This window comes from Lepus europaeus, chromosome 6 (genome assembly GCF_033115175.1).
Source record: "Lepus europaeus isolate LE1 chromosome 6, mLepTim1.pri, whole genome shotgun sequence".
NCBI classification, from domain to species: Eukaryota; Metazoa; Chordata; class Mammalia; order Lagomorpha; family Leporidae; genus Lepus; species Lepus europaeus.
In genome coordinates, this window is record NC_084832.1 from 122,607,962 (window position 1) to 122,751,376 (window position 143,415).

The 143,415-nt window shown below is 44.8% G+C and overlaps 2 protein-coding genes, 1 long non-coding RNA gene and 1 other non-coding gene across 12 annotated transcripts; 3 read left to right on the top strand and 1 right to left on the bottom strand.

The window, feature by feature from the left end:
* Positions 1-14,835: 14,835 nt before the first annotated feature.
* LOC133762523 (uncharacterized) lies at positions 14,836-16,495 on the top strand. The gene is made up of 3 exons (XR_009866280.1): positions 14,836-14,909; positions 15,093-15,199; positions 16,425-16,495. It is a non-coding gene; the product is annotated as an uncharacterized LOC133762523 (long non-coding RNA).
* Positions 16,496-30,141: 13,646 nt separating this feature from the next.
* ETFBKMT (electron transfer flavoprotein subunit beta lysine methyltransferase) lies at positions 30,142-40,215 on the top strand. 5 transcript variants are annotated; one of them, XM_062195038.1, is made up of 7 exons: positions 30,142-30,257; positions 30,518-30,798; positions 31,203-31,386; positions 31,479-31,586; positions 31,671-32,077; positions 35,315-35,445; positions 36,100-40,215. In XM_062195038.1, exons 5-7 carry the CDS (start codon positions 31,779-31,781, stop codon positions 36,441-36,443), a joined length of 774 nt encoding a protein of 257 aa, XP_062051022.1. In that variant the 5' UTR covers positions 30,142-30,257; positions 30,518-30,798; positions 31,203-31,386; positions 31,479-31,586; positions 31,671-31,778; the 3' UTR covers positions 36,444-40,215. The 5 variants fall into 5 exon arrangements, with proteins under 5 accessions (XP_062051022.1, XP_062051024.1, XP_062051020.1 ...); XM_062195036.1 differs by lacking the exon at positions 30,142-30,257 and having other exon boundaries at positions 30,264-30,798; XM_062195037.1 differs by lacking the exon at positions 30,142-30,257 and having other exon boundaries at positions 30,264-30,798; positions 31,224-31,386.
* Positions 40,216-44,474: 4,259 nt separating this feature from the next.
* On the bottom strand, positions 44,475-81,650 carry AMN1 (antagonist of mitotic exit network 1 homolog). Of its 5 annotated transcripts, none has more exons than XM_062195042.1 (8): positions 81,550-81,650; positions 77,631-77,861; positions 66,442-66,574; positions 63,430-63,574; positions 58,879-59,096; positions 57,962-58,018; positions 55,299-55,410; positions 44,475-46,929 (listed from the first exon to the last, which is right to left on the bottom strand). In XM_062195042.1, exons 2-8 carry the CDS (start codon positions 77,720-77,722, stop codon positions 46,856-46,858), a joined length of 831 nt encoding a protein of 276 aa, XP_062051026.1. In that variant the 5' UTR covers positions 77,723-77,861; positions 81,550-81,650; the 3' UTR covers positions 44,475-46,855. The 5 variants fall into 5 exon arrangements, with proteins under 5 accessions (XP_062051026.1, XP_062051025.1, XP_062051028.1 ...); XM_062195041.1 differs by having other exon boundaries at positions 81,530-81,629; XM_062195044.1 differs by lacking the exon at positions 77,631-77,861 and having other exon boundaries at positions 81,550-81,637.
* LOC133762611 (U5 spliceosomal RNA) lies at positions 59,517-59,633 on the top strand. Its single transcript, XR_009866286.1, has one exon. It is a non-coding gene; the product is annotated as a U5 spliceosomal RNA (small nuclear RNA).
* Positions 81,651-143,415: the final 61,765 nt, after the last annotated feature.

A 143,415-nucleotide genomic window follows, 5' to 3' on the forward strand; every position in this document is an offset into this window, starting at 1 on the left:
AATAGGGCGCATGGATTAACTTGTATCCCCCAAGTCCTAATCCCTGGTAGCTATGAATGCACCCTTATTTGGAAATACAATCTATGAACATAGAATTATAGATCTCAAAATGAGACCCCCTGGATTTCGGGTGGGTCCTCAATCAGTCCAGTGACTGATGTCCTGGTAAGAGAAAGGGACAGGAGACTGAGACAGTCACACAGAAGGGAGACCACGTGAGCACACAGGACAGAGTGCAGCATCGCCGCTGTGGCTGAGACACCCGCAGGCCCCACACTGGCGTGGGGGATTCTCCCCAGAGCCTCGAGAAGGAACTGACCTGGGAGGCACCTGGATTTCAACAATCTGCCCTTGAGAAGTGGGAGGAAATATTGAATCTCTGCTCTTTGTGCCGCTGAGAGTGTGGAAATATGTCGCAGCAGCCCTGGGGAAGAACACGCACCAGGGCCCGGGCTGCGAGAGAAGCAGCCACTGAGGTCAGCTGCCCAGTCTGGGCCCAGCGGCGTGGGTTCTGGGGCTCATGGAGAGAGCGGTATCTGTCGGTGAGGTGGCAGCCCAGCCTAGTGCCCTAGGCACAGTGACAAACTCCACACAGGAAACGCACGGGCTGGACTTGACAGGAGGGCTAGAGCTGAAGGGAAAAGGAGGTAGAGACAGGCTTGCAAATCAAGGGTCTCCATCTACAGCAAGGCAAAGTCCTTAAAAAGACTGAACCAGGCACAGCGGAGGGTGGGGTTTTAGAAGGTCAAAAAGGTTAGCAAACAGCTTCAACCTTCTCCCCTAAGATTGGAACGAGACTGAAAAATAAGACATTAGACACCACCAGATGGAGGACGAAGGCTATTACTAACACACAGAGTCTATGCCTGGTAAAGCTGATTAGGACAAAGACCAAAAGGATCTGCCACATTGCTCCCCGTCCCAGCCTCCTCTTCACTGGCCGGGCCCTGGCTCGGCCCCAAGAAGGGGACTTTTGAGTCTGGGGCACATCGACATTTATCCCAGGACTGTCATCCCATAAAAGCAGCCCTGGCAAGAAGCACACAGCCCAATCTCCACTCCTGGCAGCCTTTCACGAGCATAACTCCATCCAGGAGGGAGAGGGAGGCCATGATGTTCAGATTTTCCTGCTGACCAGTGAGGGGAGCAGGGGCCACGAGTGTCCGTGAGCTCCCTCTGTGTGGACCGCAGAGTAGGAGGAACGGAAATTGCTGATAGGGAGCTGTGTAATCAGAGTGGATTGCCCCCTCTCCACCTCGCAGCATTTGTACTGTGCAGGGAGGGCTGGGTTTCCTCTGAGTGCTCAAGTGAGCCTTTGTGGACCTATGCCCCTCGCAGGAGCCATTGACAGGCATGGATGACTGTCCTATGCTGGTCTAGTTAGTGTGCAGTTCAGGACCTTGGTTGGATAGTTAGGAGAAAGGAAACTTCACGCACCTTAGCAATAAATAAGGACACACACAGTCCTGAGGATAACTGGTACCCTGACAATGACGGCAGGCCAGAGATGAAGCCAACATACAGAAGCAGGCACGGGGGCCGGCACTGTGGTGCAGTGGGTTAAAGTCCCAGCCTGCAGTGCCGGCATCCCATATGGGCGCCGTTTCTAGTCCCGGCTGCTCCACTTCTGATCTAGCTCCCTGCTAATGTGTCTGGGAAAGCAGCAGAGGATGGCCCAAGTCCTTGGGCCCCTGCACCCGGGTGGGAAACTCTGAAGAAGCTCCTGGCTCCTGACTTCGTATTGGCTCAGCTGTAGCCACTGCAGCCATTTGGGGAGTAAACAGTGGATGGAAGACCTCTCTCTCTCTCTCTCTCTCTCTCTCTCTTTCTCTGTAACTCTTTCAAATAAATAAAATAAGTATTAAAAAAAAAAAACAACAACAACAACCAGGCAGCGCCAAAAGAACCACTGAGAAGCTACTGCATCATGAACTCTAGATCACACCACGCAGAAGCCGGTGCAGCATCTGCAGTTTGTCAGCTGGTGGGAGTTAATGCATTTGTTTTATTGTTCCAGCAGGTTTGAGTTATTTGACTTGTATCTAAAAGCGTACCCCCAAATAAGGGTTTTGCTCCCCGAGATCCCTGTAGTCACACAGAAATTATCTTGAAAGTTCTTGAGGGAAGCACTAGCTAACTGTGTCTTCTGGAGAAAGTCCTAGAGGCGGCTCTTCTCAAGGCTGTGCCAGTCACGCGCCGCTAGGGCTCCAGGCGACTGAGCAGACCTCCCCAGGAGTCAGGCCCACGGAGCAGCAAAGCCTCAGCCACCCGCTGCGGGTGTGCTTCTCTGGTTTGGCTCGGTTGTGTCTCACTAAAGGAAACTGACAATGTAAGAATAGAGACGATCACGCAGATCGCCTATGAAAACCAAGTACACTTGTACCCTCTGATTTCTCAATCTGCTTCTTAGCATCTCTCCTACAGACACCAACTGAAGGCTCTGCCTACAGCGATGTTCCCTGAAACACTGCTCATGGTAATTAGAAAGTTGATAGGGTGGGTGTCTAACGCAGCAGTTAAGATGCTGCTCGGGATGGTGGCATTCCATTCCAGGGGGCCTGGGTTTGAGTCCTGCACTGCCTCTGACCCCAGCTTCATGTGCACCCTGGAGGTCTCAAATATTAGGTCCCTGACACCCCCAGACACACGGACTGAGTTTCCAGCTCCTGGTTGTACTCCAGCCCTAGGTGTTGCAGGCATCTGGGGAGAGAACCGCGGATGGAAGCTCTTTCTCTGTCTCTTGCCTCTCAAATAAATGAAAAGAAACGACTCTTAAAGTGGAGACTATCATTCCACCAGTAGCAAACGATTATATATATATAATGTATATATATAATATATATATGATATATCCATAGGATGTACTACTAAGAATGAGGTTGCACTGATGAAAAAATTATCTAGTATATGGCTGGGAGAGAAAAGAAAGAAAAATATATAAAGAGGAAAGAAAGAAAAAATACAGTTTGAAAAACACAGTTTAGTAATGCATTATGAAATTCTGTTAAAAATAAACTATGACATATGTTTATGCATAAAAACATCTGAAAGGCTCCCATTTTTAAACTTTTTCCTATTTCTGTATTGTTAAAAAATTTGTAACAGGCATCTTTACTTTTTATCATTCAACACCTTTCTTTTTCAAGTGTGTGTGTGTGTTTCTGTGAGAAAAGATGATCGAGATTGTGAATCATGGTTACTCTCGTAAAAATAACTCAAATTGGTACCTATCACAATGACTTCTTTTTGAGACTAATTTAAGTGACTGTACTTCCGTTTGTATATGCATATGTACACTTGCACACATGACTATTCATTATTCAAAAGTTATAGTGTATGTCAGGCAGGACTCTAGGGATATGCCAACAAATACAAGCACTGTAGATACAGAACGATACCAAATAATCTCAAGAGTATAAATAATGGCCTGGGAAAGCTGTGGAAGACAGCCCAAATGCTCGGGCCCCTGCACCCATGTGGGAGACCCAGAGGAAGCTCCTGACTTCTGGCTTCAGGCCACCTAGCTCCAGCCTTTGGCCATTTGAAGGAGTGAACCAGCGGATGGAAGGCTCCTTCTTTTATCTCCCTCTCTCTACCTGTAACTCTACCTCTCAAATAAATATTAGAAAAAAAGAGTACAAATAACTATGAATGTTGAAATGAAACAAAAATATATATTTGTGAATATGTAATTTTCCATTGTCAAACATTTTCAGTTTGGTGACCAATGTTGTGGCGCAGTGTGTAAGCCACTATCTGCGATGCCAGCATCCTATGTGAGGGCTGGTTTGAGTCTCAACTGCTGCACTTCTGATCCAGCTCCCTGCTAACAGCCTGAGAATACTGGGCCCTGACATCCCCACGGGAGACCCGGATGGAATTCCAGCTCTTGGAAGGCCACTGCAGCCATTTGGGGCATGAACCAGGCAATGGCATATCTCTCTTTCTCTGCCTGTCAAATGAATAAATCTTTTTAACAATTAAAAAAAGTTAGTTATTTCATGATAGAGTTGAATTCATGGGATAAATGTGTAATCTTTGTCAGTTTCACCTTAACCTTAAAGCTGGCATCACTCGATTTGATAGCCAAGTCCATGAAACTACCTGTCCTACTCCGGGCGTGTTGTATTGTGTTGTGGATCAGGCATCTTTAGCCCCTCAGCACACGCCATGATTTGAATGCGAGTTCTCCTCTCAGACTGAGCGCCTCTCTGGATCACAGAAAGCTGTCATCTGCTTTCCCATGCTGAATGCAGACACACCTGTGACAAGTCCCACAGCTGAGCACTGCATGATGAACTATTCCAAGTCTGTTCGTGGTCTTAGTGTGTTCTGCTGCAACTAAACACCAGAAGCTGGGCGGTTTATACACAGCATGAATTTATTTCTTACTGTCTGGAGGCAAGGGAGCCCAAGATCTGGGTGCTGGCAGCAGTAGCGTGTGGCAGGGTCCTGCTCCCTGGCTCATTAGAGGGTGCTTCTGGCTGTGTCCTTGCGTGGAGTTAGCCGGGCTAATGTGCAGTTAGGCCAGTTAACTACGCTTGGCTTTACCGAAGCTGAACAGCATTGCAATCCCTGCCTTCTGATTAGCCGTTATTCTGGTCTTCCCCTGACCGGTCAAATCTAGGTCTGATTTCAGAAAGGGGCCAATCAGAGAGAGCCATTTCATGTATAAAAAGGGCAGTCAAGGGCAAGCTGCATTGGCAGCTCCTCCTGAGCAGCCCCCCTCCCGACTGCTGCTGTGGGAGGTTTCCTGCTTTCAATAAATCTTGCTTTGCTCACTGTCCCTGTCGGTGTGGAAAATCTTCTTCCACATAAGAACCGAGACTGTCCTCATCCTCAACCTCCAGAAACATCCTTGCAGGGCAGAAGGAAGGAGCTAGCTCTCCCCGGTGGTCGATAAAGGTGTTAACCCCACTGACAGGAAGCCCCCTGATTACATCCTGAGGATCTCCCCCTCTTTGTGGGGAGTGTTACCGCGCAGCCGGTAAGCGGCTGCTTGGAACCCATCCCAGGCTGGGCTGCCTGGATCAACTCCTGCCTTTGCTTCTGATCCAGCTTCCTGCTAATGTGCCTGGGAGGCAGCAGGCACAAGAATTTGAGTTCCTGCCACCCACGTGCAAGACCCAGATAGGTTTCCTGGCTTCTGGCTTCAGCCTGGCCCAACTCCAGCAGCTGCATGGATTCTCTGTCTCTCTGTCTAAATCTCTCTTTTTCCCTCTATCTCGCTCATTGTCTTTCTGCTTAAAAAAAAAAAAATGACTTCAAGTCTAAATCAATGATGGGATTATGGTTAAATTGTTAAGCTTAAATTAATTGCCTCGTGAACAGGCGTATTGATTATGACTGTAAAGCACAGGGATCTGCGCTCTGTTTCTAGGTCAGATGTCCGCTCTCTGTTGAGGAAGCCGAGGAATGCATTAGTCCACTTCCTGAGCGAGTAAACTGAGTGATGCGTGGCTGTGAGCAAACAAAACACTTCCAGACCTCTTGTGCAGCTCTCGGCTTCACCAGACAGGAAGAGAGATCAAGCCACAGTCTGAACATGTGTGTCCTCAAAATTCTGATGCACTAACCCCTAAGGTGATAGTATTTAGGAAGTGAAACCTTTTTATTTCTTTGTTTTTTAAATTTACTTAAAAGGCGGAGCAACACAGAGAGAGGGAGAGACTGGGAGGGAGAGGCAGATCTTCCCCGTCTTTTCCCCTCTCCTCTGGTGGATCTCAGAAACCCAGTTACCTGAACCATCACCACTGCCCCCCAGGGCCTACACCAACAGGAAGCTGGAGTCAGGAGCTGGAATGGGACCCAGGGACTCCGACGTGGAACACAGCGTCTCAGCTGCTCCCAGGCTGGAAATCTGAGAGGGGGAGATTCACAAAGTCTGTGGCCCTGACTAGCTTCTAGGCACCCATCATGCTCAAAGCTTGCAGCCCCTGGCCGGCATCATTTCCAGGGAGGAATTTTATTACATAATGGCTTTCGGAAAACATTTTGAAGAGTACGTGTTCTGGCTTTTTTTCCCCTCTCCCTCTCTCTCTTTCAAGAATTCTCCTAGGATGATTTCCTTTAACTTCAGACTCAAACAATAATTACAGATGGCAAGAAAGATGCTGGGAAAGAAGCCAGTTTAATTGTACTCTCTGGAATAATTGTTCCTGACTTCCAGCCTGCCCATTGTGATATTTTCTGGAAGAAAAAAAAATATTATCAGACTCCAACAATCTTCCAACAAGTAAAAATTATAATCTGGTGGGTGCCTATTTAAAGCAACAGAATCCAAGGCAATGTAAGAGTCTTAATTTGGGTTTGCATGTTATTAACTAAGAGTGGGAGAGAGCATTATCTGGCACGAAAGAGCCAGGAGCATGAATCAGCCACTTGAGACGCACTCTCCTTTCTTCAAGGTTTGAGATAAATAGAACAACTTCAGCGCCTTGAGTTGAGCTTCTCTGCCAGGAAATTGCAAGCAAACCCCTCATCATTGCACAGAACTGTTGATGCTCCTCAAAGCCATTTGTAAATAAATGACCTTATACAAAAGCATAATCTAAATTTAAATTGGTGTGTTAAATCCTTTCTTAAGGTTTATTTATTTGTTATCTACTTGAAAGGCAAAGCAACACACAGAGAAAGAGACAGAGACAGACAGATCTTTCATTTGCTAGTTCACTCGTTAAATACCCACAACAGCCAGAGCTGGACCAGGCTGCAACCATGAGCCCAGAAGTCCATCCAGGTCTCCCCTGCGTGTATCAGGGGCCCAAGCACTTGAGCCATCATTTGCTACCTCCCAGGAAGCATCAGCAGGAAGCTGATTCAGAAGCTGAGCGGCACTACTTGGATATGGGATGCAGGCATCCCAGGTCGCAGCATAACCTGCTGTCCCAACTCCTGCCCCTGGTGTGCTAGATCTTGAACTCAGAGCAACTATATTTTTCTTTCTTTTAAAAAAAGATTTATTCATTTATTTATTCGAAAGGCAGAGTCATGGAGAAGCAGAGGCAGAGAGAGAGTGAAACATCTGGTGGTTCACTCCCCAAATGGCCCAATAGGCCGGAGCTGGGCTGATCTGAAGCCAGGAGCCAGGAGTTTCTTCCAAGTCTCCCTCAGGACTTGGGCCGTCTACTACTGCTTTCCCAGACCAGAGCAGAGAGTTGGATCAGAAGTGGAGCAGCCAGGACACGAATCAGCACCCATATGGGCTGCTGGCACTGCAGGCAGCAGCTTTACCGACTACACCTCAGTGCCAGCCCCACAACTATATTTTTCAAAAGTGAAATCTTACTCTTAAAGATGGTCTATCATTTAAAATATACATTTAACAATTTGTTCTGGCACTAGTAATAGCCAGGTTGAGGCAACTGAAGGTTCAACACATTTCACACATCTTTTAAAACAGATTATTATTTATGTCAGAGGCAGACAGAGGGAGAACACAGTTCCCATTTACTGGTTTACGCCCCACACTGCCCCAGGACTGAAACCAGAGAAGGCAGGAACTGAATCCAGGTCTCTGCCATGGGGGGCCGTGGGAGTACTGTTCCTGCTGCCTCCCAGGGTCTGCATCGGCAGGAAGCCAGAGCCAGGAGCCAGAACCGGGAGTCAGAACCAGGTACCCTCACAAGAGACACCAGCCTCTGCAGTGCTAGGCCAAGCCCCTGCCCCTGCATTTCCTGTAGCATTGTCTGACCACCTCAGCTGGAGTAAATATCATTCAGTTTAAAGCTCTGTCATTCAATTCTTATATGTATTTCCGACTTCCAGTTTGCCAATTCATTCATGTATCATGTAAAAAAGGGTACTTAAAAAATCATGAAAGGGGGGCTGGCGCTGTGGTGTAGTGGTAAGCCCGCTGCCTGTGCCGTCGGCATCCCATACAGGTGCTGGTTCGAGTCCCAGCTGCTCCGCTTCCAGTCCAGCTAACTGTGAATGCACCTGGGAAAGCAGTGGAGGAAGGTCCAAGTGCCTGGGCCCCGCACTCACGTGGGAGACCCAGGAGAAGCTTGGAGCTGCTAATTCCTGGCTTCAAAACAGCCCAGCTCCAGCCTTTGTGGGCGTTTGGGGGGTGAAACAGCACATGAGATCGATCTCTCTCTCTCTCTCTCTCTCTGCCTTTCAAATAAATAAATAAATCTTTAACAAATTCACAAAAGGAACAGTGTATTTCAGCTTTTAGAAATGGCGCAGCACCTGACACACCATGCCAGATGCTCCGTTCTCGATCAGAGTGCCTGGGTTTGAGTCCTGGCTCCATTTCTGATTGCACCTTCGTCTGATTAGACCGTGGAAGGCAACAGGTGATTGGAAGGCAACAGGTGATGGTTCAGGTAGCTGAGTCCCTGCCCCTGGACAGACCCTGGGAGACCTGGACAAGTTCCTGGACTATCCCTGGCTGTGGTAGGCATCTGGGGAGTGAACCAGCAGACTGAACATCTCTCTCAGTCTCTGGCCCTCTTTCTGCCTGCCAAATAAATAAACAAAAAATGAGTAAACAATATATCTTGAAATTCTAAATGGTTAAGAACATAAAATTCCCATGGCTTCACAATGGGGATACTCTCTGAGAAAAGCATCTCTCAGTGATTCCATCACTGTGCGCACATCATCGAGAGTGCTGAAATTTAGGTGGTGTGGCCAATCACAAAAGAAAAAAAGAACGTAAAATTTAAGAGCAGAATTCTCATTAAAACCTCTCTGCAAATTCCCTTTCTACAATTCACTTCAGTTACTTATTAACTGAATGTACTCTGTAATTACTAGAGAGAAAGAGTTAAAAGTATCTTACTGGTAAACTGCCTAATTTGTAGTTCTAAACGTAAAAATACTGTGGAGCTTCCTTTTCAACAGTGTTGAGTACAAAACTGAGTTATAGGGATGCGTCTAAGGCAACGCATGGCCAGAATTTGATATTTTCAATTTCACAAAAAAGTTGTTGAAAAACGGAAAACTTGCTAAGGTCTTATCTGAATTTAGACACTAAAACACAGTCTGTCTTGTAATGCATTTTAACATGTTATCACTGGCTACAGGCAGGCAGTAGTTATGCAAAGCTAGTAATTAATGTGACAGCCGTGGAGCGCGGAGGCCAAATTAGGGGGAATTATTTACTCTCATTTGCCATGATTGGAGGTGTACAGGAGGCCCCAGCAGCCGCGATAAAGAGGTCATTGTTAAACACACACTGCTTTTTATGTTCATCTTGAAATGTACAATTTCACAAAATCCTTTCAAGAAAAACAACCCTAAATGCAAGTAAAATACAGGAAACAAGTAAGTCTTGTGCCCTGTGTGTCTATTTTCAAACAATAGCCATGGGTTCCAAACACTGGATAAATACTGAACTCTTTTTTTTTTTTTTATGAACTTTTTTCTGATGGCAATTTCCAAACATGCACAAAATGGGAAGAAGAGGCCTCTGTTGCCTGTATTCCACATTTAGCGTGTGTGTGTCCAAGAGCTTAAGACTCTTTTTTCAAAGTATAATCATTATGCCAGAGTCACACGCTCAAAAATTAATACCTTAACATCAGTAATAGAAAAATATGGATTTTTTTTTTTTTTTAACAAGCAGAGTGGACAGTGAGAGAGAGAGGCAGAGAAAAAGGTCTTCCGGCCGGCGCCGTGGCTCAACAGGCTAATCCTCCGCCTTGCGGCGCTGGCACACCGGGTTCTAGTCCCGGTCGGGGCACCGATCCTGTCCTGGTTGCCCCTCTTCCAGGCCAGCTCTCTGCTGTGGCCAGGGAGTGCAGTGGAGGATGGCCAAAGTGTTTGGGCTCTGCACCCCAGGGGAGACCAGGATAAGCACCTGGCTCCTGCCATCGGAACAGCGCGGTGCGCCGGCCGCAGCGCGCTACCGTGGCGGCCATTGGAGGGTGAACCAACGGCAAAAGGAAGACCTTTCTCTCTGTCTCTCTCTCACTGTCCACTCTGCCTGTCAAAAATATTAAAAAAAAAAAAAGAAAGAAAAAGGTCTTCCTTTTCCGTTGGTTCACCCCACAATGGCCGCTGCGGCCGGCGCACCGCACTGATCCGGAGCCAGGAGCTTCTCCTGGTCTCCCATGCAGATGCAGGGCCCAAGGACTTGGGCCATCCTCCACTGCACTCCCAGGCCAGAGCAGAGAGCTGGACTGGAAGAGGAGCAACCGGGACAGAATCTGGAGCCCCAATTGGGACTAGAACCTGGTGTCCTGGCACCGCAGGCATAGGATTAGCCTAGTGAGCCGGGGTGCCGGCCCTTAATATGTTATTAAATGTTAAAGCTCTCATCATAAAAGTCACATGACTTGGATAATATTGACAGTTACTGAGATGGAGGTAGACTTCAGTCAGACCTGGGCCAGACAAAGGCCCCCGTTCTTGTGTTCTCACTGTCTTTCGCTGTGAGATGGAGGTGAGCACGAGCAGTTGCCACACCCTGTGCTGGAGTGCCCGAGTCTGAGTCCCAGCTGTGCTTGGTTCCAGCTTCCTGCAAACGTACCCCAAGGCAGGCAGCAGGCAAGGCTCACGTCCTTAGGTCCCTGCCACCACGTGGAACCTGCTGCAGGCCCTTGGGGGGTGAACCACTGGGACGGAGAACTCCTTTGTTGTGTCTGTCTCTCTGCCTGCCAAATAATTTTTTTAGAAAACAGACATGATACCATCAACCTCATAGGGTTGTTTGGAATGAAATGAGATAATCCTACAACGCCCAAATGTCTAAATTTCCCATGCAGAACTCTTGATTTTCTCTGCCAGACCTGCTCCTCACAGTCTCCCCGCATGAGCTCCCAGCAGCACCAGGCATGTTTGCTTGGCCCCCAAACCACAGTCACTCCTGACCTTCTCTTTGAAAAACACATCTCACCACCAACCTCTGACACCGCCCCCAGCGATGAGGTCTGTGTTCAACACTGACGTGCAGTTTAACCACTCTGGTCGGGCTTCATTGCTATCACCCTGGTTCTGCAATTCTCTACAGGTCAGGTTTCAGGATCCCTTTTTTTCTTTTAGGATTTATTCATCTGAAAGGCAGAGTGACAGCCACACAGATCTTCCGTCCACTGGTTCGCTCCCCAAATGACTCCAAGGCCAGGTCAAAGTCAGGAACCTGGAACTCCATCCTGGTCTCCCACGTGGGTGGCAGGGGCCAGGGTGTGGTGCAGCAGGTTAAGCCGTGGTCTGTGATGCCGGCATCCCATACTGGAGCACCGACTCGAGTCCCAGCTGCTCCACTCTGATCTTGCTCTCTGCTAATAAGCCTGGGAAAGCAATGGAAGAAGCTCCACGTGGGGAGTGAAGCAGTGGGTGGAAGACACCCCCCCCCCCCACCGTGCCTCTGCCTTTCTGTAACTCTGCCTTTGAAATAAATAAACAAATCTTTAGAAAAAGATTTTGCAATGAATCCATTAATAGAATCAAAGCCATCCAGTGTTCCAATAGTATATCCCAAAACGTAGTGATTTAAAGCAACTATTTTAGCTGGACTCAACTGGGTGATTTTTCTACCGGTCTTGCCAGTGGTCACTTGTGCAATCAGTGTCACATCGACTGGGGACTGGGCTCAGCTGGGTGTCCAAGTCCCTCCCCACACAGCCTCTGTGCTGTGATCTATAGAGCAAGCAGTCAATGTCTTTCACGGCAGCGCAGGGTTCCCAAGAACAAAAAGTAGAAGCTGGTAGTCCTTGCAAGACTTAGGGCTGGAACTGGCACTGTGTCACTTCTGCCACATCTTGCTGGCTAATGCACTCACAAGACCAGCCTAGATCTGAAGACCAGAAGAGTTTCATGGGGTTAGGCGACAGTGAGTAACACGTGAGACTGACAAGCACACCTGTGAAGGCTCAGGATCTCCTACCTATTGCATTATGACAAACTGTCTAGCAGCTAGGGAGGGAAGAAATCCCCCAGGTGACTGCTGTACTGCAAATTACAGCATCTTTCCTATGGACAGCGGCACAAACTAGAGCAAGAGAAAGCTACGAAGTGTTTTGTACAGGAGTCTTTGCTGCAGGTCGATTAGAAGTATGCACCTGGCTATGGGAATATTTTATTACACAGACCCTCTGTAGCTTTCTGAGGGGACTGCAAAACATTCATGGAGAAATGGAATTAAAAGCTAAACTTGGGGAGCCGGCGCTGTGGCACAGTGGGTTAAAGCCGTGGCCGGCAGCGCCAGCATCCCATATGCGTCCAGGTTGGTGTCCCAGTTGCTCCACTTCTGATCCAGCTCTCTGCTATGGCCTGGGAAAGCAGTAGAAGATGGCCCAAGTCTTTGGACCCCTGCACCAGTGTGGGAGACCTGGAAGAAGCACCTGACTCCTGGCTTCGGATCAGGTCAGCTCTGGCCATGTGGTCATTTGGGGAGTGAATCATCAGATGAAAGACTCTCTCTCTCTCTCTCTCTCTCTCTCTCTCTCTTTGGCTCTACCTCGCTCTGTAACTCTGTCCTTCAAATAAATAAAGTCAATCTTTAAAAACTAAACTTGGGCGCAAAAAGAATTGAGATTCATGGAGTTTTTTCATAATAAACATTTTCAATGAACTTTTTGAAGATCCCTCATGTTTGTTAAAATGGAATTTTGTGCTCCTCACCCCTAACTGGGCAGCACCATGGAATGGTTACACACAGGATTCTGGACCCAGCTCCCTGCTTCTGAGTCCTGGCTGGGCGGCACCGCATCAATGACCTTCACAGGCTTTGTGACCCCGTCCTGATTCCATTGCCTCATCTATAAAATGGGAACAAGGAGGATGGACCACAAATCGTGGATTTGCGAGAATTAAATTAGGGAACGTGGGAACCAGCTTTGTGGCACAGAGAGTTAAGCTGCCACATGTGACGCTGGCACCCCACACTGGAGCCCCAGTTCAAGTCCTGGCTGCTCTGCTTCCAATCCAGCTTCCTGCTAGTGCTCTTGGGAAAGCAAAAGAAGATGGCTCAAATGCTTGCCCCTGCCACCCACATGGGAGACCTGGAAGAGCTCCTTGCTCTTGACTTGGGCCCGGCTCAGTCACAGCTCTCATGGCCATTCAGGGAGTGAACCAGTGGATGGAAGATCAATCAATCAATCGCTCTCAAGCAAAATTATTCTTGTGTGGCCAGCATGTGGTGTAGCAGGTAAAGCCGCTGCCTGCAGTGCCGGCATCCCATATGGGAGCTGGTTCAAGTCCCGGCTGCTCCACTGCTGATCCAGCTCTCTGCTATGGTCTGGGAAAGCAGCAGAGGGTGGCCCAGGTGCTTGGGCCCCTGCACCTGTCTGAGAGACTATGAGGAGGCTCCTGGCCGCTGGCTTTGGATTGGCCCAGCTCCAGCCATTGCGGCCATTTAGGGACTGGACCAGTGGATGGAAGACCTTTCTCTCTCTCTCTCTCTCCCTCTCTCTGTGACTCTATCTCTGAAGTATACAGATAAAATATTTTTTAAAAATGTTAATTCTAAGAACATCAGTACTTACATTTGTCATGCAGTAGCTACCTGCGTGTTTGTTTGCTTGTCTGTTTGAAAAGTAGGACAAGAGAGATCTTCCATCTGCAAGTTCACTCCCCAAATGTCCGCAACAGCCAGGGCTGGGCCAGGCTGAGGCCAGGAGCCAGGAGCTCTGTCTGGGACTCCGATGTGGGCAGTCATCACCTCCTGCTTCCTGGGTACGTTAGCAGAAAGATGAGTTGGAGCAGAACAGCTGGAACTTGAAGCAGGACATCCAATACCGGAAGTAGGTTTCCCCATTGACAGCTTAACCCACTGTGCCACTTCCCTGTGGGCAACTGAAACAAATCAAAATAATTTACCAGGGCACAATCTAAAACATTCCCTCGTGAAGGCTTTTTCCAATTATCAGCTAGATAAACACCATTAGTGGTTCTGCCATAGGGTCAGATGTTCTTTTTTTCAAAACTTGTTTTTGCAATTATTTAATCAGATTTTTCGTAAGACTCTGACCTCGATGTACTTTGACCTTCTTTAATAGCTCATCAGAGACGCCCTTGAAGAGAATGCGGCGGTGAGTGGCAGGTGGAGGTAACAGTGGGGAGCGGAGTCCGCTCAAAGGTTGGACGTGATTACGCAGGGACTCTGCCTGTGAAGGGGGAGACTAGAATTCATCTAGTCTTTGATCAACTGTTCTAGGTGAATTCCCACACTGCCACGGACAATTTTAGACCCCCTGGGCAGGACGAATTTACTATGGTAAAGATGTAAGCATGAGGAGTGGCCATCCGGCCTAGCGGTTAGTGTGCGTGCCCATGTTCCATGTCGGAGTGCCCGCATTCACGGCCCAGCTCCTGACGCCAGCTCCGTGCTAACGAAGACCCTGGAAGGAGCATGTGATGGCTCGAGTATTTGTGTGTCTGCCACCCACGTGGGACACCTGAAATGAGGTCCTGCCTCTTGGCTTTGGCTACGGCTGGGGGCCACCGAAGGCATCTGGGGAGTGAGCCAGCAGATGGGAACTTTCTGTCTCTCAAAGAAACACATTTTTTAAACAAGATTAAAATAGTACATTCCGGGGCTGGTGCCATGGCTCACTTGGTTAATCTTACTAAGCCTGCGGTGCCGGCATCCCATATGGATGCCATATTCTAGTCCTGGTTGCTCCTCTTCCAGTCCAGCTCTCTGCTGTGGCCTGGGAGAGCAGTGGAGGATGGCCCAAGTGCTTGGGCCTCTGCACCTGCCTGGGAGACCAGGAAGAAGCACCTGGCTCCTGGCTTCAGATCGGCACAGCGCCAGCCATAGCGGCCATTTGGGGGGTGAACCAACGGAAGGAAGACGCCTCTCTGTCTATAACTCTACCTGTCAAAAAAAAAAAAAAAACACACACATTCCATTTCTGTGTCCCAGCAGCTTTAGAAAGCGTTTCATATCCCGAGCAGTCTCCGGAACACAGCAAGACGAACACACTATGACTTCCGTGATGATCCATGTTCCAAAGGTGAGAGGCAAACAGGAGATTAGGTGTAGAAGAGTGGGTGTTGATCCTCTGAGCCGGCAGTTTATCTGAGTGACTGAAAAGGAGACCTGCAGTCCCGCTGTTCCCGCACTTGGCGCGCACGCACCTGCCCAGTGCCGGGCTCTGACACGTCAAGCTGTAATTCTCTTCTCTCCTCGTGCTCAGTTTTCATGAAGCTGTCACCGTAAAGGAGGACAAGCCAGGCAGGCGCAATCCTACCACACAGCCCCATTACATTCGTCCCCACCTACTGCTTTGCGGATTCTGTCCAGGTACAAACAGCCTTGTACGTAATTATCGCGTGCATGTGCTTAATTTCACGTCTCTCATTTCATAGCAACATTTGTTCATGCTGTTTCATAATCTTCTTAATTATTATGGCTCCACACTCTTGCTCATTGCTGTGCGATAATTTACCTCGCCACTTATCTATTCGTAGACTCTATTCCTAGACACTAAGGTTGTTCCTGACTTCTTTTGGCTACAGAAGCTGAAATGAACTTCTCCCTATTTATCCCTTTCTTGGCATTATTTCCATGTCATAACTTTGTAAGGATAAGAGTGTAAGTCGTGGCTGCTGGTGTTGTGGCGCAGTGGATCCAACCACTGCCTGTGCAGTCGGCATCCCACGTGAGCACCAGTTTTAGTTCCGGTTGCTCCATTTCGGATCCAGCTTCCTGCCAATGTACCTGGGAGTGCAGCAGCAGAGGCTCCAAATACTTGGCTCCCTGACACCTGTGAAGGAGACCAGGTGGTCTTCCAGGCTCCTGGCTTCCACCTGGCCCAGCCCTGACTGTTGTGGCCTTGGTGGGGAGGGGTGAACCAGCAGGTGGAAGATCTCTGTCTCTCCATCTCTCTCTAACTCTGCCTTTCAAATAAATACATTTTCTGTCTGAAGATGACTACAACAATAGGTGGGGACTTCAAAAAACTCATGGAAAAACAGAATTAAACTAAGTTTCATTTGGTGCAGATGCTGAAATTCATGTATGTTTGCCCATAACACACACTTTCCAAGGACTTTTAAAGAATCCTCATGTCTCTGGATCCCATTGCTTTCCTTCTTTTTAAAAGATTTATTTATTTATTTGAAAGTCAGAGTTACAGAGAGAGGAGGAGAACAGATCTTTCATCCACTGGTTCACTCCTCACATGGCCACAACAGCCAGGGCTGGGCCAGGTCGAAGCTGGGAGCCAGGAGCCTCGTCCGGATCTCCCAGGTGCACGCAGGGGCACAAGCACTTGGACCATCTTCTATTGCCTTCCCAGGAGCATTAGCAGGGAGCTGGGTGGGAAGTGGAACAGCCAGGACTCAAACTGGCACCCATATGGGATGCTGGCACCGCGGGGCAGTGGTCTAACCTCCTGTGCCACAGCAGCAGCCCCCAGTGCTCTTCTGCATCGTGACCTTGTCACCCCCCTTGAGCTCTCGCAGGCTCTGACAGCTTTGACCACTAAGAAACACGACAGGTGACAGTGACCTTGTGCCTGTTTCAGGGGCAGCCCTTCAGCAGCCTGCTGGCATCTACTTCCTGCTTCTGGGAGTCTGACTACTGGGAGCCCACCCTGCCCTGCTAAGTCCAAGCCTGACAAAAAGGCCCCGGGGGCTGCAGTGCTAGCTGAAGAGCAAGAAAAATCCAAGGAGCATCGCAACATCAGACACCAGGAGAGACGCCACTTGCCAGTGTGCATACCCACACAGGGCGGTTTCACAATATGCAGGCATCCTCCACGAGCTTGCTGGGGACCCCTCTCGTGTGCACGGATTTCCAGAAACCTTTGCATCCCCATAAACTTACCTTTTAATTCTACTTTCTGCACAAAGTTTTTGAAGTTCCCTTGTATGTTCTGGACCTCACTGCCCCCATAAAGCCAGGTAGACAATCTGTCTACTAGAGTCCTCCCCAAGTTCCTTATCCACAAAACCATGGGGAAAATAAATGGTTGTATGAAGCCACTCAGCTTTTTGGGAGCTACTTAGTAACAGGTATTTGAAGCACAGGTCAAAAAGCAAGTTTGCTTTTCCCCAACTTAAACAGAGTTTTGAGCAGGACTGAGCCAGCTCATGTGTTCTGCCGTGTCCTGGGAGAGCCTCTGCCCTCAAAGGTGCAGCCCTGCAAGCATGCGTCCTCTGGACTGATTCTAAGTTTCAGCATTTAGGGTTGAGCATTAACATCCAGCTCCTCCGAGGGCGTTTCAATCGCGTCCCTCTTCCGAGAACTAATCCTCACTGCAGGGCCCTCCGGGGACTTCACATCCTCACCATCGCTGGCTTCCTTCTTTCTTACCCCTTGTGCCTCCCACGTTTAAGAAAATGTACCGGTGCTGGCGTTGTGGTGCAGCTGGTTAATACACTGCCTGCCGTGCTGGCATCCCCTGTGGGGTCAGTTCAAGTCCGGCTGCTCCACTTCCGATCCAGCTTCCTGCTAATGTGCATGGGAAAGCAGCAGAAGATGGCCCAAGCGATTGGGCCCCTGCACCCATGTGGGAGACCCGGATGGAGCTCTTGGCTTAGGTCTGGCCCAGCCCTGGTCATTGCAGCCATTTGGGGAGTGACTCAGCAGGTGGGAAACTTCTCTCTGCCTCAGCCTCTCCCTCTCTGTGATTATGTCTTTTTTTAGGAAAAAAAAAAGACTTCTGTGACTATAGTTGGTCCGTGTGAACTCGTGACTACACAGTTGGTCCACCACACACCCCTGTTTAGTCCACGCCTCCCCTCTAAGCCTCTTACCTTTGTGCTCATGTTGCTCCAATCTCAGATGCAGGGACACTTCTAGATGCTTTGTTGCTTCTCCTTCCAGGTCCCAGCAGAAGTGGCCTCTGGAGGGCAGGAGAGCCACGGATGAAAACTTAACTTTCTTTCTGAATTAGAACCTCCCAGGCTTGTAAAGAGGGGCTGGCACTGTGGCATAATGGGTAAAGCTGCCGCCTGCAGTGCCAGCATCCCATATGTCACTGGTTCGAGTCTCGGCTGTTCCACTTCCGATCCAGATCTCTGCTATGGCCTGGGAAAGCAGTGGAAGATGCCCAAGTCCTGCACGCACATGGGAGACCCAGAGGAAGCTCCTGGCTTCGGATTGGCCCAGCTCTAGCCATCACAGCCAGTTGGGGAGTGAACCAGCAGATGGAAGATATCTCTCTCTCTCTTTCTCTTCACCTCAACTTATCTCTCTGTAACTCTTTCAAATAAATAAATAAACCTTTAAAAAAAAAAAAAAAAAGGATGTAAAGGAAAAGGTCTCTGCATAGCTCTCCAACTGTGGAGTGGAGAATGTTTCATGCCGTCCGGGAGCTGGGCTCCTAGCTCAGTGGAACTCCTTGCACTCATGTGAGGGAGCAGGGGAGAGGCTGGGCCTGTGGGGGCTGCAGTCAGGGTGGCTGCTCCCTCTTCCCCTTGGATTTTGAGCATTTTCATGAATCCTCAGGATCGGCTCCCATCGTCTGCTAGTACCAGCCGGCTCCATTCCTTCGCCTCCAGAAAGGGAAAGTAAATCAAGGCTGCCTGCAGGGCCTGGCAGGTGCATCTAATACAGATGCTCACGAGGGCCAGTGCAGCTGGGGCTGTGGCCTCACAAGGTCTCCTCCTGAGCCGGGCCGGCTTCCAGGAAGGCCAGCGAGTGGCAGGCAACACAGGGCTGCCCGGCTCTGTGGCAGGAGCCATCAGCGGCCCTCATACTGACTCCCTGCACCACAGACGGCTGGGAAAAGGAGAAAACAGAGAGATGTCACAGTGTATACAGGGGGAGCCAATCCTGCCGCCTTTGAAGCCTTCTGAGAGGGCGAACAGACCCGCATGGAGGCAGAGAGAGCCTGGCGCACAGGTGTCAGTGCTGAGCTAAAGGCAGGGACCCGGCCACAGCCGCGAGCAAGGGCCCCAGAACCAACGTGGGCCCAGCTGAGGCCCAGTGTCCGTGCCTGCACTGGGGCCGGCTCCCGTGATGTTCCAGGCTATTCCTCACTGATCCACGCGTGGGCCAGAGAGAAACGCCAAGAACCGCACACGCTACCAAAGAGTCCTGCTTCCCAGTGGGGTCGCAAATGGTCAGAGCGTCTCCCCAGCCCCTCTCCAGCACCCAGAAACCTCCCCCCCGCCCCCGTCGGAAGTGAGCAACAGGAAACGCTTCTGCAACCGGACAAGGCTGAGCTTGACCTGAGCGCCGAGATCCTGGGAAGCGGGGGAATTGGGCAATGCAGGCAGCCTTTGCCCGTGTGACTCAGATGAGACCGGCTTGTTTACCTCGGCCTAGGCACATGCAAGCCCTCGCTCTCCCCTGTCTTGGCTCCTAAATGGTGAGCTGCGTGGCTGTCCCCACAGAGGACAGGAGCAAGCTGCCCGTTACTGAGACCTTGGAGAAGCTTCTCTCCGGCCCCCAGGCCCCTGAACGCCCGGCAGCCTCAGCCAGCGGGCAGCCTTGGGGACAGGCTGGCGTCAGGGTCCGAGCCCGATCTGCGCCCCCTCCCTGCCTGCGGCTCCTCCTGGCCCTTTACCCTTTGCACCTGACCCCTGCCCTGCCGCCAGCCCGAGGTCGGATCAGTCTTCTCTTGCAACACGTCCCCAAGCCCCCTTTTGAATAAAGGTCTTTCCTTGCTAAGTCTGGGGTTTGTCGTTATTAAAATTTTTGTTTATTTATTTGAAAGATACACAGAGATCTTCCATCTTCTGGGTCACTCCCCAGATGCCTGCAACAGCAGGGGCTGGGCCAGGCCAAAGCCAGGAGCCTGGAACTCCATCCAGGCCTCCCGCGTGGGTGGCTGGGGCCCGGAACCCCACCCAGGCCTCCCGCGTGAGTGGCAGGGGCCCGGAACCCCACCCAGGCCTCCCGCGTGGGTGGCTGGGGCCCGGAACCCCACCCAGGCCTCCCGCGTGGGTGGCTGGGGCCCGGAACCCCACCCAGGCCTCCCGCGTGGGTGGCTGGGGCCCGGAACCCCACCCAGGCCTCCCGCTTGGGTGGCTGGGGCCCGGAACCTCATCCAGGCCTCCCGCGTGGGTGGCAGGACCTAAGCCATCACGGCTGCCTCCCAGGATGCAGGAAGCTGGACTCCGAATCAGAGCGGGGACCCAGTATGGCACGTGGGCGCCGCGGGCAGGGTCTCAGCCACTGCACCCCGTGCCTGTCCCTGGCCGTTTTTTTCTTTTTTTTTTCTTTTTTTTTTTTTTTTTCGATCTGACAAACCGGAGACAGAAGCTGACCCATCAGCTGTCCATCAGCGAGCCATCTGAGGTCCTTCTAGGAGCCGCAGCCTCACAGGAATTCGGTTCTGACTCCCCCGAGCCCGGCGCCGGCCACTCTCTCAAGTGTCCGGTACACGCTGTCCCGGGAAACTCAAGCCCAGAGAAGCCGGCGAGCCGCAGAGCCGGAGGCGAATCCGTCCAAGGCCGTGGCTCCAGCGTTGAACCGCCGGCTCTCGGAGGGGATGTCCGGCGCGGGCCGGGTACCCCCATGGACAGGAAGATGTGGGCCAGAAACTGTCGGCTGCGAGCTAGCCCAGCACCAGCGGCCCGCCCATGGTGCCCACCTCCGGGGCCCAAGCCGCCTCGCCCGGTGACCACGGGTCTGGGACAAGCAGCCCGACCGCGCCCTCTCCTGGCGAGGACTCGCACCTGCGGCTGCGTCGTTCCAGCCACCTGCGAGACAAAAATCGTTCCAGGCACCCAAGCACCAAAGTGCCCCCCGCTTTCTGACGGCTCCCCCGTGCCCAGAGCAGCCCTCCTCCCGTGCACGCCCTCAAAGCAGCTAACGGACACTCAGAGCCTATCAACACCCTCTCCCGCTTTCCTCTGCCCTGGCTGTCGCACAGTGTGCACCCACACTTGCTGCAGCCCCAGGCACCTGCCCTCCGGTGTGCGCCCCTCGCCCTTGGGACCCCCTTCCTGGGGCCTCTCCTCCTCCCCCGCTCCTTCACCACCCCCCAGCGCCCATCTTCTGCAGACGGTTTCATTTCATTTGGATCTTCCACTGGGTCTCACCGGGCGGGGGGTGGGAGGCCCAGAGCTCAAGCCCAGGCTCCTCCCGAAATGGAGAGGGGAGGTGGTCAGCTCTCCCCGCGTCTGCGGAGACTGCGAGCCGGGCACTCAGTGCGGGTGGGTGGATGAGTGGCAGAGGCTCAGCGACCCGAGCAGGAAGCTGGAGCGGGAAGCGGATGCCCGGCTCCGCACGGCTTCCGTCGGCGGCCGGGACGCGCGGGGAGGCTGCAGCCGGGGTCCCGCACCGCGCCTAAGCCGGCTGGTCCAGCCGAGCGACGTAGCCAGCCGTGCGGACGGGCGAGCAGCCGAGACCCCGCCGTCCGCCCCGGGCGTCCATGGGCGCGCGGGCGACCGCGGGGCAGGGAGGTGGCGTTGACGCAGGTGCGTGTGAGGGTGCTTCAGAAACCTCCACGGAACGTGGAATGAAAAGCTAACTGTATTTTGCTGTACAACACTTTGAAATCCGTGCATGTGAGTGGCCTTCAAAAAGTTAATGAAAAGTGCTGTGCAGCAAAATGTATAGATGTCGCATTTTTGCACCAAAGTAAACATCTTTTGTTTTTTCCCCACGAGCTTTTTAAAGGACCCTGGTACATAGTCAGTAATAAATAGCAATAATAAACCTCTCTCGCGTGTTGCGTGTCTAGTTCCCACACTGACCCACCCTGAGGCTGGCATCGTCTTTTCTCTATTTGCAGCCCAGGAGCCAGAATCAGGGAGAGGAGGACTACAGAGAGCAGGTGCACTCTGTTAAGAACCAGACTTTGGGGGCTGGCGCTGTGGTGCAGCGGGTTAACGCGTGGCCTGAAGCGCCGGCATCCTATGTGCACACCAGTTCTAGTCCCGGCTGCTCCTCTTCCGATCCAGCTCTCTGCTGTGACCTGGGAAAGCAGTAGAAGATGGTCCAAGTCCTTGGGCCCCTGCACCCACGTGAGAGACCTGGAAGAAGCTCCTGGCTCCTGGCTTCAGATTGGCTCCCGCCATTGTGGTCATTTGGAGAGTGAACCAGGAGATGGAATACTTTTCTCTGTCTCTTACTCTCTCTCTCTCTCTCTCCCTCTACCCCCCCACCAACTCTACCTCTCAAATAAATAAATCTTTCTTTTGTAAAGAGTCATTAAAAAAAAAAAATGAACCAGACTTGAAATTCCACCTGCTGGTATTTAGTGTCCCTTGCAGGGGCAATTTCAGCACTGGCCCCTCCCCCGCTGCTTTCTGGCCTGCTGACCGCGGAAAGGGCGGCCGCACGCGGGTAAAAGAAAGAGAGGACTTCCATCCGATGGTTCACTCCCCAATTGATCCGAAGCCAGGAGCCTGGAGCTTCTTCTGGGTCTCCCATGCAGGTGCAGGGGCCCAAGGACTTGGGTCATCTTCTACTGCTTTCCCATAGTAGAGAGCTGGATCAGAAGTAGAGCAGCTGGGACTCGAACCAGCGCCCATGTGGGATGCTGACACCATAGGCAGAGGCTTAGCCCACTACTCCACAGCGCCGGCCCCGATCTGGTGATTTTTTAAAAATGTTTTTTATTTACTTGGAAGGGGGTGGGGGAGAGATCTTTCATATGCTGGTTCACTCCACAAATGGCCACAACAGCTGGGGCTTTGCCAACTAAAGTTAGGTGCTAGGAACTCCATCTGGGTCTCCCACGTAAGTGACAGGAACCCGAGAGCTTGGGCCATAGTTTGCTGCGTTCCAGGTGCATCAGCAGGGAGCTGGATGGAAAGTGGAAGAGCAGGGACTCGAACCAGCAGCTCGGTAGGGACACGGGTGTCCAGGTGGTGGTTTGCCCTGCTGTGCCGCAACGCCCCCGACATTCCCGTGGTTTAGAGTGCCGGAGGGCAGCTTGTGAGCAAGAGGGAGGGTGTTGAGTACGGAAAGCAAACTGACGGGCTCAGCCCGCGTGGGGTTAGGGGCGGGGGAACTGAGTTGGGCTGAGCAGCCTCCATGTCCTTGCCCGAGAGTCTGGTGCAGTCTAGACTCTGACCCCTGTCACCGTCAACAGCTCCTAGGCACACAGCTGTAACGGTGACAGCTTATCTTGTTTGAGGACATGAAAGGCCACGGTCAGAGTCTCACGGAGATGGGGTGTTCCAGACCGCACAGAGAGTCAGCCAGGTCGGCAGATGTGGCTGCTGGGGCTGGGTCAGGCTGGCACAGCTCCGCAGGCCCCTGGGAGAACCCAGGGAGTCAGTGAAGCAGGGAAACCCTTACACAAGGTATGTGATCGAGCCGGCAAAACCCAGTGACATCCTGACTCTCTGGCAGCCTCTAGGTTATGACATCTAATGTGTCATGATCCCAGCTGAATGGATCCTTCAACGGCAGGTTGCTTTTTTCCTCCTCAAACCACGTGGGAAAGACCCTGCCTCTGTTTTTTGGGCCCAGAGTCAGGCAGTATTGAGCCGATGGTGCCCTCTGGTGGCCAACACAGGGAGCCACGTGACCCACTGGCTTCCTTGCTGTGTGCTGGCCTTACTCTTGTACACAGGTACAACATTTCTAAGAACCAAAAGCAGCAGGTTAAGCCGTGGCCTGGGATGCCAGCTTCTCATATGAGAGTCAGTTCATGTCCTGGCTGCTCCACTTCCAGTCCGCCTTCCTGCTAATGTGCCTCTAACGTGCCTGGGAAGGCAGCAGAAGACGGTCCCAGTACTTGGGCCCAGCACCAGCCATTTGGGCAGTAAACGAGTGAATGGGAAATTCCTCTCTCTTACTTTCTTTCTGTCTCTCTCACTCCCACACTCCCTTCCTTCTTCTCTAACTCTGCCCTTCAAATAAATAAACTAAGTATATATATATATTAAAAAAAAAACCCTCAGACCTCCCACCCCAGCTCCCTGCTACTGCACATCCTGGAGGCAGCAATGGATGTTCACGTACTTGGATCCCTGCCACCCACGTGGCAGACCCAGCCTGGGTGCCCAGTTCTTGGCTCTGGCTTCAGCCTGGCCAACCCTGGTGGCTGCGGGTATTTGGGGAGCAAGTCCCAGATTGTAGGAACTCTCTCTGTCTCTAAGTTGCAAATAATTAATAAGATAAATAAAAATTAAAGAATAAAATTAAAAATTGAAGTGGAAAGTTTGGACCTGAATACTATGCCTGAATTTACCTGTTCAGGATTTTCTGTCCCCCAGAGAGGTGACATGGATGAGGAAATTCTTCATTTTAGCACACTGTCCTCAGATGTAACTTCCAGTAGCTGGCACGTCTTCTCTGGTCATCCTCTTTTCTGCCACAGTTGGTCAATAGACATTCGACTGTGACTCAGGCTCTGTTCCTCTGAGAGCCGTCTCTGTTCAAATTATATTCTATTTTTAAAAAAGATTTATTTATTTATTTTCAAGTCAGAGTTACAGAGAAGCATAGGAAGAGAGAGAGAGAGAGAGAGAGAGAGAGAGAAAGAGAGAATCTTCCATCTGCTGGTTCAGTCCCCAACTGGAGCTGTGCCGATCCGAAGCCAGGAGCCAGGAGCTTCTTCCAGGTCTCCCACGTGGGTGCAGAGGCCCAAGGACTTAGGCCATCTTCTGCTGCTTTCCCAGGCCATAGCAGAGAGCTGGATCAGAAGTGGAGCAGGCGGGTCTTGAACCGGTGCCCATATGGGATGCCGGCACTGTTGGCGGCAGCTTTACCTGCTATGTCACAGCGCAGCCGCCCAAAGTGTACTCTATTTATATGGTCTACGTATTATCTTTACTTATAAAATTTTTCTCTCCTTTTTAATTGAAACTGGAGAAAACAGAATAAAGTATGATTAAACCACATGGACACGAGGTGCCCAGTGAAGACTGCCCACTGCTCAGTGGGTGGCAGGAACCTCTGGGCAGGTTCAGCTCCATCATCCGTTGGTACCAAGTTTACTACATGCAAAGATCAAAAGTATGAAAGGTCAGGACAGCCTGGAGTGGCTTTTTATTATTATTATTATTATTATTAATTTATTTGGAAGGCAGAGAGGGGGGCGGGGAGCGAATCTTCCATAGGAAGATCCTAGTAGAAGATGGCCCAAGTCCTTGGGTCCCTGTACCCTTGTGGGAGATCTGGAAGAAGCTCCTGTCTCCTGGCTTTGGGCTGGTCCAGCTCCAGCTGTAATGGATATTTGGGGAGTGAACCAGTGGATGGAAGAACTCTCTTTCTGCCTCTCCCTCTCTTTAACTCTGCTTTTCAAGTAAAATAAATAAATCTAAAAAAAAAAAAAAAAACCTTAAAAAAATAAGCATTTGAGGAGAACCTTCCACAGGATTTCCGAGGGTGTCACTGGAGCGTGATCCATCAGCCCAAACCATACTCCTAGGAACACCATAAAGACACAACACTGATATGAACCAAGGCCTTTGCGCCCTTTAACTCTCTAGGAATAGATTTAACTCATTTTCTTCCTTGTGGGACGACAAATGTGTTCTTACTACTTTGTCTCTGTTGGCTGGCTGGGTAGCCTTTCCTTGCAAAGCAACCGCTCTGACAGCATCAAAGAAATTTGGTTTTTATGTTTCCCACTTGAAAAAAATCCCACCTAATCTCTCTGCAGCGCAATGGAGGCAGTGAAGGAGCTCTCTAGGGCTCTCTGGGAAAACTGAAGGAATAAATGGTAACGTGGGGAACCACAGTTCACCTGCCACAGCCGAGGGCTCCAGCTGTTGCGGCCATCTGGGGAGTGGACCAGTGGATGGAAGACCTCTCTCTCTGTCTCTGCCTCTCTGTAACTCCACTGTTTGAATACATAAATATTTCATAACAACAACAAAAAGACATAAGAACTTGTGTTGAAGACAGATTTCCAGATCTAATATATCAACTCTCCGTTCACAATCTGTTTACCTTGATCAGAAGGTAAACACGGGGGGGGGGAACCCCAACAAAACTAAGTTTCCACACGAAGCTGCATTCCAGATACCAAAGAGCCGGTCTGTTAGTGATGTATCTGGGCATCCCAGATGTGCAAGTTTACAGCTTAACTACACACCTTCCAGCAACTAATTCTTCAAAAGAATTTTTAAATTTATTTGAGATAGAGAAAGAGAGAGAGAGAGAGAAAGAGAGAGAAAGAAAGAGAAAGAGAGAGAGAGTGAGAGAAGAGAGAGAAAAATCTCCTAACCAGTGAGTGGCTCAGTGCTGAAAAGTCTACAACAATTGGAGCAGGGCAGGGCTGCAGGCAGGATCTGGGAACGCAGCCCAGGTCTCCCCCAAGGGCAGCAGGGACCTAATTACTGCAGCCACGGCTATTACCTTCCAGGATTCGCCTTGGCCATATCGGAGAGACAACCCCAGGCAGTCTGATGTGGGATGCAGGCATCCTAACTGTTAGGCCAAATGTTTTGCTCTCTTCTTTGATCCTTGTCTTTTTAACAGCTGCTTCTTTATTTTGCATTTATTTATTTTTGTTCATTTGAAAGGCAGGAAGAGACAGAGAGACACCTTCCATCTATGGTTGCACTCCACAAATGCCTGCAAAACTAGAGCTGGGCCAGGCTGGAGTCAGGAGCCCTGAACTCCATCTGAATCTCCCACATGGGTGGCAGTGACTCAAGTACTGGAGCCGTCACCTGCTGCTTTCCAGGGTACACATTAGCAGGGAGCTGGAGCCAGGACCTGAGCCCAGGCACTCTCCTAAGGGATGCAGGCATCCCAAGCAGTGGCTTTAGTGCTATGCCAAACATGCCCCTCTTCTCTGCTTTTTTATTATTATTATTATTTTTTATCTTTCATCTACTTGAAAGGCAGAGTAAGAATGAGAGTCAGTGACAGAGAGAGAGAGATATCTCCCATCTGCTGGCTGACTTCCCCAAAGGCCACAACAGCTGAGCTGGGCCAGTGGGAGGCCAAGAGCCAGGAAATTCATCTGGGTCTCCCACATGGGTGGCAGGAACCCAAGCACTTAAGCCGTCATCTGCTGCCTCCCTGGTGCCTCTGCAGAGAGCTGGATCAGGAGCAAAGCAGCTGGGACTCAAAGCAGCACTCCCATATGGCAGGGAAGGCATTGCCAAGCTGTGGCTTAAGCCGCTGCACCATAATGCCTGTCCTGCGTCTTTGATTTTGAGTGGGATTAATTATGACGTAAATCTGCTCCTTAAATCCGACTCGATGCATATACCCTCCCTATAAGAAAACGCACACAGCCTGGGACCAGACCAACGTTTGCGAAGCAGCCTGCTCAGAATTAACTCCCACTTCGATCCTGCAAACAAACTGGTTATTTCAGCCAACATCTAGTCAGCGCCATACGCGCCAGGTGTTCCGCTAGTTTATCACCAGATGGCACTATAGCTTCGTCAGCAGAACGCCGCAGAGCTTCCCGGGGGAGTGCCATTCCTGTTGCAGCCAACAAGTTTTAAAGGGCCAGCGGGCTGGGTGTGGGGAGCAGGGGGGGAAAGTTTGCCTGGAGACCACGGAAGGAGCCACAGCCACGAACCACAGAGGAGGGACTGGGGAGAGGAACCCCAGGCTTCCCACAGGCAGGTGTGGCGCTGACGATGTGCTGCAAGGGCAGTTTGCCGAGAGAGAAGCTGGAAGGAGGCTCAAGATCCAGGGAAACAGTCTGGGAGGGGGCAGGCTGTTAGAGCCCTGCGTGGGGACTGCGTCCCACAGCGAGTGCCTGGGCTCGAATCCCGCTTCCGCTTCAGTCTCCTGGCCAGGGTGCATCCTGAGGAGCAGCGAGTGATGGCTCAAGTACTTGGGCCCCTGCCACCCACGTGGACGACCTGGATGAAGTTGCTGGTTTCGGGCTCTGGCCTGGCCCAACCCTAGCTGTTGTAGGCATTTAGCAGCTGAACCAGCAGATAGAACGTCTCTCTCTCTCTCTCTTTCTATTGGACTGCCTTTCAAAATTCAATACATAAATAAACCATTTTTAAAAATATCTGGTGAGAAACACACTGTGGGATGACAGGCAAATCACATTTGTTTAGGTATAATTTAATGTATGCATTATTTGCATCTTAAGACTGATATGTGGGGGCTGGCACTGTGGTGCAGTAGGCTAATCCTCCACCTGTGGTGCCAGCATCCCATATGGGCGCCAGTTCTAGTCCTGGCTGCTCCTCTTCTGATCCAGCTCTCTGCTGTGGCCTGGGAAAGCAGTAGAAAATGGTCCAAGTGCTTGGGCCCCTGCACCCACGTGAGAGACCTGGAAGAAGATCCTGGCTCCTGGCTTTGATTCGACTCAGCTCTTGACATTGAGGCCATTTGGGAAGTGAACCAGAGGATGGAAGACCTTTCTCAGTGTCTCTTCTCTTGCTGTCTGTAACTCTACCTCTCAAATAAATAAATAAAAATATTTTTAAAAAAGACTGATGTGTGAAATTGCACTGAAATGTATTGTAAGTTTAAATAGTTTAAATGTATTGTAAGTTTAAATAGTTTAAATGTATTGTAAGTTTAAATCAACAAACTGTTGATTTACATATTATATATTACATATTATGATTTACATATATGATTTACATATTATATGTTGTATGTATGTATTATGTAAATTACATATATTACAAAATACATAGTACAAAATGGCAAAGGAAGTTATTTTTTGCTCATCATTCCAGGTACCTCATTTGCTGGAATGATAAGAAAAGTGTTTATTGAACTGTTGTATCACAGAAAGGTAGATGCAAAAACTCCTACTTTCAATATACCCAGTTTGGCTCAGAAAACGGTTCCTGAAAGGCCCCCAGAACAAAGTGTCTCTCTGAACTTATCCTGTTAATCTGTCTCTCACCCCTCAGCCCTCGGGCTTTCAAATAAATAAATAAATAAATAAATCTTTTCTTTTTTTTTAAAGAAATGCTAAGGTTGCCTCTTCCCTCTGGTTTCCTGAGCAGCAATAGGGATGTTTGAGCTATTCACTGTGAATATGGGCAGTAGCTGCAAACACTTCTTAGACGAGTCGCTCTTGAGCCTGTACTAAGGTTTACTGCTAGGGAGAGTATCCAATGTGTGAAAATCAGAAGTTGTTAGTAGAGGAGAAAACAAAGATCTTCCAAAGCAGCTAACTTCACTTATTTTAAAGATTTACTTAGTATTTATTTGAAAGGCACAGCATCAGAGAGAGGGAGAGACAAAGGTGGGGGTCAGGGGAGAGAGACACAGATCTTCCACCTGCTGGTTCATTACCCAAAATGGCCACAACAGCTAGGTCTGAGCCAGGCCAAAGCCAGACACCAAAAACTCTACCCAGGTCTCCCATGTGGTTGACAGGGGCCCAAGTACTGGGACCTTCATGTGCTGCCACCCAGGCACACTAGCAGGAAGTTGGATTGGAACTGCAGCAGCCAGGACTCCAGCCAGGGCTCAGATGCGGTGCTGGGCTGTAGGCAGCGGCTTCATCGGCTGTGCCACCATGCTGGCCCCAGCAGCAAATTTTTAAAGAGCAATATCAGGCCTTGTGGTGCAGAAGTTAAACCGCTGTGTGGGAGGCCCGCACCCACACCAGAGTGCCTGGGACACAGTCAGGCCTCCCCTTCTGATCCAGCTTCTTCCCAATGCACCCCTGGGAGGCAGCAGGTTATGGGTCTCCATCACCCACAGAGGAGGCCTGAACTGAGTTCCTGGCTGAGCCTGAGTTTGCAGGCATGTGGGGAGTGAACCAGTAAATGGACGATTCTGTCATCCGGCTTCCAAATAAAATTAGGTGAATAAATACCTTGCAAATAAAAAGCAGCCCAGAAGTTAATGAGTGCAGGTCCCAAGGAAACCGAATCCCATCCGTTATAAGGAAGCAACTGACAAGGGGTTTCAGGTTTCACTTCCCTGCGCAAGCTCCTGAATTCCACTCCGCAGGGAAAGCGGGAACCCCAGCGACTGGTGCTGCTCCTGGGCCGCAGCTCAGGCGAGGCGGTGGCTCCTGGGAGCACGGAAGGTCAGACGGACACGTGGGTGCAGAAGGGGAGTGATCGAGGTGCAGAAGGATTTACATTTTGCACGGAGGAAAATTCTTACAACAGCGAGGCGGTCCGTGACGACTGAAACGCAGTCCAGTGCAAGCGTCCTAAAGGGCTTATTCCGGGCTCCACTCCCTACGCTTTGCGCAGGGCCCGCGGTGTGCCTGGCACGCAGCAAATGCTACAGGCCACGCTTCAGAAGGACTGGTTTTAGAGCTCAGAGGTCGGCAGACATTGCACCGATGCCCCAGGGCGCCCCTGCGTTTGCGCACTTCCTGCCCTTTGAAGGAAGCGCCGGGAACAGCGAGCGCTGCTGGGAGCGAGGGCGGAGCCGGGCCCCGCAGCCCGCCTGGGCCCCGCGCGCTCCGTGCCAGCCTCCGCACCGGCCGCGGGCCCCGCGCGCTCCGTGCCAGCCTCCGCACGGGCCGCGGGCCCCGCGCGCCGCGAGCGCCAGTGGCGCTGGAGCTCTGTGCGCTCCGTGCTGGTTAATCCAGGTGAGGAGATAGGGCGGCCGGCACCTGCCCCTTTAAGGTGGACTCCCGGAGCGTGGGATCCCCAGGCCATCACGGTGGGACGGCGAATGCCCCCTGGAAGGCTACTCTGTTCTCGGGCTAGGACCTGCCGTGCACGAATCGAGCGTGGGAATTAAGTGTAAATAACTGGATTTCGGGATCGAGCAATTGGAACACCCGGCAGCAGTTCCTGCCGGATGCGGAGTGTACGTTCGCCACAGCCCATCCTGTCTTTCCCCCAGCCCGCATCCTGTGCCTTGTCGCCGGCTCGGCTTTTGATCCCTGAGCGGACCTGTCGCGGCAGGCGTTCGCCTTCCTGGTTGGATGTCACATCCCATAGGTGACAGCCCGGATCCGGTGCAGCTCAGGGCCTGCCCCTCCTCCAGCTCCGTGCTCGTGGGCACCCTGGGAGGCAGCAGTCAGGGCTCCTCCACCTGGGCCCCTCCACCCATGTGGGAGGCCTAGACTGAGTTCCAGGCTCCTGGCTTTGGCTTGGCCCAGTACAGGCTGTTGATGGCTTTTGGTGAGTGAACCTGTGAGTGGGAGATATCTGTCTGTCCCTCTGCCTTTCAAATAAATAAAAAAATTATGTAATTTTTAAAAAAGACTGATTTACATATGTTTGCAGAACAGCCTAGAGCCCCAAACACCTGGGTGTCTAATTTGTGTTTAAGTTGCTGTTTGTCATTCCTACTTAGTTGTGTGGAGCTGTTGCTATCGGAATATGTGTTTTCAGACCAGACTTTGTAAAATCCAGTCAACAGAGATATTTACAGAAGGAGATTTGGGAGTTGATGGTTTTTATTACAGTTAAATCCATAGGGTTTTTTTTTTTTTCAAAGAAAGAACTGAACCTTGATTGTATCACTTTATGAGTCCACCTTCTTTAGTGATACAGTGTATCAGTATTTGTGTATCTGCCCACAGTATAATTCTGCAACCCCACAGCTCTCCGCTGGATTTCAGAAAGGCAACAGCTGCGCCTCGCTGACTGCCCTGTCCCAGCAGTACAATGAAGCTTCGCGAACTCAGGGACTGTTGTGTATTTTGTGCCTAGTTGTCCGCCATGCCTGCTTAAGCAGAACTCATTTGCAAAATGCATGAAAGAACGGTAAAGCTACACCTTATTTTATAGAAGAGGCATTTTCCTGAGGATCTGCTCAAAATTAAATGCTTATGCATTTAATTTACGCATTCCTCTAGGTTAGGCAAAGCGTTCTGCTGTGAAGAGGCATCCCTTTAAGAGACGATTTCCCCAGGTAGACGGCCCGAGGCGTTCCTATGGAAGAATTCGCACTCGTGAATCGTCAGGTATGGAGCTCGTACTGCAGTCTTTTATCTCAGGATGTGGAGATGCTGGTCAGCCTTGAAATTGTCAGTATTCTCTGCTTTCAGAGACCCAGAGTTTCTGCTTGAGATCAAGTTGGAGACAGACCTTGCACTTCCGTGAGGAGCAGCCCTGACCACGTAACATCCGCGGAACCCTGATTTGGAGGAGGCCTCATGGCTTTGCAGCTCGGTCTGCGAGCCTCAGGGAGTGGCTGCAGGCTCCTGAGGGCCGGCAGAGGCGGGGCTTTCCCCCTGTGGCCCCGGGGCCACTGCGCGGGCAGCTCTCTGGACCCAGCGCTGAAAGCTTTTCTGGAGGAGAACACTGAAGTCACCGGCTGTGGCAGCCTCACTCCCGAAATCCAGCTGCGACTTCTGACCCCCAGATGCAAGTTCTGGTGGGAAAAGGCTGACCTGTGGCCGCACAGGGAACCCTACTGGGCAATCTACTGGCCTGGAGGCCAAGCCCTGTCCAGGTACTGCCCCGCTGGGTGGTGAACCTGCAGGGCTATGACAGATCCTTTGGCTTTTCAGCTCCCTCCAACACGGCTGCCCCCACCAAAACCATCGGAAGGCACGGAGGCCCGCACAGGTTTGAGACGGTGACTGCCTCCCAAAGCAAGGTGGATGTTACGTCTCCTGGGGAACAGAGTTGTCTCCTTTGTCTCCTCTAGGAACAGCTCCCGCCTGTCCGGCTTTGGCCTTTGCCAGGAACAGGAGGGCCTCAGGAGTCTGGGTTCTCAGTTAAGTTGAGAGAGGACAGGGATCGTAACTGGAAGACTGGTGGTGCAATAGGTTACTGCCAGAACTCCTTGGCAGTTGGAGAAGTGGACTCCTTATTAATAAGAGTAAATAAAAGTGTAATTCCACCCCCTAAGAACTCCAAGCCCCAAAGGATTCTTGTTTTTACATTTAGAGCAATTTAGCTATATTTTTGCATGCTGTTTTCACCTTCTGACCCAAGATTAGTATTTTTTTTCTAAAGATTTATTTGAAAGGCAGAGTGATAGAGAGAAAGAGAAAGATAGAGACACAAAGATCTTCTGTCTGCTGGTTTACTCCCTAAATAGCCACAACAGACAGACAGGCCAGGCTGTAGCCAGGAGCCTGGGATTCCATCCAGGTCTCCCACCTGGCTGGCAGGGGCCCAAGCACTTGGTCCATCTTTCACTGCTTTCCCAGGCACAGTAGCAAGGAGCTGGATAGGAAGTGGGGAGGCTGGGACTCCAACATGCTCATATGGGATGCCAACATCTCAGTCTGCAGATTAACCCGCTGTGCTATGCCCCCCCCCACCCCCGAATCCGCATTTTTAACGTCTCCTCCCAGCTCTCCACACTGCACAGGTATTCTCAGGGCATTTTCTCACAGAGCCAAATTTTATCAATACTGCTGAAGCAAAGGCAGGTGCTTTTCCATGAGCCTTCATCTAGGATTGGGAAATGATGTCATCTGTTTATGCTTTGAGGTTATAGAACAGAAACAAAAAGGGTGATAAGCACTCTGTTTCAAAGGAATGGTGTAGCCTATAAATTCATGTTGTATATGGTTTCATTTTTTAGAAGTTTGTTTATTTGAGAGAGACAGGGACAGACATACGGCGATTTCTCATCCATTGGCTTGCTCCTCAAATGCCCACAACAGACAGGAGCTAGGAACTCAATCCAGGTCTCCCATCTGTGTAGCAGGAACCCCATTGTTTGACCTATCACTGCTGCCTCCCAGTGTCTGAATTAACAGGAAGCTGGAGTCAGAAGATAGAGCTGGGGACCAAACCCAGGGATTCTGATGTGGGGCGTTCCCATCTTAACTGCCAGGCCAAATACCCCACCCAGTATAGGTTTTTTTTTTTTTTTTTTTTTTTAATTTGACAGATAGAGCTAGACAGTGAGAGAGAGACATACAGAGAAAGGTCTTCCCTCTACTGGTTCACCCCCCAAATGGCTACGCCAGCGGATCAGAAGCCAGGAGCCAGGTGCCTCCCCCAGGCCTCCCATGAGGATGCAGGGGCCCAAGCACTTGGCCCATTCTCCACTGCCCTCCTGGGCCACAGCAAAGAGCTGGACTGGAAGAGGAGCAACTGGGACTAGAACCCGGAGCTCATATGGGATGCTGGCACCACAGGTGGAGGATTAGCCAAGTGAGCCACGGTGCCGGCCCCCAATATAGTTTTAAATGCGAAAACTTTTCAGGTGATATCAAACAATTTAATATTCTGGTTGCTGTGTTCCCAGATTTTCAAGCTTTATTTAGTTACAACATTTATTTTTAAAAACGTATCCATTTTTGTTTGAAAGGCAGAGAGAGAAAGAAATCCCATTTGTTCTCATGTGCTGGCTCCGCAAATGCCCACCACAGCCAGAAACTGGGCCAAGAGGAGCCAGGAGACAAGAACTCAATTCAGGTCTCCCAAGTGGGAGTGGCGCTGGGACTCAAACATAGGACCTTCGGCATGGGACGTGGGCTTCCCACATGGCATCTTTAACTGCTGTCCCCGACGTCTGCCTCAGCGTAGGTTTAAAATGCTGACAGTTCAGGAGACGTCTCTTGAAGTGACTGATTTTCAGCTCAGTCAACTTCTTTGAGACTGAATCAGAGTTATAAACTGAGGGACCCATAAGTGTGTTTTGTTTGGCCTGTACTGGTGAAACTTAAAGAAAAAATTAGATTTCATGTAAAAATCTACTTTGTATTGAAAAATAAGAATGTCTGGGAACACTGGAATTCTGGTGGCGACTTGGCCCAAAGAGCCAGAGCATGTACAACTCTACTTTGCCATAGTCCCCACTGTTCTTCGATACCCAATTCTAACACCAAACGTCAGCTGACATTTATTATTTTGGTGTCTCATCCATCTTCATGTGTTTGATAACTATTTAGTGTTGGTCCACATTCCTTGGTTGGCCTAACAAAAGAGGTCATTATAATAAAATTCAAGCAAATGAGTCAAATATTCTATGATAAATCATCAAAATGAAGCTGAATTTTGGGTCAAGTATACTTAGTCCTATTTTAGCTTTTTTTTTTTTTTTTGGTCAGTCTTAATTCCTAGTGTTTGGTAGTTTTTGGATCATTGTAAGTGCTAAATACCCCTTTTTAAAAAAGATTTATTTATTTTTATTCAAAAGGCAAAGTGACAGAGAGAGGGCCAGTAAGAGAGAGAGGGAGAGAGCTTCCATCTGCTGGTTCATTTCCCAAATGCCTGTTAATAGCAAGGGCAGGGCCAGGCCAAAGCCAGGAGCCAGGAACTCCAGCAGGGTCTCCCACATGGGGGGCAGGAACCCCAGCACTTGGGCCATCATTCATTGCCTTCCAGGCGCACCAGCAAGCTGCTGGATCAGAAGGCACTCCAGTGTGGGCATCTCAAGCATCAGCCCAACCTACGGCTGCACGACGCCTACCCTTTAACACCCTTTCGAGAAGATGTTGACGTGAGGAACATAATTAGCTCCTTCAAGGCTGCTGAAGAGAGAGACCAAGGGCCAGGTCCCCTCTCCTGCTGCCTCTGCCCATCCCTGAACACTGATTTCATGTTTCACTCAAGTCAGGCCAAACTTGTCCAGGTTGAACCAAGTTCTTCTGCTAACTTCCACTAGTTTTTTGTTGAGTCATCCCCAAGTCATTCTCTCTCTCTCTCTCTCTTTTATTTTTGGGATACCTTTTACTGACTTTTTCCTGTTTCTCTAAGACACATTTTCTCTCTTTGCCACTAGGTATATTTTGGATAATCCTGATGTTGTCAGAGGAAAATCCATATTAGATCTTGGGAGTGGATGTGGAGCTACAGCTATTGCTGCAAAGATGAGTGGAGCATCAAGGATTTTGGCCAATGACATAGACCCTGGTAAGGATTTCATACTTTAAAAATAAGGGCCAGGCCAAAGCTGGGAGCTGGGAATTCAGTCCATGCCTCTCACATGCGAGGCAGGGACCTAAGTACTTGAGCCATCTCCTGCTGCTTCCTATGGTATGCATTAGCAAGAAGCTGGAGTCAGAAGCAGAGCTGGAACTTGAACCTAAGCACTCTAGTGTAGGATCCAGGCATCCCAAGTAGCATCTTAAATCTTAGCCACTAGGCCAAACGCCTGCCCCTGGGGGAGATACAGTCCTGGGAGATCCTGTTTTTTTTAAAAAAAAAAAAAACACACACACAGCAGGGTGTCAGTTATAACTTGCTGCCTTGCTCAAGCCCAAGCCTGTGGAACTGTCCATAGTAAAAACCAGTTTCTTGGATATTGAGATTAGCACATGTTCTTAAAATCCAGCGTTTCCAGGTGTCTTGTATTATTTCTTTTGTTTTAGGGTATTCACTTATATATTTACAATATGCAGAATGTAGCTTATGGTGGCGTAAATATTAGGTTTCCTTTACCTAAAAAACCAGTGTTCAACAAAAAGGGAATACCCACATTGTCAGGAGAGTTTCTAAATCATTTAAATTCATCAGCAGGGAATCAAAACAGCCTAGCATATACTAATTCATTATATTGTTTTTAAGTTGCAGGAGTGGCCATTACACTGAATTGTGAATTGAACCAGCTAGATCCTGTTCCCATTTTAACCAAAGACATTTTGAATTTGGAACGAGGTCGGTGGGACCTGGTTGTACTTGGAGACATGTTCTATGATGCGGACCTGGCAGACAGTCTCCACCAGTGGCTCAAGGACTGCTGCTGGACCCACAGAACCCGCGTGCTGATTGGTGACCCTGGGCGGCCCCAGTTCAGGGTCCACAGCATTCAGCATCAGCTGCATAAGGTGGTGGAATATCCCCTGACGGAATCTACCAGGCAGGAAAACAATGGACTAACCACGAGCTCGGTGTGGGATTTCCAGCCTTGACTTGTCAAAGTGCTTCCAAGTACAAACATAGTCATTTTTGGATTTACCCCTGACCGCTTTCCCCACAGGACACATTCTCCAGCTTAAAGAACGTAAATCTTTAAGTCTTATTAAATGGCAAGTGTTGATTCCCAAGCATGAAGAGTTAAAGTGTTGCCAGCCTTTGTCAAGGGACTTGTTCTGCACTTCTGTGCATGCCAGATGCACCTTTCTCTGTGTATAATTTTCTTTTCTAGTTTTACTATTGTAGGAATATGACTATGGGTAGTAGGGTGTAATTTAACTAGTGAAGGGGAATTAGATACTGTAGCAGAATCTACAGTTTGAGAGGCAGGGTGACACAGAGAAACATGTTATCCACAGGTTCACTCCCCAAGTGGCTACAACCGCTGGGGCTGGGCCGTCAAAGCCAGAAGCCAAGAACTCCATCTAGGTTTCCCACATGGGTGGCCCAAACTCAAGAATCAGAGCCATCATCCATTGCCTTTCAGGCACATTAGCAGGAGGCTGGATTGGAAGCAGAATAGCAGGGACTTCAACTGCCACTCTGATATGAGATGTGGACATTCTAAGAGGCTAGGCTTAACCTGCTGTACTACAATACCCGCTGCAGAATACTGTATTTTAAAAAGTTATTGGTAAAGATCAATAATGCAGTTAGTATAGAGTACATGAGTGTATTAGGTTTTTGTTTGCTTAACTAAAATACCTGGGAGGAGCTTCTTGGCAGGGAAAAGGTTTATTCTGGCTTAGCAGTTCAAGGTTTGAAGTCCAAGACCACGTGGCTCCTGAGTCTGACATCTAGTGGGAGCTGGTCGTGGCAGGTTGGTGTGGAGGTGAGCCAGGCAGCAAGGAGAAACCAGGAACATGCTTGGCTTTTATCTCCAACAGGTGTGGCATGGGCCAAAGGACCTGAGCCATCTTCTGCTGCTGTCCCAGGTGCATTAGCAGGGAGCTGGATTGGAAGCAGAGCAGCTGGGACTTGAACTGGTGCTCTGATATGGGATGCTAGTGTTGCAGGTGGCAGTTTAACCCGCCATGCCACAATGCCAGCCCAAGACCAATCCTCTCTCAAACACTACCTTCTGAGTTACATCCTCAGTGTTATAAAAACATTCCACTAGGCCCACTTCCTAGACACCATAATTAGATCACTTCTCCACCCTTAATCCATCAAAGATTAACATAGGACTTTAGGGGGTGTGCATCATAGAGTTAAGCTGCCACTTGAGATGCCCACATCCCATATTGGAGTGCTGGTCTGAGTCCCAGCCACGATGCTTCTTTTTTCTTTTTTTTCTTTTTTTCCTGACAGGCAGAGTTAGACAGTGAGAGAGAGAGACAGAAAGGTCTTCCTCTGCCATTGGTTCACCCCCCAAATGGCCACCACGGCCGGCGCACTGTGCCGATCCAAAGCCAGAAGTGCTTCTCCTGGTCTCCCATGGGGTGCAGGGCCCAAGGACTTGGGCCATCTTCCACTGCCTTCCAGGGCCACAGCAGAGAGCTGGACTGGAAGAGGAGCAACCGGGACAGAACCGGCGCCCCAACCAGGACTAGAACTCCGGGTGCCGGCGCCACAGGCGGAGGATTAGCCTAGTGAGCCACGGCGCCGGCCAGCTACTATGCTTCTGATCCAGCTTCCTGGTAATACATCCTGGGAATAAACGATGGCTCAAGTGCTTGCATCCACAAGGGAGACCCAGGGTTTTGGTCTGGCTTGCTCTGGCTGCTGTTGGCATTTGGGTAGTGAACCAGCAGATGGAATATTGTCCTCTGTCTCTGTTGTTCTGCCTTTCAAATAGATGAAAATAAAAATAACCATTAAAAAGATTAATATATATATTAATATATTTGATTAATATATTTGAAAGGCAGAGTTCAGAGAGGGAAGGCCAGATGGAGAAAGAGACAGAGAGAGAGGAGAAAGAGAGAGAGAGATTTTCCATCTGCTGGTTTATTCACCAAATGGCTACAATGGCCTGGGCTCGGCCAGGCTGTCTCCTACCTGGGTGCACAGGCCCCAGTACTTGGGCCATTTTCCACTGGTTTCCTAGAAACGATAGCAGGAAGGTGGATAGGAAGTGGAGTGGCCGGGACACAAACTGAAGCCCATATGGGATGCCAGCACTGCAGACGGCTTAACCACTGCACCACAGTACTGCCCGCCTCCCCCAACAAGTAAGACTTTCAGGTTGAAATGTCCACATGAATCTGGGGAGCCAAATCCTATTCAATCCCTAAGAATGTCCTTGGGAGCCAGAAAGCTCCACCACTGCCTAGTGTGATTTTTGGGCTAGTTAAGTTCTCTCTAAACTTTAACTTCTTCATCTATGAAGTAGTAATAAAATTCATTAAGCCTGAGGCTGGTGCTGTGGTGCATCGGGTTAAAGCCCAAGCCTGCAGTGTTGGCATTCCATATGGGCGCCGGTTTGAGTCCTGGCTGCTCCACTTCCAATCCAGCTCTCTGCTGTGGCCTGGGAAAGCAGTAGAAGATGGCCCAAGTCCTTGGTCCCCTGCACCCACATGGGAGACCTGGAAGAAGCTCCTGGCTCCCAGCTTCTGATCAGCTCAGCTCTGACCATTGCATTCATCTCGGGAGTGAATGCGTGGATGCAGGACCTCCCTCTGGCTCTACCTCTTTCTGTAACTCTTTCAAATAAAATAGAAATAAATCTTTAGAAAAAAATTCAGTAAGTCTCACTTCAAAGGGTTATTGTATAAATCAAAATGTAAAGTTCCTAATGTAATATTTAGTACCTAGTAGGGCCTCAGTTAACAATCATGGGGAAAAATGACTCAGAATTTCCTTCTCTCTCTGTGCTCTGACACCTTATGATGGCTCTTTATGGTTTACTAAGGTTACCAAGAAACTTGTTATGTCACTACCTGCCCTACATTGTCAGAATTTTACATAAAAATAAAACACTATAAAACCAATGAAAAATAATGGGAAGAATAAAGTATGTAGCATACTACTATTTACATAAAAATGTGTATATACATGTGTGCATTCTCTAGAAAGATAAGTAAGGGACTGGTAACAATGGCTGCCTTCTGAGGGAGCCAAATGGCTTGTGGGCTGGGGTAGGAAGGAATCTTAGTACTTAGTATTGGAATTTTATACTAATAGCATGTTCTTTATTTCCATTTCTCTAATAGAAAACTAACACCACTGCTATATGTTACAAGTGAGGCATCAAATGCAGCCCTTCTGACGTACCCTCTTGTTCTCATATACTGCTTGGGAAGTATGTGTAGCATTTGGATTAAATGAATTCTAATAATATGCACTGCACTGCCACTGGGATTGGGATACCTAGGAGACTGGATCAGAGTTATATAGCAGAAATACTGGAAAAAGCAATTAAGGGCAAGTTGTTGATTAGGCAGGAAAACAGCATAATTGGATGGGCGTTTTGGAGTTGAAGTTGCAGAGTATCCTGACATATCTCTTTCTCTCTCTCTCTCTAAAATATTTATTAATTTGAAAGGCAAAGTTACAGAGAGAGACGGAGAGACAGAGAGATCTTCCATCCAGTTGTTCACTCCAAAATGGCTCCATGGCTAGGGCAGGATCAGGCTGAAGCCAGGATTCTGAAATTTGATCAGGGTCTCCCACGTGGGTGGAAGGGACTCAAGGACTCGGGCCATCTTCCACTGCTTTCCCAGGTGCATTAGCGGGGAGCTGGATCAGAAGTGGAACAGCCAGGACTCCGATGCCTATATGGGATGCTGGCATTCATTGTAGGCAGCAACTTAACCCTCTTAAATCACAATGCCAGCCCCTTTATTATTATTATTATTATTATTATTATTATTATTATTATTATTTTGGATCTTGGCATTTCTTGATTCTTGAACTTTGGGGGTCAGAGTTTATTATAGCCCAGTGAATCAACCCTTGATGCTTTAAATTTTCCTTGGTGTCTACTGGGATTTTAAAAGTATAAACCTCGAATTTTTATTCAGTCTTGGTTAAAATTAATAGAAATTATAGGGTGTAATGGTATTAGATGGCACTTGAGAGGAAGTAATTCTTAAGATATTCTTTGAAAATTCCGGGTCTTCTGCTGGTTACCACTCTTCTCAGCAGGATGAGAGAAAATTCAAGAAAACTGTACTCGGAGCACTGCTGTAAATCCACTTGATGAGGTCAAGTAGATTTCAGTTTAAATACCCATGAACTCTGTTATCCTCTGAATCTTTTAGAAGAACAGCACAAGAATGTCCTTGAGGTATCCAAATGTTACTTAAAATATTTTTTAGTCTCCCATGTACATATCGGTGGGCTCTAAAATGACTTTGTAGCCTAATGGTTTGTATTAAGATCATTCATATTTAACATGATTACTGATATCTGCTAATATGTAAATTATTCCTATTTTATTGCCCTTTTTCTTCTTTCTTTCTTTGTCTTCTACCCTTGTTTTATCTAGTTTTAATTAAGCATTTTATCATTCCATTTTTTCCCTTAGGCTATTAATTATACTTTTTTTTAATGTTTGCGGTATACATTTGTAACTAATCAAAGTCTGCTTTCAAATTTCAAATTTCCCTCATTCACTTCACTTATCCATAAACTATAATTACCAAATACATTGTTGCTATTATTTTGAACAAAGTATGAGATCAACTAAGATTAAGAAAAACAAAGGACTGTAACTTTGGGACAGGTGTTTAGCTTAGCAGTAAGACATGGGTGAATGTGCCCACATCCCACGTAACAGTGCAGGGATTGAGTCCTGGCTCTGTTTCCTGATTCTAGCTTCCTGCTGATGCAGATTCTGGGAAACACTGGTGATGGTTCAGTTAATTGTTCCCTGCCACCAACATGGGATACCTGGATTGAGCTCCGGGTTTACTAGTTTCAGTTGGGCCCAGTCCTTGCTGATATCTGGGGAGTGAACCAGTAGATGGGAGCTCTGTCTGTCTCTTTGCCTCTCAAATAAATAATTTTTTGAAAGACTTTAACTTCATTTATTCTTTCCCTAATACTCTGAATTTCTTTATATAGATCTATGTTTGTGACCTATATAATTTTCCTTCTAGCAAAATGACTTCCTAACATTTCTTGTGGGGCAGTATATTTGTTAAAAATTCCATCTACATTCATTTAAGAAAGCATTTTTCTATTTTTGAAGGATACTTTCTCTGGATACAGAATTCTAGCTTGGCGATTTTTCTTTCAATACAAGTACAGATGCTGCTCAACTTACAACGGGGTTAGGTCTTAAAAAGTAAAAGATGCATTTCCCACACCTTAACCTACTACACAACATAGCTCAGCAGTGCAGTGCACTGTAGGGTATCAGTCTTTTACCCTCGTAATTGTGTGGCTGACGAAGCTTTAGCTCACTTCATGAGCTCACTCACTGCCCAGCATCATGAGAGAGGATTGCATCACACACTGCTAGTCCAGGAAAAAACCAAAAATCAAGGAGGTTTCCGCTGAATGCTTGTCGCTTTTGCACCACTGTAAAGTAAAACAGTTGTGAGTGGAATCATTGTAAGTCAGGGACCATCTCTGTTATACTCCTCGGGCTTGCATGGTTTCTCAAGAAACCCAGCGAAATTCTTAATTGTATTGTCGTGCAGGTAAGGCATTTTATTTCCCTAGCTTCTTTCAGATTTTCCTCTTCGATTACTTACAGTTTGAAAATGCACAGGTATAGTTTTTTTGAGAATTTATCTTGCCTGGTGTTCTCTGAGCTTCTTCTGGATGTGAGATTGGATGTCTGTCAATAATTTAGGGAAACTGTCAGTTTCCATCTCATCTCAGTCAGGTATTTCTTGGGTTCTCTGTCTTCTCCTGCTCTTCCCGTTATGTGTGGTACCCCTTTTGCAGCTGTCTCGAAGTTGTGTTTGTGTTTTTTTTTTTTTTTTTTCATTCTTTTTTTTTCTCTGCTTCTCAGTTTGGGAGGTTTCTGTTGACAAATCCAAGCTCACTGATTCTTTCCTTGGCCAAGAGCAGTCTACTGATGCCTCTGTGAAAGGAATTCTTCATTTCTGTTCAAATATTTATGCTTTCTAACATTTCCTGTTGATTCTTTCTTAGAGGTACTCTATGTCTGCTTTTCCATTAGAGTCTTTAGCACATTAATCATACTATTTTAAATTTCTGATAAGCCAAAATCTCTTCCATCTCTGAGTTGGGCTCTGATGCTTGCTGTGGCTCTTCTAATTGTGTTTTTTTGTCTTTTAGCATGCTTTTTGATTTTCCTCTGTTGTAAAAACAGGTAAACTGGGGTAATATGAGGTTTCACGTTTTCTCTGAGTAGTTACTGATTGCTGTGGAGTAGGTGTCAGAGGCTAAGTTTTCCTCTAGTTTTTGTCTCTCCTGATTTCTACTTCAGTAGCGTCTGAGGCTTGTGTTTCTCCCAGCCGTATCCTCTGTTCCTGTGTGGTGGCCTGTTTGATGTGGAGGTAAGGTGAGGGTGAAGGGGCGTGTTCTGTGGTCACGGATTAGGTCTCAGTCTCTGTCAGCCCGTGCCCCGGGACTGTCACTGTCACAAGTCTTTCTCAGCCTGTTTTCCCCCTCTTTGGTGAGACAGGAAGCATAGATAGGCTGAGGTCGGATACTTCTTTTCTCCAGGTCACTTAGGCTCTGGCAAGTTTCCCTGGAGGGCCAGTGTTTATTAAAGAAAATAGAATACTTGTGCACTTCTTTTTAAAAAGATTTATTTATTTATTTATTTGAAAGGCAGAGTTACAGAGAGGCAGAGGCAGAGAGAGAGAAAGAGAGAGAGAGAGAGATCATCTGTCCGCTGGTTCACTCCCCAAATGGCTGCCATGGCTGGAGCTTCACTGATCTGAAGCCAGGAGCCGGGAGCTTCTTCCAGGTCTCCCACATGGGTGCAGGGGTCCAAGGACTTGGGCCACCTTCCGCTGCTTTCCCAGGCTGCAGCAGAGAGCTGGATCAGAAGAGGAATAGCTGGGACTTGAACTGGCACCCACATGGGAAGCTGGTACTGCAAGTGATGGCTTTACCCGATACACCACAGCGCTGCCCTCATGCTTATTTCACAATGGTAACTTTTCACGTACCCCCTGCAAGTAAGAGGGGGCTGTTTCTCTAATCTTCACCCTGAGAATATGGTGGGTCTCCTCCACGTTCATCACATGGGGCCTCCAAAAACTCATCAACTATACTGTAAGCATGGGTCCTACTGATCCTGGTTCCAGCAGCAGGGTACAACAGGCTTCTGCTCCTGATGAGCTGCAATTCTTTGCATTCACTTGGTTTTCCAATTTTGATTTTTCCTTTGACCTTAATTTTCTGATGAATCTAGGAAGTGGTGTTGACTTTTAAATGTATTGGGCTTTTTTCTTGTGAAGATGGGAGTGACGATTTCCAATCTCTTTACACTGAAAGAAATAAATTGAACTGGATACTGGAAATATGGGTGTTACATCTATTTTTTTCTTCCTGTATTTCTTTCCTATTCATTCATTCAACAAGTATTTGAGTACTTACTATGTAACAGGCACTGTTTTATATATTTTTTTAAGATTTACTTTTATTGGCTAGCCCTGCGGCTCAATAGGCTAATCCTCCGCCTGCAGCACCGGCACACCGGGTTCTAGTCCCGGTCAGGGCACCGATTCTGTCCCGGTTGCCCCTCTTCCAGGCCAGCTCTCTGCTGTGGCTAGGGAGTGCAGTGGAGGATGACCCAAATGCTTGGGCCCTGCACCCACATGGGAGACCAGGAGAAGCACCTGGCTCCTGGATTCGGATCAGCGTGGTGCACCGGCTGTGGCCATTGCAGGGTGAACCAACGGTAAAGGAAGACCTTTCTCTCTGTCTCTCTCTCTCACTGTCCACTCTGCCTGTAAAAAAAAAAAAAAAAAACAAAAAAAAAACCAGATTTACTTTTATTTATTTGAAAGAGTTACAGAGAGAGAGGTCTTCCATCCACTGGTTCACTCCCCAGATGGTTGCAACGGTCGGAGCTGTGCTGATCTGAAGCCAGGAGCCAGGAGCTTCTTCCAGGTCTCCCATGTGGGTGCAGGGGTCCAAGGACTTGGGCCATCTTTTACTGCCTTCCCAAGTCACAGCAGAGAGCTGGATCGGAAGAGGAGCAGCTGGGACTAGAACCAGTGCCTATATAGGATGCCAGCGTTTAAGGCCAGGGCTTTAACCCTTGGCGCCACAGCGAACAGGCACTGTTTTAAAGCAATGAAAAAGAAGACAAATATTCTGTTCTCATGAAGTTTATATTCTAGAGTGGGAGACAGATTTTGATCAAATTAAACATAAAACAGGTATCAGATAGTGATAGATAGAAGAAAAACAAGGAGGCACGAGTGAAAATGGTACCGGGATGGGAGACTGATACATAGTGGTGAGGATCCCTAGATAGAGAAGGTATTGATATTAGGAGTCTTCAAGAAGTTCATGGGGAAGTCATATTATTAAAAAACAATGCATGTATTTCAAAGTATTTTTGCATCAAAGTAAGATTATCTTTTAATCCCATTTCCATGAACTTTTTGAAGTAAACTCCTATTTTTTAAAAAAGTACTGTAAAATAGTTAATACAACTAGCAACAACAACAATAAAAAGCAAGAAAATCCAGATACAAACTGCGGGAGTGAGCATTTAGCCTAGGGGTAAAGAAGCTGCTTAAGACACCTGTGCTCCCTGCATAGGAGACCAGGGATCAGTGCAGCGCGCCGGCCGTAGCGGCCACTTGCGGGGTGAACCAACGGAAAAAGTAAGACCTTTCTCTGTCTCTCTCTCTCTCACTGTCTAACTCTGCCTGTCAAAATAAATAAATAAATAAATAAATAAATAAAGACCTGTGCGCCACATCAGACTCTCCTGGCTTATCCCCAGCTCTGGCTACTGACTCCAGCTCTCTGCTCATGGAGACTCTGGGAGACACCAATGACAGCTCAAGTAAGTGGACTCCTGTTGCCCACATGGGAGACCTCGATGGAGTCTCTGGCCCCAGGCTTTGGCCCTGGCACAGACTTGGCCATTACAGGTATTTTGGGATTCAACTAGTAAATGGAGCATGTTCGCTCGCCCTCTCTTTCTCTTTCCCTCTTCCTCCCTCTCAAGTAAACGAATACAAATTTTTTTTTAAAAAGTGCAAACCAGTTTAGTAAGATAAATCCTTTATAAACCCTAAGAAGCTCATACCTGAAACTAGTTTCTGCAAAAATGGGGAAGAGCCTACTGACGTATTAGAAATTAAATTTCACCATGTTTGTCTGTGGAAAATTTCAGACAGGCCTTACCCATTTTATATATACACACACACACACCACCTTTGCAGTGGCAGTACATATATTCACATTATAAACATGCCACGTCATAAAGTCAAGAAATAGAGCTGGATATGTAGCCCCTCCCCAAGCATGTACAAGATTCGTTACATATGGTATTTCCCCTGTTTTCATGTTTTTCACTACATCAGAGGCAAAATAAGAAATGTTTAAGAAAGCCTGAGCCAGGATCACAGCATAAATTTGGGGGTAATTTGAGCATAGTAGATGTCAGATAATTTTTTTTTGGTTTGTTTTTCAAAAGTTTTCTTTTCAAAACTATGACCGTTGCTATTTATTTCACAATGTGAAATCAAAAGAGTTTCGGGGTACAGTCTCTGTAATGGTCCTTCATATTTATTCATGTTTACACATTTCTAAATGTAGTTTTGCTAAGGAACAAGACTCACAGAAGAATAAAAAACATTTGGGCAGAGTCAGCATAAAAATCAACGAAGAAAGGAGCTGGGCCAGAGCATTACAAATATAAACAAGCCCAATGGCTAAGGTGTGATGTTGTAAATTATGACATTTAAGTATTTACTTCATGAAACGAAGAGATATATAAATTCTGTGAATAGTTAACAGGTCTAGTGTTCAGCTTTGCTTTTGGCAAATGGCATTTAAATACTTCAAGAAGGTAAAAGCCAGGAAATAATTAGGAAGGAACTTTTTTCTTAAGGAAGATATTATTTTAGACATACCGTTACTTAGAATTTTCCTATAGTCTATCCAATATCAGCAAATTTCTCTTTAAACAGCTCAAATGTCTACATAGGAGAAGGAAATCTCAGGGGAAAACAAATGATTTAAGACCTTGCTATTCAAGAAACAAAACTCATGCCCTGCCCTGGTCCCTCCTCAACAGGTAAGAGTTCATGCTGGAATGACATTTCAAAAACAATGACTCGCCAAACAAGTGTAGAATAATAGCAACATTAAAATGTTTAAGGGTCTGGTTAACTTCAGAGCACAAACCATGGACACACTCAGAGTTAGCTGATTCTGAGAGTTATAGCTTAAATAAGATGATAAAATAATAGAGTAGTCTTAAATTAAGTGGAAAGCAAATCTGTACAGACGGTTTCCTGGGAAAGTAGCTTTGATCAGCCTCCACAGCTTTGATGAGCTTCAAAAGGCATCAATACACAGTCCATGTCACTTGTTTCAGTTTGTTTGGGCCTACTAATCGCTGCAAGACTTCTCGTGAATGATCTATAAAAGAAAACATGATAATATATTAATTCACAGTAGCTGTTAATGTTTCCTTATGTATAAACTTGAATGATAACTATTAAATCTCATAGGATTATTGAAAGGATTAAATGAGATACAATGTAAAGCAGAGTATACAAGTGAGTAACATATTAATATTAAAGGTGGTCCTCACTCTTACAAGATGTAGTGTACATATCATCGTAATACTGTTTAAAAGCAGGCATTTATTGCTTTCTCTGTGATTTTTTTTTACATATGGTATTTTGTTCCGTGATTTTGTTAGGTAGGAAGTCAGAAATTAGCTTATGTGCATGTCACAAGGGCCTAAGGAATTGACATCTACAGCAGTCCAACATCTGCATTTCAAAGTTACCTCATAACCTCCCAGGTGCAGCCCAGTATCTGCACTTCAAAGTCCTGCCTGGACCCTGATGACCTTCCAGGGGGTCCTGCCCCTTCTACCTTCCTCTAAGGCGGGCACCCTAGAGAGAAGCCCCCTTGGCCAATGCCAGCCAGGCTTCCCCTGACAACTCCAGGGGGAAAACTCAGAAAGGAATGTCTCATTTTTACACCCAACAAGTCCTTTGTTCTGGAGGAGAAGAAGGAGAGGGGGAGAGAAAAGGTGGGAAGGCGAGACCCATCCCCTTAAAAGCCCCAGCCTCAATGTGATACCTTCGCCATGCCCCGTGTGAAATCGGTCATGTCTGATTTCATGGAGAGGTGTGCATCTGTTCTTACGGATGTCCCTACCCTAATAAACCTTGCTACTTTGCTTTCCACTGCTCTGTCTCGTGCCTGGATTCTTTCTTTCGAGAAGACAAGGACCCTTTGTTTCTCCGGTAACAATGTTATGTGGGAAATCTAGATTAAAGGTAGATTTCAAATAAGTTGAAAGGATGGACAAAGACAGATGATGGAAACAAAACCATAACGAAGGTGGAGGGATGATTCTAAGGTGGAAGATGCACTTCTGATCTCATTCTGTGAGGCTATTCCAAACCTAGAGCTTCCACAGAAAAAGGAAACCACAGTAAGATCCCCCATGAATAGAAACTTAAAGATCCTCACCAAAACACAAGCACACTGTGGCTTGGAGAGGCCTTAGTGAGACGCTGTCCATGCTGTCAAGACACCATGCAGTCAGTCCCCCAGGGTCAACCAGACTCTTCAACAAACCCGGTGACCACATGAACATCAGCTGTACTAAGCTTTAGATCTTAGGGCCATTACAGACTAACAGCTCTGTGGTCTGAATAATTAATAACCCACTGTTTGCCACTCCCTGTAAAGGAAGATAGTTTAACAACCGCTTAATCAATAACCAAGTCTGTGATTATTGACAGATATTCTTTGACTTTTTAAAAAAAGATTTATTTATTTATTTTTAAAGTGTTACAGAGAGAGACGGAGAGACAGGGAGAGGGAGAAAGAGGGATCTTCCATCCACTGGTTCACTCTCTAGAGGGACACAATGACCAGTGATGTGCCAGGCCAAAGCCAGGAGCCAGGAGCTTCTTCCAGGTTTCCACGTGGGTGGCAAAGGCCCAGGTACTTGGACCATCATTGGCTGATTTCTCAGGCCATTAGCAGGGAGCTAGGTTGGAAGTGGAGCAGCCAAGACACGAACTGGGACCCATATGGGATGCTGGTGTTGCAGGCTCCTCTTTTTTGATTTTTAATGTAATTGATAACTGTGATAACTGTGATATAAATCTACCTGTTTAAACCTGATTCAATACATACTCAACCTATAAGAGAAAGCATAAAAACTATTACCAAACAGAAGCCTATGAAGCAGTCAATTCAGAGGGCTTCTGGTTTGAGTTCTCACTTTGACTTGCTAAATAAACTGTCCAACCAGACTGATTATTTCAGTCAACAACAAATCCAGCAACTATAAAAAGGATTGCATACCATGAATAACCAGGATTTATACCAGGAATATAAGATTGGCTTAACATCAATTAATAGAATACATGGTATCCGTTTCCTGGTTCTTCTGTAACAAATCACCAAAAATTAATGGCTAAGAAATACAAATTCATCATCACACAAGTTTGAAGGTCATAATTCTGAAATGGGTTTCACTGGAATTCAATCAGGTGTCAAAGGTCTGCATTCCTTTCTGGAATGACAGGAGAATCCAGTTTCCTGACTTTTCCAGCTTCTAGAGCCCACCACATGCCTTGCATTTCTGTGTATTCAAAGTGGGCAACATTTGGTAGAATCCATCTCATGTGGTTCTTCTCTTCGCCTCTCCCAGTTTTAAGAAACTTAATGATTACATTGGGCCTACTCAGATACTGTAGTATAACCTCCCTATTTTAAGCCAGGAATACCAACTTCAATTCCATCTGCAACCTCAGGTAACACAACATACTCACAGGTTCTGGGCATTAGAACATGGGCATCTTTGGGTGGGAGCATTCTTTTGCCACCACAGACATCATAAATCAATAGAATAAAGGACAAGAAACAAACAATCATCTCAACAGGTGTAGGAAAAAAATCCAACACTCAGAATAAAAAGACTTAGCCAACAAGGAGTAAAAGGAAATTTCCTCAACCTGGTAATGGGCTTTTTTGGGTGAAAGTTGGTAAGATGATCCTCATATTTATATGAGAATTCTAAGGGCCCAGAACAGCAGCACAATTCTGAAAAACAAATTTTGTTCCCAACTGTACTCTATATGTTTTGTATATGCGGAGGTGCAAATTGTTGAAGTCTATGCTTAGCATAGAGTTGGTCCTCTGTATATAAAGTCAAACTAAAAATGAACCATAATGAAGAAGGAGATGGGAGAGGGAGAGGGAGAGGGAGAGGGAGGTGGGATGGGAGGGTGGGTATGGGGGAAAGAACCAGTGTATTCCTAAATTTGCATCTATGAAAAAATGCATTCATTAAATAAAAAAAAACCTGCTGTTTGGTATTCTCTCTCTCTCTCTCTCTCTCTGTCATGCAGCCTTTCAAAAAAATAAAATAAATTCTAAAGAGAAAAAAAGGCTGGGCATATTTTTACAAAGCTCATTGCTTCATTTCAGCAGTGTGTACATGACTTCATTACATGAAGTTCTGTCCTGTTGGATTTGGAATGAATGAATGAATGAATTAGGAGACAAAAGGATAAATTAGGAGACAAATAGGATTAACATCATCATCATCATCATCATCATCATCCTCATGCGCTGGGCATTTGGCACAGCAGTAAGATGCTGCTTGGGACACCCCATCCAAGACTGGAGTGCCTGGGTTTGAGTCCTGGCTCTGCTCTCAATTCTAGCTTCCTGCTAATGCAGACACCGGGAGACGGCAAGTAGATGGTTCAAGTAGTTGGGTCCCTGACAAGCATATGGGGGACACAGCTTGAGTTCCTGACTCTTTGTTTCAGTCTGGCGTAGCCCTGGCTGTTGCGGGCACTTGGGGAGTGAACCAACAGATGGACAGACTTCTGACTGTTCTCTGTTTTTAAAGATCATTTATTTGAAAGGCAGAATTATAGACACACACACACACACACACAAAGATCTTTCATAGGTTTGTTCACTCCCCATATGGCCACAACGGGCCACGCTGAAGCCAGGAGTCTGTAACTCCATCCAGGTTTCCCACACAGGTGGCAGAGGCCCAGACACTTGGGCCATTTTCTGTTGCTTTTCCAAGCATATCAGCAGGGAGCTGGATCAGAAGTAGAGAAACCAGAACTCGAACTGGTGCCCATGTGGGATGCTGGTGAGTGTTGTAGGTGGCAGTTTAACCAGCTGTCCACAATACTGGCCCCTCAAATACATTAAATAAATAAAAAGAAAAAATATGAAATAAAAAATGTCCTTTTAATAAGGAATGAGCTTTAATTAAAGAGAAACTCTGAAGCAAATCACTCAGGTCTTAAAACACTTTTGTTTTGGGCTCTTTGTGGTAAATCGTGACATATGCGCCCATCTAGGATTCTAAGAAAAGGCTAATCAGGCATCCTGCTGGATACTTTGGCCTTTCAGTGTAAAACACAAGGACTCTTAATGTCTAATTGCTTTACTGCCATTCCATCTAAGCCCCTGTCTGTGAATAGAAACCCGTTTAGATAATTATGAGAAACAGATAAAGTGATAAGATTAACAAAGGTATCTAAATTGAACTTGCTGATAAAACTGCAGACATAATTAAAAAATTAGTAAGTGTAACAATTATTTCTGTGCTTTCATAACACCTATTAACCCACCTTACAATTTACACTATTTGCAAGAGCAGCTTAGTTTTTATGTTTTCGGCAGAAATAAAATCAAAGTGTTTCAAATTGCTTCAAGATCAAATTCATACTATGGAGTTTATAGTCTGACTAAGGGTAAGAAATTTGATAATTACTAAGAAACAACAGAGAAGACAGGTTAATTCAGGGACTCTGATGAGAAATTATGGTGGATATTGCTAATGTGGGAATCAGGTTGCTTTGAAGATAACATAATATAGTTGCACATGAATACATACAAGTTAGTAAAGACTTTCTACAGTTTATAAATTGTATCATCTTAAATACTCATGCATGAGGGGGCTGAAAAAATTTGTAGCAAATGGATTCAGAGGATAAGGTGAGTTTCCCATGAACTTTATAAAGCCCCCATGTATGTATGAGCAATCACATGAATACATAGGAAAGGAAGCATGCTATATAAGTTTCCTTGAAAGAAGAAAGGGGTTTCATTCATCAAGAAAGGGATTTTCATTATCAAGCCAAAAGAAAAAAAAAAAGCATGTATCTTCTCTGGAAAAAGAAGGAATTAAAAATTAGATATAAGGTGACAATATTAGCCCACTTGATTTTCATTCAATGATGGTAACAAAAATATATAATGGTGGGGCCGGCGCCGTGGCTCACTTGGGTAATCCTCTGCCTGTGGCGCCGGCATCCCATATGGGCGCTGGGTTCTAGTCCTGGTTGCTCCTCTTCCAGTCCAGCTCTCTGCTGTGGCCTGGGAGTGCAGTGGAGGATGGCCCAAGTGCTTGGGCCCCTGCACCCGCGTGGGAGACCAGAAGGAAGCACCTGGCTCCTGGCTTTGGATCGGCACAGCGCCGGCCGTAGCAACCATTTGGGGAGTGAACCTTTATCTCTGTCTCTCTCTCTGTCTATAACTCTGTCAAATAAATTAAAAAAAAAAAAATATATATATATATATAATGGTAGCATAGTTGCAGAACTCATGGGAAAGGGGGAAAGATACAGAGGATCTGGGTAGTTAAAAATTTCAGCTTCTTGTCATCTAAAGAATCTTTATTAAAATAAAGCCACGGTGTGTGAACTCTGGCACTGTTATTGGATCTCCCATTTTGATGACAACTGATTATTCACAGAGAAAGCTGAGCTACACAGAAGGGATTTATTTGCAATTCTGGAGAGACTGTAGGACTGAAGATCAGTATTCCTGCCACTGTGCTTTGAGACTTTAATTTTAGGCTTGGCATTATTAAAAACTGTGTCATGTTAATAAAATAACATTTAAGCTCCTCATTTTCATATTCTGTAAAACTAGGAATCAGAAAAACAACATTATAAAAAAAAAGGAGTTGAATGGGTGAGTCAGGAGTGTTCTGTACTAAAAAGGGGGAAATTGGGATAGACAAAGTTAAACATGTCTCTTAGCTACAGGATTTCTCAGAGACTTCAACAAATCAACATTTATTATAGTGGTATGTTGCACTTCATGATCTTTTTGGACATATAAACACTTTTTGTCTTATGCTACACCTACGATGTATTCTAGAATGCCATTCCATGTAACTAGTGAATTTGAGGAATTTCAGAACAAAGCAAAGAAAGACTTGACCACCAGGTGGCAGTAGAACACAACAAACTTCATTTGGGCAGCACTTGGACAGATTTGCATGCAAGAGAAGCCCCTCCTACCAGGAGACATCAGTCTTCCCTCAACAGGGTGGGTTGGAGGCTGGAGTATGACATGCACCTAAGACACTTTAACTACTGAAATGAAGAGATTTCAGGAACTCTGAGAATAAGAAAAGTCAACAGCACCTGTTGGAGATTTTACCTGGCAGTAGGGAAAAATTAGCCCCCTCAGAGCAGGTTCTTAATTAAATAGTGTGAGGAAAATAAGACTTTATGAGAAGTCCTTGCACGTTCAGAATATTGGTTAAATGCACTTAGAGCTTAGAGGGTGGATTTACAGATTTTTAGTTGCTGTTCTGAGAAGATCTATTAACAATGGTTGTTATTACATTCCACATATTGTGGTCTCCTCTACCTTAAAAGACAGTCTACCCACTAGGATACAATTTTCAGCCTTCTTTTCATAAGTTTCTTTCTTTCTTTGAAAGGCAGACAGAGATAGAGGGACAGAGAAAGAAATCTCCCACCCACTGGTCCACTCCCCAAATGCTTTCAAGGCTGGGCTGAAGCCAGAAGCCAGGAAGTTAACCCAGGTTTCCCATGTGGGTGACAGGGACTCAACTAGGACTTCTGGCTCCCTGAGTACACATCCACAAGGAAGATGTAATCAAAAGTGGAGCCAGAACTCAAACTCAGGCACTCCACAACATGGGATCCAGCTCTTACCTGCTGTCTCAAACCGCTATGCCAAACACCCTCCCACAACGTGGGATCCAGCTCTCACCTGCTGTCTCAAACCGCTATACCAAACACCCTCCCACAACGTGGGATCCAGCTCTTACCTGCTGTCTCAAACCGCTATACCAAACACCCTCCCACAACGTGGGATCCAGCTCTCACCTGCTGTCTCAAACCGCTACGCCAAACACCCTCCCACAACGTGGGATCCAGCTCTCACCTGCTGTCTCAAACCGCTACGCCAAACACCCTCCCACAACGTGGGATCCAGCTCTCACCTGCTGTCTCAAACCGCTATGCCAAACACCCTCCCACAACGTGGGATCCAGCTCTCACCTGCTGTCTCAAACCGCTATGCCAAACACCCTCCCACAACGTGGGATCCAGCTCTCACCTGCTGTCTCAAACCGCTACGCCAAACACCCTCCCACAACGTGGGATCCAGCTCTCACCTGCTGTCTCAAACCGCTACGCCAAACACCCTCCCACAACGTGGGATCCAGCTCTCACCTGCTGTCTCAAACCGCTATACCAAACACCCTCCCACAACGTGGGATCCAGCTCTCACCTGCTGTCTCAAACCGCTATGCCAAACACCCTCCCACAACGTGGGATCCAGCTCTTACCTGCTGTCTCAAACCGCTATGCCAAACACCCTCCCCTAACTTATTTGATGACCAGAAACCCTTGGTTTCCGTTCTTGCCATTCCAACAATAGTATACATATACATCGAACATTAAACCAATGAGTTTTTCTAGTTTTAAATTATTTCCTTACAAGTTATTAATTTTAATGTTAAAATCACCCATGTGATACAAAATTCAAAAGGTACAAAAACATATACCTTCCCACTCTGGTTCCTTTCACAACTTTCCCTAGAAGTAACCACTGTTAACAGTTTCTTATGTGCCCCTTTTGGCTATATTTTCTTAAGAAATGTCTTTGTCTAATGTAAGATTTAGTCTTCATTACGTAAATCACTAATACCAAAATATAAGACCAGGATACAGCTTTGGTTAATACTGGCTATTTAAACATAAGAAAAGACAAGCTGTCAAAGACACTTCCAGGGTTAACCTCAACTCCAAGTCAACCCAGGGACAACTGTTTAGAATGTAATTAAGAGTGAGCTGGAAGAACTAGTATAACTGGTGGTTTACAAGTGAGATGCAGGTCATATTATGGGATGAGAGCCATTAAAGGGGGAATGTGAAGGGGCATGGTTTCTGTGCCAGGATAACACACATACAGTGTCATAGCTCCAGCATAGGCCAAATGGGCTAGGACTACTTTGTTTTCCTTCAGTGAGAGTTGCATTAGGCCAAGAGTGCAAATTATTCTGACTCTCACTCCGTTGCGATAACAGTTAAGGTATCAGTTACTTTGCTGAGATAACAGTTAACAGGTTATTTTGCATATTTGATAGGTGTAATATTATAAGTTTGAAATTATTACTGTCTACATAAAGCATCATGTTTAATATTAGGACATGGACACTGTTGCCATCATTTTCCTCATTATAGCCAATATTCACTGAACATTTACCAATGCCACTATCACACCAGCATCACCACTATCATCACTGTCAGCATTTTTTGAGTTCTTATTATACTCAAGGGACCATAAAAAGAGGTGTCAGGTAATCATCATGACCAACCCTACGAGGGAGATACTATCACTAGGACTATTTTACCTACAAGTGAAGAAACTGAATAATGGAATGGGTTATGTAATTTACTCATGGTCACAGTAAAAGAAGTTAGGATTTGAAGCCAAGCTATTTATCAAACCTGTTATTAGGGGGCATCCATGGAAGAGTAGTATCTGTATCTGAGAACAGGACACAAGGACAGCTTCCACAGCCTCATCCGTCAGATTTACACAATGTCCCATGTGGATTTCCTATTTAGAAATAAAGAAAACAAAAAGATGAGATAGATTTATTATAATAGTATGACACGGCTGATAAAACACTCTGATAAAAAAGATAAATATCCACTTGCAAGGAAAATCACATTGAACAGACCAATGTGAGTCTGAAGTAATTTGGAAGATTAAACAGTTTTAAAATTTAAATGCTTGGGCTCAGCGCTGTGGCAGAGCGGGTAAAGCTGCCGCCTGTAGTGCCGCCATCCCATATGGGCGCTGGTTTGAGTCCTAGCTGCTCCACTTCTGATCCAGCTCTTTGCTATGGCCTGGGAAAGCAGTGCAAGTGCACCCACGTGGGAGACCCAGAAGAAGCTCCTGGCTCCTGGCTTTGGATCAGTGCAGCTCTGGATGTTGTGGCCACCTGGGGAGTGAACCAGCAGATGGAAGACCTCTTTCTCTCTCTTTTTTCTCTTTCTTTCTCCCTCTGCCTCTCCTTCTCTGTGTAACTCTTTCAAATAAATAAATAAATATTTTAAATCCAAGGATATGGAGCTATAATTGCCAACACTTATTTTTTTCTACACTTAGGTAGGTGTTCCCAACTTTATAATGTTGAGATAAATATGTATTTCCCATCATTGCATAACAACTAATTTCCTGATGGTTTTATTAGAACATATAGAATAAGTCAAATAGCTTGAGAATTTTATTAAAAATTATGGTGATTACATGATATGTTTAAGAATTAACTAATCTAATGAATATAATGCAGTTAACATGGAACCTGGCATATAAGAAGTGCTCAACCAAGGCTGGCATTTAAAATACTTTTTTTTCTTTTTCCAAATATTTACTTATTTATCTGAAAGGCAAAGTTACAGAAAGAGGGAAAGATAAAGAAAGAGAGATCAATCTCCCATCCGCGTACACTTCCCAAATGCCTGCAATAGCCAGCGCTAGGCCAAGTCAAAGCCAGGAATCTCAAACTCCATCTGGGTATCCCATATGGGTGGCAGGGCCATGTTCTCCTGCTTTCTCAGGTGCATTAGCAGGGAGCTAGATTAGAAATGGAGCAGCCAGGACCCAAAGTGGTATTCATACTGGATGCCAGTGTTGAGGGCAGTGGCTTTATCTGCTGCGCCACAATGCTACCCCCAACCAATGCTGGAATTTAAAATAAGAAATGTTGCCTCTGTCTTATGATGCAAATTGGAATTTGGAACATGGTACGAGAGTAATATGACGGTGTCTTTTTTTTGTTAACAAATTTTACTTATTTGAAAGGCAGAGACACAGAGACAAAGGCAGAGACAGATCTATGTGTTGGTTTACTTTCCAAAGGCCCCAGTAGCTGAGGCTAGGGCTGGGCCAGGTTAACGCCAGGAGTCAGGAACTCAAACCAGGTCTTCCATAGGGGTGGCACATACTTGAGTACACGCACTTGAGTTATCACGGCTGCGTCCCAGAGTGGGGGCTCAAACCCAGGCACGCTGACGTTGGATGCAAGTCAGCTGAGCAGCGTCCTAGCTGCTGTGCTGCATGCCCATCCCTATGAAAATACCCTAAGAAAAAGGTTTTTAAAATATATACACTAGCAAGACAAGCAAGATTCATATCATAAATAACACACGCACAAAAGAATCTCTGTGGGCAATAACTCAAGGAAAATTCTTGCCAAAAACATGCACTGTTAGTCTATTACAAAACTACTATTGCTAACATTTGTAATTCATTTATAGACTGCTTACTTCCAAAAAGGAGTTGGTGCAGCTCACTGCTTAAAAGCACAATTGTATTCAAAAAATAAAACAAAACCTTACTTTCAATAGGGAAAGGCAACAGCCAAAATTCTGTAATAAGATTCCATATCAATCACTAATTTATGATCTTTTTAAATGGCTATACAATGGTTCTCAGGAAAAAAATAGTATGATTAGAATTAGTAACACTGTAGAAATATGTCAGACATGACAGTCCAAAGAACAGCACATCACATTGATAAATTTTAGCAACCTTCACCCACAATAAGACAATCCTCAAACCTGTCAGAAGCTATGACTTACGGGAAATTAAGAACTTTCATTGTGGGGCTGGTGCTGTGGCACAGAATGTTAAGCCTCAGCCTGCAGCAATGGCATCCCATATTGGAACCAGTCTGAGTCCTGGCTGCTCCACTTCTGATCCAGCTCCCTGCTAATGCACCTGGGATAGCAGTAGAAGATGACCTAAGTGCTTGGGTCCCCAGGCTTCAGCCTGGCCCAGCCCTGGCCATTGCAGCCATTTGGAGAGTGAACCAGTGGATCAAAGTCCTCTCTCTCTGTTTCTCCCTCTCTCTCCTATTCTACCTTTCAAATAAATAAAATAAATCTTTAAAAAGAACTTATATTGGAAGTAAAACATGTTTTTATGTTAAAGCACATTTATATCTACCAGTTTTTCTTTCCTCTGGAAATAAAGAGCTGGAGGCAAAAAGAAAATTCCATGAAATACCTAATTGATAAGGCACTGGTTGTCTATTAGGTTTATAAAACAATTTCTGAGGACATATAGTATCTAATCATCTTTATAGATATTTTAAAATTACCTCTAATTTCTTGGCACAAGGTCCACTAACAAGTGCGACCACACCATTGTCAGATACCTAAGCAAAGGGAAAAAGAAGCACAGCTTATAAATGGAGAAGGTACAAATGGAATTTTTATCAATTTCACTATCATTTAGATATAGTTTTATTGTCTCTCATTCTGCAAACATATATTGTAGCTACGCACACCTTCCACATTTGTTATAACAATTGAGGGGAGCATGCCAAATTATGAAAGGAGGTGAATGAGTTTCCCATGTATGTCAGAGTATGTCTGTCTTGCTACCTGACCTGTTGGGACAGACTGTTTCTGTTCAGCCCTGCAAGCAGACAAGTCAGTCACTAGAGGAATTCTGCTTGCAGCTTGAAGTTTCTGCAAATAGGTTCTTATCTGGAGACAGGAGATGTGCGCAGAAGTAAGGAGTGTTTTGTCAAGGATTTGTAGGAGCAGCTTGATCAGACCCATGTCTCCTAAGTCACCCAACCGAGGACAGAGTTTCATGGCCCTTCTTGGACTCTTGCTGGCACCAAGCCTTTACAGCACTTTGTTCCTTCTTGGTCTTGCCCTCCCTCCCCATTTCCTGCCACTTGTATTTACAAATGGTTTGTTACAAGGCACGGGGAAGATGGTTTCTTTAGCACACTAGTTTGCCGCTACCCATCTTAGTTTGTCATCATGTCTAAGAAATTCAAATTTCTTTGCTTCAACATCTTTCTTTCCCTTGAGTCACTAACTGTTTTTTTCATGCCATGGGCAGATACGCTTGAAGTTGGTAACAATTATATTGTAATTATTTAGCCACACAAAGCATGAAGTGGTCAACAATTTCAACATTATCAAAAGTAATTAATTACGCCCTCCTAATTAGTCATGGGAATACATTGGGCAAACAGAGTCTATGTTTTATTTCATTTACCTGGGTAGCTGAAAAGTCAACACATTGTAAAAAGGGGCAGTTTTTCCCTAACGCATGTAAGGATGCATCAGTAATACTTAAGCAGCCTCCTAAGTCAATGATCTTTAGCAGCCGGCAATTGAGGGCAAGGGCAAGCACTCCTTCGTCAGTGAGCTTGCAGCATCGTTTCAGAAGCGCTTCATGCAGGGATGAGCAAGATGAAGCCACAGCCTTTATTCCTAGAAGAAAATGTGATTGGGTAACAATGCACTATTTATGGATAGATACTTGTACGTGTAAGCAATGTGACTGATTTTCATTTTAGCAGTCACCAGTTATATGTTAGCCTTTTTCAAAGCAGCCTATCTCTGAGGATATACTTAATTTCCAAAAAGCTGTTGTCATTATTTAAAACTTTTGAAATGTTTCAGGAACATTCTACACAGTCTGTAATACTATATTCTTCACAGTATCTTTGATTGATGGCAAGCTTTTATTGTTCACAAGTAGATTAGCTTTCAGGAAACGACTAAAAGCCATTCAGAATCAAGTTAGATGATAGTTATATGGTAGATGATTCTTCCTTGAATTAAAATAAATATTTTTAAATAAAGTCAATTTTGTTTTGGGTTCAGAAAGGAAATCAAAAGTTAATGTCCATACTCTGGTTTCTCTTCAGATCGTATAAATCTTTCATCTTTTACTAAAGATTTCCGTGGAGAGGAACAATTCTGAGTCATTACCCAATTTTTTGAGGGCCTTGCTTTCGCAGGGCTTAAAAAAAAAAAAAAAAAAAAACCACTACAAAAAAAAAAAGTTAGTGTCCAGGCCGGCGCCACGGCTCACTAGGCTAATCCTCCCCCTGTGGTGCCGGCACCCTGGGTTCTAGTCCTGGTTGGGGTGCCAGATTCTGTCCCAGTTGTTCTTCTTCCAGTCCAGCTCTCTGCTGTGGCCCGGGAGGGCAGTGGAGGACGGCCCAAGTGCTTGGGCTCTGCACCCGCATGGGAGACCAGAGAGGAGCACCTGGCTTCTGGCTTCGAATCGGCCCAGCATGCCGGCCATGGCAACCATTTGGGCAGTGAACCAGCAGAAGGAAGACCTTTCCTCTCTGTCTTTCTCACTGTCTAACTCTGCCTATCAAAAAAAAGGTTATTGTCCAAATGTAAGTTACCAGATGGCTGGAATGGAGGTCCTTGTTTCCACATAAGAATTTCAGACATGAGGCAGAGAGTAGCAGTAAGCAAGGTAGCAAAGTGTACTGATGTAGTACATCCAACAAGCCCCAAGGGCAGCTCGCAGAAGGAACACGGTGTGCCCAGTCTGTGTTCAGACTTGGGTTTATATGGGCATGAGGGGCACTTCTTCCTCCTGTTTCTCCTGCTCCTCGGCTTTCTGGGTTTGAAATTTGTGGAATTCCTTCTAAGGTTTTGTAGCCCAACATTATCAGACCAGGTAGCTGGGAAAAAAGCCCTCTCAGCACTGGGCCAGGAAGATTTTCCAGGGATGAATGGGGTGGAGGTTGGAGTGGGGAGAAGCCTGGGCCTACCTACGAAGTTATTAGGACATGGGCAGAACTCTGATGTGCAAATGCTGGCTGCTTCCAAGGCATGTTTCGAAGGCTGCTTCTTGCAAACTTCCCTTTGACCTCCTCACACATAAGCTACAGTCTACCTTCCTCTCTAACAGCAATATGTATGCATCTTCTCCCCCCACCCCCGAACCTTTATTTCTTTGCTACCACCGTGCTCCTCTGCTAGCCTGGACCAGTCATACATCTCACTGAGGACCAAGAAAAGAGAAGTTCCTAAATCTGATTAAACTGATGTAAATGTGCATTGCGGGCTGACATAGTGTCACATAAGTAAAAAAGCATTTTGGGCCAGCGCCGCGGCTCAACAGGCTAAGCCTCCGCCTTGCGGCGCCGGCACACTGGGTTCTAGTCCCGGTCGGGGCACTGATTCTGTCCCGGTTGCCCCTCTTCCAGGCCAGCTCTCTGCTGTGGCCAGGGAGTGCAATGGAGGATGGTCCAAGTGCTTGGGCCCTGCACCCCATGGGAGACCAGGAGAAGCACCTGGCTCCTGCCATCGGATCAGCGCGGTGTGCTGGCCGCAGTGCGCCAGCCGCGGCGGCCATTGGAGGGTGAACCAATGGCAAAAGGAAGACCTTTCTCTCTGTCTCTCTCTCTCACTGTCCACTCTGCCTGTCAAAAAATAAAAAAATTAAAAAATAAAAAAGCATTTTGGGGATCCTGGGTCCTTTAGTCATGGACAAAATTCTAACACTGTTAAAAATACTTTTGTATGCAAAATACAGCCAAGGACAGATGGTAGATTGATGGGTAAAACATTTTCATTGTTTTCCACATCTTAAGAATGGCTGTTTTACTTATGAGTGTCCATTATGGAAGTGGTGGTATAATCAGAAATATATTTGGTTTTTGACTCCAGCTCCTGACACAGAGTTCCTAAAACCTATGAAACTTCCTGAGTGATGGGAGTGTCTTTTGTTATTCACAATGAGCTCTTTGGGATTATACCTGAGTTTACAGTAACCAGGTGGGCCCCTAGACAGCCTCAGGATGGGGCCATTCTCCAGAGACCAAGAGATTAGAACTTCCAGGTCCATCCAGTGACTCATGGGCACTCTATGAAAACTCTTGACAAGTAGATCTGATGAGCATCCTGGTTGGTGAAAGCATCCCACACTGGGGAATGATGCACCCTAGCTCCACAGGAACAGGGGCTCCTGTGCTTGGGATACTTCCTGACCTCACCCTGGCACTCTTCATCTGGCTGTTCATTTAGGTGCTATATAATAGTTTTTATAATATCCCTGGGTTCTGTGAGGCATTCTGCCAAAGTACTGAGCCCCTGATTTATAGCTGATCAGTCAGAAGGACCAGGGGCCTGGACTTGAACTGGCATCTGAAGTGGGGAATTGTCCTGTGGGATTAACCTACATACTGTCAGAAGTTCATTAAATTGTAGGACACTTAGTTAGTGTCAAGAGGGTTGGAGAATGGCTTTGTCTGGAAAAATCTCACACATTTGCTGTCCGAAGTGTATGAATATTGACAAAGACTGTACTTTTTTGATTAGTTATTTTTAATAAGTTATCACTTATGCAAATATTGAAAATTTATGCTGGCTTGTAATATTGTGGATATCCTAACTTGTAACCAAGATAATTGCAAAATACAGACAAAGTTTTTCAGAAATCTATTAGCCAAGTAAGTCCTTCTTTTTTTTTTTTTTTGACAGGCAGAGTGGACAGTGAGAGAGAGAGAGACAGAGAGAAAGGTCTTCCTTTGCCGTTGGTTCACCCTCCAATGGCTGCTGCTGCCAGCGCAGTGCAGCCAGCGCACCACGCTGATCCGAAGGCAGGAGCCAGGTGCTTCTCCTGGTCTCCCATGCGGGTGCAGGGCCAAGCACTTGGGCCATCCTCCACTGCACTCCCGGCGCCCCAACCGGGACTAGAACCCGGTGTGCCAGCGCCACAGGCAGAGGATTAGCCTATTGAGCCACGGCGCTGGCCGACACTCTGCTCCTTAAAATCAGTAGCATGTGAACTCACATCCCCTTTAAGTGTGAAGGAATCAAAAGCTATTAAAACTACTTGGGCACAGAATCCGGTGCCCCAACTGGGACTAGAACCTGCGGTGCCAGCGCCACAGGCGGAGGATTAGCCTATTGAGCCGCGGTGCCAGCACCTTCTTTCTAATATTAACAAAAATTGGTACAAATCCTATATTCTAAAATAAAGCATCTATATTGGGAAAAAAAGTAAAATCCACTAATTTGTGTAATAGTAATACTGAAAAATTCAGTCTGCCTGAGTATGAGAAACTATGATTATACAGACTGATACAGGAGTGTCTAGCAAGTTTAATCTGATGAATATGAACTAGTCATTTCTTGTTCTAGTACATCAGGCAAAATATTTAAAATATAGATGTGTTATTCATGTTATTTCAGATAGGTTTAAAATATAAGGTAGTAACTTATCTAATGCATTTTTAAACTTTCAGTACTAAAAGTTATAAACCAGAAACTGAATTTGGAACTTTTACCCTTAGTATGAATATTTTTATTGATAAATTCCTTTTTCAATGACATCTTCCTGTACTTTTCTCACATATTATCTCCTTCTTCTTCTTCTTCTTCTTCTTTTTTTGACAGGCAGAGTGGACAGTGAGAGAGAGAGACAGAGAGAAAGGTCTTCCTTTTTGCCATTGGTTCACCCTCCAATGGCCGCCGTGGCTGGTGCATCACGCTGATCCGAAGTCAGGAGCCAGGTGCTTCTCCTGGTCTCCCATGGGGTGCAGGGCCCAAGCACTTGAGCCATCCTCCACTGCACTCCCTGGCCACAGCAGAGCGCTGGCCTGGAAGAGGGGCAACCAGGACAGAATCCGGCGCCCCAACCGGGACTAGAACCCAGTGTGCTGGCGCTGCAAGGTGAAGGATTAGCCTATTGAGCCATGGTGCCGGCCTCATATTATCTCCTTCTCTTCACTAAAATTATACTAGGTGGTGACCAGTAGTTTACTAATTTATGTAGTGTTAATAAACATACCTTCTGAAGTTATGGAAATTCTGTTTCCTTTTGAGGAATTTAAATTTAATTTCTTCAGTTTTCGGCAGTTACACAGGTGCAGGAGAGCTGTATCAGAAACGTCACAGCTACGTAGATCTAGAGTCTGAACTTCAGGATGTAAGATCTGCAACAAATATATGATTCTAATAAATTCTGTGATATAAATATCCCCCAGGGTTGGCATCAGGCACAGTGGGTTAAGCTGCAGCTTGGGACACCCACATTGGAGTGTCTGGTATGAGTCCCAAGGCCTGGGTTACTCCAAACTTCTGATCCAGCTTCCTGCTAATGTACCTGGGAGGCAGCATATGATGGCCCAAGTTTTTGGGTTCCTGCTGCCCATGCTGGAAACCAAGATGAAGTTTTGGGCACCTGTCTGACCTAGCCTTGATTGTTGCTGACATTTGGGGAGTGAATTAGCAGACTGAAGACAGCATTTTCTCTCTATCTGTCTTGTCACTCTGCCTATCAAATAAATAAATAAATAAATAAATAAATAAATAAATAAATAAGTCTTTCAAAAATACTCTATGTTCAGTGCTTTGGAGATTACAACAGACAAGTGGCTGATGGAAAATAGAGCAAAAACTACAGAAACATGTTCATATGGACACAGGATACACAGAGCAGAAAATAACCAAGGCTGCTTCCAGCTGGAGGGGCTACTTCAGTGCCCCTTCAGTCCCTAGTGAGACATGAAGCACTGTTGATGGCTGGTGCAGAGGAATGGCCCCTAGACCCGAGAAGCAAAACCAAGGTAGCAGTGGGTGATTTTCCTTTTCTCCTTATAAGCATGGACCTCAGAATTTTCTTGCACCAAAATAACCTTTTAATTCAATTTTCTCATGTTTTGAAATACCCTTACAAGTGTTTCATTTATAACGTATTTCAATTTAATATAATTAAATACCCACATGGGAGACCTGGCTTGAGCTGGCCCATTCATGGCTATTGCAGGCATTTGGGGAGTGAACTAGCATATGGGGGATTTCTCTTTGTGCCTCTCAAATAAATAAAATAAATACAAATTGAAGCTTTAAAAAGCAAAAGTAAAGCCGGCGCTGCGGCTCACTAGGCTAATCCTCCGCCTTGCAGCACCGGCACACCGGGTTCTAGTCCCGGTCGGGGCACCGATTCTGTCCCGGTTGCCCCTCTTCCAGGCCAGCTCTCTGCTGTGGCCAGGGAGTGCAGTGGAGGATGGCCCAAGTCCTTGGGCCATGCACCCCATGGAAGACCAGGAGAAGCACCTGGCTCCTGCCATTGGATCAGCGTGGTGCGCCGGCCGCAGTGCGCCAGCTGCGCGGCCATTGGAGGGTGAACCAACGGCAAAGGAAGACCTTTCTCTCTGTCTCTCTCTCTCACTGTCCACTCTGCCTGTCAAAAAAAAAAAAAAAAAAAAAAAAGCAAAAGTAATTCATTCTCTCATGGTTGTAGACACTGGGAGTCTGAAATCAAGCTGCTGGCTCTGAGGAAAAATCTATTTCCCACCTCTCTCTTCTGTTCATGGTCGACAACCCCTGGCTTTCCTGGAAGTGTAGAAGCATCACTCTAGTCTCTGCCTCCATCTTGATACAGACTTCTCCCAGTGTCTGTGCCTTCTCACAGCCCTCTTCCCATTAGGACAATGGTCATACTGGATTATGGACCCACCCTACTCCAGTGTCACTTCATCAACCCTATCTTTTTTTTTTTTTTTAATTTAATTTAATTTTATTTTATTTTTTTGACAGGCAGAGTGGACAGTGAGAGAGAGAGAGACAGAGAGAAAGGTCTTCCTTTGCCGTTGGTTCACCCTCTAATGGCCGCCGCGGTAGCGCGCTGCGGCCGGCGCACCGCGCTGTTCCGATGGCAGGAGCCAGGTGCTTATCCTGGTCTCCCATGGGGTGCAGAGCCCAGACACTTGGGCCATCCTCCACTGCACTCCCTGGCCACAGCAGAGAGCTGGCCTGGAAGAGGGGCAACCGGGACAGGATCGGTGCCCCGACCGGGACTAGAACCCGGTGTGCCGGCGCCGCAAGGCGGAGGATTAGCCTGTTGAGCCACGGCGCCGGCCTCATCAACCCTATCTTAAAAGAAGATCACATTCTGGGGTATGAGAGGTTGGGTCTTCAACATATTTTTGAAGGGGATACAGAATTCAATCCTAGTACTACCAGCTGGTAAACTCTCTAGGAATAGGTAACACTATTCTCTTATTCACTATTAATTAGAGAAAAGATATTTATTGCTTTACAATACTTTAAAACAAGATGTTGGGGTAGTAGTTTGGTGTAGCAGTTCAGAGGCTGCTTAGGATACCCAGATGCCTATATGGGAGTGCCTGGGTTTGAGTCTCAGCTCTGCTTCTGATTCCAGCTTCTCACTAATGCAATTGCTAGAGGACAGCAGGTGATGGCTCAAGTAATTGGATCTCTGCTATCCAGATGGGAGATCTAGATTGAATTCTAAGAGCCTGGCTTCAATCTGGCCCAGCTCTGGCTGTTGTGGACATCTGAGGGGTCAACCAGCGGATGGAATATCTGTCTAATATAGTAGAGGAGGGAGGCACCAAGAAGAATGGGGCAAGCTTAGAGGAGAGCGTGATTTTTAACTACTGATAATCATCCACAGGTGGATTACGAAATCAGTTTATTAGACTGTGAGACACGTTTGGTTTTCTTTTAATGAAGACAAAATAGAATGAAAAATAGAAAATACCAATTTGTTCTTCACACAGTATAGTTACACTAAGTATGGTTTATGTACTAGATTCATGATGTAATATACATTTTTAAGTGTGAGTTGTGACCAAAATATTTAAAATTTTTTAAAACCTGGAGATCAAGGGGTGCTGGTACCATGAAGACAAGAGAGGCAAACAAAAGAATAGTGGGAGAAGAGTTTAAAAATACTATTACATATGAACATTTTTATTACCTCAAGGGAAAAAAAGAGACCAATTCTAAACAGCAAAATATAATATGCTTGCTTTACAGTTATGCATATTCTTACCTCACTTATATTTGAATCTGTTATTTGCCCCTGCACGCTCATTATTTTAATCAATCTATCTTTTATGTTGGGAGGCAAAGGCTTAATGTCTGTGATAAATCTGGAAATATTCTTCATGAAACACCAAAGGCATCTGAAATACAAACAAAAGAGAGTAAAATTACATTTACTGGACTGACTCCTAACACTTGTCTTCATGTTGTTTGTTAGCGCTCAGTCCTTTCATAAAACTTTGTATAGGGGCAGCCACTTGGTACAGTGCTTAAGATGCTGCCTGGGATGTCTGATTCCCATAAAGGAACAAGGGCTCAAGTCCCAGCTCCACCCCTAATTCCAGCTTTCTGCTAACATCCATCAGGGAAAGCAACAAATGATGACTCAAGTACATAGGTCCCCATCACCAATAAGACAAAATGCATTTTTTAAAAAGACTGACTTTTTATTTGAAAGGCAGAGTTACACAGAGAGGAGAGGCAAAGAAAGAGATCTTCCATCTGCTGGTTCACTCCCCAAATGACTACATGGGACAGGGCTAGGCCAGGCTGAAGCCACGAGCCCGAATTCCATCCAGGTCTCCCATGTGGGCAGCAGGAGTTCAAGAACCTGGGCTATATTCTATTGGTTTCTCAGGGTATTAGCAGGGAGCTGGTTCCGAAGTAGTGCAGCCAAGGAACTGAACTGGCAGTCATATGTGATGCAGGTATTGTGGGCAATAGCTTAACCCACTGTGTCATAATATGACCCCTCAAAATGCATTTTAAATGACAAAAACCAGCATTTCTTTTTCCTTAATCCCTCCAACTCTTAAGAAACATTTACCACCAAAATTTCAGTTATGTAATCCCTAAATAAAGATTAAACTGGGGCATCATTTTTCTTAAAAATATGTAGGCAACAAAATCACTGGAGAAAGAACTATAATCAAAGATTCCAAAGATTTGACTGTTTTTGCACAAGTCACAGAGACAGTGGATTCACGCCAAGATCAGTATATGCATGAGATAGTTATCAGAGCAAGCAGCAACCAAGACCCTGAGGGAGCTAAGGATGATCCACCACAACAAACGCTGGCTTGGGATATTGGTTACTTCACGCAGAAAGCACCTGCAAAACTATAGTTGTAGGGTGGGCTGTCTCACCTGTCCTCTCCCAGAGAGAGCAGGTCACAACAATCCCACTGAGGAGGACGCCCTCCCTGTCCCAGGGCAAGAAAAAATCCTGAATCACCAGAGGCTGGGAACTGGTGCTGCATGCAAAAGCACTGAAGCGACCCGAATCTCCTGCCAGCTTTTACCCCTACCACACCTCCAAGACACAGCTTTGGAGCTGACCACCTCTCATCCAGGTGCCCTTGTATTTCTTCACAAATTTCTCTCTCTGTGTAGTCTAAGAGACAAAAATGTCCTAGTTTGAACATTTCTTCAGGTCTTCACTCTCTTGTGGGGCTCCCCATGTATGTGCAAAAATTAATAAAACCTGCTAATTGCTTGCTACTCTATCTCGTGCTGATTTGTTTCCCAGACCCAACTGATGACCCATGTAAGAAGCAAGATGGGAAGAGGAGACCTTTAGCCTTGCCTGTGACCCAAACAATTAACATATCTCATCTGTGGGTTCAGATTCCAATCATGGGAGAAACTCAGCCTTTCAACAAACACAAATCTTATTTAATTTCTGTTATAAAATACTCATATATACAATTTTACATTCATGAATGAATGTGATCATAAATCTGTGATCATATTTTTTGGGTGAAATCTTTACTTTTTCTTTTCCTTTTGGTAGTTTCTGTCCTTCCCTCTCTTATCCTTCCCACTCCAGTAGTTTATTTCTCTACTTTAATCTAGTAAAGATTCTTTCTTGACTTTCTGTGTAAATATACAGAAATATGTGTGTGTGTATGTGTGTGTATATACACATTTAGGGGACCACTGTTATCTACAATGGCATTACAGTAGATTCACTTTTATGTATCTTCTTTCATTATTGAATAGTATCTGTGAAATTCCTTCAAAGCATAAAGCATACGTCTAATTGTCTCTTAATGGCTATATATTTTACAGTGTGCATGATTCATGTTGTCAGGCCACTTTTGATGAACACTGCCACTGTTCCCAGACTGTTAATGTGTGTGGTCAGACTGTTTCCAGAGACTCTTTAATGCTTTATATTCCTCCTCCTCCACATTTTGCTAGCAATAGGTATTATTGCTTTTTATTTATTTTCTCACTTACTTCTATCTCCATTTCCTAGTCCCAGCCACATCACCCCAGGAAACCATTCTAATGCTTAATGCATATACTTTCACTTTTGTTTCCTTTTAACCTGTTTGTTATGTGTATACATTCTTTATTTATGTATATGGCATATCTCAGAGATCTGTTAAGTTTTTCACTCAGCATTTGTTTTTAAGATTTACCTACTCTGAAACACTGGAAGGCCTGACAGGTGAAATGTGGTATTTCATTACTTTAATTTATATTTCTTTAAGCTTTTATGTAAATTGTCAAATTATGTTCTTTGCCCCTTTTGGTATTTTGATTTTTGTAGCAGTTGGGTTGTTTGCATCCTTTTATTATTCTAAGTATCAACATACATACTCTTGAATATGTATTTTTGGTGCACATACAGCTGTGTTTCAACTGAGTATCTGGGTGTAGAATCCTTGGCCTATAGGAATTCAATTAAGTGCCTATGTTTAGCTCTGCCAAACAATTTTCCAAAGTGGCTTTACTTACTTACAATCCTACTATTAGTGAATTAGTGCTCCTGTGGTTCATATACCCTTGCCAACATTTGGCATTGTCAGTGTTTTGAATTTTAGCCATTTTAATGATTGTATAATAGAACTACAATGTGACTTTATTTTTTAAAAAATTTATTTATTTATTTGAAAGGCAGAGTTACAGAGAGAGAGAGAGAGAGAAGTCTTCCATCCACTGGTTCACTCCCCAAATGGCTGCAATGGTTGGAGCTGTGCTGATCTGAAACCAGGAACCAGGAGCTTCTTCCAGGTCTCCCATGTGGGTGCAGGGGGCCCAAGTACTTGGGCCATCTTCTACTGCTTTTCCAGGCCATAGCAAAGAGCTGAATCGGAAATGGAGCAGCCAGGTCTCTAATCGGCACCCAAATGGGATTTTGGCACTGCAGGCAACAATTTACCCGCTAGGCCACAGCACTGGCCCCCACTGTGACTTTAAATTGCAACCTCTGATCATTAATTGACTGGAACACATTTTCATTTCTTTATTGTCCAGCTGGATACCCAGCTTTGTTGAGTATCCACTCAAGTCTATTGTCTTGTTTTCTTTTGGATTATTTTTCTTACTGACATGGAGGAGTTTCTATTATATTCTGAATATAAGCCTTATGTTGGTTATGCACATATTGCAAATATATTTTCTCATTCTGTGAATTGCCTTTCACTTTCTTATGATGTAGCTCAATTTATCAATGTTTCCCTTCATGGCAAGTGATTTTTTTGTGTGTCTTTTTATGAATTCTTTCTGTGTCCTAAATCCAAGAAGATATTCTCCTGTTTCTTCTAAAAAAAATCACTAGGTTTATTGTTGTATTTTTCACTTTTTGACTTAAAACCAACTGGAATTGTTATTTGTCAAGATCTGCAATTTGGCCCTACTTAGAGGCATATATTAGCCTATTACTATTTCATTAGTGCTGACTGAACACATGATATTCACAGCTCAGAGGAAAAAGTGACTTTTTTACTTATAAGAGCAGTATCCTCAGCTTCGTGTTTACATTGTTTTCCATGCCCCTCCAAATTCCATGGAGGTAGAGTTGGTGGGCCTAGATGAACACTTACTGTTACAGCTGCAATGTTTGTGTCTCAAATCCCTATGCTGAAATCTATTTACTTTGGAAAGCAAATAGATCATGACAGTGGAGTCCTTATGAACAGGATTAGTGTACTTATTGAAAAGACTGCCAAGAGCTCTTTAGCTCCTTCCTCCACATGAGGATCAAATGAGAAGTCAACAGTCTGCAACCCAGAAGAACTAGGCCATGCTGCCCTGCAGATAGTGTATTTGTAGCCTCCAGAACTGCGAAAAGTAACTTTCTGTTGTTTATAAGCACCTAGTCTATGGTATTTTGTTATAGTGGCCTGAATTTACTAAGATACTTGCCCATGCTGTGGGTGAAGAACACAGAATTTAAAGGATTTCCTGCTTTCGTAGGAAGCTGAAAGCTGAAGCAAGTCCACTTTTTTTTTTTTTTCCCTGACAGGCAGAGTGGACAGTGAAAGAGACAGAGAGAAAGGTCTTTCTTTGCCGTTGGTTCACCCTCCAATGGCTGCCACAGCCGAATCCAGGAGCCAGGTGCTTCTCCTGGTCTCCCATGCGGGTGCAGGGCCCAAGCACTTGGGCCATCCTCCACTGCACTCCTGGGTTACAGCAGAGAGCTATCTGGAAGGGGCATAGCTGGGACAGAATCCGGCGCCCCGACCAGGACTAGAACCCGGTGTGCTGGCGCTGTAGGCAGAGGATTAGCCTATTGAGTTGTGGTGCCGGCTGCAAGTCCACCTTTTGTTCAGAGGGAGAAAGCACTTCATCTCTTAAGGTTACTTGGTACAAACATAAACTGGCCTACATACAGAGTGGCCAGGATTTTGCATTTTTTACATACTCAACAAGAACATGCAAGTCAACGGCAGACTGCCTCTCATAACGATCCACCTCAACTTGTTCTTGGCTGAACTCAATATTTACATAAGTACACCACTCTGTCAGTTACTCTAATTAATTTCACCAACAGAGGCTGGGATTCTCACAAGATTATGTTAAATCTATAGTTGAAGTCACAGGTCATTGCCATCTGTTACAAGCTGAGTTGTGTCACCTCAAAATTCAGATATCGAAAAGTTGATCTGAAAACTCATGGAAATGAAGCAGACCTAGAATAGCAAACACAATCTTAGAGAAAAGCAAAGTTGGAGGACTTACACTTCTCTATTTCAGAACTTATTACGAAGACAGGATGGTTCTTGAGAAAAAAGACATAGACCAATGGAAGGAGTTAAGGATTCAGAAATAAACTCTCACATTTATAATCAGTTGATTTTCAACAAGGATGCCAAGCAAATCATTGAGGGAAATAATGTTGAAGGTCAAAGCCCCAGTATTTCAGATGATGACCGTTTTTGGAGATAAAGCCTTTCAAGAGGTGATTGTTAAAATGAAGCTAAGCGGGTGGGCCCTAGCCCATGTGACTGGTGTTTTTATTGGAAAAGGAAATTTGGATACACACAGAAATACCAAGGATGCCTGTGAACACAGGAAAGACCATGCAAGGGCAAAGCAAGAAGGCAGTCATCTACAAGTCAATCACAGAGGCCTCAGAAGAAATCAAAGGGGTAAGTGCTATTGCACAATGGGCTAAACTGCCACTTGGTATGCTGATATCAGATTGCCTAGCTCAGATCACTGGTACTCCACACTTGTGATCCAGCTTCCGGCCAATGCACCTAAGAAGAATTAGATTATGACCCAAGTGCTTGGGAGGCCACCTAGATAGAGTTCTTAGCCTAGCCTAACCCTAGCTGTTGAAGGCATTTGGAGCATTAGCAGCACAGATGGAAGATTTGTCTATCTCTCTGTCACTCTGGCTTTCAAATAAATAAATAATAACTTTTTTTTTTAAAAAAAAAAGGAAATATAATTGCTTAAAAACACAGAAAAAAATCAAATCTACCAACACCCTTCCCAATCTGCATGTCTTTTATTTCATTTTCTTGTAGAATTACCCTAACTAGAACCACCAGTAAGTGCAGTGTTAAACAGAAGTGGCAACAGTGGGCATCCTTGTCGTTGATCTTAGTCTTTCACCATTAAGAACGAAGTTAGTTGTGGGTACATTAGTACCTGTCATCAGTTGATTCCCTTCAATTCACAGCTTGCTGCATGTTCTTATCATGAAAGGATGCTGGATTCTGTTCAATGCTTTTTCTGCATTGAGATGATTAGGTGGATTTTGCCTTCTATTTACAAGGTATACTGCATTGATTGATTTTGATATGCTGAATCAACCTGAAGTGGAATAAATCAGGCCTGAGTTGCCTTATAATACATGGGTCATTTTTCTTGAGCTTCTTTCAAGATTTTCTCTTTATCTTTAGCTTCAGAGTTTTTACTAAATTTCCATGTGTGAATTTGTGTTTGTCCCATGTGAATTTCATTGAATTTCTTGGATGTGTAGCTTAATGTTTCTCGTTACCTTTGGAAAGATTTTAGCTATTGCTTATTCAAGTATTTTCTTCTGCTCTTTTCTGTTTAGTCTTTTTCATCCTCTTTCCTCTCATTTTTGGACTGTACACCGCTCTTCACTGATTTACCTTCAAGCTTATTAATCTCTTCTTCTGCCAGGTCTGAGTTTCTCTAGTAAGTTTTTATTTTGGTTATTATACTTTTGAATTTCCATTTGGTTCTTTTAAAATATTAATTTCTATCTTGATTAATGTCCTCTCTTCGATGAGACAGTGTCATTTATTTTTAAAAACTGAAGAGTCACACAATACATTATTTTAAGGTACATAATTCAGTGGTATTTTGTCCCTTCACAATCATGTGCAACAAACACTTTTATTTAGTGCCAAAATGTTTTCATCAGTGCCAGATGTGAGAACTATCAATTTTCTGTCACTATGGATTTATCTGTTTGATATATTTCATATAAATGGATTCATACAATATGCAGTCTTTTGTGTCCAGCTTCTTCTACTTAGCATATGTTCTTCAGGTTCATCTGTTGTATAATTTATTGGTAGCTCATTTCTCCTAATGATTAATATTCCATTATACATGTCATTCTGTTTACTGACTCACCAACTAATAAAGAGCTGGGTTGTTTCCACCTTTTGGCTAACATTCATAGTACTGCTGTGAACATTTAAGAACAAGTATTTTTTAAATACCCCATTTGTTTTCTTGGGAAGATAAACAGGAGTGGGATTTTGGTAATTCTAGGTTTAACTTTGAGGAATTGTCAACTGTTTTCCTTTTTACTTCTTTAAGCATAGCTTCCTTTACTTCTTTGAACACAATTATAATAGCTTCTTTTGTCTTTGCTATGCCCAACATCTGAGCCCTCTTAAAGGTAGTTTCTATTGCCTGCTCCTCATCCTTTCCCATTCTTCACAACTGAGTCACAATTTGTTTCTGTTTATCTTGAAATCTTTTATAGAAAACTGGACAGTTTAGATAATATGGAGTAGCAACTCTGGGTACTTAACTCCCAAGGAATGTGTTGTTTATTTCTTTTTTTTTTTTAAGTGATGTGGCTGGATTATTTTAGTGATATCTATTTCTCATTGTAAACAACTAATTGTACTGCTCAAGGTGCATAGTCTTGGAAACCACCATTCTAGGATGACAGTGACTTAGAAGGACTCTATTAGACTATCTCCTCTGATTACTCTGTTAAGCTGCCATGGTTATTAGATCCAGGTGTCAGCCTCCACTCATTGCAAATTTATTGCTACAGTATTTCCAACGATACCTGGGGTACAAATTGCTCCGCAATCATATCCAATTCAGTTTGGGCTCCTCTGCAAGGGATATTTTTTGAGGCCAGTGTTTGAGGCTTGTTTTGACTGTAGGTGGGTTCTTCTTATAGGTCTCTTTTCTTGGTTCTTTGTCAACTAGATGGACTATGGCTTAGCTGTGCCTCACGAGGTTACCAGTCTCTTTTAAACTGCTTACCACCAAAATACCCAATTTTTGAGAACCCTTAAATTTGCGCTTCCCTATATTCTGTCTCAAATAAAGTCAATTTCTTAATGAAGAGCTTTAGAACTTTGTTTTGTGACCTGCCATTCCACTGGGAAAAATTTTAGAGCTACAGTCTTAGAGCTGGGACAGAGACATAAACTTGCTTTTCTTCAAGTGACACCCTTGCTGCTGGTGGGATCTAGTCTTAGCTTGTGTATTCTGTGATGGAAACCCTGTCGCATGAATGATCTGGAATAACAGAGACTGGGATCCCAGTATTCTCACCAAGTCATGCTGAGATATTTTCAGCCTTAAAAATGGAGGCTCAGTGGAAGCAACAATCCTTAAAACTGTTGGCCACGTCTGCTTGCAATGTAGCCTCTGCACAAGTAGCTGGGTCTGGTGGGAGGAGTGATGAGAAATGCTGGCAGTCTGCCCTTCCTATGAAGTTTCCAAATCCCTTGGGTAGAAACTACAGAAAAGGTAGACCTGTCATCTTGTCCAACTTCCATGGAGTGGAACTTCTAATCAAGCTGAGGTAGGTAGCAGGTGGTGGAGGGATGTAGCAGATTTCGATCAAATACCACAGACTCTGGGGCCAGCACTGTGGCTTAACAGGTTAGGCCACCACCTGCAATGCCAGCATCCTATATGGGTGCTGGTTCAAGCCCCAGCTGCTCATTTCAGATCCAGCTCCATGCTAATGCGCCTTGGAATGCAGCAGAGGATGGTCTAAGTGCTTGGGCCCCTGCACACATGTGTGAGACTTGGAAGAAACTTCTGGTTCCTGGCTTTGGCTTGGCCTAGGCCTGGCTGTTGCGGCCATTTGGGGAGTGAATCAGTGGATGGAAGATCTCTCTTTCTCTCTCTCTCTCTGGGGAGTGAATCAGTGGATGGAAGATCCCTCTCTCTCTCTCTCTCTCTCTCTGTGTGTGTGTGTGTGTGTGTAACTCTGCCTTTCCAATAAATAAGTCTTTAAAAAAAAAAAAACACCACAGACTCTAACCGTTCTTGTTAGGTTTTAATATATTTTCTTCAATAGATGTTTCTTCATATGCTGCATGCACTTAGGAGAATGTCCAGTAACTTCAAAAGTTGGCTTTGGGGGCCAGTTCTGTGACACAGTGGATTAAGCCACATCCTGCAGTGCTGTATCCCACAGGGGTGCTGGTTGGAGTCCCGGCTGCTTCACTTCCAATCCAGCTCCCTGCTAAGACACCTGGGAAAGCAGTGAGAGATGGCCCAAGTCTCTGTGCCCCTGCACCCATGTGGGAGACCTGGAATAATCTCTTGGTTCCTGGCTTCAGCCTGGGACAACCCTAGCCATTGTGGCCATCTGAGTGAACCAGTGGATGGAAGATCTCTCTGTCCTCTCTGTAACTCTACCTTTCAAGCAAATAAATAAATCTTCAAAAAATTATAAAGTTTTGTTTTATAATTTCTAAAAGTTACGTAATTTCAAAGGTGGGCAGATACATGGAACTCTCACACTATCACCTGTTAAGTCCGCTAAATATCAATATTTTCATCCATTTAACATGTCTGGATTCAATTAATAAGAAATACTCCTTTCCTTTCAAGTACACACTGTTTCTTTCAAATGAATTGATCATTTCAAGTTTCTTACTTTAAGGTATTTCTACTCTAGTGGATTCCAAAACTTTTTTTGGAAGTGGTAGAGTGTATGTATATGTGTATGTTACATCCATGTATCAAAAGGAAACCATAAAATTGTTAAGATATGTTAAAAACTGAGATGAGGTAGTTTCCCATTACATGGCTCATGGTCAGTTAGGTCTTTCGTATGTCTATGTATCATTCTAGGTATGCTAACAATGCTCTTTTACTTGGACCATTCTTCAGATGGGTTATAGAAGCAGCAAGCAATTCTGAGTACCTCCTACCCTTGAATAAAAAGAGTAAGCATGCTTACTTCTTATAAAGCAGTGCATTCTCAAGGGCACATGTTGTGGCATAGAGGGTTAAATTACCACTTGGGATGCCCATATGTATTACAGTGCCTGGTTTGAGTCCCTTCTCCTCCATTTCTTATCTAGATTCCTCCTAATGTACCTGGGAGGCACTGGATGACAGCCCAAGTGCTTGGGCCCTTGCCCCCTTTGTGGGAAACACAGGTGGAATTCCAGGATCCAGGTTTCATTGTGGCCCAGCCCAGATGTTGTGGGTATCTGGGAAGTGAACCTGCAAATGGAAGATGTCTCTCTGTGTGTCTATGTGTGTGTGTGTGTGCATTCCCCAAGCTTAGTTTTCTATTCCTAAAATGTACCCAAAACATAGGAGCCATTCCTCTGAGTCCTCTGGGTCATCCCTGTGGGATATGCGGTAAAAGGAGAACTGGGGAAAACATGCTAAAGCTTAAGTTGCCTGCTGTGCTCTAAGTTTTTCATCTCTAAGTTAGGAATCTTGTATGTTCTGCTAGCATCCATGAAACAAAAGTATTAGTGTATAAATAAGGTAAGCTTTTAAATCCAAGATTTGACAGTTTGGTAATAAAAATTGGATCCTGAGAGAAACATAGTTTTATGGAATGGGAAGGATGTCAGTTTTGTGATCACATTTGGGGACATGAGAAGATTCCTTAAGATTTGTTATCAAATACTTTCACCAAGGTAAAGGGGGAAGGAATGAATGTCTCCACATATTGATGCAGCTAAGTGATAGAAATAGGAGTCAAACAAACCATGTTAATGGTTCCATGTTGGAAGAGGAAGGCATGATATTGTAACAATTGAGCAGCAAGCCAAGTGGCTTCAGTTGGAAGCCAAAATGATTGTGGTTTCTGAGGCAATTGATCTATAATGTGGAAATATATGGTTTCAGTAGTGAGGACCTTGCTATGTGATAACACCAAAAAGATCAATTCTTTTGGTTGAGCCACAGGTAGGCAGATCCTCAAAAAAGAGTAAATGTAAAGTCTCATAGGGTATGTACCTCCTTCCATAGTCTGACTTGACCAGTGAGGGTGATCAGAGTGATGGGGATTGGGATGGTCAAGATTACCAAACCCTATGGGGTAAAATGCATTGATGTCCATTGGGATAGCAACAAAAGGAACTTTCAGTCCAGACAGTTGCTGGGATGTACCCAGGGGAGGAAGCAGTATCTGTGTTCAGATGACAATGGGAAGCAAAGAAGAAAAAAGTATGCTGTCACTCTCATCATTCCCCAGGAGCTAGCTTTTCATATTGCTCTGCATTCCCTACATTACCATGTAGTCTCCTGTTAGCTGTACATATATTAAATTCCTAATCTCTAATCTCTCAGCAGAAAGACACCAACATTCAATTAATGGGATTTGGGTAAAGTTCTAGGTTGGGAAGAGAAGCTAAAGTGACCTTATTGGTGGAGCCTTTCAGGTCAATGTACTTCTGTGGTTTTCACCACTGAATGTATTATTGCTATTGATGTGTTACACGGTTAATGTGTTACACGGTCACATACATGTGTGACATCCTTGTCCATGAATGCAACAGTAGGTTCCAGCACTGCCACTTGGAAATAGGTGATAAGGAACATGTAGTCCCCCTCAACATCCCTGTCCTCTCTCTTTCTCTCTTCCTCAGTCTTCTTCATCTTGGCCCTTTAGTATCTTCTTCTCTGAGTTCAACTGTGCAGGTTGTACCATGTGTTTCCCATAGTAAGTGGCTTCTCTTTCACTCCAGTTCCTTCCAGCTGCATCAGAACAGAAACAAATTATACAGTTCTTAAAATGCTGCTGTGAGGATTACTGAATGGCCCATACAGACCATCCAAAAAACCCACTGGTCAAACAAAACAGTTTATTAAATTTACTTCAGGAAGGAAGACCAACTTGACAGTTTTGGTAGTGTCTCAAAAGGGGAGAGTTAGGCAAGCACATGCATATTTTCGGATGTAAGCTCTAGAAGTTTAAGTAGGTCTTATCCCCACCAAGATGGGGAATAAGTCAGGATTGGGCAAGGTTTGTGAAGTAAGGTTAAGACTGACAAACATGAGGTCTTGAAACATTCCTTGATAAGCAATCTGTACTGACAAACGTTTGCCCTAATAAAGAAAATGTCCTGAGCCAAGTGTTTATTGAAATGACTGATTTCTGAAATTTCCCAGAGGAAAAAGTTACATCAGCAGAAGCAGTCTCAATTTTCAGTTCTAAAAGCTGATGCAGGTGGTACTCAGTTATCAAGAGAAAATGAAAGTGGTCAACTACATACTGAAAGTCTTCAAAACTCATAAAGAAAGGGGTAAGGAAAGAGGCAATCATCCCATTCTACATGAATTGCTCTTGATTTTATAATTAAAAGAAATGACCAGTTGATATTTGGCCAGTTATACAGCAAATTGATCCAACAAAGAATTAATTTTTGGCTAAATGGCTTGCTTCTAATCCAAGTGATGCATAACACTTTGTCCTTTGCCTTTCTTCCTTCTCACTGTTCTCTCCCTTAAATGCAACCATGGTCTACTATCTTCTTCAAAGAGCACTTTACTCCCTACCTATCAGCTTTAATTCCTGATGTCTTTGATATTTAAAATTACATTCTACTTTCCACTTGATATTTCAACTGGATGTTCTGATTCATTTCCCCCTTAAGATTTTGTTCCTCTATAACTACCTGGTCACTATGCTCCTGGTTAACAAAGTTGAAATCTAGTGATTTCTGACGCTCCTCTTTACTTGGTCCCTCTATTCAAAACTGTTCACCAGATCCAGATCTGAAAGACTGTCTTAGTGCTCTTCACAGTGCTATCAGATAAGGAGCCAGAATCTATATCAAGCAGTTTTCTTCAAGAAGGGAGGCCTATCAGCTGGACTACACAGTGTGTTCAATGACAGAGCTGAATGCTATTCTGGCTCAAGCTCCTCACTTTGCTACAAATCACTAATGGCTGGCTGACCAGTTGCCAGTCTCAAACTGTGCCTAGTATTAAAAGGGCTCCAAAAGATGTTTCTAAAGGCAAATATGGACCCCTTATGTGGAGGACCCCATGCCAGCATGACAAGGTATGCCATGTGGTCACCTTTTTTGCTTTATGGCCAAGTTTTACATAATTTTCTTGACAGGTGTCATTCTATTTCTTCTTTTTCATCAGTCCAGCCACATGAATATGTTCATATACGCTCTTGACTTTCCTAACAGCTGCATAAGACTCCAAATACCTCTCCCAGGGATGGACTCTAGGTTCCTGCTACCAGAAATAATCATGCAAAAAACATCTTCACAGCAGTTGGGGCTCCACTTATCTTTCTGCAGGATTGTGCAACAGTCTTCCTATTGCCAACTTCTACATAATGCAAGACTCTCTCTGCTCCCAGCACAGTTCCAAAACTCTGAGTTCCCAGCTGCTATAAAATTCAATACTTCATTCTGGGACTTTTAATTATCAGGCTTTGTTTCACTACTCTGCTGTTCATATTGAATCCTCCAGGCAAACTGGAATAATACTTTCTGGTCTTCTTACATATTTCTAACCACACTGTGTGTTTAAGACTTTACATTCTTAAATATATATTTTTAAATTTATTTGAAAGGCAAAGTGACAGAGAAAGTAAGAGATCTTCCATCTGTTGGTTCACTACTCAAATGGCTGCAAGGGCCAGGGTTGGGCCAGGCCAAAGGCAGGAACTAGGAACTCCATCTAGATACCCCATGCCAGTGGCAGGGGCCCACGTACTTGGGACATCTTTTGCTGCTTTTCCAGGTGCATTAGCAGGGAGCTGGATTGGAAACAGTGCAGTTGGGACTCTAACTAGTGCTTTACTATGGGATGTCTCATCACAAGTGGTGGTTTAATCTGCTGTGCCACAATGCCAATCCCAGGACTTGACTCTTACTTCATTCCCTCCGAGATGTGTTTCCCCACATTTGCAACTGTCAGGTGATATTCAAATATAATCCCTTAAACAAAGCCTGTTCCTAAACTGTATGTGTGTTCTTTTCCTCATCAGAAATTTCAAACATGTTGTTAAAATCCTCCTTTCTGCTACTGTTCTACCTATAATATAGTTATTTATATACTATCTTATACTAGCTCTGCAAGTCTGCACATCCTTTATGCTAGCTATTTCCCATGATCTTCAGCATGGTGCTTCACGAGCCCTAAGTGCTGTTCAAATATATGCTTAGCTGATCTGAGCAACTACTGGGAGTAAGAATTGCAGAAATTCGGAGACAAAAAACTTGATTCTGGCACAGGAATTTAAAGAGTCATTTCCATGGAACCTTCTGCAAGACTTCAGGAAAGACAAACTAAGAGACAGGAATTAAAGCGAGCTGTAAAGAAAGCTTAGGACATAGGTAACACATCCCTTGTTAGCTTGCTTGCTGCAGTAGGCAGGAAATAATAATAAGTCAAATAAAAGAACATTAATTATGTGCCAAGCACTATGAGCTTTACATGTACTGGCTTTTAGTCTTCATGTTCTCTATTTACAAATGAGAAAAGCGAAAGTGAGACAGGTTATATCATCTGCTCAGGATTGTAAAGCAAGTGAACGTTAGGTGAATGGAAAGAACCCAGGTAGTCTGTCTTCCTAGCTTGCCCTCTTAACCACTACTCTAAACTGCCTTCACTGATGAAAATAAAATCCAGTTTGCCTCAGGTGTTAAAATTTACACCAAAAATGGCAAAATCTGCTTCTTAGGACTCTGCACAAGTCTGAACCTACAAAGAGAGAACTGGTTTCTCTTTTACAAGTCCTTGAAGTGAGGGCCAGGAGTTTAGGAGAAACAGCAGGAGCTCCAACAGGCCGTAGCCCACTGTTTTTAGAAAGACTTCGATAGACTGAGATTGTTCACTATGAACGGGCTCAAAGCTCACGCGGAGAGCAATCTGCAATACAATTTTTGATGTGAAGTAATGACAATAACTAGCATCCAGTGGTGCTTATTCTATGCAAAGCATCCCTTCGAGGCCACTCCAAGAGAAAGGCCCAGAGAAAGGCCCAGGAGAGCGAGAAGCGCTGAGTCCTCCCGGGTCACGGGGCTGGATGAGGGCAGGGCCCGGGCGGAACCCAGAAATCTCGACCATGGTCAAGCGTCCGTGTTCGCCCCTGCGGCAGGGGCTGGCAGCCCCACGGGCGCTTTTTGTTCTGTCAAGGCTGCGAGAGGCCAAGAAGCAGCGGGCGCGGAGCTGTGAGGCTGCCTGCGGGCGCGGGACCCTCGTCGGGGAGCCCGGGGCCGGGCGACCGGAGCCAGCCGCCCTGCAGCCCGTCAGGACAGTGTCCCAGGACCGGGAGCGACGAGTCGGGGACCCAGGAGCGGAAGCGCAGCGGGGCTTCCTCGGAGGCCGGGGTGGGAAAGGGGGGGAGAGGGGGGCCGCGCAGGGACGGGGAGGTGCCTGGCGGGACGGGCCGGACTCACAGTTCCAGGAGCTGACTGACCCGCTGCAGGCCGGGCATCGCGGCCGCCCTCAAAGCCTCTTCCGCGTTCCCGGGGCGTCCCGGACCCAGCCAGGAACCGTCCTCCAACTACCGCCTCCTGCGCGACGCGCAGGCCCGCGTGACGTCACGGAGTCGTCCGGCAACCGCGGCGTGGCCACGCCCGGGACTCCGGGGAGAGAGCGGAGCGCCCTGCTCGGGGCGGAGCCAGCGAGGGCGGGCGCGGGAGGGCGAGGTGTGAGAAAATGCAGAGAAGCCCTAAGCTGGGGCGAGGGATGCCGGGAGTCGTAGTTCCTCCGGGAGGCTCAGCGCGCGGCCCCGGGCGCTGGCGCGGCTGTTCCCGCCCTGCGAGGCGGGCCGGGCCGAGAGATCGCCCTGCAGCGTGCGCCGGGCGCTGGCCAGACCCGGGCCTCGCGCAGCGGACCCCCGCGCGGCTCTGCCGTTGGGCTGGGCGCTGTCGAGGGTCGCAGAGTGGCTGAGCGGAGCGGGCCGCGCGCCGAGGCTTGGTTCCGACCGTTCACCTCGCTCTCCGTCCCCGTGAGGTCGGCACCGCGTGCCCTCGCGGTGTGGATGCGGGCCCTCCGCGCCAGCACACAGGCCCCGTGCGCGTCGTCGTGCGTGCTGCCGCGGGCGCCCGCCGCTGCCCGGGGCCGTCTCCTCGGCCCTCGCACGCTGCTTTGCTGAGGGTTCTCCTGGTGGACTGCTCGGAGCCCGGGGTTGGTCTCCTCAGGATGCCGCTCGCTCGTTCCCCCTCAGTCAGGCCCTGGGCACCGCGGGCGGAGCGGGACCATCCCATGCTGTGCGCTGTAAGGGGCCGATGAGTGTGTGTTTTAGGTTTTGTGGATCATTCTGGCTGGGCCACAGGTATTCGACGTGTAGCTCCACAGCAGCCGTGGGGTGGGCATGTAGCATGGTGGTTAACATGGCCACCATCCCATTTCAGAATTCTTGGGTTCAGTAGGCAGTTCTGGCTCCTGACTCCAGCTTCCAGCTAATGCAGACCCTGGCGGCAGCAATGATGACTCACGTGGTTGGGTTCCTGCCACCCACATGGGAGGTCTGGATCGAGTTCTTGGCTTTGACCTGGCACAGACTCAGTATTTGCAGGTATTTGGAGGAGCGAACTAATAGATGGAAACTCTGTCTATCTGGCTCCCCCAAAAAAAAAATTTTTTTTTTCCAATTTAATTGTAATCACAGAAAGTATGTAGGCTGAAGCTGTGTTGTAAAATTTTATTATAGACAATAGAAGTTTTCATTTCATGTTGTTTTTATCTTTTTTTTTTTTTTTTTTTTAGCCATTAAAAATGTGAAAACCATCCTGAAGTTGGAAACTGTATAATTGGTCTGTGGGCAGTTTGCCCATCTGCCCCCTCCTGGTTTAGAAATGTGGACATAATGGGCCTGTATGTGAAAGTTCAGGCTTTGTTTGAAGGGTGTTAGGCAGAATCACAGATAGCTTTTAAGCAAGAGCAGTAAATGCATAGAGGCCTGCACTGTGGTGCAGTAGGTTAAGCTGCAATCTGTAGTACCGGTATCCCATATCGGTGCTGGTTCAAATCCTGGCTGCTCCACTTCCAATACAGCTCCCTGCTGATTTGCGTCAGAAAGCAGTAGAGGATGGCCCAGGTGCTTGGGCTCCTGCACCCACATGAGAGACCTGGAGGAAGCTCCTGGCTTCTGGCTTCCGCCAGGCTCAGTCCCAGCCGTTTTGGCCATCTGGGGAGAGAACCAGCAGATGGAAGATCTCTCTGTCTCACCTTCTCTCTCTGTAACTCTGCCTTTCAAATAAATAAATAAATAAATATTTTTTTAAACAGAAAATTTTTTGAAAGATAACTCAAGCTGTTTTGTGGTAAATGAATTGAAGAGTTCACAGGCAGAGGCCGGAGACCAGATACAAGTTTTTTGATGAAAGCCTAAAAAAATAATAGCTGTCGAATGAACAGATTCAAGAAGTAACGTGGCAGGGACCCTCTCCCGGGAAGTAGAGGAAGAAACAAAACCTGCTAAAGGCAGAAATGATAGAGGCTTTCCAATAGGGGGCTTTCGGAGACTACAGGGTTCAGGGTTGGTGGGTGAGGGGAGCTGTCTGAGAAATACCACAAATGCATTTAGGTCAACTGAAGCAAATTTAATGTATGCAGGTGTAGCTCTGTGTGACAGTTGTGTGAGCAGTGCTATACCTTTTAACCACTCAATCAAGGTATATGTAACCGCATATGTACTAAAAAGTTTGAAATTGTTTGGGCCACGGTATATAAGACAACACCCTGCTTTGTTCAGGGCCCAGAATTTGGAAACAAACTCTCCCTTGGGCATGCGTGCAGAAAAAAAGGAAAGGAAGGGAAAGGAAAGGAGAGGAGAGGAGAGGGGAGGGGGAAGGGGAGAAGGGAGATGAAGGGGGAAGGGAAGGGAGGGGAAGGGAAGAAAAAGAAAGGGAAGAGGAGGGGAGGAGAGGGGAAAGGAATGGAGGGGAGGGTAGAAGGAGGGGAGGGAGAGACAGAGAGAGAGGTCTTCCTTCTGTTGGTTCACTCCCCAAATGGCCACAACAGCCAGAGATGTGCTGACCTGAAGCCAGGAGCCTGGAGCTTCTTCCAGTTCTCTTATACAAGTGCAGGGGCCCAAGGACTTGGGCCATCTTTTACTGCTTTCCCAGGCCATAGCAGAGAGCTGGATAAGAAGTGGAGCAGCTGGGACTCAAACCAGTGTCCATATGGGATGCCAACACTACAGGTGGCAGCTTTACCTACTATGCCTCAGCACTGACCCATTGAAGTTTTTTTTTTTTTTTGTTCATTTATTTATTTGAAAGACAGGATTACAGAGGAAGAGAGAGAAAGAGAAAAAGATTTTCCATCTGCTGGTTTACTTCCCCAAGTAGCCACAACTGCTGGGGCTGGGCTGGACTGGGCTGGACTGGGCTGAAGCTTGGAGTGTGGAACTCAGTCCAGACCCTTGCTTCCAATCCAGCTGCCTGGGAGAGCAGCAGAGTAAGGCCCAAGTGCTCAGTCCCCTGCCACCCATGTGGGACACCTGGATGGAGCTCCAGGTTCCTGGCTTCAGCCTGGACCAGCCCTGTTCACTGTGGCCATTTAGCGAGTGAAATAGCAAAAGAAAGCTATCTCTCTTTCTCATTCACACTCCCTTTAAAATAAATAAATAAATCTTTTTTAGAAAGAATATATTGAATAGCAGTGATAGGACTGTCCACAGATTTATTAATGAACACAGTGATTTTTGGGAAGAATATTTGTTGCTCTCAAAGCTGATTAGAGCTTACAAGACTATGGAAGGTGCTGGTGCTGTGGCGTAGTGGGTAAAGCGGCCGCCTGCAGTGCCAGCATCCCATAAGGGCACTGGTTCAAGACCCAGCTGCTTCACTTCCAATCCAGCTCTCTTCTGTGGCCTGGGAAAGCAGTAGAAGATGGCCCAAGTCCTTGGGCCCCTGCATGTGGGTGGGAGACCCAGAGGAAGCTTCTGGCTCTTGGTTTTGGATCGGCACAGTTCTGGCTATTGGGGCCATCTGGGGAGTGAACCAGCACTTTGAAGCCTCTCTCTCTTCTTCTTTCCCTCTGTAATTCTGCCTTTCAATGAGATAGATGAATCTTAAAAAAACAAAACAAAACAAACAAAAAACAACTGTGGAAGCCCTTGATAGAGCAGAGGGCAGGACTTCTTGGCCCTTCCTATCTGTTAAGTGTTGCACAGCTGTCCCTGTAGGTCTTTCAATTGACCTCTCAATTCTTCAAGACCAGGAAAGTGAAGGTCACTGCCCAACTCTTATGAAATGTTTGGTGTTTGGATTCAAGATAGTCAAAGAACTTGGCACAGCTGTTATTCTCCTTTCCTTAAACAAACAAACAAAAAAAAAACCCAAAAAACAAAACAGAAACCAACAACAAAAAAACTGTAGCACAAGGCAAGATAACAAATGTCCTATTTGTTTCTAGCCAGTTGTAGTCATGTGTTGTGCAATGATGGGGATATGTTCTGAGAAATGAGATGTTGGGCAATTGCATTGTTTTGAGACTATCACAGAATGCACTGGCAGAAACCTAGATAGTGAGGATGAATCACATGATAAGGCCTATGATGCAATCAAGAGATGCTGTGAGCATGAGGTGGATGAGGCTACTGCTGGGATAATACGGTGCACTATTTTACAGTAAATTTTTTTAAACAAGCAGAAGGAACACACTCTATGATTTTTAAAAAAGTATAGAGGGCCAGTGTTGTGGGACAGCAGGTTGAGTTACTGCTTGCAATGCTAGTAATCTATATCTGTGTGCTGGTTCTGGTTTCAATACTTTAAAAAATACTAAAAATGATACCAGTTGAAAGCCTGTGTGGAAAAAAAAACAAAAACAAAAACAAAAACAGAATAGGGGCTGGTGCTGTGGCGCAGCAGGTTAACACCCTGGCCTGAAGTGCCAGCATCCCATATGGGCACCGGTTCAAGTCCTGGCTGCTTTAATGCCCAGTTCAGTCGTCCCCAAAGACCACCAAGGAGCCGATACCGCTGTAAAGCACACAAGAGTTTTATTACAGGTCCGGCCTGATCTCTCAATCAACACCGATGCAGCGGGTCTGAATTGAGAGCCCCAGCCCTTCAGTTAACAGGGTTTTTATAGGGTTTTCAGAGACATTCTATACATCACGGTACCATTTAGCAAATCATCTCATCCCTCGGGAAATTCAAAGGACATCTCCTAGAATTGATTAGCGCATCCAGTGGCAGGAACGGACCTACTAAAGGTGGTTGGATGGCTTTGGGGTTGATGCCTTTTGAATTGATTGGCCGAAGCATAGGGTCCAAGCTGCTGGGGTGTACGTGCCGAACTGCAGGGTCTCAGGTAGCTATCAGTCACCTTATCTGCACTGAGAAGACACCAGGGACTGTAGGTATTTCTCTGCTATCTGTTAATAGGCTGTTGCTAGGAGAGTTTATTGCAAGGTGAGCTCATTTATTTACTCCTGGCTTAGGGTTCAGGGCCTGGTCAGGCCCAAGTTACAAGATGGAGGCCTAATTTAAAATAGTTACACCTTGCTTCAGGCTCAGGTCTCACAGCTGCCCCTCTTCCAATCCAGCTCTCTGCTATGGCCCAGGAAAGCAGCAGAAGATGGCCTAAGTGCTTGGGCCCCTGCCACCCACATGGTAGACCAGAACAGAGTTCCTGGCTCCTGGCTACAGTCTGGATCAGCCCCTGCTGTCCGGCCATTTGGGGAGTGAACCAGCAGATGGAAGACTGGCTCTATTTCTCTTTCACTCCACCTTTCAAATAAATTAAAACCTAAAAACCAAAGGACATAAATCTGGAACACATTTGTGTATTCTCATTACCAACTTTTGTACTGTAGGTAGTTGTATTTGTTATACTTTTGAATGCCTGTCGGTTCAGTGGGTATGTTTACAACGGCATTAGCATGAATATGAAAGAAATGCATTGTGCTAGAACTTTACTATGAGTATGATGTTGTTACCAGCTACAGGAAATTTCAGCTCCTTATAATCTTTTTTTCTCAACTTTTATTTAATAAAAATAAATTTCCAAAGTACAACTTTTGGATCATAGCAGCTTTTCCCCCCATAACCTCCTTCCCACCTGCAACCATCCCATCTCCCGCTCCCTTTCCCATCCCATTCTTCATCAAATTCATTTTCAATTATCTTTATATACAGATGATCAACTTAGTATATACTAAGTAAAGATTTCAACAGACTGCACCCATATAGACACACAAAGTATAGAGTACTGTTTGAGTACTAATTTTACCGTTAATTCGCATAGTACAACACATTAAGGACAGAGATCCTACATGGGGAGCAAGTGCACAGTGACTCCCGTTGTTGATTTAACAATTGACACTCTTATTTATGACATCAGTCATCACCCAAGGCTCTTGTCATGAGCTCCCAAGGCTATGGAAGCCTCTTGAGTTCACAAACTCCGACCTTATTTAGATAAGGCCATAGTCAAAGTGGAAGTTCTCTCCTCCCTTCAGAGAAAGGTACCTCCTTCTTTGATGACCTGTTCTTCCTGCTGGGATCTCACTCACAAAGATCTTTCATTTAGGTGATTTCTTTTTGCCACAGTGTCCTAGCTTTCCATGCCTGCAAAACTCTCATGGGCCTTTTAGCCAGATCCGAATGCCTTAAGGAATTATTCTGAGGCCAGAGTTCAGCTCCTTATAATTTTATGGGACCACTGTTGTATAAGTGGCCTGATGCCTGTATGTGGTGCATTAACAGTACTTTAAAGATCAAAGGTGGGGCCTGTGCTGTGGTGCAGGGGGTAAAACCTCTGACGGCCGTACTGCCATCCCATTTGGGCACTGGTTCGAGACCCGGCTGCTCCTCTTCCGATCCAGCTCTCTGCTAAGGCCTGGGAAAGCAGTAAAAGATGGCCCAAGTCCTTGGGCCCCTGCACTTGCGTGGGAGTCCTGCAAGAGGCTCCTGGCTTCAAATCGCCACAGCTCTGGCCCTTGAGCCATTTGAGTAGTGAACCAGTGGATGAAAGACCTCTCCCTCTCTCTCTCTCTGCCTCTCTGAAACTCGGCCTTTCAAATAAATAAATAAAATCTTACAAAACAAACAAACAAACAAAAACCAAAGGTGAGTGGGCCCTCGTGATGTGGGCCAAGTCTTCGAACTGTTTTTACAGTTATTTCCTAGGGACCTGAGGGCCCGTCGGTCAGACTAGAAGCCTGCCCCTCAGCACGGAGATGAGAATGTCTGACTTGGGGACTCTTGCCACTGAATCAGGTGGCTCCGAGGCCTGCTGCAGTCTCCCGCTACACTCCTCTACCCTGCTGTATCACAGCCACGTATCTCCAACGTGGTCCCAGAGGAAAGCGAATTGGTGAGCACTGCAGGGGCGGAGTCGGGGATGAGCGAGCCATACGATTGGCTCAAGCGCTGGCACGTGACGCGCCGTTTCCACACGCCTGCGCGTTGGCGTCCCCTGCTGCGCCCCAGCGCGTGCGGCGTCAGACGGGAGCAGGCAGCCTGGGCTGGGTGCGTTCCGGGGGTCCTCAACCCTCGTCCTCCTCTGGGGTCTTCAACCCTGGTCCTCGGGGGTCGTCGAGGATCGGGCGGGAGTGAGTGAGCCTGCGTGTGGGCAACTGAGCACTGTGGCCCTCCGCCTTCGCGTGGGGAGCGCCGTGGCTGCGTGGTAAGTCCCGAGCCGCCGTCCGCGTGTGCAGGTCCGGGTACCACAGAGACGGCCGCGTCGGCCGTTGGGGACCAGGGCATACGGAGCGGGGACGGCTTCGCCTGGAGCCTGCTGCCTTTGACTCAGGTCGGGCCCCCGGGTGAACAGTGGGGAGTGGGGTGGGCTCCAGCTCGGGGGCGCCGCTGTCTTGGGCCCCAGTTCCGAAGGCTAACCGAGTTCTGAGGAAAATATCAGTCCTGCCTTCCGAAGGGTCAGGGCCGCCTTCCATGCCTGGGTTCCGGAGGCCATTGTTGGGATCTGAGCTCCCGCACCCAGCCCCCCGACCAGGCTAATCCAGTGCCCCATAAACAGACTTTAGGGACACCGGTAGATCCCAGATGCGCCATATTTAACCCTGAAAACAGGAGATTCCAGTCCGCCTGACACATCACGATAAGGAACTTTCTGGTCCTTTAATCCTTACAAAAACATAACCTAGTGTTAACCAGTCCTTGGAAGTTTTCTGTTCTGTTCCCTGGTTCTCACCTTACAAAACGCACCGTTCAGTTATTACCCAAAGGGAGTTCTCATTCTTTGTGTGTGTGTTTTTTTTTAAATCATGGTTCTGACCTGTTCGTTAATTCTAAATAAAAGTCAGTTAAATCTAAACAAACAATAGAATAAGGTCCTGGGCAGGGGATCTATTAAATGTTTTGCTGGAGATTTTGGGGTAAGAAGATTCCTTGGTCTTAGAACAGTGCTTTCTGAAGCAGCACTCACTTTTCTCAGAATTGTCGTGCTCAGTGTAGTTAAACAGAAAGGAAGAGTGTGAGAATTAGAGAACAGCAGGCATCCTGATTGAGAAAAACCTGAGCGTGATACCAGCTGTATGCCTGTGGTAACAATGCATTCCCGTTGTTGATAAAATCCCTGGAGGTGAATTTTCTGTTTGTTGCCACCAACATACCCTGAAAGTTAATTTTTTTTTCTTTAGAGAGAGAGAGAGACACAGAGAGAAAGGTCTTCCTTCTGTTGGTTCACTCCCCAAATGGCCGCTACGGCTGGCGCTGCGCAGTCTGAAGCCAGGAGCCAGGTACTTCTTCCCGGTCTCCCATGACGGTGCAGGGACCCAAGTACTTGAGCCATCCTCCACTGCCTTCCCGGGCCACAGCAGAGAGCTGGCCTGGAGCAGGAACAACCGGGACTAGTACCTGGCTCCCCAACCGGGACTAGAACCTGGTGTCCGTATGGGATGCCGTTGCCGCAGATGGAGGATTATTAGCCTAGTGAGCCACAGTGCCAGCCAAAAGTCAAATATTCTTAGCGGGAGTTATAAGCATATTGGTGAACACTGAAGGTATAGAAATGAATGAGTTCATCAATAGGTATATTTGTAGAGAGAGAACAAGACACTGGAGAACCAGCTGAGGGACACGTTTATTGGATGGCAATCAAGGAAAAAGCCAGAACAAAGCCAGGATGTGAGGTACTGCAGAAGATGAAATAGTGATAAGAATTGTTAATTTCCACAAGCAACAGAGGTCCAGAAGGACATGACTTGAAAGTGAAAGGTTGTCGAGGGTCTTTGAGGTCTTGTTGGAAGACATAGCGTGCTGTTAATGGAAAGGATGAATGGGAATTGAGGAAGTGAAAATGTAAATAGCTGAACCCTCATTATAATAAACACTTGATGAAATAAATTGCTCCTTCTGTTCACACACATGTTGTTACTGAGCCAAATAGGTTCTTGCTGGTGAGTATGGCTAACACTCTTGGTAAGGGATTCTGAATTTAAAAGACTTGCTGCAACCAACAGACGAGTACACAGGTTAGTTCCCAAAGCTGTGCCTTCCTGATCTAGGAGGCAGCATGATCTTGATAGCCAAGGCTATACATACTGCTTAGAGTCCCGAGGTCATTGAATATAGAGGCAAGGCTCAGTATTATGCAGGTGCAGAAATTTGGCACACTTCCCCATACATTCCTTGATTAGAAAATGGTTTCTGGAAGACTTTAGTATTATAAGGAGGCAAATTGGTTTCTTTGAGCTGGTGCCTGCACATGTCCTTGTGTTTGGGGCTGGAATCTTGTCTTGGTTGTGGTTTGGTACCCAGCACCCTTCCAAGTACAAGGTTATAAGCTAGGCTTCCTGGGACATTCTTTGAAAAGAAAGCTCAAGAGAATCTGAACGTAGTCTGTGCCTGTATTCCATTGACCATCCCTCCCCTTTGCCTAAATCCTCCTCTGTTGTTTACAGTGTTGAGAAAAGAAATCTTGCTCGAGGGTATATGTGTACTTCAAAAAAGGTGAAATAGAACAATTAAGAACTATCATTTATGGAGCTTCTAGGTGTCAAATGTAAATATTTGCCTGATATCATAAACATCAAAGAAGCTTGGAGTCATTTGTTGTCATGTAAAAAATACATTTAATTGAGTTAACTTACTCTGTAGGTAGTTAAAAATCTTAAAATGTCTTCTAATGTGCTTTTAAATTTTTTTTATTGTATACACATTTATGGGCTGCAGTGCAGCTTTTCAATACATGTGTACAATGTGTACTGCTTAGCTCAGGGTCATCAACATTTCTGCTCTGACCTTACTTTATAATTGGATCCTTGGAGCTCCTGTCTTTTGTTTGCTCATAAAATATATAACTAGGTTATTCTGAACTGTAGTCACCCCACTATGCTGTGTAACACTGGGAAGTTATTCTTTGATTTGACTCTGATTTGGTATCCTTTATCCAAACGCTCTCTACCCTTTCTCATCCTCCTAGCTTCTGTGTTCAGATTTTTTTTTTTAGCTTCCACCCCAATGAGGGAAAACATAGTATTTGTTTTTCTGTGTCTGGCTTGTTTCACTTAATATCATGTCCTCCAGGTCCATCCATTTTGCTGTGAATGGCAGAATTTCATTCTTTATGGTTGAGTAATAGTCCATTGTGTGTGTGTGTGTGTGTGTATCATTTTCTTTATTCATTCATCTAGTTAGGAACTAGATCAGCTTATTTGATTTCATATCTTGGATTTTGTGAAAAGTCTGTGATGAACATGGTGTAGCAAGTATCTCTTTGATAATAATGATTCCATGTCTTTTTTAAAATTTTTTTATTTGACAGGCAGAGTTAGAGAGCAAGAGAGAGAGACAGAGAGAAAGGTCTTCCTTCTGTTGGTTCACCCCCCAAATGGCTGCAACGGCTGGCACATCACACTGATCTGAAGCCAGGAGCCAGGTGCTTCCTCCTGGTCTCCCATGAGGGTGCAGACGCCCAAACACTTGGGCCACCCTCTACTGCCCTGCCAGGCCACAACAGAGAGTTGGACTGGAGGAGGAGCAACCAGGACTAAAACCTGGTGCCTATGTGGGATGCCGGCGCCGCAGGTGGAGGATTAACCAAGTGAGCCATGGCACCGACCCTGATTTCATGTCTTTTTGAGATGTACCCAAAAATAGGATTGCTAGATCATTTAAACAAAGAACTGAAAGAAATCTACAATGAAAATTATAAAATAATTGAAAGAAATCATAACCCAAAAGTAGGATTACTAGATCATTTAAACAAAGAACTGAAAGAAATCTACAATGAAAATTATAAAATAAATGAAAGAAATTATAACAGATAAACATATACAAATGGAAAGATGTTCCAAGTTCATAGGTTGGAAGAATTAATATTGTCAAAATGTCAATGTTACCTAAAACAATCTGTAGATTCAATACGGTGCCCATCACGATACCAGTAACAGTCCATATAGAACTAGAAAAAATCCCCAAATTTATATAGAACCACAAATAATCCAGAATAGCCAAAGTGATCCTGAACAATAAAGAAAAAAAGCAGAATAAGGAAGAGGCATCATAGTATCTGACTTCAAAGCGCACTTCAAAACTACAGTAATTAAAACAGCATGGTACTGGTATAAAAACTGACATATCAGTGGAGCAGAACGGAGAAACCATTAATCAATCAATGTACATATTGCCAAATGATTTGTTTCATAGGTGACAAGGACATACATTGAAGAAAGGATAATCTTTTCAATAAATGGTGCTGGAAAAACTGGATGTATGTAGAAAAATGAAAGTAGATCCCTCTCTCTAACCATATTTGAAAATCAACACAGGGTGGATTAAAGACCTAAATATAATACCTGAACTGTCAGAGTGCTGGAAGAAAACAGGGGAAACACTTCGAAATGTTAATGTAGGCAGTGGTTTTTTTGGATAAGACCCTAAAAGCAGAACTAGGCAAATGGGATTATGTATTGCAAAGGATACAATTACTAGATTACAGAGATACCTGAAGAATAGGAAAAAATATATGCAAACTACTTATCCAACAAAAGATTATCCAGAATATACAAGGAACTTAAAATAGTCAACACTGAAAAGCAATCAGTATAGCTCAGAAATGGACAAAGGACATGCACAGATGGTTCTCAAAAGGAAAAATACAAATATATGAAAAAATGGTCAGTATCACTAGCCATCAGGGACATACAGGTCAAAATCACCATGAGATACCACCTCACCCCTGTCAGAATATCTTATTAAAAAGATGGAGAGCAGCAAGTGCTGGCAAGGGTGTGGAGAAAGGGAAATATTACAGACTCTTGGGAATGTGCATTAAGGCAGCCACTTTGGAAAACAATATGGAGGTGTCTTTAAAAAACTAGAAATAGAATTGAGGTCTAATTGTATAGATAGGGGTAGAGCTTTTCCAATTAAAAAGGACTGTAAGACTACCAAGATCTACTCTGTCTAATCTGTTTTGGTGGCCAGGAGAGACTATAATGGTGCCTCCTAGACCAGTGCTACAATTTGTAGAGTCCTCTAGAAAATTATTCAGAATTTCAGGATAGCAGAACCTTAAGTCAAGGTTGGGGGCCTTTCTGACTGTATCTGCCTCCTACCCATCCGTTAAACAGTCTTGGGTGCATCTACCCTCAGGACTTCCTAAGAAAGTCAGTACTAACCACTGCCTGTTCAGGAACTTACCAAAATGAAATTCACTGACAAATGCAAGCCTAGGGACGCATTTTTACTAGCAGTTTTAGAAAATCAGGCTTTCATATGTCGTGGGCTATAAAGTACAATCAGAGGAATTTACAGCACAGATGACGTGGCAACTCTTCATAGCACAGCAGTTAACAGCTGAGACTGGGTCGGAACACAGCGTTCTGTCTTTTGGTAAAGAAAACAGGATGTTCTTGTTTTTGTGGCTTATCTCTGGATGCAAAGGTTTGAGGATTTCCTGTTAGGGCTTTTAGGAAATTCCTGTTGTTTGTGGTTTATCCTGGAATGCAAGGTTACAAGGAATGGAAGTCTTTTGTGGTGTATGAAATGATTTGTGGCCAGGGCCAGGCTAATGGCATGGTGTCCTTTCCTCTATGACTCCTCTTTGCTTGCTGAGCCTACCACCCTCTAGCCCAATATCACCTCCATTTCCTACCCCTGGTACCATATAAAGAATACTTCATTCTAGTTTGTTCCTCTGGGTTGGTTATATAAGAATAATAGGCACAATTTACTTTTCTTAAATTATGCTATTGATTCACCTTGCAATGTATATGATGATATATGGATACATATATAAAATATATATTAAATGCAATTTTATATATATGTACATCAAATGATTAAGTAAATGCCTTGTGTGTGTGTATATATATATGTGTGTGTGTGTACACATACAAACAGAATGGGGATAAGCCAGATGAGGCCCTACTTAGTTATCCTTACTATGTGGAGGTTACTTCCAAGTAGAGCGCTCTTAACTCATCCTGGGGGAAAAGTGACACATGCTTTTTCAGTTTCTATTTATACCTCATATTGAGTCGTGCTCCAGATCAGAAACAGTGATGTCCATGCTCATGGCATGTTGCTCACAGTGCAATTTTTCCCACTGGCTAGGATATAATTGTTTTGGGGGCTATCAGCTTGATATAATTTGTTTTGGGGCTATAGGCTTGTGTCTTTTGACTCCTCAGAAGTATGTAGGACTGTATATGACTGAGGGTCGAAGCAGGAAACAGATGAGCAAATTCAGACAGGATAAGCAAGGAGAAAGTAACGCTGGGGCCATTTGCAAGGTGTACGCAATGTTAAGGGAAAGCAATGGCAAGAGTGGTCTGTTATTTTATCCTCAGCAGTGGCATGAAGCCATTATCTCTTCTGCTCCTGGGAGAGTAGAGGGTTGGGGCAATTACCAAAACCTGAAGAAAGTGGGCTCTGATAAAGCCATCCAAGAGGATTGGTGGCCTTTGGTTTGGTAAAGAGACACAGCTATTCTGTGGCAACCCAGCCATTAAGAAGCTGGAAGGATACTCTGACCCATCCTCTATCCCCCTTAAGATTTCCTACTGGTGGCTGTTGCTACTTCCACCCAAACAGAAGTTCAAGATCAAGGGACCCCATTTAGTTGGTTTACAAAGGTCAACTCCTCAGAGCCCAGAGTAGAGAAGAATAGCAGGTGGAAGATACCCAACTCTTTTTTTTTTTTTTTTTGACACCCAGAGTGGACAGTGAGAGAGACAGAGAGAAAGGTCTTCCTTTTCCGTTGGTTCACCCTCCAGTGGCCACCTCAGCCAGTGCGCTGCAGCCAGCGCACCGCGCTGATCCGAAGGCAGGAGCCAGGTGCTTCTCCTGGTCTCCCAAGGGGTGCATGGCCCAAAGACTTGGGCCATCCTCCACTGCACTCCCTGGCCAAAGCAGAGAGCTGGCCTGGAAGAGGGGCAACCGGGACAGGATCGGCGCCCCGACTGGGACTAGAACTTTGTGTGCCGGTGCCGCAGGCAGAGGATTAGCCTATTGAGCTGTGGCGCCGGCCGATACTCAACTCTTAAGCAGGTCACCAATTCCCAAAGCACTTAAATGTCATGCACATTTTGAAAATTGATAAGAATAGCTTGCTCTGAGCCAAAATAATAATTGTGTTAGTTCCATAACAGTCAGGAGGATGACAGTTGTGACCTTTGATCAGGATGCTGAGAATCAGTGCATGACAGTTTTCTAGTTAGCTTCACTTATTTTTTTTGTAAGTTATATAATTCCTAACATAATTATTGGTCATTTGTTATAAAGTAAGATGCCTGATACTTCTGACAGGTAGTCAAACTTTAAAATCCTGTTACCGAGGATTCTAAGATGGCAGATTAGGGAGGGGACTTTCTTAAAAAAATAAATAAATGGAGAGACTGCGGTCTCAGGGAAGAGTTAGGGAGAAAATGGCAGAGGAAACTCCGTGTAAATAAAAGGGACATTGTGGATTGTGGAACTGTGTGGAGGGTGTGAACACGCACAATTCAGGGCCCCAGCACCTGAGAGCCTCAGCACAAGCTTTGGAGACTTAGGTGAGACCAGCCTGCGGCAGCTCAAGCCACTGACAGTAAAACTGTGGGAAGAGGTGGCATGAGTCTGTCTTGGAGCCCTGTGTGTACCTGCCAACCTAGAGGGAAAAAAAAGGGGCTTTTTTCTCTCTCCCTGACCACCCAGCACTGGCATCTTGTAACTAGCCAAGAGGTGGTGAGTGGCATTGTGGACATACCTAACAGCTGTACCAGCTTATGTCTGCACGCCCAACAAACAGCTGAGAGGAGACAACTGAGTCTAGCTAGGAGAATTGGCAGGGGAGCTGGGTGTTCGAGACTGTGGGAGCCTTGTGTGCTGGGATTGTGAAAACACTGGGGATGCATGGGAGGGCCCAGGGTGTGGCAGGGTCTATGGGCAGTTACTGTGGGTGGCTCCACATGTTTGGAGATCTCTGATGCCCTGGTAAGGGTCATTGCTGCAGGATCTGTGCTCACACTGAGGACAGTCTGTATCCTTTGTGTAGTTCTTGTGGCAGCATGGAGGAATATTGTATCCACTAGGGCTAGTGCCCAGGCATTAGTCTCCTTGTAGGAGAGGAGATGAACATGAGACTGTACCAGCAGAGCTGATCAAACCTCCTCTCTGATTAAAAAAATAAAGAGGAGATTGAACTTTGCTCAACTTGGGTGTCACCTTGGATACTCTCCTCACCCTGGAGCCCTGAACAGAGTTCCGTGGCCACACGCAGCACATGCCTCTGAGTATTCACTGAAAGAACAGACACTCTACTAAGCCACAGAGGCATAGTCCAAAGGTAAAAGCTATCATAGGGGGAAAATGCCAACAAATATCTCCACAAATGCCTAAAAATAAATGCACCAATTGAAGAAACAAGAATAAGAAAGATAATTTGATGACCCCAAAGGAACAGAACACTTCAATACCAGAATATGAAGATAAAGAGATTGAAGAAATGTTGGAATGGAATTTAAAAAATTGATTGTAGGATTACTTAAAAGTAATCAGAAGCAAATCCACAAATTAAAAAAATCCATACATAGCATGAATGAAATTTTTTCCAATGAAATTGAAATTTTGAAGAGAAATCAAAATGAAATATTTGATATGAAGAATGCTCTACATAAAATAAAAAATGTGGCGGAGAGCCTTAACAACAGACCCAGTGAGGCAGAAGAAAGAATATCTGCGTTAGAAGAAAAATCTTTGAAAATTTTACATTCAGACCGAAAAACAAAAACAAGAAGAAGAAAAAAATAAAAAGCATGTTGGGGACTTAGGGGATACCATCAACATATGGGTCTAAGGAGTTCCAGAAGGCATGGAAAGAATGGTTGTAAAAGGGGGCCAGCACCGTGGCTCATGTGGTTAATCCTCCACCTGTGGCACTGGCATCTCATATGATGCTGGGTTCTAGTCCTGGTTGCTCCTCTTCCAGTCCAGCTCTCTGCTGTGGCCCGGGAGGGCAGTGGAGGATGGCCCAAGTGCTTGGGCGCCTGCACCCACATGGGAGACCAGGAAGAGGCACCTGGCTGCTGGCTTTGGATCTGCTCAGCGCTGGCCATAGCTGCGGTTTGGGGAGTGAACTGACGGAAGGAAGACCTTTCTCTCTGTCTCTCTCTGTCTCTCTCTCTCACACTGTCTATAACTTTACCTGTCAAATAAAAAAATTTTTTAAATTAAAAAATGAATGGTTTAAAAGGCCTTTTTAGTGAAATAATTACAGAAAACTTCCCTAATTTGGAGAAAGGGGACATACACGTGCAGGAATAACATAGCATTCCTAATAGACCTGACCAGAACAGATCTTCACCACAACACATTGTAGTCAAACTCTTCACAGTAAAACATAAAGATTGTAAAATGTGCATGAGAGAAACACCAGCCTACTTTCAGAGGATCTCCAAATAGACTCACAGCTGACTTCTCATCAGAAACCCAACAGGCTAGGAGAGAATGTCAAGGTATATTCCAAGTCTTAAGAAAACTGTCAAGCTAGAATACCATACCCTGCAAAGCTCTTCATTTATGAAAGAAGCTGAAATAAAGACCTTCCATAACAAACAGAAATTGAAAGAATTTGTCACCACCCATCCGGTCTTACAAAAGATACTTAAGGATGTACTACACACAGAAACAGGGTCATCACTATGAAAGAAGGTGAACGCAGAAAGTCTTTGGGCAAAAGTGCAAAGGAAATCCCAATTAAACAATAAGAATATTTCTGGAAAAAGGGCAGGGCCAAATGGGTGCTTATCAATAGCCACCTTGAATGTAAATGGTTTCAACTCTCCAGTTAAAAGATAGACGGGCTGAATGTGTTAAAAACCAAAATCCATCTATTTGCTGCTTACAAGAAACACATCTTACCAACAAAGATACATGCAGACCGAAAGTGAATGGATGAAAAAAGATATTCCATACGAATAGAAACCACAAAAGAGCTGGTATAGCCAACCTAATATCAGATAAAATAGATTTTAACTCAAAAACTATTAAAAGAGACAAAGGAACAGTATATAATGATTAAGGGATCAATTCAACAGGAAGATGTGACTCTTTTTTTAAAGATTTATTTATTTGAAAATCAGAGTTACAGAGAGAGAGAAAGAGAGGCAGAGAGAGAGACACACATACAGAGAGAGAGAGAGAGAGAGAGAGAGAGAGGTCTTGCGTCGCTGGGTCACTCCTCAATTGGCCACAAGGGCTGGAGCTGCGCCATTCGGAAGCCAGAAACCAGGGGCTTCTTCGTGGTCTTCCCACACAGGTGTAAGAGCCCAAGGACTTGGGCCATCTTCTACTGCTTTCCCAGGCCATAACAGAGAGCTCGATCATAAGTAGAGCAGCCAGGACTTGAATTGGTGCCCATATGTGATGCTAGCACTGCAGGTGGTGGCTTTACTCGCTATGCCACAGCACTGACCACAAATGTGACGATCATAAAAGTATATGCATCTCATTACAGGGCACCTGGCTATTTAAAAGGAATGCCAATGGATCTAAAGGGAGACATAGACTCTCATTACAGCAGTAATGAGGACTTCAGTACCCCACTTTCATCAATGGACAGATCAACCATACGGAAAATCAGCAAGGAGACAACAGAGTTAATGGATACTATAGACCAAATAGACCTAACGGATATCTACAGAACTTTTCCTCCTACTGTTGCAGAATACATATTCTTCTCACCAATTCATGGAACTTTTTCTAGGATAGACCACATTCTAGGCCATAAAGCAAGTGTCAGCAAATTCAAAATATCAAAATCATACCGTGCATCTTCTCTAACCACAATGGAATGAAGCTGGAAATCAGTAACTAAGGAATCTGTAGAACCTGTATAAACACATGGAGGCTGAACATTATGCTTCTGAATGAACAGTGGGTCATAGAAGAAATAGAAAGAGAAATAAAAAAATTGCTGTAAATGAGTTAAGATGATAATAAAACATATCAGAACTTATGTGATACAGCAAAAGCAGTGTTGAAAGGGAACGTTATAGCAATTGGTGCCTACAACAAGAAATTGGAGAGACACCAAATAAATGATCTATCAGTGCATCTCAAGGACGTAGGAAAACAGCAAGCCAAACCCAAAATTAGTAGGAGAAAAGAAATAAAATTGAAACAAAAAATACAAAAGATAAGCTAAATGCGGCGCCGGCACACCGGGTTCTAGACCCGGTTGCCCCTCTTCCAGGCCAGCTCTTTGCTGTGGCCAGGGAGTGCAGTGGAGGATGGCCCAAGTACTTGGGCCCTGCACCCCATGGGAGACCAGGAGAAGCACCTGGCTCCTGCCATCGGATCAGCGCAGTGCGCCGGCCGCAGCGCGCTACCGCGGCGGCCATTGGAGGGTGAACCAACGGCAAAAGGAAGACCTTTCTCTCTGTCTCTCTCTCAATGTCCACTCTGCCTGTCAAAAAAAAAATTAATTAATTAAAAAAAAAAAGAAAAAAAACAAGCACAATTGACATACGAGTGGCCTAACTAGCCAAAAGAGGAAGAAGACCCAAACCAATAAAATTACAGATGAAAAAGGAAAGGTAGCAACAGATACCACATAAATAAAAAGAATCATCAGAAATTATTACTGAGAGCTGTGTGCCTGCAAATTGGGAAGCCTAGAAGCAATGGATAGATTCCTGGACACATACAACCTACCTAAATTGAGCCATGAAGACAGAGAAAACCTAAACAGACCAGCAATTGTGGTGGAAATTGAATCAGTAATAATGAGCCTCCCAACAAAGAAAAGCCCAGAACTGGATAGCTTCACTGTTAAATTCTACGGGACATTTAAAGAAGAACTAACTCCAATTTTTCTCAAGCTATTCAAAACAATTCAAAGGGAGGGAATCCTCCTGAACTCCTTCTATGAAACCAGCCTTACCTTAATTTCTAACCTGAAAAAAGTACAGCAGAGAAGGAGAACTATAGACCAATTTCCATGAATAACACAGAAATTAAACTCAACAAAATAGCCAATCAAACCAATTAAATCCAACAATACATCAGAAAGATCATTCACCTGGACCAAATTGGATTTATCTGTGGTATGCAGGGATGTTTCAACATTTGTAAACCAATACATATTATACATCACATTAACAAATTGAAGAACAAAAACCGTGTGATTATCTCAATAGGTAGAGAAAGCATTTGATAAAATACAGAACCCTTTTATGATGAAAACTCTAAGCAAATTGAGTATAGAAGGAACATTCCTCAACACAATCAAGGCATTTTATGACAACCCTATGGTCAGTGTCCTATTGAAAGGGGCAAAGTTGGAAGCATTCCCACTAAGATTCAAAACAGAGAAGGATGCTCACTCTCACCATTGCTGTTCAACATAGTCCTGGAAGTTTTAGCTGAAGCCATTAGGCAAAAAAAGGAAATCAAAGAGATATAAATTGGGAAGGAGGAAGTCAAAGTATCGCTATTTGCAGATGACATATTTTTATATATAGGGGGATCTAAAAGATTCCACTAAGAGAAACTAAAAAAAGAGTTTGATAAAGTGGCAGGATATAAAATCAACACACAAAAATCAATGGCCTTTGTATACATAGACAGTGCCACGGCTGAGAAAGAACTTCTGAGATCAGTCTGATTCACAATAGCTACAAAAAAAAAAAAAAATCACATATCTTGGAATTAATTTAACCAAGGACACCAAAGATCTCTACTATGAGAATTATAAAACATTAAAGAAATGAAGACATAAAAAAATGGAAAAATCACCCATGTTTGTGGATTAGAAGAATCAGTGTTATCAAAATGTCCATCCTTCTGAAAGCAATTTACAGATTCAGTGAGACACCCATCAAAATACCAAGGACATTCTTCTTAGATCTAGAAAAAATGATGCTGAAGTTCATATGGAAACACAGGATACCCCGAATAGCTAAAGCAATCTTATACAACAAAAAAACAAAACCAAAGTCATCACAATACCCAATTTCAAGACATACTAGAGAACTGTTATAATCAAAACAGCTGGTACTGGCACAAAAACAGACTTGTAGACCACATTAACATTTCTGCATTGAAAGCTGTTGTGATAGACACCCTCCTGAAGTGGCCCCATTATTCCTGCCTCCTGGTGTTCACTACCTTATGTGATCCTCTTGCCTTGAGTGTGGACAGAATGGACTTGTATGGCTTGCTTCTAAATGAATGAAGATGGTGATGTGTGTGATTATGTTACATAAGACTGGGGAGGCCATCTCATTTGTGTCTCCTCCTTTCCCAGTTTGGCATTAGGCAGCAAGTGGCCATGCTGGGGGATGCTTCATGGTGATGAGTATGGTCAGCCTCTGATTGCTCAAGGCAGTATCCAGATGACAGCCAGCAAATATCCAGAAGACCTTAGTCTTGTGACCTCAAACTGAATTCTGCTGGAACATGAGTGAGTGTGGGAGTGAATTCCCCCATCCAAACCCTGATAAACTTAAGGCCCATTGACACCTTGATTGTGGGACCCTGAGCAGTGGATCCAGCTGCCTTGATCACAGACACCTAAACTGTAGAAACTATTGGTTTAAATCACAGCAGTAGAATACTAATAAAGTTGTGGTGGTTCATGCCTTTTCCCAACCTGATTTTAAAATTTTATAAATAAAAGCTGTTTTAAAAACTATAAATCATTTAAATAGCCTTACTTCTCTTCTGGACAAATTTTGTCACTGGAAGAGTTTGGGCAGCAAATAAGGTGTTGTGTGCAGGGGCTACTGTCTTTATAAAATTCATAGGAATGTGTATGGAAAAACTATACCTGGATTTCAAAACTGTTTTTGCATTAAAATGAACTGGTATGAACTTGTTACTTTGAGAAGGGATCTAGTTTGAGGCTAAGAATATCACGTGAATTTCAGAGGAGCTCTATCAATATGAATTTTGGTAAAATTGAAGCAAGAAAAAACATCAAATTTAAAGTGAAAGTTGGGTGGAAGAATAATGAAATCAGTAATGCTGTGGGGAGAGCTTTGAGGACAGTGCCTACAAAAAATTGGCAGTTTACAAATGGATAACTTGTTTTAAGAAGAGACAAGGCAATGTGGAAGAAGAATCTAGCAGTGACAGTCTATCCACATCAATTTGTGAGGAAAAAGGAATTGATCTTGTTTGTGCCATGGTTGAAGAGGACTCACAATTAGCAGCAGAAACAGTAGCCACCACCATGGATATCTCAGTTGGTTCAGCTAACACAACTAACACAACTCTGAATAAACTTTCTGCTTGATGGATGCCAAAGTGTTTATCGGGAGCAGCTACAGAGAAGAGAAGAGCTTTTGATGGAAATTTTTAAACAAGCAGGTTTGAAGTATTTCTGCCAATAATTGTGATAGGAATGAAACATGGTTCTACCAGTATGAACCTGAGACAAAGCACAGTCAAAGCAGTGGCTACCAAGACAGGGAAGTGGTCCAGTCAGAGCAAAAGTGCTTTGCCTGGCTACGCATATACATAAAAGACCTCTCTGCCATCCTAATCCCCACCCTGACCTTAGTCAAGAGCAAGGGTCCTGGAAACCTTATTTGGAGATGCTCAGGGCATTTTCCTTGCAGACTTTCTAGAGGAATAGTGAATAATAATGTCTGGTTATTTAGGGCAGTGTTTGTAGAAGGTTAGTCAAACCGTTGGCAGAGAAATGGCCAGAAAGCTTCACCAGAGTCCTTCTCCACCAGTAATGCTCCTGTTCATTCTTTCCATCAAACAAGGGCTGTTTTGTGAAGGCTTCAGTGGGAAATGTTTGAGCATCCACATTAAGTCCTGGTTTGGCTCCTCTGACTTGCGTTGTTTGCTAATTTTTTTTGCAAAGATTTTATTTGTTTATTTGAGAGGTAGCGAAATCTTCCATCTGCTGGTTCAGTCTCCAAATGGCCACAATGGCCAGAGCTGGGCTGTTTGAAAGCCAGGAGCCAGGAGCTTCTTCTGGGTCTTCTACACAGGTTCAGGGGCCCAAGTCCTTGGGCCACCTTCCACTGCTTCCCCGGCCATAGCAGAGAGCTGGATCGGAAGTGGAGCAGCCAGGACTTAAACTGCTGCCCATATGGGATGCTGGCACTGAAGGCGACGGCTTTACTGCTATGCCGCAGCACCAGCCCCAACTTAAATCTTCAAATTTGATTTTGCATAAACTTTCTGAAAAACCCTTGTACATGTGTGATAAAACTATAGTAAAGCAAGAAAATGATCATCACACATACAGTCATACATATATACATACATGTGCAGAACTGCAGAGGAGACGTGAACAGGAAGGGGCCTTTTAAGGTACCAGAAGTGCTCTAGTTCTGTGAGGCACAAAAGTTACTAATGTTAATCAAGTCTAATTATTTTTTTCCTTGGTTGCCTGTACTCTCAGTGTTGCATTTAAAATTTGTTTACATCCATGGATACAAGCATTTACCTCTGCTTTATTTGTGTTTTTTTTTTTTTTAAAGATTTATTTGAAAGGCAGAGTTACACAGAGAGAGAACAGAGAGAGGAGAGGTCTTCCATCTGTTGGTTCACTCCCCAGATGGCCACAGTGGCCCAAGCTGCGCTGATCCGAAGCCAGGAGCCAGGAGCTTCTTCTGAGTTTTCCATGTGGGTGCAGGGGCCCAAGGACTTGGGCCATCTTCCACTGCTTTCCCAGGCCATAGCAGAGAGCTGGATTGGAAGCGGAGCAGCTGGGACTCGAACCGGTGTCCATATGAGATGCTGGCACCACAAGTGGTGGTTACAGCGCCGGCCCCTACCTCTGTTTTCTTTGAAGGGTTTTATAGTCTAAGATCTTGCATTTAAATCTTGACTTAATGTTTGAATATGGTGTGAGGTAGAGTCTAACTTTATTCTTTTGCATACTATGGTCCATTTCTAAACCTGTGTGTATGCTTACATGGATATTTATATTTGACATATTCTTCTTCATGTACATGTCATAGATGGAAAAGTGTAAAGAGTAGAAAATCTCTTTGAGTACTGTTAAGAGTACCCTGTCTGTGGAGAAATAGTGAACAAAAGGACAAATCATCGAGATTAGTTGGATTGTTTCATGTGTTTTTGGCTGTAGCAACAGGGTAGATGGCAATGCCGATAGCCAACTGCAGTGAATGCAGACAGAACATGTTTTTAGTGTGAGAGAGAAAGTTATCTCTAGGATATGTATGTTAAATCTGAGAAATTAACATTCAATGTAGAACTCAAAAGGCAATCGATGTATGAATCTGGAGCTTAGGGAAGCAAACTGTGTTATAGGCATATCTTGTGGAGTCTAGCAGGCACTTGCAATGAACCCTGGAACTGGTTGAGATGGTGCAACAAAGAGTGTAAGTGAAAAAGAGAAGAGCCTCAGGTACCAAATCTATAAAGCCCTCAGCTTTAGAAGATGAACTGAAAGAGGTAGGTGCTGACAGGCAGATTGAGAAGGAAGGGCCTTTGAGGAAGGAGGGAAATAGTGTAATTTCAGAGAAGCTTAGAGAAAATGTTGTTGAAAGGAATTATCAGATACTACTAAGAGATTAACTATGAATTAGAGACCTTGTCATTAGATTTGGCAAGATATTAAGCAGCTTTTATAGAAGATGTTATGTGGAACAAGCAGATAAAACATCTGATTGTGTTAGATCAGTCTGCACAGCACACTAGGGCATTGAACTCCCAATGGTTATAATTTATCTTATTCACATTTTTCCTCCAGTTCCCTTCAAATAAGATGAGAAGGCATAATATACCATCCCCTCTTCATTTTGAGTAAAGCAAAACATGCATTGGTGTTATCTGTAGTTAGCAGGTGAACCAGCAGTATTAAATACTGCATACCATTTCCAGCAATTGCACTTTCACAATGACTGCTACTGACATAATACAATGTCCAGTAAGTCAGTTGCTTGACAACATACTTTTGCCAGTAGCTTTTTTTTGCTTTATCTCTGAGCATATTTTTAGTAACTTCCAGCTGGTTTTTACAGAACTTTTGACAACAGTGAGGATGACCTATTTTAGTAAATAAAGAGGGCACGTTTGAATAAATATCCATGGCTTTCCTTCTTCTGAACTTTAGCTAAAGGATTTTTAATTGTATACTATATTGTTTTGTTTTAGTAATGATAAATGTAGTTGGTTTACCAGAGGTCAGTGTTTCTTTGTTTTTTAGATTTATTTATTTACTTTGTTTTTTAGATTTATTTACTTATTTGTAAGAGTTACAGAGAGGGAGAGGGAGGGAGGGAGAGAAAGAGAGAGAAAGAGAGAGAGAGAGAGATCGATCTTCCATCTGCTGGTTTAATCCCAAGATAGCCACATACAGGAGCCAGGATGTTCATCCTGGTCTCCCATGTGGGTGGCAGGGGCCCAAACACATGGACCATCTTCTGCTACTTTTCCCAGGTCATTAGCAGGGAGGTGGACCGAAAGTGGAGCAGCTGGGACACAAACTAGCGCCCATATGGGATGATGGCTTCACAGGTGGTGACTTCACCTGCTACTATGTTTTTTAGAAATCAAAGTGAGGGGCCAGCTGTGGCATAGTAGATTAAGTCTCCACCTATGGTACCAGCATCCCATATGGGCACCAGTTCGTGTCCTGGCTGCTCTTCTTCCAATCCAGTTTTCTGCTAATGGCCTGGCCTGGAAAGCAGTGGAAGATTAGCCAAGTGCTTGGGCCCCTGCAACCGGTGGGAGACACAGAAGAAGCTCATGGCTCCTGACTTCAGATCAGCCCAGCTCCTGCGGTTGCAACCATTTGGGGAGTGAACCAACTGGTGGAAGACCTTTCTGTCTGTCTCTTTCTGTCTGTGTAACTCTGCCTCTCAAATAAATCAATAAATCTTTAAAAAAATCAAAGTGAAAGCCTCATTAGCTTTATGTCAAACTTTCAGATAGTTTCTTAGATGATAATACTGTATGAAAAAAGAGAATGAGCTGGATTGCTAGTTTTCAAATATGTATGTTCATGCTTCTATTCATATTTCTCTTTTTCACTTGTTTCTATGAAGTTATCTCATTTGTTTTTTAGTTATCTAAAAATGGAAGTCCTTTTCGTTGTTTATATTTACAACATTCCAGCCTCTAATGCTCACATTACTCCTTAATTACTACTTAATGATGAATCACTATGTTTTGCTTTAGTGAAACACTTTCAAAATACTTTTTAGGTTTTGTGTATACTGGCAATAAAAGGCCACACAAATCAAATAAGTACTGTGAAAATATTGAAAACCCAAGGTGAGAAATTTGGCATGTGGCACAGCAGGTTGAACCATTTTGGATGGCCACATCTCATATCACAGTGTCTGGGTTTCAGTCCTGCCTCCACTTCTGATCCAGCTCCCTGCTAATACACCTGGGAAACAACAGATGATAGCTCAAGTGCTTCAGTTCCTGCTCCCCATGTGGGATACCTAGATGGAGTTCTTGGATCCTGGCTTTGTCTGGATCATCCCTCCTAGCTTTTGTGGGCATTTGGGAAGTGACTTATAAGTCTACGTCTGTTTGTCTCTCTCTCCTCTTTCTCTTCCCTCTCTCCCTCTCCCTACCTTTCCCTTTCACCCTTCTTTGCTCCCTCCTTCCCTTTCAAATAAATAGCTAAATAACTAAATAACTTAAAAAATAAAACTAAGATGACTTTTATTTTGTAACTGGATAATAGTAGAGATCCACCAACAAACACACTTGACCAAGCACATGTGATATCTTCTAAAATGAGATAATGACTAGAATGTAGCAGAATTTAAGATTTGAACATCATAAGATAAAGTTAGCACTTTTTCTTTTACAGGAGTAAATCACCTAAAAATAACAAGTAGGGTAAAGAACAACAACAACAACAACAAAAAAAACCTTAAGACAAATCCCTAAATTAAGCAGAGGGGTTGAATATGGGATGATGTTACAAGTATAGATCTTAGGAAGATGTTGATGCTTTAGGGTTTGGGATTGAGTTTGTAGTAAGATCAAGGATAAGTAGGAAAATACTCTTTCTGAAGCTTTAGGACTTAACTTAAATCTGATATGTGAATCTTCAGTGTCTTTCTTCAGAGACAAGAATAAGATTTACAAGTTGGTTTCAGAAGCTTCCCTGGACCCCATCTGATTCTAAGAAGCAGACAGTGGACAGGTGCTGTGGTGTAGTGGGTAGAGCCACGGCCTGCAGTGCTGGCATCCCATGTGGGTGCTCATTCGGGTCCAGGCTGCTCCACTTCCGATCCAGCTCTCTGCTATGGCCTGGGAAAGCAGTGGGGGATGGCCCAAGTCTTTGGGTCCCTGCACCCACATGGGAGACCTGGAAGAGGCTCCTGGCTCCTGGCTTTGGGTCAGCGCAACTCCAGCTGTTGCGGCCATCTGGGGAGTGAACCAGCGGATGGAAGACCCTGCCTCCCCTTCTCCCTCTGTGTAACTCTGACTTTCAACTAAATAAAATCTTAAAAAAAAAAAAAAGCAGACAAAGTAAGACAATATCTGTATCCCATAGACAAGTTGGACTGGTGGGAAGAAGTCTGCATCTATGACGGGGAGTGGAACAAAGCACACTGAACATCCACTGAACTGCCTAACTCCACTGGCTGCAGGGAAGAAAAGTCCAGACAAACTCAAACACAAATGCCAGGTCATATGTGTGATTTCTACTGGCCAAGACCCAGAATGCTAATATGACAGGAAGCTGCCTTGATAGGCAGAAAGCCAAGAGGAGCCATGTTGGCCTACGGAAGTGTTCCTAAAGCAACACAACTGTGGAAGGCAAGCCTCAGAATGACAACCTTGTGGACAAGCTGAGCCAAGGACACCCTGAGAAAGGCTGTAGAGCTTTTGGTTACTGAAAAGAATGAAAACAAACCGTGTCTGGGAGAGAGCTCTCCAAGCATGGTCAGAGGACTCCAGGAGATTACGGTCAAGCAGTGAACTCACAAACAAGATTACCAAGCACGTAAGGCAGTCACTATGACTGAGCATCAGCAGAAACAAGGAGCAGTGCATCCAGATTGCCCAGAGGTTCCTAGTGCCTGAGGCTGCTTTTGTTAGTGATGGACCACAGGTATAGCGTCCCAGAAGATTGTAATGGAGCTGAAACATCCTGTCGCTGAGTGATGTCACAGCCATCGTAATGTCACAGCACAAGGTATTACTTAGGTGGTTGTAGTAATGTTGTTGTTAACACATCTATGGCACTTCCTGTTACCTATAGCATAGGACGTACAGTTATATACAGTACACAGTGGTTGATAATGATAAGTGGCTGTGCTGTTGATTTTTATATTATTGTAGTTTTTATCATTCTCTTGAAGTGTATTCTTTTTAATATTTTTTTCATCTTTGTTTCTGTTGCAGCTTGTATGAAAGAATTTTTAACTGAATGTCACTTTGTAATTGCAAAAAAATGTTGCAGCTGTTTTGTTGACATTCTGAATGCTTTTAAGTAGATATAAGTGTTAAAAAGTTTACTGAAATGCAGCTTGCTGTATTACCCTGGGAACAGCCTCATACATCTGGTATTTGGTCTCTTGATTGTCTGAAGAGACAGTTGAGTGATCTATACCACCTATGTTTGTATAAATGTATTCTGTGAGGTTCATACAATAATGAGTCTTTTAATGACACATTGCTTAGAACATACTCATTGATAAATGATGTGACTCTTGAAATTAATGAATATTTACATATATGCAACATAAAACAGTTACATTTTAAGTGTTTAAAAGTAAACCGTGTAATTTATTATTTTAATTTTTTATAAAGGTTTATTTATTTATTTGAAAGCAGAATTAAAGAGGGAGAAGGAGAAAGAGATCTTCCATCTCCTGGTTTATTCCCCAAATGGCCACAATAGCTACAACTGGGCCAGGCTGAAGCCAAGATCCAGGAGCTTCTTCTAAGTCCCCAGTTGGGTCCAAGGGCCCAAACACTTGGGCTTGGGCTGTCTTTTGCTCGTTTCCCAGGCACATTAATAAGGAACTGGTTTGCAAGTGAGCAGCCAGAATTTGAGCTGCCCCTCATATGGGATGCAGGCGTGGCAGGCAGCAGCTTTACCTGCTGTGCCATAATGCCAGCAACTAAACCATGTGATTTAAAAAGTGAATATTCAGTTAGAAACACTCAGAAATGAACAGAAACATTTTGGAAACCATGCAAAAAGAGCTAGAAATAAAGTATATAATTGGGGAACACAGAAGAACTCAATGGAGGGATTAAGTCAAAGATTAAATAAGTGAGAATTTGTGAGTCGGAAACTATATCTGAAGCACTGATCTAGAAAGCAGTAAAGAGAAGCAAGGAAATAGAAAATATAGGGCAAGAAAGGTTAAAAGATAGGGAAGATGGAGTTCTCTTGTCCACTGAGAGCAGAAGTGGGGAATGTCCAGCCCACGGGCCATATAAAGCCTGTGAAATCATTCGATCTGGCCCTGGCAAAGCAACTGCAGGTGGGCTTTGAATTCAGTAAATCTATAGCAGACTACTTTTTTATGTTAATAAATTTATATGGCCCACAAGTGATTTGAAAAAAGGCTCCCTATTCCTGGCTTAGAGTATGAGAAAGAGGGAGACACAACATAAAGTAGATGACGACTGCAAATTATCCAGACTTGATGAACAATATAAATCCACAGATGTTGAAAGCAAGGAATTAAACAATAAGGGGTGGATCTGGCGTTGTGGCGTAGTATGCTAAACTTTTGCCTGCAGCACCTGCATCCCATAGTGCTGGTTCGTGTCCTGGCTTCTCCTCTTGTGATCCAGGGAAAGCAGTAGAAGATGGCTCTAGTGCTTGGGCTCCTGCACCCACATGGGAGACCCGGAAGACGCTCCTGGCTCCTGGCTTTAGATTGGCTGTGGCAGCCATTTGAGGAGTGAACCAGCAGATGGAAGACCTTTCTCTGTGTCTCTCCCTCTCCCTTACTCTACCTCTCAGATAAATAAATGAAATCTTAAAAAAAATTAAGGAACAGGGACAAAAATTAAAGTATAACTCAAGAAAAAGTATGGAAATAAAATAAAGCATGGATCCATCTTTTTTAAAAGAGGAATCCAAGTGGTCAAGACCAACATATGTCTTCATAAAATTGTTAGATTTCAAAAATAACTATTTGAAGGCCAAAGAGAACCTAATCATTTCTAGTGAGGAAAACTTAGGTAGATTTTGCCACAACATTCATTCTGAGAAAACATGGCAGATAAATACTAACAAAATCTTCAGGAAAAGAAGCTTGACCTAGGAATTTTATCTTCAGACTTGCTTAAGCATAGTGGTAAGCAGTTTTGAAAACACAGCATTTTAAAGAGATTGTTTCTATTAACTCATTGGAAGAATCTTCCACTGGACAGATTTTATCTAATGAGAGCTGACCACAGTGCCTAAGGAAGACACATTTAAGGACTACTGAGAAGTTGCAATAAGGTGAATCCAGACATGGAGAACAGAACAAAGTATCGTGATATGTTCATCTAAAATTGGGAAGTTATGGAGAGAAAGACAAGGTGGAAGGAAGAGAATAGCTACCATTGTAATTGTTGTTCAGATTAGGACATTGATAATACAGTCTGGAGAAAGGGTAGGCATTACAAATATTCATAATCATCAGCATAAGTGCGCACATAACAGAGGAAATTTCATTGACAATTTTTTTTACCTTCGAAATGTATAAATTATAACACATGACATAATTATGAGTAAACATGTTTAATATCGATAATTGTAATTGTAAACAAGTCAGCTGGGGAAAGGGAAAAAAGATTGTATTACAGATCAAAAGTAACTCAACAGTATAAAAGAAAAAGGAGAAGGCTGAGATTAAGAGATTTAGAAGGTTTGGAGGGGCTGGTGCCATGACACAATGGATTAATGCCCTGGCATGAAGCGCTGGCATCCCATATGGGCACCAGTTCCAAACCTGGCTGCTCCACTTCCAATCCAGTTCTCTGCTGTGGCTTGGGAAAGCAGTGGAAGATGGCCCAAGTCTTTGGGCCCCTGCACCAGTGTGGGAGACCCTGAGGAAGCTCCTGGCTCCTGGCTTGGGATTGGCGCAGCTCCGGCCGTTGTGGCCAATTGGGGAGTGAACCATTGAATGGAAGACCTCTCTCTCTCTCTCTCTCTCTCTCTCTCTCTGACTTCTAACTTGAAACTCTGACTTTCAAATAAATAATAAGTAAATATTAAAAAAAAAAGATGGGAAATGAAGAAAAGAGGGAAGTGAATGGGCACACCATTACTAGGCTAATGTAAACAGGAGGTCATGATCTTAATTTCAGTGATTGAGTTCAGGACAAAGAACATTAAATGACAAGGACACATCATATGCTGAATTCTACAGTTTTCAGTAGGTTGACAGTTACATGTTAACAGAATATGTACAAATAACATACCATCAATGTAAGTATAGCCCTTCAGGCAAAAGTTATGATTTATAAGACAAGCATTGACACATTCGTGGTAAGGTACTTTATGATCCCTTCTGGATCCATGGCAGGTAAGGTGTACCAAAGAAAGCATATAGTGGACTTAAATAATATAATAAAGTAGAACCAATTTATCTAAATGAAATTCTATGACTCTGAAAACATAATTCAACTTATTATAAATTTTATCAAAATTTGATTTGAGAGAGCAAGACAGAGCTCCCATTCTCTGATTCACACCCCAAATCCCCACAACAGCAGGGAGTGGAAGGGCTAGAGATTGGCGCCATCAAAACAATCTAGTGCCCACATGGTTGGCATTGAGATAGGAAATCTTACCTCCTAAAGAATCCGCAAAAATCCACTAGGGCTAATGAGTTCAGTAATGTTGCCTACAACAAAGTTAAGTTAATATATGAAAATCATATATTTCTGTACAGCAACAGTGAACAGTAAAAAATGAAGCTATAAAAACAATTCCCAATATAATGCCATCAAAAAATACAGGGGCGGGCATTTGGTGCAGTGATTAAGACTTAGGATACCTACATCAACTATTAAAGTGCCTAGATTTGATGCCTGGCTCAGTTTCTGATTCCAGCTTCGTGCCAGTGCATACCTGTGTGTGGCAGCAGGTGATGACTAAAGTAGTTGGGTCCCTGCCACCCAAGTGGGAGACTGGATTGAGTCCCCAGCTCCTGGTTGCAGTCTGACCCAGAACTAGCTGTTGGAAGCATTTGGATAGTAAGCCTGCAGATGAGAGATCTCTGTCCCTGTTTCTTTCTCTGGTTAACACTCTGCCTTTCAAATTAAGAATTTAAAAAATACCCTGGAATAAATGTAACAAAGGGAATTGATGATGTGTATTGAGAATGCCCATAATTGATATCCATGTTTATCGATTGGAATACCTAATATTGTTGAGATAGCAATACTCCCCAAATTAACTTACAGAATTAAACACAATCCCTCTCAAAATTCCAATGGCCTTTCTTTGCGTATGTGGGAAAGCTGAGTGTCAAAATGACATAGAATTGTAAGGGCTCCTGAATAGCCAAAACAGCCTACAAAAAGAAATTCAAAATTGGAGGATTCACATCCCCATTTCAAGTCTTCCTTCATTGCTATAATAATCAAGACTGGTATTGGCATAAGGATATACATATAGATGAAGGGAATTAATTAAGTATTCAGAAGTAAATTGATACAGTCTTGACAACTGATTTTCAATAAGTGCATCAGTTTTGGTGAGGTGGAAAGAATCTTTCAACATCTGAGATAATTGGATATTCTAAACAAAGGAATGCATTTGTAACTTGACTACACACATAAAAAAACTAAAGATCTAAGACCTGTTTTGAGAAGCTAAAATTTTAACAGTGTTAAAAGATAGATACAAATCTTAGTGACATTGGATTAGGCATGGTTTTTCTTGTCTTAGATATGAAACCAAAAGTGCAAACAACAAAAGAGAAAAATAAATTTGAACTTCATCAAAGTTAAACACTTTTGTGCTTCAAAGGACACTATCCAGGAAGTAAAAAAGACTACCTACAGAAAGGGATTAAAGTACTTTAAGTCATATAAGTCATAAGGAAGTAGTATCCAGAATATGTGAAAAACTCTTAACAGCTCAACAGTGGAGGACAAGGTAACTTAAAAAGGGACCACAGATTGGAGTAAGCATTTCTTCATGAAAAGATGCTCAATCCTCTAATCCTTAGTAAAATGCTAGCAAAACTGCAGTGAGCTACCCCTTCACATCTACTCTAATGGCTGTAATAAGTTTTTAAAATAGTAATAATAAGTTGGTGAGCACGTGGAGAACTGGGAAACTCCCATATGTTGTTGGTACAAATAGAAAATTGTGCAGCTTCTGTGGAAGAGGTTGGGAGCTCCTTAAAAGTTAACCTAGGAGTGGGTGTTTGCCTTAGTGGTTAAGGTGCCCTTTGGGATGCCCGTGTCACATATTGGAGTGCCTGTGTCTAAGTCCCAGCACTGCTTCCTATTCCAGATTCCTGGTAGTATGCACCCTGGGTGGCAGCAGTGATGGCTGAAGTAGTTGTCTCTATCACCCGCATGGGAGACCTGGATTGAATTCCTGGTTCCCAGCTATTCTGAGCCCTGGCTGTTGGAATCATTTGGGAATGAACCAGCAGACAGAATGCTCTTTCTCTTCTTGTCCCTACCCACCTCCTCCTCCTCCTCTCCCTCCCTTATCTTCTCCCTCTGCCTCTTTGTCTCTCTGCCTCTCAAATAAATTAAAAATATTGTTCTTGGAAAAAATTTAAACAGTTACTTTATGATGATCAGCTCCTGGGTGTATTCATAGACAGTTTAAAATGTGTTATATAAAACTTGTACACAGGAGTTCATAGACGCTTTCTCCCTATCAGCCAAAAAATAGGAACAACCCAAATGTGCATCAGCTTATGAGTGGATAAAATGGAGTATCATTCAGTCAAAAAAAGGAACAAAGTACTGTGCAGGATTTATGGAAGGGTCTGTTTAGGGGAGTACTGTTGACTGAAGCAGGAAAATGTTGAAGATCAGTCTTAGAAGCATGGCTTACAGAAGCTTATTTTCTGTTACTGAGACAAGTTTCCAGAAGCAGAATGTCACTAATTAGTTAAACGGGTTTAAAACCAGTGTTGGGGATGCAGCAGGTTAAGTAGTGTGGCACAGTGGGTTAAGAATCTATGATGCACTGATTAGAGTCCCAGCTGCTTCACTTACAATCCAGCTCCTTGATAATGTGCCTGGAAAAGCAGTGAAAGATGGCCCAAGTGTTTGTGGGAGACTTAGGTAAAATTCCAGGCTCCTGACTTCAGTCTGGCCCAGACCAGGCCATTTAGGAAGCAGACTAGCAGATGGGAGTTCTCTCTGTCTTTCCCTCTAACTCTACCTTTCAAACAAATAAATATTTTTAAAAAGCATTTTTGTTTGTTACCCTGTTGTAAAAATGTTTGTCTTTACATAGATTTGTGGAGATTTTCTTTTATTCAAAAATTGTCTTTTTGGGCTTGACCTTGATTTAAAAAAACTAAAAGAATCATACATTTTCCTTGAATCTTTCAAACTGTATAAAAACTTACATTACTCTTAATATGAGAGTACTGAAATGTTGGTGGTAAATGAAATTAAAAGGTTTATTTAGGTACAAAAAATTTCGATAATTTTTTCATAGTGTACATTTCCATGAACTTTTAAAAAGGATTTATTTATTTATTTAAAAAGCAGGATGACAGACAAATATAGAGAAAGAGAGTTCTTCTATGTACTGGTTCACTCCCCAAATGCCCACAACAGCCAGGGCTCAGCCAGGCTGAGTGAAGCCAGGAGCCAGGAGCTCCATCTGAGTTTCTAAGTGGGTGACAGGAACTCAAATACTTGGGCGATCATCCACTGCCTGCCAGGGCATAAGCAGAAAGCTGGATCGGACGTGTGTAGTAGCCAGGACCCAAACTAGGCTCTCCATTGTGGGATGCAAGTATAAACTGTAGCATCACATTGCCTGCCCATCGATAAACTTTTTGAAGAATTCTCGTATACATAGATTTCCAGATTTGTTAAGATTTGTAGATTAGAAATATGTTACAGGTCCAGGCTAAGATTAAAGTATTGAAAGTGTCTGCTAATACTAACTGATAGGAAAAAAAAAAGGGAGAGAATGATCCAACATGGGAAGCAGGATACACAGCAGACTCATAGAATGGCAGATGTGCTAAACTGGGTCCATTTGGATCATCCTTGATAATCCTCCTATCTGGAGATCCTTAATTTAATTGCTCTGCAAACTCCTTTTTGGCTATGTAAGGTAATATATTCACAGGTTTCAGGGATTAGGACATGGACATCTTTAGGAAAGCATGATTCTACTTACCGTGCAGCAGAAATTGAATTTATTAAGTACATACCTGCTAGGACCACACTTTGTTGCTAAAAAACAAGCTAAGGTATCTCTAATGCACCAGGAAGTGCCTGATGTGCCTGAAAAGCAGGTGAGTCCTGCGCTGCTCGGATTTCACAGTTATCCTTCTTCAGTACAGAATGGCAATAAGGCAAATCTAAGGGCACATCTCCAGGGTCCCGGCTGGGTCTGGGTTGACTTCCAGACTAGTTGAAAATGCTTTCCATGCGTGGGCTAATAAATTTTGTCTTTCTTCCTCTTGATTTCAGTGACAGGAATACTGGAGTCAGATGCGAATCAAAATACTGCTTTAGTACGACTGACTTGAAGGCATGTCGAAGTGAGCCTGCTTACATGTCCCCAGATACGGGCACTGGCCCCACTCCTTGCAGGCTTCTCAGCAGAGGTGGGCCTAAGGCAGGGGTCAGGTCCACTCTCTGCAAGATAGGATCTGCAAAGGGTAGAGGAATGGCTGAGCTCGGTCTGTTCTCCCTAAGTCATGTGTCCCACTAGTCACCTCTGCTTCCTTGAGAAGGAGCAAATGAGGGATGGAGGAAGACTCAGTGGTTCTCAGCACCCCTGCATGTTTGTGGCTGCTCAGGAATTCAGTGTGCAGCCTGTGGAAGAGCCACTGGCCTACATATGGGAACATAAGGGATAGAGATGCTCTTCTTCCCCGTAATAGGAGAGTTCATCTTAACTACTTGTCACAAATGGCAGGTTCTTGTGAGGGACACTCAGCCCTCCGTATGCTGTGAGTTCTGCATCCACAGCTGGTTGCCAAAAACATTAGGGAAAAGAAGATTGCAAATGTATACTGTGGAAGTTTTGGTCATTAGTCCTTGAGCGATCTTATATAACAAGTTTATTTTGCATTTACATTGTACTAGGTATTGTAAGATGGCTTGGGTTGGACAGGGGCATGTTCATAGGTTATATGCAGATTCTACCCCATTTCACGTCAGGAGCTTGAGGATCTGTGGATTGTGGTATCTAGTCAGGGTGGGAGGTACTCTGGAACCAGTCAGTACCCCATGGATAGCAAGGGAAGATTGTTTTCATGTTTTTCTCCCATTTAATACAACACAAATAAAGATAACTGGCTCAGTTTTCTTTTACCAGGCAAGCTAGCAACTGTTAACTTTGCCTCTAGGTTGTATTTATGCTTTTATTTGAAAGCATTACCTGGAGTCAAAAAAATACTTCTTTTGGGAGAGGGGTGGGTGCAGAAATAATGTCAGATCATAAAATATTACTTATTTTTATTTATAAATGCTATATAATATAGTTTTTATTTTCTTCAACAAAAAGCTGTAGATTGTTTTTTAACCTGACCATGGCAGTTAACTGTCTCCCACCTCTTAAGTTTTTCAAGTTTTTAGTAAGCCAAATAATTAAAACACAGTTGAAACCTTATTTGTTCTTTGATGACTCTTCATGATGTGCCTGTTGCTAATGGCATGCCTCTCACTCAGTTTGTGTCATACAGTTTCTGGAATTGTCTCAGAAGATTTCCAGGAGTTAACTCACTTTACCCCTGCTTGCCTGCCTTGTCCCTCCCACCAAACCCCACAGACCCAGCTCTCCTTTCTTCCCTTGCTTGGCAATCCCATCATGCATGAGCACTTCAAACACTAATTCCCTGATTTTTTTTTAAGGTTTATTTAGAATGATAGAGAAAGAGGGAGAGACTGAGAGATCTTCCATCTGCTCATTCACTACCCAAGTGGCCTCAACAGCCTGTCTGTGCTGGCCTGGTGGAAACCAGGAGGCCAGAACTCCATTCTTGGCTCCCATGTGAGTGGCAGGTGCCGAAGCACTTGGTCCTCCTCCTGCTGCTTTCCCAGGCACATTAGTAAGGAGCTGCTTCAGAAGCAGAGCAGCTAATACTCAAACTGGCACTTGGATTTGGGATGTTGGAATCATAAGTGATGGTTTGCCTCTCTGTGCTAATGTCGACCCCTCCCATTCTTAATCTTCTGTTTACGTGTGCCGTAACCATACAGACATCTGCCTTCTCCATTCCTGTTAGGAGGGCATTGGTGGAGAAGATATATTAGGTTTTACATCAACACTGTTTATGCTGATGGACATCTGTTAACTTTGGCTCATCGTCATCTGCCACTTCTTATTTTGGTGACATCATTCCAGTTCTCCTTTGGTGAAGTGCCTGTGCAATGCTGTACTTTAGTCTTGAAGGCAGCTCCCAATGACTAAGAATAGGACTCCAGCTAGGGCAAAGTCTCTCTATCTCTCTCGGATTGGTTCATGAGTCTCCCCTTTGTTTTGTCTCCTCTGTTTCCTCATGTCCTTCCAGTGAAATACCTGTTATCTTGTATTAGCCAGAGTGATTTTCTGTTCTTTGTGACTAAAAACCCTAACTGGCCATGAAAATTTGTATTAGTGACTTATTTCTGTATAGTCAGGAAAACTCTGTTTACATATTTGGGTGTCATGAAGATTAAGTGCAAACAAGCTTAAGGAATCCAGCATGGAACAGCCACAGTAGATCCATGACCTCTCAACCCGGTGAACCGCCCACAGAGCTTGGCAGTCTTATTAGTCCTTGGCCATTTGCTCCTCCATATTCTCCCAGCAGCTTTTACAGACAGTTAACATTTCCCTGGTGCCTCCCATGCAGCCGCATGCCGCCATCTCAGCAGTCTGCTGGGGTGTTTCAGTAGAGTGATGAGGGGACAGAGGTGCCAGGTTTGCAGAATCCCAGGAGGCTTTATTCATCCTGTGATCCATGTCAGCGTCTTGTCTCTAAGCCAGCCTCTAGGAAGTAACTTGTGAAAACATTGGTCAGTGTCTAAGCTCCCCTGCATCCTGTGCTAAGTGTAATTCTCACAGTGGCTCATGGAGTGGGTGAGGGCTACTTTGCTTGCTGTGAACATACTTCTCTTTAATTTGATTGTGTTCAAGGTCACGGCAGGGGGCTGATTGCTGTAGGTTTCTGCAGTGCCGTGGGAGGCAGCAGTGTCCAGAGATGTCTCAGCAGTTACTAGGATTGGAGCACTCTGGTTTGTCTTGGTACCAGGGATAACTGAAGCTTTTTGTGCCTTCTTGCTGATTGATCATCCAAACAGCAAGATTATGAATGATTTATGGAGTAAAGGTTCTTTATTTTTTAAACCTTTATTTAATAAATATAAATTTTGAAAGTACAACTTTTGGATTATAGCAGCTTTGCCCCCCATAATCTCCCTCCCACCCGCAACCATCCCATCTCCCACTCCTTCTCCCATCCCATTTTTCATCAAGATTCATTTTCAGTTATCTTTATATACAGAAGATCAACTCAGTATATACTGTTGCAGTTGATTTCTCAACAATGTTGCAGTGGATTCGTTTCTCAGAGGAGGAGCGTGGTGGGGGCAAGAGGCACGGTGTTACCACACAGACCCCGAGAGTCAGGTGAGAGCAGGCCTGAGGCGAGCAGCCCACAGACTCCTTTATTTGAGTTAGTACAACAGCTTATATAGCCAAGACCCACCAATCTGGACAAGGGGCGGTCTATGCCCCAACCAATCACAGCCTGTTGCCAGGCAGTTTCCAAAGCCATCCAATCACAGCCTGTTACCAGTCAGGCTCTTGTTGCCAGGCAGTTTCTGAAACCATCCAATCATGGCCTGTTGCCAGGCAGTTTCTGTTGTCAGTGGCCATCTTGGCATGACCTTTTCACCTCAGCGGCCATCTTGGCATGTACTTTTCACCTCATTCCACCACAGTATACTAAGTAAAGATTTCAACAGTTTGCATCCACACAGATGCACAAAGTATAAAGTACTGTTTGAAGACTAGTTTTACCATTAATTCATATAGTACAACACATTAAGGACAGAGATCCTACATGGGGAGTAAATGCACAGTGAGTCCCTTTGTTGATTTCTTTTCTTTTTTTTTTTTTTTTTTTGACAGGCAGAGTGGACAGTGAGAGAGAGAGACAGAGAGAAAGGTCTTCCTTTTTCCTTTGGTTCACCCTCCAATGTCCGCTGCCGCACGGTGCTGATCCAAAGCCAGGAGCCAGGTGCTTCTCCTGGTCTCCCATGTGGGTGCAGGCCCAAGGACTTGGGCCATCCTCCTCTGCACTCCTGGGCCACAGCAGAGAGCTAGACTGGAAGAGGAGCAACCGGGATAGAATCCAGCGCCCCTACTGGGACTAGAACCCGGTGTGCCGGGGCTGCAGGCGGAGGATTAGCCTATTAAGCCACGGTGCCGGCCCTGTTGTTGATTTAGCAATCGACACTCTTTATTTATGATGTCAGTCATCACCTGAGGCTCTTGTCATGAGCTGCCAAGGCTATGGAAGTCTCTTGAGTTCCCCAACTCTGACCTTATTTAGAGAAGGTCATAGTCAAAGTGGAAGATCTCTCCTCACTTCAGAGAAAAGTACCTCCTTCTTTGATGGCCCATTCTTTCTGCTGGGATCTTACAGAGATCTTTCATTTAGGTCATTTTTTTTTTTTTTTTTGCCAGAGTGTCTTAGCTTTCCATGCCTGAGAAGGAGTAAAGGTTCTTAATTCTGTCTTAATCACTAAAGAGTCTGTAAAGTAGTCTCAAAAATACAGATAGATTGGTATGAAACAACACTAGCCATAAATAAATGCAATTCCAATAATAAATTAGAAGTAGCACTGTGAGATGAAGGAATGTTGATGAACTTGAAAAAATAGTTTAAGAGTATCTAGAACTAAGCCCTGATCTTTTTAAAAAAAGATTTATTTTATTTATTTGAAAGAGAGAGGAAGAGACAGAAAGAGAGGTCTTCATCTGTTGGTTCACTCCCCAGATGGCCACAGTGGCCGGTGCTGTGCCGATCAAAAGCCAGGAGCCTCCTCCGGGTCTCCTATGCGGGTGCAGGGGCCCAAGGACCTGGGCCATCCTCCACTGCCCTCTCAGGCCACAGCAGAGAGCTGGATCAGAAGAGGAGCAGCTGGGACTAGAACTGGTGCCCACATGGGATGCCGGCGCTTCAGGCCAGGGCTTTAAGCCGCCGTGCCACAGCGCCGACCCCTAAGTTCTGTATCTTTCTCATTGATTTCTGAATAGGAAAGAGGTCTCTCTCTCTTCCCCCCCACCTCTCTCTCTATACACACACACACACACACATATATTTATTTATATAAATAAAGTTTTTTTTCTTTTTACTTTCCCTTTTCCTCTTCCCTCCTTGCTTCATTCCTTCCTCTTTTGCTCTTTTAAATCTCCATAAATTATTTAGAGCTAGCATTAAGATTTAGATTTTTTTTTCTGAGTACATGTCTCAATTTTCCCTTCTACTTAAAAATTAATTTTATTTTGCCATTTCCCCCCACACAACTGAAGATTTTCAATGTATAGATTTTTTGGGGGGAGGGGGTGGTAAAGCATGGGTTTCTTCTTGTCCCTGATCAGTTTGGATCCTAGGGCAGCCTCAGCAGGACTGACAGCTTTCTGGGCAGCCGTTCCCCTGGAGTGGCTTGAAGTGGGATGAAACAGATAGTTTCATGCTTGTGGAGTGGAGGCCCTTGGAACTGAGGATGTGCAGAATTTCTGGGGGCCTGGGCTCAGTGTGAGCGATCTCACTGGTGAAGGAAGGTCATGGCTGCTCGCCTGACATCAGGTTTTGTACTTGAGGAAGATTGTGGATGCCGGCATGGGATTGCCAAGAGTATCTGATGTCGCCTGTATGAGGGAGGCTGCGGCAGGTAGCCTGTGGCAGCACTGTGAACTCTCACAGGATGTTGGCATCAGAAACGTGGAACTTGGTTCCATAACAGTGATTCAGCACAGGTTTAGGCCTGAAATCTTGGCCTTCCTGGGAGGAAGAGCTCCTCTTAAGTGAGCAGTGTGTATAGAGCAGACGCAGCAAGGTTCTGAGTCTTCGGACAGCCACCGTGAAATACCTGAAAGGAGAGCTGACAGATGGGAGTGGGTGCAGCTTTGACTTGGACATTTTCTGCATAAAGTGGTTGTGGGATCTCTGCTCTTCTTTATGTTGAGCACAAACTGAATACTGGCTCAGTGGACACATCGATGGCTTCTTATAAGCAGGGGAAAGCCTTTTGCTGGGGCCACATTCCGCCAAGAACCAGGCACTTAGAACTCTCCTGGGAGATAAACTTCCCTTCAGTACCCTTTATTAAAGAAAGGTTTATGCATGCCCACACTGTGGTGCAGCAGATTAAGCTTTTGCGTGCAACACAGGCATCCCATATCAGAGCACTCATATGAGTCTGTTGTGGGCTTCTGGAGAATGAACCAACAAATGGAAGGTATTCTCTCTCTCTCTCTCCCCCCCCCCCCACTCCTTCCTCCTCTCTCTCTCTGTGTCTGTGACTCTTTCAAACAAATAGTTACATCTTTTTTTTTTTAAAAAAAAAAAAAAAGATTCCTCTTTCCAATCAAATCTCTCAGAAATAATCAGTCCGCCAAAATTGAGCCAACTTATCTGTCAATTGAGAAACCTATAGGACTTTAACACTCTGAAGCAAGGAGTTGGTTATAATACTGTGGAATTCAAGAAAATGTGTCCCTGCTGCTCCACTTCTGATCCAGCTCCCTGCTAGGGGCCTGAAAAAGCAGTGGGAGATGGCCCAAGTGTTTGGGATCCTACCACCCCTCTGGGAGACCCAAATGAAACTCCTAGCTCTTGTCTTCAGCCTGGCTCAGCCAGGGCTGTTGCAGCCATCTGAGGAATGAACCAGCAGATGGGAGATCTCTCTCTTTCCATATCTCTTCCTATCTTTGAGTAACTCTTTCAAATAAATAAAAACAAAAAAAGATAACTAATTCAGGAATTCAGATTTTACAGTCTTCAGCATACAGCTGATAAAGCCATTGGAAAAAGCTAAAAAAGGCAAGTGTTTAGAATAAAAAAAAAGGTAGGCTGAAAATTCCAGTATCTTACAGAGAGAGAAAATCAGCAGTGGAGAAGAGCAAGGAGGAATGGTTGATGTCCCAGGAGGAAAGGGAAAGAGTCAAGGAAAATAGATGCCACAGAAATTCAGTAAGGACTGAAAAATGTGTCAAAATTTTCAACCAAGAAGATTTGCTGTGTCCCGGTGGCCGGGGGATCACAATTCCAGTGGAGAGATGGGGGTGCAGAACAGATTGCTGTAGAGCAAGAAGAAATGGGGAAGGAGGACTTCTGTCTCAGGAAATGGCCTTCTAGGTAGACTCGTAACTGGGGCAGAACCTAGAGTAGATAAGAAGGGTTTTAGTTTTCCTTTTTTTCCCAGGATGGTACAGAGTGAATTTTCAGCAGAGAATTTCAGAGCAGCTAGAAGCAAAACAGGGGAAGAGCTAGGACAGAAAATGTGGTGCTGCTGTGAGAGAGCGAGGAGGCTGGTGCAGTAAGGTCCTGAAGGGCAGAGACCATAAAGTACAGAGGAGCGCCAGCCCGAGTGTGGCCTCGGCGATCCCTGCTTGGGGCACGCACACCCTCCCGTGAGGGACCAGAGATAGCGTTAGTGTCCGAATGAATGTGGCAGAGGTGATGTGCTCTTTTTTTCTGAGATTGAATTAGATCTTGTGGCTTTCTAAAATGAGGTCTTAAAAAATACTGTGGCATCTGTCCTGCTGACTCTCTTTCACACTCTCTCTGATATTTTGTTAGTGGAGATGGCTAGAAGATAGGTCCTTATTTCTGCGTTAGAAAATAATTTCAGGGGCTGGTATTGTAGGGTAGCAGGTTGAACTGCCTCCTCCAATGCTGGCATCTCATATAGGTGCTGGTTTCAGTCCTGGGCTGCTCCACTTCCAATCCAGTTCCCTGCTTATGTGCCTAGGTAAGCAGCGAGGATAGCCTATGAGCTTGCACCCTTGTACCCATGTGGGAGACCTGGATACAACTCCTGGCTCCTGGCTTTCGCCTGGCCCGGCCTCAGCCATTGTGACCATTTGGAGAGCAAACCAGTGGGTGGAAGATCTCTTTCTCTGTTTCTCCTTCTCTCTCTCTAACTCTGCCTTTCAAATATATAAAGAATTTCAGACATGAGATAAGGATCCCCTTTCTATCCTTCTGGGATGTTGCTGGACACATGCCTTTTTGGGTGTGAAATTTGTGAAATTCTTCCCAGGGTTTTATTATCCAGTGTTATACCGAGTAGCTAGCCAGGTTGATTCTCCAGGAAGATTTCTCTGGGATGTCTCCAGGGCTGGGATCACCCACAAAGTTATTGGAACATGGCAGAACTTTGATGTGGGAGGACTGGGCTGCGTCCTATACAAACTTCTCATCTTTTTTGTCTTTTTTTTCCTTTGACCTCTTTCACACACGTAGGCTAATGTCTCCCTTCCTAGGTAACAGTTTGGTGTGGTGAAGCCAGTTGTCCTGTTCTAAGCAGCCCTATGGAGAAGCACAGGCTGGGACGATCTGAGGCTTCCGGCTGACAACCGTGCTTGTGAGCTGGGAAGAGGAGCCTGTGGCTCATTTAAGTGTTCAGATGGCTGCAGCCCTGGCTGACATCATGGCCTTATCTTTGTGAGATCTCTGAACCAGTGAGCAAGACACAGTTTTCATAATTTCCGGTTCTTTGGAAATGGAAAACATTGGTTTGAATTTTTTTTTTCCTGTTTGGTAGTTCCATGGTCCTGAATACAAGGCTGTGTGTCTCAATGTCTCTTCCACAAAGAGCTGAAAAAAATGTCATGCTGGTTCACCAAATATATGTAAAGTCCATGGTTCACCAAATATATGTAAAGTCCATTTGTTAAAACTGTAATCTGTCAGTTACACTGATTCTGTTCTCTTTGTATTAATATCACATTAACATGTGCATTGATGAGAATTGTATTCTAGTAATTGGGTGTTTGCTGTGACTCTGAGAATCTGATACATTAATAAATTCTTTAAAAAGAGCATTAAAGTCCTAGGCAGCTGTGTAAATCATCCCAGGGCTTTTTACATTTGCAAAATAATAATAATAATAATAATACTTTAAAGTACTACAAACTTAATATTTTTATTGTTGATACTAATAGTACTCCTTTTTGTCTTAAATCTTTGTAATCTTGGGAAAAGCGCAGATAGGTAGTAAGCATACAGACAACAGAGGAAGAGCTAATAACTAATTATAAGAAAACCAAAAACTCTGTGTTTTTAAAACATCAATAACACAGTTGAGCTTCGTTTTTGAATCAGAAAAAGAGGGCTACAACACACTTGAAATACTGGAGAGCATTAGAACTCCATCTTCTTGGGATTACAAGGACTTTGGTACCCAAGAACAGGATCTGTTCTTCCAACACAAAGCAGCTGGCCAAGCCTGTTAACATTTACCATTGCACATGCTTGCCACAAAAACAAAATAGGGAGGAGTGAACTTACGGATTTTATAAAAGGCAAGTTTTAGGATCTTAAGAATATATTCTGCTTATAAATATAATACTTTAATTGTAGAAATTTTAGAATAAAAAGTACATGAAGAGCCTCAAGTACATAAAATGTAAAGGAGGAAATTACTGGAACTGCTAATCACATTGCTGATGATAACTGCTGCTAGCACTTTTGCATAAGTTCTTCAGTTTTTTCTCTCTCATGACTACTTTTTTTCCACATTTCTTGAAATTATGAGCAGCACCACAGTATTACATAGTGTTTCAAAATATGTTTTTACTATTCTAAAAAGATCTTTTAAAAATTCTGAATGTGTTTCCAGGGTAATTTTTTTTTTTTTTTTTTTTTTGCCAGGTATTGTTATAAGAACCCAAGTTCGAAATCTTGTATGAGGTCACGTTATCTTGTTTTGTTTTGGGAAATCAAAGTGGAGTTGATTTGACTGTAAAATCAAATTAGAATCTTATTACTTAATCCTATTAATTCTTTGTTTTTTATGCCTCCTCCTGTGATGTTAGGCCAGGCCCCTGTTTGCTAAACCCCAGATTATTGAAGTACTTTTCTGACTTACCTTCTTTTTAGTCTCCTTTCTCTTTAATCTCTTTTATGTACTTCATAAATGCATCGTTACCCTTCTCAAGAACATGAACTGACTCCAGATTCTATAGCAGAGAGCCCACACTGGAGCTCCAAGGGTGGTTATGGTCTGCAGATTTGTTTTATTACAACTCCGTGGTATTCTGCATGTATTTATTTAGAGGGAGGGAGAGACACCGAGAGAAACAGACAGACACAGATAAATAAAGAGCAAGCTCCCATGTGCTGGTTTAGTTTCCAGTGCCCACAAGGCCTGGGGCTGGGCGAGGCCAAAACTGAGAGCCAAGAACTTAGTCTGGGTCTCCCTCCTGGGTGGCAGGAGCATAGCTACCTGAGCCATCACTGCTGCCTTCAGGGTCACGTTAGTGAGAAGCTGGAATTGGGAGCAGAGCCAGGAGTCGAACTGAAGCACTGCAGTGTGGAATGTAGGTGACCCAAGGGACATCTTAACCTCCAGGCCAAATACTGCTTCTGTCTGTTAATTGTGTTTATTGGTTGAAATCTTTTAAATGAGTCATATGCTGCACTGATTGCTGTTACCTACCTGGCCTCAAAATTTCCAAATATGACTCAGTCATTTTTGCATTTTATGACTCCATGAAGCACTTTGTACATAGCATTCCTTACAATTGTGCAGTGTACAACCTGTGCTGAAGATTTAAAATATTGGAGGTTTTAGCCTCTAGTCTATATGAGCAAGAAAGAAAACTACTGTCTTGGCTAACGTGGCCATCTTAGTGCCTAAGCATATCCATCCTGTGACAGACCTTGGAATAGGATTGGGGTGGGGGGGTGGTGTTGGAGAAGGAGTCCCCATTCACTGGTTTACACTCTTCCCAAATCCTTGCAACAGGCAGAGCTGTGCCAGGCTGAAGCCAGGAGCCAGAATTTGAGCTGGATCTCCCACGTGGGTGGCAAGGACTCAACCACTTGGTCCGTCACCTGCTGCCTCCCTGGGTGTACATTGGCAGGAAGCTGGAGTCAAGCTTAGAGCCAGGCCTCAGACCCAGGCACTCTAGCATGGGATGTTATAGTTGCCCAGCCTAACTCGTGTCTTAACCACGAGGCCAAACAGTTGCCTTCCCCCCCCCCAAAAAAAAGTATACATTCTAAGATAAACCATGAAAAACAAAAATATTTGAAAAGCCTTGAATTCCAAGATATGCTGTAAAGTTATGTTTTAATTCAAAAGAGAGAAGCATCTTGTTTTTCTTTTATCAGAAACAACCCAATAGTTGCCCAGTTAGAACTTCAATTTCTTCTTATTTTTAAAATTTTTTTAGATTTTATATGTTGTACAAGTGTCATGTGTCATGTTTTTGATTATGCGAATAGTTCTGTGCTAACTTGTTTCCTTAGCAGATGCAGTTTAAAACTAGTGTGTTCTCAGATTTGTCTCAGAGTTCAGCAGAATAAAGTATAAAATCCCTTAAATCCCAGTTCCAAGCTCTTTACAGTGTAGTGTGTATGCTATATCCCCAGTTTTCTTCTTGTTACTCATACTACACTTGAGACAAATTGACTTATTCTCCCTAATATAAACTTCACAGTTTTGGTCACATCTGGGCTCCTCCTGCCCCTTCGGTTTATCTTTCTTCCCTTAACCTTCATTGCTTCGTTCTTCAAGACGCTCACAGCCCCACCTCCTTCCTGATGCATTCCTTAGCTACCCTACTTTTCATCTTTGTGTTTCCTCTGAATCTTTCAGCAACCTGACTTGATATTTCCAGTTTTCTCTCTATATATGTATTTTTCTTATTTTTAGTAACTATCCTTTCTTATTATAAAAGTAATTAAAAAAAATTATTTGGTAGAGTTAGACAGTGAGAAAGAGAGAGAGAGAGACAGAAAGGTCTTCCTGCTGTTGGTTCACCCCCCAAATGGCCACTACAGCCAGAACTACGCCGATCCAAAGCCAGGAGCCAGGTGCTTCCTCCTGGTCTCCCATATGAGTGCAGGGACCCAAGCCCTAGGCCATCCTTTACTGCCTTCCCGGGCTGCAGCAGAGAGCTTGGACTGGAAAAGGAGCAACTGGGACTAGAACCTGGTGCCCATATAGGATGCCAGTGCCACAGGCGGAGGATTAGCCAAGTGAGCCATGGCACCAGCCCCCAAAAGTAATTCTTAAATGAGAGAAGCAAAATGAAATGTTGAATCTCTTGTAACAAAACTAAACATACAAGAAAAACTTTAGCTGAATATTTGAATTATTTTGGGATGGAAAAGGATTGTTTAGTCTGGTGCCTAAAGGTATAGACTTTGAATTAGGAACACGAAACTGACTTTGTACAGCTGCTCTATTTCTGTATATTTGTTCTGTGCACTTAAACTGGAAGTATTTCCTTTCCTTTGTTAGGTGAGTTTTTAACCTTCAGAAAAATCCTTGTGTGCCGTGAAGTTCTGTTGACTTCAGAAGGAGCTGATTACCTTGTCTGTAGCGTGGGAAGAAGCATCCAGGCTGTCTGGTCCTTGATCAGTGGCCATGCTTATCTCTCTAAAGCACTTGGTGCTGCTGTCAGGGGAATAGAAGTGTGTGGGATGTTGACACTTCAGACAGAAATGGTCTGTGGTACCAGAGCCTTTAGTTCTAGACAGGATTTCAGTAGTTGTTGGAAAGAAAATAATGGTGAATTTGTGGATTTGGGGAATGAAACTAAATGGTAGATGGGGTTAATCACTACTTTTTTAGTCTTAGAGATATAGAAAAGTTGTTGCGTTGGAATAAATCTATTTTATTTTCAAAAAATGCAAAAAAAAAAAAAAAACCCAAAACACTTTTGACCCAGGGAAATTTGAGGGCACTTCAAAAGCTCACAAGAAATGGAATTAGCAGTTGAGTTTAGGGGCTGGTGTTGTGGTGTAACAGGTTAAGCCTCTCCTTGCATTGTAGACATCCCGTATGGATTCTGCTTTGAGAGCTGGCTGCTCCACTTCCAATCCAGCTACCTTCTAATGCACCTAGAAAAGCAGCAGAAGATGGCCCAAATGCTTGAGCTCCTGTGTCCAGCATTGGGAGACCCAGAAGGAGTGCCAAGCTTCTAACTTGGGTCTGGCCCTACTTTGGCCTTTGCGGTAATTTGGGGAGTGAACCAGTGAATGGAAGATAGCTCTCTTGCTTGCTCTCTGTCTGTCCTCTGTAACTCTGCCTTTCAAATAAATAAAAAATAAATCCTTTTAAAAAGATGAGTTTAGTGCAAAATTGTTTTTAAATTTTTGCCATTTTTTTCATAGTGTGCTTTTCCCATGCACTTTTTGAAGACTTGGTGTGTGTGGATTTTGGGTGACAGCCCCATCCCGCATCCCAGCATCCCCATCAGGATCCATCTCAGATCCAGCATTTTTGAATGAAGTCTGTGCTAATGGTGCTGTCATTGTTCTTACCCACATTTATTTCCAATGGCCTCATAGCCAGGAAGTCATAGAACTGGGATTCAGAGCTTGATCTCTCTTTCTTTTTGACAGGCAGAGTTAGTGAGTGAGAGAGAGAGAGAGACAGAGAGAAAGGTATTCATTCCGTTGGTTCACTCCCCAAATGGCCACTACAGCTGGCGCTGCGCCGATCCGAAGCCAGGAGCCAGGTGCCTCCTCCTGGTCTCCCATGCGGGTGCAGGGCCCAAGCACTTGGGCCATCCTCCATCGCCTTCCCGGGCCACAGCAGAGAGCTGGACTGGAAGAGGAGCAACCAGGACAGAATCCGGCACCCCAGCCGGGACTAGAACCTGGGGTGCCAGCGCCGCAGGTGGAGGTTTAGCCTAGTGAGCTGCGGCGCCGGCCAAGAGCCTGATCTCTTAACCACAATGCCAACTACCCTAGTCATTTCCAACATTAACCTAACTGGTTAGATGCTTCTTTACAACATAAAACACACTTTCTAGTAAAATTGATTCCACAGTCTGAAGCCAACCCTTTCAGCTATTAAACCCACCTCCAAAGCTTCTGTAAGTGGAAGAAACAAAGCAATTATGAAGTAAAATCTTGGACTTGAGGGAATAAAATGAGTAGGTTTTGATAGTTTATTTTGGTAATAAATTTATTTTGGTAATAAATGACCATACCATTTGCTGTTGCCGTAGGAGACCTTGGAGAGTGAAAAGTATTCATAACAGTTACATTAAGATAACAGACATAAACTAAGGCTATCCTGGACAGGCCAAGAAACATATTCATGCCAGGCTTGGGTCACAGCAGAACAACTTTGGGCAAGTCACTGTAACCTTGTAAAGAGTGGTCCTATTTTAGACGTATTTTAAGTCCTAAGTCAGGTTTGTTAAAGAATTCATGTAAAGTGTGTGAGAAAAAGAAAAATTGAAAATGAGTCCAAGATGTTTGCCCTCAACATGTAAAAGTTCTTCACTCTTGAGAAGGGAATTGCTGTGGACAGAGAGGACTTGGGGATGAAATTAGGAGTCTGTTTTGGGGTAACTTAGAGATGCCCGCCTTGCATCATGGGGACCTGCTGGCTAGGCAGGAGTTCAGAAGAGAGGCCAGACTGGAGAGTTACAGCTCATTACATCTAAGAAGCAAGAATAGACACAGAAGACAGAGAGGGGAACAGGTCCAAAGAATGAGTTCTCTAACACCCCAGGATGTAGATTTGGGTGATGTAGAGAAGTTAGCAAAGGATGCTGAGAAGTGGTGTTGGTGGAGATGGCTGGAATAGAGGCTCTTGTCTTGCCGTAAAGAAAGAATTTCAGGCGTGAGAGTAGTGCTAAGAAGGTTTCAAGGTTTAATAAGGTAGGGCATCCATCAGAATGGATGGGCACCTTTCCTGATGGGTGACAGAGTGCCCATCATTCAGACGGGGATAAGCAAAGTTACATAGTGTAGTGCAGACAATGCATCTGACGGGCCAGGTGGGCATCTCAGCAAAGAACCGAGCCTGGTTTACATTTAGGCTGGGGCTTACAAGGGAATGGGGTCCAATTCTTCCTGCTGTTTCTTTCCCTCCTCCTCCCCTGGCTTCTGGACACAGGGTTTTTTGGGTGTGGAACAGGTGCAATTCCTCCCAAGGTTTTATTACCCAGTGTTATCAGACTGAGTAGGCTGCTTGGCAGTGGGCAAAGAGGATTCTCCTGGGGTACTTTTCTTGGGGTGAAGGTTGGGACCACCTGTAAAGTGATTGGGGTGTAAGCAGGACTTTGTAGTGTAAAAATCCCTGGCTGCTTCCAAGGTGTGCTTCTGCCTCATTCTTTTTCATGAGTTCTTTGTTTTCCTTAAACCCCTTTTACACACTTGGGTAGGAAAAGTACTAACCAGCAAAGTAAGAGCAATGTTGCTGAAGCTGTGTGAAAAAAATGTACACAATCATATTGCAAAGTAATATACTTTCTTCATTTTCCTGCGTGGTATCATTTTACCTGTTTACCAACACTGGACTGTTGGCTTTTTAAAAGTTTGTTTATTTATTTGAAAGGCAGAGACAGGGTCAGTTTGAGGGGGAGCCATATCCAGCTGTTTGTAACATCCACTGCTCTATCTGCAGGGCTCATGGTTGGCTCAGTGCCTGGTGGCTGTTAGACTTTTTCTTTTTTTTAAAGATTTATTTTATTTATTTAAAAGACAGAGTTACAGAGAGAAGTAGAGACAGAGAGAGAGGTCTTTGATCTGCTGGTTCACTTCCCAGATGGCCGCAATGGCCAGAGCTGCGCCGATCCAAAGCCAGGAGTTTCTTCCTGGTTCATGTGGGTGCAGGGGTCCAAGGATTTGGGCCATCTTCCACTGCTTCCCAGGCCATAGCAGAGAGCTGGATTGGAAGTGGAGGATCTGGGACTCGAACTGGCACCCATATGGGATGCCGGTGCTTCAGGCCTGGGCTTTCACCCTCTGCGCCACAGTGCCAGTCCCTGTTAGACTTTTTCTTGATGATGTTTTCCTTCTTTTATGAAACCTTTCATATTGAGAAGATTTAAAACTAGAAAAGAGTTGCAATAATAATACAGTGGACTCTGGAACACTTTGACCTAGATCAGCAGTCAGCAGCAACATTGAGTCAATGTTTGCTTTTTTTTTCCTCTTTCTCCCCTGTGGTTTGAAACTTCATTATACATGACCCATCATTTCTTCATAATTTAATGTCTTTTCAAAAGAAGCAGGTTTTTTTTTTTATTTTTTATTTTATTTTTTTTTACAGAAACCCTGTGGAATTGCGGACTTTGGGAAATGTGCTAGGGCACACTGTTGTTATCAATACATAGTTCACATGGAGAGTTTGCAGGTTGTCCTGGAAATGCCTTCTGTTCTAGCCTCCCCTTCAAGTCACTGTAGTCTGTGTTCATCCAGAACAGTTTGTCAGGCTGCCAGATATTTGTGACGGGCACAGATCAGTAGGTTTTTAGAAAGTTCATCAACCTGGATTTTCTAAATATTTCCATATTATTAGGTTTCCTCTCCATTGTGAGCAGGAAAACGCATTAGGTGTTACTGTTTTCATGTTAGAAACTCAATGTTGAAGAGCTAGTGCTGGGGTAGAGTGTGTAAAGCATCCCGGTGGGTGGCAGCTCGTGTCCTAGCTGCTCTACCTCCAGTCCAGCTCCCTGCTAATGGGCTCAGATGGCGGCAGAAGATGGCTACAGCGCTTGGGCCCTGCACCCATCTGGGAGACCTGGATGAATGTCCTGGCTCCTGGCCTTGAGCGGACCCAGCTCTGGCCATTATTGCCAACTGGAGAGTGAATCAGCAGATGGAAGAGCTCTCTCTCTGTCTGTAACTGTGCATTTCAAATAAACAAACCTTTGACAATGAAAGAGAGAAAAATTAAGAAAGGGGGAGGGAAGGAAGGAAAGAAGGAAGTAACTCAGTGTTGGTTAAATCACTGTTAAGAATGCCCGCTTCAAATCAGAAACTAATGAATGTGAGATGTCACCTTGCTCAGCACGCAGACAGTGATACAGACTGGATGGAGCACATTCTGTGAATCAGAGACCAGAGCTTTGCCTGCCGCAAAGCAGTGACCAGAGTCACATTGCTGCCTCGCCCCTAGCACCCTGCCTGGGACAAAGGCAAGCCAGATGGACAGACCTGTGTGTGTGGGAGAGGGTCTCTGAAATACAGAGCTAGGTATATGTACAAGAAGGGAACAACCCTTCCCCTCTTTCCTAATCAAGGAGGGAGAAAAATCTCCATCCCCCACGGGGAGTGAGTTTTCCTTAGGAACAGAGGAGAAAGGGTCCTGGAATCTGCTGGGAAGAAAAAGCCAGCCTTCTTGGGAGTTCTCTTCCCTTTGATGTGCAAACCCATTGTGGGACAGAGCTGAGTCCTTCCAGAGCATTCTCTAGGAGGAAGGGGAGTTCCCTGTCCTGGAATGTAAGATAAGACTCCAGGTGAGATAAGAAAAAGTTTACTATCCTTTAAGTGGTAACAAATGGCCCCTCAACCAAGGCTGTAAAGAGAAAATGTTCCTGAGGAAAGTAAAAGCCAGGCTGTTATTCTCAGAGATCAGTGTCTGGGGCGTGGGGCAGGTTTTTCTCCCCACAGTGCAGGAGCTCAGTATGGAGACATCCTTTCTGCATGCCCCTCCCATTTGGGGCCTCTCTTCTTTGATGTTTGGTCGTGCTGGGACTCTGCACTATCTCTTGTGCTTTAGGGTGTGGGCTCTGTTCCCAAAATGCTCCAAGCCACAGGGTTACTTTTGTGCTGATCTCCCTAGATTTTAAAATTCCATGCGTTTACCATAGCATAGCATAGGAGATATTGTCAAAATAAAGTGATAGGGGAGGGGAGAAGTATGTGAAAGCCCGCTTGGAATCTGAAATAGCAGATCACTGGATGTAAGCGAGACTGAACACTTCTTCCTAATGCTGTTGCATAGGGCCTGAGAGTGGGAGAATACTTGCAAAACTCTTCTTTTTTAAAATTTTCTTGGGATGGCACTGTGACATAGCAGGTAAAGCCGATTTGAGTCCCGGCTGCTCCACTTCCCATCCAGCTCTCTGCTATAGCCTGGGAAAGCAGTAGAAGATGGCCCATGTGCTTGGGCCCCTGCACCCACGTGGGAGACCCGGAAGAGGCTCCAGGCTTCTGGCTTCGGATCAGCGCAGCTCTGGGTATTGTGGCCAATTGGGGGGAGAGAACCAGCGGATAGAAAACCTTTGTCTCTTTTTCTGCCTCTCCTTCTCTCTGTGTAACTCTAACTTTCAAATAAATAATCTTTAAATTTTTTTTCTTAACGATTTATTTACTTAAAAGGTAGAGTGACAGGGAGTGAGAGAATCATCTGGCTGCTAGTTTACTCCCCAAATGCCAGCAAACAACCTAGGCTAGAGCAGGCCAAAGTTAAGAAACAGGAACTCCATCCAGCTCTCCCATGTGGATGGCAGGAACCAGGATACTTGCTGCCTCCCAGACATGTTAGCAAGAAGCTGGATTGGAAACATGGAGTAGCCAGAATTTGAACAAAGCACTCTGATACAGGATGCAGCCCACCAGCTCCCACCCTTAACATGTATTTGCCTTTAAAAAAAAAAAAAAGATTTGTTTCTTTTATTTGAAAGGCAGAGAGAGAGAGAGAGGGAAGAGACCAAGACAGAGGTCTTCTGTTCACTGGTTCACTCCCCTAGATAGCTGTTATGGCTGGAGCTGGGCCCATCAGAAGGCAGGAGCCATGAGCTTCTTCCAGGTCTTCCACATGGATGCAGGGGTCCAAGGACTTGGGTCATCCTCCACTGCTTTTCCCTGGCACATTAGCAGGGAGTCATATCAGAAGTGCAGCAGCCAGGATTCGAACCAATGCCCATTTTGGGGGTTGACAGTGCAGGCAGCAGCTTTACCGGTTATGCCACAGTGCTGGCCCCTAACCTGTATTCTTATACAAGTATATTTACTTCCCCCATTTTCATGTTCCAGTCTTTGGTTTCCTGCATCTATTTCATGGCTATAAATGGCTGCTATACCTACAGAAACATTGATTGTGTTCCTGTGGGAAGAAGGATGTGAAGTACTGATGGACCCCCAGTTTGGGATTCCAGTGTGCTCGGGTGGTCACCCAAAGACCCAAACTCCAGACTGGTAGATGCAAAGCAAGAGGATTTTTATTAGGCGTTTGCGCAAACGGGCTTCCTGTCACCGGAGGCGAAGAGAAGCCCCGAGCAGCAGTTACAAGCATTTTTTAAAGGCAAAAGCCACAAGATTAGCATGTTTCGTGGGGTTTGGCTTGATTGGCTAGTTTAAAGGTTACCATGGGTACTCATTGGGTCCTTTTAGATGGGGAGTGGCTGCCCCGGGGTGGGGGGGGGGATAAGGGAGTTATTTTCTTGGAAAACGCGCAGAATGTTCTGCCCGTTAATCTCGGTGGAACATCTGGGAAGGGCGTCTGTGAAACCTGCCTGGGATCGGGCCCAGTTCCTTGTTCTCAGGCTTAGTTCCTTGTTTTTCATTTGGCAACATTCTTACTCCCCAAGTGTTAGCAAGCAAAGCTGATGTGTACAGAAGCAAGAGATCTACAATTAGCTCTTAGCCACACTTGTCATAAAGCACACCAAACACTGGAGTAAGGGTCCCTCAGGTTTTTCAGTACAGGGTGAAGAGGGCAAAGATGGTTTGTCTTTATTCAGGCAGGAACGGTGTCCCTAGAGATGACCACCTGCAGTGTAATTGCAAAGAAGGATGGGAAGTGAGCTTTTCAATTGGGCACACAGCCATTGGGAATAAAGTGAGAGTTCTGTTAGGAAGTAGGATTCTGGTTGTGGCTGGTGATGTGTCAGCCCCACCCAGCAGTTTTACTTGTAGGAAATTTCCTATGGTGAGTCTCAATGTGGCGGGACCTACTGGTGCCCCTACCTGGGTGTCTGTGGGTCCTTGCACCATTTTGGTGTGCCCAGCAGCAGCTGTGGCTGTCGGCAGTGGTTCTGGCCTTCAGCCCCCGAGAATGGCTGTGAGATGAATGGGGCTAGCTGCACCTGAAGTGCATAGGCATTTACATGATGCCGCTCCACCCTGACCCTAGCTGGTTACCCATAGCCGGTGACTGTAGTGGCTCCAGTTGTACAGATGTTCTGGTCCCTGGCCAAGGGCAGGCAGTTTCTGCCTCAGAACTCAGTGTAGGAACAGGCTGAATCCAGACTTCACCTGAAGCCACATTCTTGCTTCACGACTTTGCCTCCCCCACCCTGCTTCCCTCTCTTTCTTACATTCCTCCACAACGGGTTTGCCTCATCAATCACTTGCCCAGGAGTTTCTGCCAGTCACTGATTCTCAGGGAACAGAGCAAAGACCCTTGGACGTGTACAGTAAGACGTGTACAGAATTATCATTGCACCCTTGTTCATAATAGGAAGGCTGTTTTTTTTTTTTAAAGTTTTGAAAGTGCTTCCACCAGACTTTCTGCATTTTCTTTTCTTTTCTTTTTTATTTATTTATTTTTTTGACAGGCAGAGTGGATAGTGAGAGAGAGAGACAGAGAGAAAGGTCTTCCTTTTTGCCGTTGGTTCACCCTCCAATGGCCGCTGCGGCTGGCGCATCGTGCTGATCCGAAGCCAGGAGCCAGGTGCTTCTCCTGGTCTCCCATGTGGGTGCAGGGCCCAAGGACTTGGGCCATCCTCCACTGCCTTCCCGGGCCATAGCAGAGAGCTGGCCTGGAAGAGGGGCAACCGGGATAGAATCCGGCGCCCCAACCGGGACTAGAACCCGGTGTGCCGGCACCGCAAGGCAGAGGATTAGCCTGTTAAGCTACGGCACCGGCCTAGGAAGGCTGTTAATAAGCTAAATGTGCATCACTAGGATGCTGGTTAAGTAAGGCGCAGTAGTGTTAGGGTATAAAGGACCTCTCCCATTCACAACAACACGTACATTTAACTAAGGTATTTCTGAGACTTCTTTTACTGGAGTTCTTTTTTTTTATTATTATTTTTTTAATTTTTATTTTTGACAGGCAGAGTGGACAGTAGAGGGAGACAGAGAGAAAGGTCTTCCTTTTTGCCATTGGTTCACCCTCCAGTGGCCGCCGTGGTAGGCGTGCTGCGGCCGGTGCACCGCGCCGTTCCGATGGCAGGAGCCAGGTGCTTCTCCTGGTCTCCCATGGGGTGCAGGGCCCAAACACTTGGGCCATCCTCCACTGCACTCCCTGGCCACCGCAGAGAGCTGGCCTGGAAGAGGGGCAACCAGGACAGGATCGGTGCCCGACCGGGACTAGAACCTGGTGTGCTGGCGCCGCAAGGCGGAGGATTAGCCTGTTAAGCCACGGCGCCGGCCTTTTACCGGAGTTCTTAACACCTGACTATTTTGGAGACTGCTCAGAACAAAATATCCTGCTTGGCTGGAGCTGTAACCCTGAGAGTGTCCGCCTGGCTGGTGCATACCACCACAAGACCTGCAAGACCCCCCCCGATAGCTTGAGCTTATACAGCCATAAAGCCCCAAATATATGAGCACGTCTCCCAAGGCCTGTTGCTGCTGCTGCTGTTGCTGCCTGTCCTTACATATTTGCTCTTCTTCACAGCTTTCTCTTCCTCCTCTTTGCCCTGAGCTGCTGCTGCTTAAAGCATAGCCCTTCCCCTGTGAAGTAAAACTTTGCCAACAAATTGCTGGGAAACAATCTTGATTGTATGTTGGCCCACCAAACAGCTGTCCTGTTTTGCATATCTTACCATGTGACTGTTGAAAACAGTGAGGTTAGGCCGGTGCCACGGCTCACTAGGCTAATCCTCAGCCTGCGGCGCCGGCACTCCGGGTTCTAGTCCAGTTGGGGTGCCGGATTCTGTCCTGGTTGCTCCTCTTCCAGTCCAGCTCTCTGCTGTGGCCCAGGAAGGCAGTGGAGGATAGCCCAAGTGCTTGGGCCCTGCACCCGCATGGGAGACCAGGAGGAAGCACCTGGCTCCTGGCTTTGGATCGGCACAGTGCGCTGGCCGTAGCAGCCATTTGCTGGGGAACCAACGGAAGGAAGACCTTTCTCTCTGCCTCTCTGTCTCTCTCACTGTCTCTAACTCTACCTGTCAAATAAATTTTTAAAAAAATGCACCATCTGAATCTAATTAAAAGGAGCTATCAGATGTAGCCAAACTGAGGGGACATTCAGTGAAATTCATAATGTTAAATAACTGAAAAAACAAACAAAAAGTCAATGTTGTGAAAGATAAACTAAAGAATTGTTCCAGGTTAAAGGAAACGTGACTACTAAATGCACCGTCTGGTCCTAGAATGGATTCTAGACTAGTAAATCTTTTTGTTGTTGTTGTTATTTTAATATAAAAGGCATTCTTGGAACAGTTGGTGAATTTATGTTGAATTAAATGTACTTACAAATTGTTTGTATCCACCTCCTAAATCTTGGACTGGTATTGTGATTTGCTTTCATCAGTAAAGTGAAGATGCTGTGTTGTAAGACATCTGCATTTCAGCCTCAACAGGTCTTCTGGCTTCTGCTCTTGCTCTGTTAGAATATTCTCTTAGACTACCACATGAAGAAGCTCAGTTTAGCCTATGGGAAGACAAGTCCGCTAACTGAGGCACACCTGGTGACAGCAGTACCAAGGGCTGAGTGTATGGGTGAAACTGTCTTAGAGAAGTGACTACAGCCAGGAGTGATTCCAAGCAAGACCAGCAGAACCACCCAGCTGATTCCAGACCAGATTGCAGATCACAGAATTAAAGCAAAAAATGAGTTCTTAGCAATGATCTATGATATAGCAAAGTCTCACTGAAGCAGACGTGTGAAATCAGCTGCTTAGGTAAGACTACAAAGGGAAAATTATTCATTAGGGTCCCAGCTATCAGAGGTAGAAATGTGGAATTGTTAGGGAATCCAGAATTGATCAGATTCTGTGACTACTGTGATAACCAAATGATTCATGATTAGTGAACTCAAGAGAAACTGCATATAAACCAGGACATCTACCAGAGGAGTTTATGTATTTTTTTCATGTCCTCTGTCCTGTTCTCTGTCCACCATGGTCAGTTTCTCTTAACTTTGGATCCTTCTAGGAAATCAAAGCCAAAATCTTTCTCTGTTGCTGTGCGTTACTTGTCTCCTCTGACCTTTGTGTCTTAGTCCATTTTCTGTTGTTAGGAGCACAGCACCACCACTGGGAAGTTACAAAGAAAAGAAGTTTGTTTTCTCCCCTGATCTCTGGCCAAGGAGCTGCGACTGGTGATCGCCTTTTTGTTGGCAGAGTCAGAAGATAGTGCAGGGCATGACTATGAAGAGCTAGTGAGAGACCCAGCCTAAGTGACTGGTACAGAAGGATTCAGAGAGAAATAGATTCCTAGCCACTGGTTCACTCCCAAAATACCCACAGTGGTCAGAGGTGGGCCAGGCTGAAGCCAGCAGCCAGGAATTCCATTCAGGTTTCCCATGTGGGTGGCAGGGTCCCAAGTACTTGAGCCATCACCTGCTGCCTCCCAGGGTGCACATTAGCAGGGAGCTATGTCAGAATTGGAGGAGCCAGAACTTGAACAAGCACTCTGATCTGGGATGCAGACACTCGAAGTGCTGTCCTAGCATGCTGTATAGCAGACCCACTGTCAAGGTAATGCAACAATTATGTGAATAGATGAATTTGTCTTAATTCAGTATTAATGTAGGATAAAGCTGTTGCTGTAGCATTAGCTGTTTTTGATACAATGCACGCCAGTTGTCCAGGCACCTTGTGTGCCCCTCCCACTAAACCTGGCACAGGCAAGACAAAAGCCAGCATTGCTGCTGCAGTAGAAACACTGATTAAATTAAAACAAGCATCACAGGCAGGGGACAGAGCTCACTACTTTGTTCCTGAGCAAGGCAGGAACAACTCAGCCCACACAACAAAGGCCAGAATAAAAAGGTAGTAGAGCTAGAAATGAAGATTTTCCACAAAGGCAGGCTCATCTGTGATGAGATCACAGCCGAGAGAAATTAGCCTAAGTTGTTTTAGAGAAACTTTGCAGCAAGGTGGGATCACGAAGAATACACATTCATTATGTAGAGTAAAAGAGATAGGGAGATAAGGAACAGAACTTTCTTTGTCAGAGGTGTGATATTTTTGTCCTATGTGTCCATGTGCCAAATCTTAATCTCTTGTCCATCTTCAGATTTAATTAGATGGGCTGGGAAACTACTCAACCAGACCCTGTTGAGACACAAGTATACCCTCATCCCCAGGTTATAACTTCTCTTGAATTCCATTGTCCTGAATGTAAATCCTTCACCATACTGGCTGCTGAGTCATTTTATCGGAAGTAGAGGGCCATTTTCTTTCTACAGCAGACAGACCAGTTTCATCAGTGTTTAAAAAATTTATAGTCTGGGGCTGGCACTGTGGCGCAGTGGGTTAACACCCTGGTCTGAAGCGCCGACATCCCATATGGGTGCCAATTTTAGTTCTGGCTGCTCCTCTTCCAATCCAGCTCTCTGCTATGGCCTGGGAAAGCAGTAGAAGATGGCCCTAGTCCTTGTACCCCTGCACTCACGTGGGAGACCTGGAAAAAGCTCCTGGCCCCTGGCTTTGGATCGGTGCAGCTCTGGCCGTTGCGGCCATCTGGGGAGTGAACCATCAGACGGAACACTTCTCTCTCTGCCTCTCGTCTCTCTGTGTAACTCTTTCAAATAAAATAAATAAATCTAAAAAAATTTATAGTCTAGCAGGCTTGGGATAAGTGTACATGAGGGGACAGGTGTGTTCCCCCTTTTTGTTTAAGCAGCTGATAAGTTTAAAGTAAGATGTGCTCGTTCAATGATAGCCTGTCCTTGAGGTTTAGATGGAATACCAGTAACATGTTTCATATCCCAAGAGAAAAAAAGTGTATGTGTTTTTTGGCTAAGATAAGCACACCCATTATCTGTCTTAACCATAAGAGGTTTACCTAAAACTGAAAAAGCAGATAGCAATGACATGTTTTGAAAGTTTTACCTGTAGAATCTATAGCCCATCTCATTTGAGATGATTGGTGTAAGAATCTTGACCATTTTTTTTGACAGAGTTAGTGAGAGAGAGAGAAAGGTCTTCCTTCAGTTGGTTCACTCCCCAAATGGCCACTACAGCTGGCACTGTGCCGATCTGAAGCCAGCAGCCAGGTGCTTCCTCCTGGTCTCCCATGCAGGTGGAGGGCCCAAGCACTTGGGCCATCCTCCACTGCCTTCCCAGGCCACAGCAGAGAGCTGGACTGAAAGAGGAGCAACTGGGACTGGAACCTGGTGCCCAGATGGGATGCTGGTGCCGCAGGCGGAGGATTAACCAAGTGAGCCATGGCACCAGCCCCCCTTGTCATTTTTTAATATTTGGAAACATCAGATAAAAACAGAAATGATAAAAAAAAAAGCTGTAGCCAAAAGGAATGTGGAATATGTATCCACAGAGACATGAAGAAAACCTAATTTACCAAAGAACGTCAAATGGGTGACATCTTTTTGCATAACTCATTAGGCTTTAAACCATAAGGATTAACACTGTCAGATAAAGGAGGAGTGTTTATCTCTAAGCAAGAAGGACATTGATAAGGAATTAATGGTGCATGAGCATGAGAAATAGGAAATGATTTTACAAGTTCATTAGCATTAACATGAGTTGGACATCAAGAAAAGAGCACATCTAACTTTAAACATCAGTTGCTTAAACAAAAAGGGGGAACACACCTGTCCCCTCATGTACACTTATCTGTTGGGCATCAAGAAAAGAGCTGGCAGCTAACCTGTCTACTTTAGCATTACCCTCAGCTGGAGAGCCAGGTAATTGAGAATGAGAATGAATATGCATAATGTAATAGCATGAACATGTTCCTGAATAAGTGATGAATGGTAAGCACATGAATAATAGGGGGAAGAATCATTAGTAGGAAGAGATGCAGTTTCAGTTTTTTGCAAAAGTCTAAACACATATTGGGAATCATTTACAACATTAAGGGGTTCCTGGCTGGTCTTGTAGCATCATGGTGAGAGCCAATGAGCGTGGAAGTGTAATTAGTTTGCATGCTTTCAGATGTCAGGCTACAATAAACAGCTTTTCAATTACTGCTCCCATCTGTAAAATACACTGGAGTGTCTGGAAGAGGTTTGTCCCATTAGATGGCAGGCAATATCCGGGAAGTAGTCTTTAGAAAATTAAACACTATGAGGCTGGCGCCGTGGCACAGGATGTTAATCCTCCACCTGTGGTGCCAACATACCATATGGGCGCTGGTTCTAGTCCCCGCTGCTCCTCTTCCAGTCCAGCTCTCTGCTGTGGCCGGTGGCCAGTAGAAGATGGCCCAAGTGCTTGGGCCCCTGCACCCATGTGGGAGACCCAGATGAAGCTCCTGGTTCCTGGCTTTGGATCAGCGCAGCTCCAGCCATTGTGGCCATTTGGAGAGTGAACCAAAGGATGGAAGATCTTTCTCTCTGTCTCTCCCTCTTACTGTCTGTAACTCTACCTCTCAAATAAATAAACAAAATCCTTAAAAAAAAAAAAAAAGAAAATTAAACATTTTAAAAGAGTGAAAATGACAGTTGGGTACACCAAGAAAGTTTGCCAAAGCTATTTGCCAGCCAAAAGATGGTTGAAAAGCAGAGTCAATTTGTTTTCCTTTAAAGATTTTTTAAAAAATTATTTAAACTTATTTAAATAAATTTATTTAAAAACTAAATTTTTGGGGCCATCTTCTGCTTTCCCAGGCCATCACAGAAAGCTGGATTGGAAGAGGAGCAGCCGGGACTAGAACTGGTGCTCATATTGGATGGTGGCACCACAGGTGGAATATTATCCTACTGGACCACAGTGCTGGCCCTTCAATTTGTGTTCTATATGGAGGCAATATAATACGACTGGGATCCTGACCAGCTAAAGTTTTTAATCTTTTATTTATAATTAATCCTATATTACCTGTTTCTATTCTTTTTTTGCTGTTAATGAGGTGAAAATGTCCATTCTGTGCATTTTTCTTATTGACTAAGCAATCTGGTAGGGGAGTGACAAGTTGGAAATATTAATGAAATTTTGTCAGAAGGATTAATTCGAGATGACTGGGCTTTGGTATGATTTTGTATCCATTCTAATTCTTGTTTTGCTGGTAGAGTTAACTTTCTAGGGCTATTTAAATCTGGATTACTTTTTAGGATATCAAATAAATCTTGTATTTGATAAATGGGTATTCAGAGAGAGGAATATAGCTGGTTAATACCTCCTAACAGGTTTTGAAAATCATTTAAAATCTGCAATGAATCTAAACAGATTTGGACATTTTGAGGCATAATTTTATTATTATTTTTGTTCCCAAGTAATTGTAAAGAGATGAAGTCTGTATTTTTCCCTTTGCAATATATAATCCAGCAGTGGTCAAGCAGTGTTTAGCATATTCAAATAACTCTTGAAGTTGTAAAACATCTTGGGTTGCAAATGGGATATCATCCATATAATCAATAATATAAGCTTTTGGGTATTTTTGATGAACAGGAGCCATTGCGTGTCCTACAGAAGTTTGACATTTGGTAGGGCTATTTAACCTGCCTTGAGGCAATACTTTCCATTGATAGCTTAAGGCTGGTCCTCTTATATTAACAGAAGGAATGGTAAAAGCAAACTTTTTAGGGTCCTCGCTACTCAATGGGATGTTAAAAAAACAATGTTTTAAATCAATAATAGTTAATGGTTAGTTTTCAGGAATCATAGGAGGAGAAGGAAGACCTGGCTACAAAGCCCCTCTGGGTTAGATGACAGTGTTAATTTTTCTCAAATCCATTAACGTTTGCCATTTGCCTTATTATTATTTTTTTTTAATGACAAACACTGAACTATTCCA

Bases quoted from the DNA above. Each gene is read 5' to 3' on its own strand.
- ETFBKMT (XM_062195038.1), top strand. From the start codon at position 31,779: ATGGCTTTGCAGCTCGGTCTGCGAGCCTCAGGGAGTGGCTGCAGGCTC. The intron at 32,078-35,314 runs GTACTGCCCCGC...CTTTGCCACTAG, and splicing joins GGAGGCCAAGCCCTGTCCAG to GTATATTTTGGATAATCCTG. The intron at 35,446-36,099 runs GTAAGGATTTCA...ATTGTTTTTAAG, and splicing joins GGCCAATGACATAGACCCTG to TTGCAGGAGTGGCCATTACA.
- AMN1 (XM_062195042.1), bottom strand. From the start codon at position 77,722: ATGTTGAGGGGGACTACATGTTCCTTATCACCTATTTCCAAGTGGCAG. The intron at 63,575-66,441 runs GTAAGAATATGC...TATTTGTTGCAG, and splicing joins CAGATTCAAATATAAGTGAG to ATCTTACATCCTGAAGTTCA. The intron at 55,411-57,961 runs GTAATTTTAAAA...ATTTCTAAATAG, and splicing joins CTTGTGCCAAGAAATTAGAG to GAAATCCACATGGGACATTG.